Source organism: Labeo rohita, chromosome 15 (assembly GCF_022985175.1).
Source record: "Labeo rohita strain BAU-BD-2019 chromosome 15, IGBB_LRoh.1.0, whole genome shotgun sequence".
Classification (NCBI taxonomy): Eukaryota; Metazoa; Chordata; class Actinopteri; order Cypriniformes; family Cyprinidae; genus Labeo; species Labeo rohita.
The window spans coordinates 21,679,269-21,823,447 of NC_066883.1; the positions used below are offsets into that span (position 1 = coordinate 21,679,269).

At 37.4% G+C, this 144,179-nt stretch overlaps 5 protein-coding genes across 8 annotated transcripts in view; 1 reads left to right on the forward strand and 4 right to left on the reverse strand.

Moving 5' to 3' along the window:
• Nucleotides 1-804: 804 nt before the first annotated feature.
• mcamb (melanoma cell adhesion molecule b) lies at nucleotides 805-50,888 on the reverse strand. Of its 3 annotated transcripts, none has more exons than XM_051129587.1 (16): nucleotides 50,731-50,888; nucleotides 16,929-17,047; nucleotides 13,262-13,511; nucleotides 13,101-13,171; nucleotides 12,938-13,022; nucleotides 12,671-12,850; nucleotides 12,349-12,479; nucleotides 11,934-12,069; nucleotides 11,716-11,828; nucleotides 9,596-9,737; nucleotides 9,307-9,428; nucleotides 8,944-9,100; nucleotides 7,104-7,148; nucleotides 4,446-4,484; nucleotides 3,970-4,099; nucleotides 805-2,244 (listed from the first exon to the last, which is right to left on the reverse strand). In XM_051129587.1, exons 1-16 carry the CDS (start codon nucleotides 50,855-50,857, stop codon nucleotides 2,130-2,132), a joined length of 1,962 nt encoding a protein of 653 aa, XP_050985544.1. In that variant the 5' UTR covers nucleotides 50,858-50,888; the 3' UTR covers nucleotides 805-2,129. The 3 variants fall into 3 exon arrangements, with proteins under 3 accessions (XP_050985544.1, XP_050985543.1, XP_050985545.1); XM_051129586.1 differs by having other exon boundaries at nucleotides 12,935-13,022; XM_051129588.1 differs by lacking the exon at nucleotides 4,446-4,484 and having other exon boundaries at nucleotides 12,935-13,022.
• Nucleotides 50,889-67,455: 16,567 nt separating this feature from the next.
• rnf26 (ring finger protein 26) lies at nucleotides 67,456-72,113 on the forward strand. Its single transcript, XM_051129897.1, has one exon. It carries the CDS (start codon nucleotides 68,113-68,115, stop codon nucleotides 69,385-69,387), a length of 1,275 nt encoding a protein of 424 aa, XP_050985854.1. The 5' UTR covers nucleotides 67,456-68,112; the 3' UTR covers nucleotides 69,388-72,113.
• A 6,552-nt stretch (nucleotides 72,114-78,665) lies between these two features.
• c1qtnf5 (C1q and TNF related 5) lies at nucleotides 78,666-84,423 on the reverse strand. The gene is made up of 3 exons (XM_051128517.1): nucleotides 84,270-84,423; nucleotides 80,005-80,238; nucleotides 78,666-79,542 (listed from the first exon to the last, which is right to left on the reverse strand). The coding sequence occupies exons 2-3, from the start codon at nucleotides 80,228-80,230 to the stop codon at nucleotides 79,022-79,024; spliced, it is 747 nt and encodes a 248-aa protein (XP_050984474.1). The 5' UTR covers nucleotides 80,231-80,238; nucleotides 84,270-84,423; the 3' UTR covers nucleotides 78,666-79,021.
• A 3,331-nt stretch (nucleotides 84,424-87,754) lies between these two features.
• On the reverse strand, nucleotides 87,755-130,253 carry kmt2a (lysine (K)-specific methyltransferase 2A). The gene is given in 36 exon segments (XM_051128477.1): nucleotides 87,755-91,569; nucleotides 93,404-93,533; nucleotides 93,635-93,718; nucleotides 93,800-93,907; nucleotides 94,374-94,548; nucleotides 94,645-94,719; nucleotides 94,836-95,003; nucleotides 95,085-95,164; nucleotides 96,251-96,319; nucleotides 96,403-100,891; nucleotides 100,978-101,127; nucleotides 101,214-101,374; nucleotides 101,457-101,535; nucleotides 101,622-101,739; nucleotides 102,314-102,472; nucleotides 102,609-102,746; nucleotides 102,839-102,939; nucleotides 103,459-103,661; nucleotides 105,615-105,688; nucleotides 105,783-105,893; nucleotides 106,062-106,157; nucleotides 106,159-106,236; nucleotides 106,320-106,504; nucleotides 107,859-107,972; nucleotides 108,056-108,176; nucleotides 108,259-108,354; nucleotides 109,517-109,663; nucleotides 109,744-109,980; nucleotides 113,525-113,595; nucleotides 113,760-114,236; nucleotides 114,318-114,379; nucleotides 114,459-114,684; nucleotides 114,779-114,956; nucleotides 115,045-118,376; nucleotides 118,541-118,610; nucleotides 129,910-130,253. Coding segments are annotated over 36 exon segments (12,684 nt in total). The 5' UTR covers nucleotides 130,156-130,253; the 3' UTR covers nucleotides 87,755-91,293.
• A 4,249-nt stretch (nucleotides 130,254-134,502) lies between these two features.
• ube4a (ubiquitination factor E4A (UFD2 homolog, yeast)) overlaps nucleotides 134,503-144,179 on the reverse strand; it is a 12,879-nt gene continuing 3,202 nt past the window's right edge. For both annotated transcript variants that reach the window (XM_051129221.1, XM_051129222.1), the window contains exons 4-20: nucleotides 143,408-143,520; nucleotides 143,129-143,281; nucleotides 142,884-143,043; nucleotides 142,600-142,802; nucleotides 142,328-142,519; nucleotides 141,908-142,241; nucleotides 141,682-141,808; nucleotides 141,190-141,497; nucleotides 140,081-140,213; nucleotides 139,805-139,995; nucleotides 138,979-139,079; nucleotides 138,779-138,892; nucleotides 138,414-138,588; nucleotides 138,042-138,222; nucleotides 137,812-137,959; nucleotides 137,553-137,710; nucleotides 134,503-135,878 (exon numbers count right to left, since the gene is read on the reverse strand). In XM_051129221.1, the coding sequence (XP_050985178.1) occupies nucleotides 135,743-135,878; nucleotides 137,553-137,710; nucleotides 137,812-137,959; nucleotides 138,042-138,222; nucleotides 138,414-138,588; nucleotides 138,779-138,892; nucleotides 138,979-139,079; nucleotides 139,805-139,995; nucleotides 140,081-140,213; nucleotides 141,190-141,497; nucleotides 141,682-141,808; nucleotides 141,908-142,241; nucleotides 142,328-142,519; nucleotides 142,600-142,802; nucleotides 142,884-143,043; nucleotides 143,129-143,281; nucleotides 143,408-143,520 (2,927 nt within the window). In that variant the 3' untranslated portion in view covers nucleotides 134,503-135,742. The remainder of the gene's footprint in view (nucleotides 135,879-137,552; nucleotides 137,711-137,811; nucleotides 137,960-138,041; nucleotides 138,223-138,413; nucleotides 138,589-138,778; nucleotides 138,893-138,978; nucleotides 139,080-139,804; nucleotides 139,996-140,080; nucleotides 140,214-141,189; nucleotides 141,498-141,681; nucleotides 141,809-141,907; nucleotides 142,242-142,327; nucleotides 142,520-142,599; nucleotides 142,803-142,883; nucleotides 143,044-143,128; nucleotides 143,282-143,407; nucleotides 143,521-144,179) is intronic.

The following is a 144,179-nucleotide window of genomic DNA, read 5'->3' on the forward strand; positions in this document are numbered from 1 at the left end:
AATAGTAATGGATGGAATGGAAAGTTCAACGACTCAAATTTGACCAGATCATACTTCTGAAAGTCTAATATGTCCTTGTATGGTATGTCCTGGTATGTCGTAGACACACTTAAGTGGCGTTTCCTCAGAAAAGGCAAATATTTTCCTCCTCAAAATATTGGATGACGGGAAAATAAACGTAAATTCGTGCAAAAATAAAACGCCAATATTACAAAATAAAAAATTAAAACGTTTAAATCACTAAATTTTCTAAAGAAACATTGTCCAATAGTGACGCCAGCAGGTAAAGTTACAGCGGGAGTGCGTCTTTCTCGTCTCCCCTGAGCCTGTTGCGTTGGATGGAATATGATTGGCTATGACGGGTTATGTTCAGCTGTGATTGGCTCATGCGATAAATCCCGCCACTTTTGTTCAAGGACAAACGTTACGCAAATCAGTTTGAAAAAACAATATAACGACATTAACGGGAAGACTCAAAGACAAACGTAAGTAAACAACTCATAAGTAGATATAACCACTTTGTTACGTCAGAATTAGAGCTAAAATGGTATGAAAAACATTATCTGTGGGAGTTTTTAGTGAGTAAATTAAAGTAAAGCTCCGTGTCTGTGACCAGTATTTACCGAGCTTTGATGACTGATGACCATAAAAATTCAAAAACAGTTAGAAGTTAACAATTAAAAATAATAGCTGAACATAAGAACACATCAAATATACTGATTAAATTTAAACCAACATTTCAAACTATTGTGTAGAACAGCCTCTTCTGATGAAAATAAGTAAATAGGCCAAACAGAGACAAAATTAAGGCAAACCAGCCCTTTTTAATAGAAATACCAGGACAATTCAAAAACAAGCATTAACAGAAATACCACTGACACAAAACAAAAACAGTGTAACAAAGCAGAGGAAATGAAACGTGTGAACTTCAGTGTAATAAGGACTTTAGTATCCGTCTGTGGGTCTGCATTGCCTACAGTACAGGGTACATACTGCACAGATTAACATACAACTTATAAACCATCAAAATATGGATTGAAAAAAATCTAATAAAAATATACCGTAAGTCTAAGTATAAAAATAACACCTGCATTTCTTCCTGTTCTACTGTGCCTCCAATGTGTTAAATGAATGCAGACTTCCACATGCATTTTAATATTCTCTCTAAAATTTAAAAATGGGAGGGTTGGTCATGTATTTCTTTATTATTTACATTCAGTGCAAGATGAGGACAGCAGGTAGCGGCATTTAAAAAATAAAAACACAGCTGAGCTTTACAGGACACTTCCATTTCTCTCAGACCAGAGGGACATTTTTAGACATGAACTAACTCACTCAGCCCTTGTGGTGAACATGAACCTAATTTGATATCGCTAATAAAAACATAAAAATAAAAATACAGAGGCATGACATGAACCCAACATTTAGAAGAACTTTTGCTTACATACTTGGAAAAAAAGGTCAGCCATGTCAGAGACGTTTCCTGACGATTTATTTGTATAGAAATTGCCCTCAAGCTCTATCACTGGGCAGTTTCAGTGCTGATCCAGAGGACGGATGAATGTTAACAGTGGTAAAGACGGTTCAGTGCATGGACTATGGTGCGGCAGAGGTGAGAGCAGGTTCGAATCAGACACAAAGCAAATAAGGACTCAAACTAGGGGGACTTGCATTATCAAAAAGATACTCAAGCACAGCCTTTCAAATGTCTCAGGCATTTTAAATAGCTAAATATATACAGTATTTCATATTTATATACAATCTGTAAATACTGGAGCGGAGTCGTCCATAATGAACTTGGTGGATCATCTTACTGTATACTGAATCAGATTATAGTAGGTCAAATATAAAACAAGGGGCAGAAAAGGAAGACAAATGAGTGGGAAGTCATGTGGACGTGTTGTGAGGTCTTTGAGCACTCAGATTGGGATTCACCCTGAGACGGAGTGCTGTGTGGCCGCTAGCGTTTCTCCTCGTGCATGTAGTTTTCAGTCTTTGACTCTAATTGAAAGAAAATATCAGTATGTTTTCCGTGGCACGGTGAGGGTCGGGTCTTGTTTAAGATTGGATCTGAGTTCAGTGGACTGTAAAACAGCTAATTATGTGAATCTTTGTTCAGAGGTAATGACCTATTCAGTGGGGGACTTTTTGTCTCCGTTGACTCCTTGTAGAAGCACAGCCTCTTCAGATTTACCGCTTTTCATCTCCATCACAATATCATCCTTACTGGCCTTTTCCTTCGTGCTGGAGAATGAAAACAACAGATGATATTAATGCTTTGCGTCATGATGGTGTATTGAAAAATTTTTATTCATGTACATTTATCCAGACATACATTTAGTGTGGATACTAGGGCATTAAGGTAGTGTTATTTTAGTATTATTTATATAATATTACAGTATTTACTAAGATTTTAAAATTGCTTTTATTTTTAATGTTCAGGTTTTATTTTAGATTACATTTTAGTAATTTTGTTGTCTTTAAAAAAAAAAAAAATATATAAAATTAACAAAAACATTTCTATTTAGCTTTAATGTGTTTTAGTTTTAGTTATTTTAGTTTGTTTTAATTTTTTAAATTTTTTTTTTTTTTAAAATAAACTCTACAAAAACATTTAATTTTAATTTTATTTTAGTAAATAACTTCACTCTTAAAAAAAAACAAAAAATGACAAACATTTTTGTTCTAGTTTTAGTCATTTAAGAACAACTTTTTGGTAATATTTTAAATTAAGATTAATTAAGATTTTATTTTAGTTTAAGTAATTTTGTCTAATAAAGTTGACAAAAACATTTCTATTTAGCTTCAATGTATTTTAGTTTGTTTTAATTATGTTTTTAAAAAATACACAAAAACTAATAACTTTGACAAAAACATTTAGCTATTTAGCTATTTAGCTTTAATGTATTTTAATTGTAGTTCCAGTAATTTTAACTCATTTTAAATTTTACTCATTAAATAAACAGATTAATGAAAATAAACATATTTCTGATTTGTTTTTATTTTAGTTTTAGCAATTGTATTTTAAAAAATAATATTTTGAATTTGTTTTCATTTTTAAATGATCAGGTTTTATTTAGTAATGTTGTCTTTAAAAAACTAATACATTTGACAAAATATTTCAATTTAGCTTTAATGCATTTTAGTTTTAGTAATTTTAGTTTGCTTTATTTTTTTTTGTTGTTGTTGTTGTTGTTGTTGTTGTTGTTGTTGTTGTTGTTTAAAAAAAGCACAAAAACTAATAACATTGACCAAAACATGTGTATTTAGCTATTTAGCTGTAAAGTATTTTCATTTTAGTTCCAGTAATTTTAACTTTACTGATTAAAAAGACTAATTATTTTAGTTTTAGCAATTTTATTAAAAAAATGTATTAAAATTTAGAATTTGCTTTCATTTTTTAAATCTTCAGGTTTTATTTTAGTTTAAGTTTTAGTAATGCTGTCATTAAAAAATGAATAACGTTGACAAAAACATTCAGTTATCTTTAATGTGTTTTAGTTTGAACAAAAACTAATAACATGTGTATTAGATATTTAGCTATTTAGCTTTAATGTACTTTAACTGTAGCTCCAGTTATTTACCTTTACCAAAAAATATATATACATTTTTTTGTCATTTTTGAACAACTTAAAATAAGAAATGTGATAAGTTAGCTTTTTTATGTTTTTAATCTAATATTTATAATTTATTTCAGCTTAATTTTTTTTAATAGTTTAATAGTTTTACTAGTAATAACACTGATTTATAGCACCAAACCATCAGCTGAACCTAGAAATCGCACATTTTTTATAAACTGCCATTACAAATATTCGTATACATTGTTTTTGTAATATTTCCTATGTACTAACATGGGACCGAAATAATTTACTATCAACAAATACAGCAGCTTTAAGCTAATTAAGCTTAAGTTAATTATACTTATTTAATTATATTCAAATAATGTCTTTTTTTCATAAAAACACATACAAATCCTGCTTTCTCGACTGTCCACAGGGCAGCTTTCCTTTCTTGTAGAGGAAGTAGAGCACACTGCCCAGTATGGCTAAGAGGAGGAGACAGATGATGATGACCGCTATGACGACTCCACTGCCACCTCCTGCGGTAAGACGAGAAATGCAGGCTGAGTGAGTACATTGACAGAGGAAAAGCTGAAATACTTCAGGTGAATGTTTCCTTCCGTAACACTTCATTTCCGACAGGGCGGTCAGTAAAGTGCATCCTGAGAGTGCTGAGCGAAGAAAAGCAGTGAGGATGCGTGACTCGTTGTATGGGCAACAGAGTCATTCATTCCAGAAAGACGGCGACAGTTTGGTAAAGTGAGGTTTAGCATTAGAAGTGATGGTTTTTACACAAGCTGTGCTTTAAGAGTGCTCATGTGATCAAGGCTGGCAGTGATAGCAGTGATGGCAGTGATGGCTGTTGTTTAAACTCACAATACAAACCTGTATGTGGTTGTTTTGGTGGAACGGTAAATCTTGTTCCTGTGACGACAAGGGTTTGAGTTACCACACAGCAGTTATATTAATACATCACTTTACCTCTAACTTCTTTAATTAGATCCCAGATCATATTAGGAAATTATTGGTATAACTTGGACGTTTTAGCGTCTTGTCTCTGCTTCTTGGGCTTAAACTGTGGTGTAGGGATCATAAGGGGGTGCTCAAGGGTCTAAATGTGGGGGGAAAAGTATGTTTTCATTGTTATTGCCCATAGTTTGTTCACTAATTGTAGAATACGGTTTTCATTTAAAATAATGAATGGAATATATGAAATATTTCTAATATTATCATTGTTTCAAATGTAACATCATTCATCTCAATTTCATTTTTTATTAATACAAGTCAATTATTCTATAATGTGGGGTATTCTATAATGTGCAATTTATTAAAAATAATATAAATTGTATATAATTATAATATTAAATGATATAATATTGCAATTAAATATATTAATAACATGGAAATCAAATCTGAATATAGTTTTGTGATAGGGGTGTATGTTTTCATTGTTAATGCCCTTAGCTTGTGTAGCTAATTGTAGGACACTGTTTTATTTGAAAAAAAAAAAAAAAGAATTAAAAAAAATATATAATATGTTCATATAATTATTATTAATTTCATATGTAATATTATTTCATTTTTTATTACTTGTATATATACTAAAATATAAATAAAAATTATATCATTTTCCAAATAAGTTACTTTAATTTCTTGAGGCCTTAGTACACAATACACTCTAAGTCAATTATTTTATAATTTAGGGTAGAAAAATAATATTTATATTATTAATTTAAAAATAATTGTAATAAAAATAATAATATAGATTTTATGTAATTATAATGTTAAATAATATAATTGTGTAATTACATATATTAATAACATCTGGATACAGTTTTGTTAATTTTTTATATAATAATTATATAAAATATTTTTAAATATTAACATTATATTATTTTGTAACATATTTTAGTTTTAGTAATTTTAGTTACTTTTTTTTTTTTTTTTTTTTTTTTTTTTTGTCAAAGCACAAAAAACTAACAACACTGACAAAAACAATGTCTATTTAGCTATTTAGCTTTAATTTATTTTAATTTTAGGTCCAGTAATTTTAACTTATTTAAAAAAAGACTAATAAAAATTACAAACATATTTCTAATTCAAGTTTATTTCATTTTTAAATAAAAATAAATTAGATCATAAATGTTCCGATTTTAATTTAGTTTGTTGAAACTAGTTAGTTTAAGTTAAAAACTAATAAAGTTGACAAAAAACGCTTTAATGCATTTTTAGTTTTAGTAGTTTTAGTGTATAGTTTATTAACATTTTGAATTTGCTTTTAATTTTGTTTAAAATTTTAGCTATTTTGTTGTCTTTAAAGACTGATAAAATTGACAAAAACATTTCTGTTTAGCTTTAATGTATTTTAGTTTGTAAGTAATTTTAGTTTGTTTTAATTAAATTTCTGTTTTTTATTTTTTTATTTTATTTTATTTATTATTAAAATTGACAAAAACATGTATATTTAGATATTTAGCTTTAAAGTATTTAGCTTTAATTGTAATTCAAGTCATTTTAACTTCTTAACTTTTTTTAAAAAATGACAAATATATTTCTAATTTATTTTTATTTTATTTTAGTAATTTTAAAACATCTTAAAAATTAGAAATCTGAAAACTTTGCCTTTTTAATTTTTTCATCTAATATTAAAATTTTATTTCAGCTTAAAAAAATAATTATTATTTAATTATTGAATACTTTTACTGATTTCAAGGTACAGTGTGTAAATTTTATAGCACCAAACAAACCTAGAAATTGCATATTTCTTATAAATTGTAATTGCAAATATTTGTATACATTGCTTTTTCTAATATTTCCTATATATTAATATAGGAAAGAAGTAATTTACTAACAAAAATTAATGTATATTAATAATATAAATGCTATATCATTAAAATATTAAACAATATATTGTAAATAAATATATTAATAACATTTTTAAATGGTTAATGTATGTATCAAGTCAATTATTGAATTAAAATGAAAATATACTGCTACTATATTTTGACAAACACGTTAACTTGTTGCAGTGTGTCTGGTTAGAACCTGACGCTGTTAGCAACCGCTGACACTGTGACAAGCTAATTTTGCTCTTAGAACTCTGTATTTTCCTGACTACATAAGGGCTCTGAGGACCGCCGTAATAAGGAACGGAAAGGTCAGCTGATATCCCAAAGTTAAAGGGCCTATTCGCCTCATTTGCCCTGATGCCAAGGGCTCCGTGGTCCCATGAGGTCACAGGCAGCCAGCCAGGCCTGATATGAAGCCTGCCTTTGTCCAAATGAGAGTCCATAGGCCACATGAGAGCACACACACTGCTTTTGACTGCAGCTCCGAAATAAATATACAACACCGCGTCAGCCCTCTTAGATGTCTGTGTTTCTATGGCACAGAAACTGTTTTCTGTCATTAAATCTCAAGAGTGTGCTCTGTTACAATCTAAATAGAGTGATTTGCTGGAAAAACAGTCACTCGCTGCATTGATGGAAGTAAAAATATACAAGTATCTCAAAGTATTTTTTAATGGAAGATTCAGAAACGCACCTTTAGTGCTGGTGGCTTGGGTTGTAGTTGTCGTCACACGTGGAACTACACATGAAAAATTGGTAAAGAATAAGGTTGTGTTTGTTTGCAGAATTTAACTGTGTTAGTTAACATGAACTGACAATGAACAACAATTATACAGAATGTATTAGGCGTGGTTAATGTTCATTATATAGATTAAATACTACTAATACATTCTTAACATTAAAAAACTAACCAGTTTAATTTCATATTAAAATTAAAATGACATATGAATTAAAATATTAAATAATATAATCAACCAAGAAGACTTATGCTGTGAAAACTGGTAACACCTCATAATTTAGTACACCTCGGAATTTAGTAATTAATACAATAATTAACATGAATTAACAATGATCAATGATAATTATTTCCAAGCATTTATTTATTTTTGAAAGAAATTAAAACTTAAAGGATGACATTTTTGCAAAAGTCAAAAAAATATATATTTTAAAATATTTAATATATAAATATATATTTAAAATATTTCTATTTAAAATAAATGCTGCTCTTTTGAACTTTCTATTCATCGAAGAATCATGAAAAAATATCCTGAGTTTTCACAAAAATCTTACGCAACACAACTCTTTTCAACTCATTATATATATACATAATCCGGGTTACTAATTTTAGGTAACATATTCTGAGTACTTTTTAGATTACTTTTAGATTACTTTTTTACCCAAGTTGTTTTAAACTTACCATTAAATGTACCATATTGGTATAAAAAAGCAAAGAGAAAGAAAATATATTACATTATTTCATATAAATATCAGAAGTGCATTAAACATTATGGTTAACTGCAAACTGCAGTGGGCTTGTTGATAAAACACTGATAATTAGTTAAATCCTAAAAATGTATAAATGAATATATAGAAAAAACAGACATATTTAATTGTTTAACTATGACCATTAGGGTTAGGTATCGTTTGAATTTTATTGATTCCGATTCCGATTCCAATTCTGCTTATCAAATCCGATTCTTAACGATTCCTAGTTTCAATTCCAATAACATAAAAAAGTCGATAATAAACATTTTTATTCTGTATTTTTACAAAGCTTTCTGTACTATTGCTTCCGGAACTACTGCTTATGATTTTAACAAAAAAATACCACAGCAAAAATAACTAGACTAACATAAATTTCAAACATTAAATTGTTAAAGACAAATAAACAGTCAGTAATAAAATAGGAACAGGAACAAGCAAATATATTACCAATGGCATAAATAAATACAACTGAACAAATTGCAGATACAGACATGTAATTAAAAGTTAAAAAACACTGCATAGTTTTCTTTTCATTAATAAAATATAGATTAATCATCATTAAAGTCACTAAAGATATTCAGTCAAGATCCGTGAATGATTTTTTGTTGTTGGATTAACATTAATGACAGGCAGCATGTTTATTTGGCTGCTGTCTCTTTAACACTGAACGCACTCGAATGTAAAAATACTGTTACGCGTACCTTTTCTTTCTCATCTGTTTACTTTAACTTTTGATAAAAATGGCTGTTTTTCTGGTGATACACTGACATATTTTTGTGCATACTGGGCAGTAAATGTGAAAGAAAAATCAGATCCGGCCCAGAATGACCCTTTTTTTTTTTGCTGTGGAAATGCACGAAACGGTTCAAGAACGGACACAGGTCGGGAACTGAAATCCGCGTGTCTTATCAAATACCCTTATCTTGGAAATTTGGATCTGGTTCTCGATACCCAACCCTAATGACCATTAACCGACATTAGAGAATTGTGAATATCCAAATGTATATGTTTGCGTAGGGGAAATCTTACAATATGAAAATAAAACTCACATGCTTCAATCTTGCGAGAAACGTATACTGTCCCCAACTCGTTGGTGGCGCTGCAATTGGCTATTAGTTGAGACGTGGCCCTCACAGAGATCATGCTGAGAACACCAGTGTCATTCTTCTGAGTCTCTGCCTTCGGCACAGGGACAGGCTGCCCAGTCTATACATATACACAGTAATATCAGTTTTCAAAAGTCTTATCAGACTGACAGGATTCCATTAATCTGGAATAATGTAACTTACAACTGCACATCATGGTTTCTTGAATCACCTCTTCTTATCAAACAACAGGCCTGACCCTTAAACAACCATAAGCTATATGACTGTGTGATGGTTTCTGATTGGTCAGAATCAGAGTAAAAATACCTGTCCGTCAGCAAGGGTCCAGGTGATGGTGGGAAACGGGTAGCCTTGTGCGTAGCAGGTCAGGTTAACAGAGCGGTCAGCCTTATTAATCGGACTCATCTTCTCTGTGATCTTCGGCTTCCCTAAAGCAGGTTTAGATGTTTAGTCATGAATGCAAACTTTTTTGTTTTATATTGGGCTAATATTTTAGACTTTATTTACGACATTATTTATTTTGTTTATTAATCTAAAGCAGGTTTTACTGTTCCTGTATGGACCTTCGGTCCTCACAATGTAGGCAAAGACTCACCGCGCACACTGATTTGCACTGACTTTTCTTCTCGTAGCTCAGGCAATGAAGGGACCGTCACTTTACAGATATACATGCCAGCAGTGTCATAGGAGGCATTTTGTAACTCCAAAACATGCCCCTCCAACAGCCGCATGTCACCCTGCAGTGAAACACACAGACAAATAGGTCTATTTACATTCTTTAGCATTTCAAGAGCACTGTTTATCAAGCAGATTTCATTCTATTCATGCTGGATAATATTTATATGTTGTAGTTTTGATATTGGGTCTTTTGAGACCACATAAACGTGGTATTGGTCTATATTTGGGTCTTATTACTTAAAATCTGGGGTCTCTGGGTCCCAGTTTACTTTTAAAAGTTTAGGTCCAGTAAACTTTTTTTTAAAGGGGTCATCGGATGCAAACTTCACTTTTTCATGTTGTTTGAACATAAATGTGTGTTGGCAGTGTATGTACAAATCTACCCTATAATGATAAAAATCCATGCAGTGGTTTTTAATTAATCTGTAAAAATAATATCCCCTTATTCAAATCGAGCTGTTCTCAGATGCCTGTTGCTGTGCCGTCACAGAGGCTGCTGCTACGAGAGTTGATTGACATGCTGGATGTAATAATGAACATAGTGGTCGTCATTTACTCCCGACATCTGAGCCACTGAAGATGCAGTGGATTACATTTGTTTGTGAAGGGAATGCGCCTCCCGATCTACATATATCCGTCTATGTTCACGCGAATCATTCATGATCCAGCTTCACTTACAGCAGAAGTGAGTATAAGTGCATTTTATGAATCTTTGCAATCGCCTTTCCTTATAACGTGGTAGTTAGGAAGTTTAGCGGCTAAATGCGGCTAAAGTAAACGAGATCGTCATTCCACAGAGAGAAGAGAGGGGCGGGGCGAGCAGAGCTCATTTGCATTTAAAGGAACAACCCCTTAGAATGAGATGATTTTTGCAGAGCTGATTTTGGCAAGGTAAAAAGGGTGTTGTTTTACAAAGCCATTGAGAATTTTTAATCAAAGTATATTAGAAACTTTTCATTAGGACCCTAAAGAATCATATCAACTTGTGGAAAATGGGCATCCGATGACCCCTTTAAGAAATCAATACTTTGATTCAGCAAAGACACATAAACGTATTCAAAATAACGTTATGAAAGATTTCTGTTACAAATAAACGCTGTTCTTCTGAGCTTCCTAATTATCAGAAAATCCTGAAGAAAAGCAGTTTCCACAAAAATATTAAGCATCACAATTGTTTTCAACACTGATAATACTAAGGGATGTTCTTTGAGCTGCAAATAAGCATATTCAAATGGTTTCTGAATCACGTGACTAAAGACCAAAGTAATTTCTTCTGAAAACTCATGCTTATGAAAATATTTCACAATATTACTGTTTTTACTGCATTTTTGATCAAATAATGCTGGATGAGCATAAGAGACATAACCGAGCATACTATCCCATATCGCATACCGTGTGTGTTTTAATATATGTTAAATAGATGTTGTAAACAGAAAATGCAGTCTAATATGAAATATCTGTTTATAATTTAAATATGTAATTTCCACATTCATACACCAAAATATACCTTTATATATTATTTTAATATACAAGAAAATGAAAGAAAATGTAGATGGAACAGCCTGCTAGAGATCAAAACTAGATTTATAATGATTTATTAATAATACTGATTACTGATTAGTTATTTATATATTTATTTATTTATTGTAACATTGTAAAGTGTAAAATTTTCAGAGGGGTTATAGATAACAAATAATTTTCTTCAAATTTGACATATGTGAATGTATTTTATTGGAATGAAATATATGGAGGACAAAATATATTCTAAAAAATATATATATATATATATATATATATATATATATATTTAAAATGTATTTATATAGTTTGTATATAACTATGAAAATTTCCAAATAATATACCGGAAGAAAATATATTTACATAGATATATATATTTTATATTTAGCAAAACAACTGTTCACCTTTTCTTTGTATATTTAAACTTTTTTTTTTTTTTTTTCATTTATTTACTAATTTATTTATTTTTATTACAGGTCAGTGTGGTGTGTCATCAGTTTTGACATCTTATTGTTGTACCTTATACCATACAGTCTTTGTGGGTAAAGAAGACAAAGCATTGCAGGTTAGGGTGAGATCTTTCCCCTGGTCCAGAACCGTATCCTCTGGTGTCACCACAATACGATCAAGAACTAAGAAGGAAGGAAAAGAGGGGTTAGTCACGATAAAGATAAAAGCTAACATCATCTCACCAACATCTGCCACGGCATAGGAACTGCAGAGGAACGTGCTCTTACAGTGCACTGTAATACTGATGGAGCCCTCAGCGTCAGAGTCTGATTCAGGGTCATATGACTGGCACATATACGTCCCACTGTGTGACCGTGTGACATTTTCCAAAAGCAGCATTTCATGTTCTGACTTCAAATCCCCCTGGAAAGAAAATGCGAATAATTAGAACTGCAGACGAGACAATACATATTTTTCACATGGTTCAGAGATTTCATACCAGCTGGTTAATTTGCATAGCGCTTTTTACAGTACATTTTACAATCAGTAAGTATCCCGTTATAAGTCAGTAATGAGTGTATCAAAGTAATGTACATATGGCTAATAACATGCAGATATAAGATAATATTACTTTCATTGTTATTAAACATGTATTTAGTTAAGCAGGCATAATGAAGATGTTAGGCAGTGATTTCAGCTTGCCTTTTCATTATGTGTGAAAGTAAAAAGAGGCTGAGGGTTTCCGTTTCCCTCACATCGGATCTCCACAGTGTCGCCTTCTTTTATAAGCCTATCAGGTGGATTTCTGTACAGTGTTACTTCTGTCGTAGGGTCTGAAAGACGAAATTGTAAGATTTGAGGATCCAACAGATGGCAGCACAGAGCATTATATACTCAAAAATCAATCAGTCCACACAAGTCAGTCATACAAGTTTGAACGCCACAAGAATGGTGACTATTTTCTTTTTTTGGGGGGTGAATTATGTCTTAAAAGTAAACGTAGGCTCAAAGGACGTTGACTTACAGTGAACTGTGATGTTGATTTTCCTGGATTCTGTCATTCTTACTCCACCAGGGACAAAATACTTGACCTCACAGTAGAAATGAGCGTCTTCATCTGTCCTTTCAACCTTAATGAGCAGTTCACTCTCGACTGTGTACAGGCCGTTGGAATTGGTTGTCACTGACTCTATGATCTTTATATCTAAAGAGGATGCAGATGGGTTGTTTTCCATTGTCAAATAAAATTAAGTTGTTCTTTGGAAAATGTTAATGGTCCTGCATTTACCACCATCTGATGGCTGGAGAGGGAATGTGTCCTTGTACCATGTGATGTTGGGTCTAGGATATCCATCATTCACTGTACAGTGTGCAACCTGTAAAAACACCACTATTATATGCATAATAGTTCATAAAATGTTCATAATGGATGTTTGTTTGTGTTTTTGAGCTACCTTTGATGGCTCCCCTGCATTAACAGAAATCCCTGTGTGTGTTTCTTCAATCACAGGTAGAGATGGTGAGTCTAAAGGACAGAGAGGTTTGGCGTTAGGATGAAGCACATAATACTGTACGTCAAAAAAAAAAAAGGTGGGACAAGTCTGTTGTGTCTTACTGAATATTTGGAGACGAGTGTGTCCTTCACCACTGTCTGACGACGTATTATGCACGATGCAGATGAACTCCCTCTGGTCACTCAATTGTATGCTGTCGATGATCAGAATAACAGTTCCACGTCTGTTCTGTGGTTCATGAGAGTGTGTGACTTTGATCCGTCCAGTGTAGTCACTGCCCTCTTCAATGACCTCGCCATGATCACCATAGTAGTAGATTCTTTTCATGCTTTGGTCCCTGCCTGGCAATTTCTGTACAAAGTCAAAAATGCTGACGTTTAGATTTCAGCATTTATTTTAAGATTATATCAGCATATTAGGATGATTTCTGAAGGATCATGTGGTACTGACGACTGGAGTAATGATGCTGAAATTTCAGCGTTACATTACAGGGATAAACTACATTTTAAAATATTTTTAAAATAGAAAGTGTACTGCTTTTGCTCTATTTTTGATTAAATACAGTAAATACAGCCTTGGGAGCATTAGAGACTTCTTTTTAAAAAAAAAACAACCCCAAATTTTTGAATGGTAGTGTACATTCTTCAAAAATTGTACCGAAAAAAACTGCCATAACTTTAAACTTACTAATAATTAAATTTATTTAAACAGTCCTTTCTCTTACTGTAAAGTATGGTGGAAAATGAAAAACCTACACTACCAGTCAAAAGTTTTTGAACAGTAAGTTTTTTAAATGTTTAAAGAAGTTGTATAAATGTTTTTTAAAGAAGTCTCTTCTGCTCACCAAGCCTGCATTTATTTGATTCTTTGATTATTTGATTGACAGCAAAAGCAGTACAATTATTTTTACTATTTAAAAAAAGCTGTTTTCTATTTAAATATATATTTAAATTGTAATTTATTCCTGAATTTTTATTTGCTGAATTTTTAGCATCATTACTCCAGTCACATGATTTATATTATTATTATTGTTGTTGAAAACAGCAGAGTAGATTTTTTTCAGGTATCTTTGATGAATAGAAAGTTCAGAAGAACAACATTCATCTGAAATTGAAATATTTTGTAATATTATAAATGTCTATCATCACTTTTGATCAACTTAAAGCATCCTTGCTAAATAAAAGTATTAATTTTTATAAGAAATTAATTAATTTCTAATTTAAATAAGAAATTGATTCATTTCTGTAAAATACAATTTTCAATACTGACTCCAAACTTTTGAATGGTATAGTGTATAATGTTACAAAACCTATTTAAGATAAATGATGAACTTGGGATCTTTCTATTCATCCTGAAAAAAAGTATCCTGAAAAAAAATGTATTCAACTGTTTTAAATATTGATAATAATAATAATAATAATAATAAAAATGTTTCTTAAACAGCAAATCAGCATATTAGAATGATTTCTGAAGGATCATGTGACACTGAAGACTGGAGTGATGATGCTGAAAGCGTTGATAAATAGAATAAAGTACATTTCAAAATATTCAAATAGAAAGCAGTTATTTTAAATAGTACAAATATTTCACAATATTATTGAAATGCTAAATTTTGGATCAAAAAATGCAGGCCTGCAACTTATTTAAAAAACAAAACAAAAAAAAAAAAAAAAAAAACAATAAAAATACTTTTAAATAGTAGTTAAATTTTAGTATTTGGAGTGAATGGCATTATTTTTAATTTATTGTAAATATTAGGGGTGTAACAGTACACAGATGTCACGGTTCGGTACGTACCTCAGTTCGGGGATCACGGTTCAATACAATTTCGGTACAACAGAAAAAAAACCCAACAAATCTACTATGCTAGGTTTCTTTTCATTTATTTCGAACAGACAGTCGTATAAATTACAATTTTTCCACCTAGTGAAAATACCAAATATTATATCAAATTACAATGTTTCCAGCAAGGAAACTCAAATAGGAGAAAAAATCCATTCCTATTTGTTTTCTTTATTTTACAAAAGACCTTTTACAGTGATGCATTATAAACAAGACAGTAAATGACAGTGTTTTCAATTGATTTTGCTGGCATAAGGAAACAGTTAATTGCGCCGGCGCACGCACACACGAAACATATCAGTTCCAGCATTGCTGACTTGAAAGCACAGTTAGTACTCCATTGTCAGTGAGAGACACGTTTAAAATCAGCACATGATATAGTGGGCACTGTTTTCAAGTGCGCAACTCCCGGCATTCGCTGTTCTTCTGCTGGTGGTTATCAAACAGTGTTTCATTACTTAGGGCGCCCCTTCTGGATTGAGGTTGAATTGCCTGTATTCGCTGTAAGGCCTCATGCACCGAACCGAGAGAGGGGTACATAACTGCAGCTTGGAGATCTCCAAATTGGGGCGGGAACTCCAAAACAGGGTGGGCACTCCAAAATAGGGCGTGGCTTCCTCCGTTTGACAGACAGGCACACAACACGCATGCGCAATTTTCCCCCCAATCCACTTCAGCGCAAACTCCGCCCCACAGCTAATTCTAAAGATTTTATTGGTTGTGTCAATCGCAGTGTTGATTACCTACACTATGCTACACAAATGCCAATCCCTAAACCTACCCCACACCTTACCCTAACCTTAACCAGTGAAATTGACTGCACGGCGGGATTGGCGCTAAATAGCGTGGCAGATAAACAGTTAATAAGATTATGCGATATGAGATCGTCGGGCCGTTTTGTAACTCCCCAACCAGACCTCACTGGAAAATTTGACTTTTTTAGTTACATTCAGCAATACTACCCCCTCCTACCCTGTGAATTTCAAGAACCGGGACGCCCCCGTTGCTTAAAACAAAGCGATAGAGTAAAACCTTTCCCCTGCGCTTCACTGGGACGGCTCGCGAGAGAGCTCCTGGGTGATTCCCGTTTATATCATTAACCACTGGCCACGAGCTTTGGGATTCCACTCTCACTGAGCATATTTATTTATATAGCATAGTTTATTTTATTTGAGAACAACTACAAACTGTTTATTTTATAAAGTTTAGTTTTGAAAAGTCAATAACAATAGGCTGAAGCCAGAGCCAATGGGAAAAGTCTTTGCGCGACGAGACCCCGCCCCATTTTGGAGGTTCTGCCCACTTTTGGAGTTCCCGTCCCATTTTGGAGAGCTCCGGTCTGCAGTAATATATACTTGAACCGAGATGCCCGTACCGTGACAGTTCGGTACGAATACATGTATCGTTACACCCCTAATAAATACATATTTTGCTTAATTAGTTAACTACAATATACATTGTAGTAATAATTGACCATATGCTATTTTTAATTAAAAACAGACCATCTAAATGTGAGGTAGGTTTATTGGGGGGGTAATTGAGAATGAACGGGGAAAGTCACGTGAGCAATGTCTCATCGCGATATGATTAGATATAACTGATTACGATCAGCTGTGATTGGTCCATGCGATAAATCCCGCCTCTCGTGTTCATGCGTGTTCCGCGTTCACGAATCAGTCTGAATTAACAATATAATAGCGTTAATATAAAGACTAAGTTATGAAAGTACGTAGACAACTCACACACTTACACATAACCACTTTGTCAAGTCTTCAAATGGCCTGAGAAAAGTGAGGACATCCATATTTAAGAACACTGCATGCCACTGATGTAAACCCAGGCATTTTTTCATAATAATTACTCATTTAGCTATATTTGTGAATGAAAATAATGTAAAGTGTGAATGTGAATGTGCCTGTTTCTCACCGTAAACCAAGTTATAATCTTCGCTGGTTCCTTCAGATTGTACAGACAGGGAATTTCAGCCTGGCCTTTTAAAGATACATCCACCCGGTCTTCCATGCTCACATCCACCACGGCCCATGCTGAAAAAACATCAACACACAGATTTGTCAACAGACCTGTACATTATACTGTCAAAATCAAGTCAAATCTGTTGAGCACAAGGGTCCACATTTGCTAGACAGATTTCGTGATGTCTAAGCCCCTTTGATAATATCCTTTGAATGGAGTGACCCCACAACAGGAAATAGGGCATAGGGAAGACCACTTCTGATTGGACCACGCCACCCATGTTCCCATGTCAAATGCCCAATGTAGTGGGAGCAAAGCACTTGAGGGAGAAGATATTATGAGTGGAATTCACAAAGCCCACCCATGTCCAAATTCATGTGTAGCATTCCCACATGTCACAGGAGGAAGAAAGACTCGATTTATCTAGAGAATAAGTGACCTACTGTTTGTCAGAAATGAGCTGTTCTCTCCCTTAAAGCATCCTAAAGCTCTGTGAATCATGAGGAGGATGAAACTATTCAAAAGACATCTGCTAGTCCTTCCAACATGCTGTTTGTTTGTTCCATGATAACACACTTTACAGAGAGGGTGTATAATTCAGATTCACATTTCCAATTGATTTTTCACCAGTGCTCCTCAGTAACCTTTCAAATATATTGTAAATGGCCTTTCTGGCTTCTATGTGGTCCTGTGGGCACCACAAGGGGATAAGTGAGTATGAAGAATGCTTTCACATTACAGAAATCTGATTAGTTTCTTCCAACAAAGGCATTTCCTGTGCATTAGCGACATTAACGTAAGGCTGACGTTCTTTGTTGATGCCATTAAACATTCACCTTGATCAATGAGCACAAAAGGTAGGACCAAAGTATCTATCATGCATTGTTTCTCATGTGGTGATAAAACAAATCATCTTGTTTTCAGAACAATATTAACTAAAGCTTTGATATCTTTGATATTTTAGTAGTGGTGGTTTAGTTTTAGCATGCACCAATAAAATATTGCCCTTGTTGAACAGGCATGCTGTTTTGCACAATGTAATTTATATGTAGGTTTTAAGAAATTAATATTTTTATTCAGGATGCAAAAACAAGTGACAGTAAAGGCATTTGTAATGATAGAAAAGACTTTTGTTTTATATAGATGCTACTCTTTTCTATGGTTTCTGCCACTGAATTAAAAAAATGTATTAAAAAAAAAAAAAAGGTCTTTTTATCTCACAGTTCTGATATTTTTTTCTCAGAATTGTGAGATACTGGGTTCGTACAGACACTGTAACATGAAATTCCAGGACTACTTTTTTGATATTCAAGGACTTTAATCAGAGATCTAACTTATGGTTTGATGTTTTCTACTGTTTAAGGAAAAAAATCTGAAAACAAAAAAGATTTGCGAACTTGCTCCGAAATTCCAATCTAAATCAAATGATTCACAATCCAGGCTCCGAAGTTCTGATCTGAATAATGATTCGTGAACCATCATTTCAGATCAGAACTCGGAGCGCAGCTTGCGAATAGCAAATCATTCAATTTGCAGAATTATTCAAGAACCCGCTCTGAAGTTCCGATCTGAATCAAATGATTCGTGATACGTAAAGTTCCAATCTAAATCAAATGATCTGCGATAAGCGACTTAAGGTTCCAACTTAAATTAACTGATTCGCGTTACACAACGTTCCAATCTAAGTCAAATGGTTCATGAACCCACTCCGAAGTCCTGATCTAAATCAAATGATCTGCGATACAAGATTTGAAGCCCAATCTAAATCAAATGCTTCTAAATCAAAAGCAAAAGTCTCGATCTGAATAATGATTTGCCAACCATCATTTCACATCAGGACTTGGAGCATGGTTTGTGAATCGCAAATCATTCAGTTCACAGAATGATTCAAGAACCCTCTTTAAAATTCCAATCTAAATCAAATGATACTTGATACGCACTCCAAATTCCCGATCTGAATCAAATGATTCGTGATATGCGACTGAAGGTTCTGACCTAAATGAACTGATTCGCAATACGCAAAGTTCTGATCTAAGTCAAATGATTTGCAAACCCGCTCCGAAGTCTTGATCTGAATAATGATTTGTGAACTATTTCAGATCAGGACTCGGAGTGTAGTTTGCGAATCATGAATCATTAAATTTGTGGAATGATTCAAGAACTCTCTTGAAGTTCTGATCTAAATCAAATGATTCACGATACTTGATTTGAGGTTCCGATCTAAATCAATTGATTTGTGATACACAAAGTTCCGATCTAAGTCAAATAATTCACGAAACCCACTCCGAAGTGATCTAAATCAAATGATTCGCAATACAAGATTTGAAGCCCAATCTAAATCAAATGATTCGCAATCCATGCTCCAAAGCCCCGATCTGAATTATCATTTGCGAACCATCATTTCAGGACTCGGAGCACAGTTTGTGAATCGCGAATCATTAAATTCACTGAATGATTTAAGAACCCTCTCTGCAGTTGCAATCAAAAAAATAAATGACTCTTGATACGCACTCCGAAGTCCCGATCTGAATCAAATGATTCACGATGCGCAAAGTTCCGATCTAAATCAAATGATTTGCGATACACAACTTAAGGTTCCGACCTAAATGAACTGATTCATGAACCCATTCTAAAGTCCTGATCTAAATCAAATGATTCACAATACGAGATTTGAAGCCCGATCTGAATCAAATGATTCGTGATCCGATTGAAGCGCTTGAAACAGTGAATCATGCTGCAATGCATTGGTTTTTCAAAAGTTTTTAAAATCATTACAAGTGATGTTGAAATTCGAAAATGAATGGCTCTTTTAATTTGATCTGTTTTTTGCTAGTGAACCGCTTGAAATGAAAAGAAGTCAGGAGTTTGAATGCTTAAATGACTCACTAAATAGATTTGGTTCATCTGTTCCTCTTTTTGCATCTTCAGCCATGTTTACACGGCACTGTTAGTACTACTACTGGTTTAGCTCGATAGTTTTATGACATTAACTGAAATAGGCAAAAAAAAAAAAAAAAAGCATGTTTTTTTTTTTAAATTGCATGAATGTTGCATAAAAAGATATGTGCTTATTACAAAAATTAAACACTTATTTCATAGATCCATTGTCTTTCAATAATTCAAGCACTTTTCAAGTACCTCTTCAGGACTATTGCCATTTTCAAGAGTTTTCCAGGCCTTACATTTCAAAAAGTCAAGCACTTCATGCATTTTAAGCAACTGTACAAACAATGGAGATATTTTTAAGGGGAAAAAGTCTGATACGTTCTCAGATTTGCGAGTTTATATCTCACAATTCTGACTTAATAACTCACAATTGCATGTTAGAAAGTCAGAATTGCTAGATATAATCTCGCAATTCTGAGAAAAAAAGTCACAATTTTACTGTATTTCTGATTAAATAAATGTAACCTTGGTGAGTATAGGATACTTCTTTCAAAAAACCCAAACTTTTGCATGGTATTGTATATAAAAGCATTTCAAGATTCACCTTTCAGCAAATCTGTAAACATCTGTAAGCATAAACATCTAGGCATCATAATAACTAGCATTTCCTGTGATTAAAACCTCACATATTACAGAGATGAAATGAAACAGATAGCAAAAAATAACAGTGAACTCCCAATATCTTGCCCCAGCTAAGAAAAATCTGCGGACAAATGAAAGTCTGCCAAGATGCCATAGCAGCAATCATGCGGAACATCATAACAAGCTTCAATTATAGTTAAGAAACTCAGACACACTCAGCATGTCACTCTTTAAGCATGGAAAAGCTCTCAGACAAAAAAGAATGGCCAAAAAAGGAAGTGAGAGCTTATAATGTGCCCATGAGTCACTGTTGACAGTTTGGTGTCTTCACAGTCTGGAGTGCAGATAGCCATTGCACATGGGTTGTTCTGTGTCATCAGTCTATTGAGCAGCCTTCTAATATAATCTCTTCTTTCCTTTCAGAGCACCGGTGCTGGACAAAACCTGGACGTCTGAACAATAAAGCCGAAGTTTTTGCCAGGGTTTCCAACCAGAAGAGGAAGACACAACTCAAGGTTTACACATTTCCCAGTAAAGCTGTGAGACATGTCTACAAGTCCCAGATGAGGCCAAAACCAAGCAGCTGTTCCGTCACACAAAGTCAACAACAAAAATAGCACATCCTGTCACTGTTAGAGAAGAAAAAGAGTCCTAGTCTCAAATTAAAGAATGATTTTTGTATTCTCAGACAATAGAAATCACCCCATGAAATCCTGACTGCACACTAAGAGAACAGCGGCCGCCAGGAAGTTACAGATGCAACGCCTTAACACAATTACACACATGGAAGTCTCTATTTTCTAATAGGATGCCCAGTATTTTGATACTTTATGAGTTATATTTAATTGGACTGGCTCTTATTCAGATAGTCTTTGCCACATCTAATGCTCAAAAAGAACAACTCAAAAACACTGCTGAGACGCAAACATAGAGGTTTATGGAAGCCCGTTTTCGCCAACTGAATTCAAGGGTTATGCATTTTTATCTCAAAATTCAGACTTTTTTTCCTGAAATTGTGTTTACAAGACTTTTTTCTCACAATTGCAAGTTATAAAGTCAGAATAGCGGGATATAACTTGCAATTGCGACAAATAAAGTCATAATTGTGAGCTAAAAACTGATAAAAACAATTTTGACTTTTTTCTCTCACAAATGCGAGCTTGTATCTCGCAATTCTGAATTTTTCTCTTGCAAATTTGAGTTTATATCTCTCAATTCAGATGTTTTGCTCAGAATTGTTAGATATTAACTCACAATTGTGAGTTATAAAGTCAGAATAGCAGGATATAAACTCACAGTTTAAAAAAAATAAAGTCAGAATTGCGAGATAAAGATCGATAAAAACTATTTTGACTTTTTTCTTGTAGATAGTTTGTATCTTGCAATTCTGACTTTTTCTTTTGCAATTCTGAGTTTATATCCCACAATTCAGTATTACGAGTTATAAAGTCAAGACTGCATGATATTATCTCATTATCTCAAAATACAAAACAGAAATATTTTTTAAAAATCTTTTCAACTATTATTCCCATATCTGTTTTAGGGAAGGCAATTCTTGCCTAGAATCTAAAAATTGACTGGTACCCAAAAAAAAAAAAAAAAACTGTACTCTACATAGGACATATAATAATATCTTAATATATTTATAATTAGATATTTATTTAATTTATAATTAAATATTAAATAAAATACATATATTATTAATTATTAAATAAAATACATATTATTTAAAAAAAATGCCATATGTTTATGTAAAAAAAAAAAAAAGGAAATTTCCATAACTTTTTTTTCTTTGGTTCTCTGGAGGATAATTAACATCATTAAACAATCGTTACTAAATCTGAAATAGAAATATCCATTTTTCATACAGTACAGTATAATTCTATGATGCCTAAATTCATGTAAAATAACAGATTTTAGTCTTTAGCCTATTTTATTTTGACAAGATAATGTAACATTTTAATATTGGCCATTCATCTGTTATTGACCATCACAAAAATAATTCTTGATTTGAGTTTTCTTGATACATAATTGTGACATTTATCTTTGTTCAACATATTCCAGTGCTATATAGGATATCTGAACTTATCTGAACTGATAACGGACCTTTTGTGACAGTTCAACAGTTACACACTCAAACATGTCATATTTTTTTCATAATGAGCTCAAGTCTGCAATCTTAAAGAAATCTGTATGAAAACAGCCTTTGAGGGCAGCCAAGCACAACTGGGCCTAGAAACGGGAAATAACCGATTGCTTTCTTCCCAAACATTCAATTTTGAACACAGAAAATCTGACTCCATTCTCCCTATGACCCTCACAACCCTCAGCTCCAGCACAACCATATAGGGACCAGAAATTGACAATGTTAATGTATTATTACTGTTAATGGATTAACCACCTGTTTTTCAATTGTCTCCTGTGGATTCCAGATGCATGTCATGCTCCCATTCTTCAGAGCTGACTTTATTCATAAGCATACAAAAACTCTCACAGCTGCATAGTGAAAACTGAAGTGCTGGAGCCACTATATCAATCATCACACTCTTTATTTATAGGACGTTCCACAGAGTTACAGTATAAACAAACGCTGGCGGCCTACAGCAGCTCTGAGTATAAGCTACCACATCCTTTGATTCATTTGGTTTTCTTCACAAATCACACAGATGTTTGTTTAATACCTAATGCTGCACAAGTTGTTTTAATAGGGTTGTTTATTTGGCCCTACAGATTATCTTGTGCTAGCTGACGTTCTGCTGCCAAGGGCGATGATTTCTGTTATGGGACAACAGACAGGAGATTGACTGTGCCTACAGCAAGCCTACCTAAAAGACAATATTTCCTTGTACATCACTTCATGCAACGAATACAAGGGTTAGCTGACATGTCCTGCTTGTCAGCAGTGTATCAGGCGTGACTGACACTATGAAATGGTTCCATATCATGCCAGTGAGGTTACATGCAGTGACTCAGACACAGACATTCATTACTAAAAATACAGCACTTCAAAGTAGGCCGATGCAATTATAGCAACATATTATACTGATTAGCAACCACAGCAAAAAATAATGTTTCCATTTAACCCATTCAAATCCATTTTAGTCATTAGTAAGGTTTTAATCATCAAAGAACATGTCTGATCAATTAAATTCATAGAACTTATTTAATTTCAATTTTAACAAAAACAGACAACTAAAACAAAATATCAAAAATAAAGCACTCCACAGCTGAGATTTTTATATATTTTTTTATAAATGAAGAGTTTTTAAATCAACCAAAATATGTATGAAAAATCTTGATTTAGAAATGCTCATTTCACGCTTTATGGTTCTGTCCACCTGTTCAGAGGTTCTGGTACAGGATTTGTGAAGACTTATCAAAGTGTCTTAAATGTTCCATTCCAGCCTCTCCGTCAGTCTGCTTGTTGGGCGACCTAGATGGTGTCACTACAGAAGGTAACTCAATCCACATGGCTTACACCGCTTTATGCATTGCTAAGAAGACTGTCCTCATGAACTGGAAAAATAAAAATAATCTTAATATCAACCAATATAGAGATCGTTTGTTGGACTATATTAGTCTTGAAACAGCTTCTGCTGCCACATTAGATCAATCTCTCTGGGCTCCTTTGATCAGCTCCATCACCTAGTGTGAGTGGGGGTCACGGTTCTGTCCGGCTTTGGTCTTTGTTGTTGGCGTGGGGGGGGGCCATATGGGCTGGGGGCATCTGGGAGTTCCCTAGGGGTGGGTTTCTTGGGGGGGTTCGGCGCTGGGGCTGCGGTCCTGGCCTGGATGGGGTGTTGGTGGCTCTTGGGTGTTGTTTTTCTGGCGGCTGCATGCGGCGCTGCTGGGGAGGCCTGTGCCGGCGGACGTAGGTTGCCGGCCTGGCGGCCGTACTGCTCCGGAGTAGGTCCGGGGGCTTGGGGTTCTGGGGCCGCTCTGCCACCGGGCTGGGGTTCCGGCTGGGCCTGGGGGCTTGGGTCCTGGGTGGTGTGCCGCCGGGAGCGTGGGTTGGTGCATGCGCTTGGGCTCGGCCCTGGTGTGGGGGCCTTTGACGCGTCGGTGGATCCGGTGGCCTCTTTAGCTGGTAGGGACGTCATTACCATCTGTCAGTATCCACTCTGCGGGGGGGGACCAATATAGGCGGAGGACGGGCTTAACCTGGGTGTCTATTGCCTTCTGTAGTCTGGGAGTTGTCTGAATGATGGGGTGGGGGTAGTTTTTTCCTCTGCTGTGGGGTCTGGTGGGCCGCCCCGAGCTGCCGTGGGCCCTGGTCTGGATGGGCCTGGGCCCCCTGCCCTGGGCAGATTTGGGGCAACGCGGGTGCCTATGGGGGTCAGCGGGGGAGCTGGCTCCAAAGGGGGGTACTTTGCCCCCTCCAATGATTTCCTCCCCATCCCTAATGCTTCCCTTCTCCCGCTCCATCACACCAACATACAGGTAGGGTTTTGGGGTGCGGGTGTGTCGCTGGGATGCAGGGGAGGTGGTACTCCTCTGTCTCCTCGTGGCCACCTGCATCCCAATCATACATCACAACTTAGACACTCTCATTACTTACTGTCACATGACACATACATATAGGGCCTTGGGGGTGGGCACACTGAATGGCATCCAGGGGGCGGTCTGTTCATTCAGCCTTCTCTCTGGTGCCGGTGCCCACTTCTCAATTTTAAGTTACACATAGACATTGAGGGCTCTTGGGGAGGGGCCGATTTGACGCAAGCTGGCGGAGGGTGGTTAGTGTCTTGCCCCTCCCCTGTTTTAAAGCACTTTAGAACAACACACACCAACACTACATTTGAGCGGGTGAGGTGAGGCATGGGGTCTTCCTTTTTTTTTTTTTTTTTCTCACACCCCTGTTCTCTGTTCTCTGTCCAGGGCTGGGGGCTGTGAGGACGAGTTGGCCATCCGGTCGGGGTCTGGGCTGGTGGTCTTCTCTGCTGCTGCGGGGAACCGGGGTGGTCTTCCTGTCTCCACGCCAGAGTGAAGGGGTTCAGCTCCGGGAGCTGGCGCTGATTGCCCCTCTGGGGGTAGTGGTGCCTGGATCCAGGAGTATAGAGTACAAATGGGGAGTGTGATTGTGGGTACCGTGTCCATTTTTGTGTGTCTACATGTGGGGCGAGTGCGTGAATATTTGTTGTGTGCATGAGGGTGGGAACGTATGCTTGAGTATATGTGTGCCTGTTTGTCTATGTCCATGTGGCAGGTTAGGCCTTAAACTCCATCTCACTCATCATCTCAGGCCCCCCCACCCCACCACCACGCCCTGCCGGTGGAGGACTCGCTCCGGGCGGGATGCTCGGGTGAGCGCTGGCCCACTCTCGGCGGTCGCTTGGCGGGGCCTGGCCCTCCTGGCTTTGCTGGGCCCTGGCTAGGGGGTGGGGGGCCTTGGATCGCCGGGCCCAGGGGCCGGTCTGCTCTGGTGTGGCCGGCTGCCGGCGGAGCCTGCGGGCTTGCCGCCGCGGCCCCCTGGGACGTCTGCATGGTGGCTGCCGGATGATCCCCCTCCGGGCTCTCCTCTGCCCTTTTCTGGGTGGGGGCCGCGGTTTTCTCTGCGGTGGTTCTCCTGGGACTCTCGTGCCAGGGGGGGCCTCCGGATGTTCGGGGCCCGGGTCTCCCCCATGTCTGCTTCATACCTTGCGGGGCGGGGCTGCGGTTCCCCACACACACTATTAAACATTTACATAGAAGAACCTTATGAACACAAACGCGCTCACACACACAGGTGTGCACACAGGTGTACACACAAGCATTCACATTGGTGTAAAAACAGGTGCTCACAGACACACACTGTCTTGATCTGCTGTCGCTTCAAAACACATTTTGTAATATTAGTTATGTGTGCTGCACAATAACATTTAACATTTAGTATACACTGTGATTCATATAGATGTTGGTTGTTGCTGCAGTTTCTCTGCTGTTGTGTCTTCTGTTGTTTTCTCTTTTTGTCAGCAGGTATGGAAGCAGATTATCTTTTTTTTTTTTTTTTTTTTTTTTTCTCTCTCTCTCCTCTCTTCCTCTCTTTTTCTTTCCTTCTCTCTCTCTCTCCCCCTCTTCTGTTGACTTTCTCCCCAATTTTTTTTTTTTTTTTTTTTTTTTTTTTTCTCTCCTGTTTTCTCTGTCCCCCGGTCTTGTCTGTCATAGTATGGTTAAATGAAAAGGTATATAAAATTAAATTAATTAATTAATTACATAAAAAAAAAAAAAGGCTGTGAATGATGATAACATAGCTACACATACACACTGTCATGTGTTATCTGTGTTACTGACAATTATTATTATTGAATTTAAACCATAAAAGTTTAACAAGGTCATATTTTATTACAAGTTTACCAAAAATATGTCAATAAAACTAAATAATAAAAATGTGCAGAGTATTTGAATATAATTATAGTTTATAAATATATATATTTTTTAAATTAAAACATTTTTATAAGTGGATTTAAACAGTCTTATAATTGATTTTTATAATTCATTTTTAATGAATTGTATTATATTATTATTATATTAAAGTTTAACAAGATCATATTTTTATTTAAAGTTTACCAAAAATGTCAATAAAACAAAACTATAAAATAAGTGCAGAGTATTTAAATATATAGTTTATAAATATATATTTTTTTCTAAATTAAAACATTTCTAAGCGTCTAATTATTGTCTTAAAAACATGTTAATGAATTATTTTTATTATTAAATTTAATCCATAAAACTTTACCAAGATAAAATATATATTTTTCTAAATTAAAACATTCCGTTCTTTAAAAAAACGTTTTAATGTATTGCATTATTATTATTTTTTAATACATAAAACTTTAACAAATTAATATTTTGTTACATTTTTAACAAAAATATGTAAATAAAACAAAATAACAAAAATTAGTGCACTTTTTAAATATAATTCTAATATATAAATATATATTTTGTCTTAATTTAAACATTTTATAAACAGATTTAGATTTAAAGTGTTATAATTGAGTTTTAAGGTATTATTATTAATATTATTATTATTATTATTATTAAAATGTGTTACTTAGCTTTATGGTTCATAAATAAAACAATACACTAGCAACTTTTTTAAAAGTCTGTTGTACAAGGGGTTTTTAACTAAATTACCAAAAAAAATAAATAAATAAATAAAATCGCATTACAAATAGCAAACCATCCCAGACACCTTTCATTCTTCAATAATTTGAGACGCACCAATACCAGTCTGACACACTATTCTGAATGAGACAGCCACTGCTAGTTTAAATTCATGAGTTCAAGATTCAGGCTAGCCTAACAAAAATAAGCTTATCTCTATAGGACAAGACTTAAAAACTTAAAAGCAACCTCCAAGCCTTTTTATCATGTGAATGAAAGCCAGTCTAGGTATATGCATCCTCACCAGTAACACAAACATCTCAGTATGCTGTCCGTCAAACATAAGAGTAAAGAGACAGCAGGTGTGCTATGAAGTTGAACAGGACTCCCTATTAAAGCACAAACGTCAGGAACTTCTTCCCAGCTAATTATTGCATTGACCTGAGGTTCAGAGTGTCTTTTAAAAGGCTTTAATGGGTTTAGAGTGGAGTTCCTGTACCTCAGCCCAGGCCGCTGAATGACATGGACAGACTGTTGGAAGGCCTTAAAAAAGAGCAGACTGAGCCAAATGCCATATGAAGCTTTTATGTTATCGCAAGATCTTTACAGCAGTTTTATGGCGAAGTAAAAGTAATGAGAACATAATCACTAATTACACACCCAAAATCATACAGTGACTAAACTGGAGCTGACACGACCTTGCAAAACCGTACTGTACTGTAACCGCTGCCTGAGACGGCCTGTGTTTTATTATTCCTCTCAAGCTGAGAGATAATACATACAAACGCAGCTGTTAAACTCCATCTCACATTCCCAGAGTGTCACACACACCGGCGACCTACAACATGGCACGTCAGCCTGTCGCCCCCCACGACAACCTTCAATATCGAGAAGGGTAGCCGGCGCACTTAGTCTTGTTTGTTTTACAAAAAGCATCTGACTGAGCTCACACACATAAAAAAACTCTTCATCTCTGGAGTGTATTAGCAGTGATCTCTGTGGACTTTTCCCCAAGCATCCTCCCATGAACCTCCACTTCCCCTCCGTCCCTTTTTCCCACGTCTCGGACGAATCACGCTAAAATAGCAGCAAAAATAGCTGCTGATTTCTGGGGTATGGGAACAAGCAGCAGGACATTATTTATGCTGCACTGATTGTGATGACTTGCTCTGAGAAGTATGGGGTATGCGATGGAGATCTCCCATTGGTTAAGCTGATCTAAGCTCTAAAGATAGCCGGTAACCCGACGTGATGGAGCGCTAGAGAGCGGCCCATGCCTTTTTTGGTGCACTAGAAAGTGGCATGATGTTGGGTTCTGCATCACAAACCGCCCTGTGTGCCAAAGCAGCGGCATTTACCATGTGACACACAAGTATGCGGGATGGCTATTAAAGACACTGCATTCAAAGATAAAAAAAAAGCAGTTCAGTTAAACATCTTTTAATCTCTAGAAATGGAATGTTGTGATGACAGAAAAAGTGGAAGTCCCGTATTCTGAACGCCAGAATTATCTAAACAGAGTGAACTGGTCTGACCTGGAGAAAACTCACAGAATCATTCTTTTGAGTTATAAAACACCCTTCTAAAAACAAAAAACAAAACACACAATAAATGTACTCTTCTATATATGGGTGTTTCTTCCTTCAAGCAATTTTATGTACCAGAGTTTGATTTTTATCAAAACTATTTTTATTAAAACCATGTTTTTTATTATGGCTTCATTCTATCTTTTCAAAAGCTTTTATGCAGAGGTTTCAGAAGCAAGACTCTCTATCCTAAAGTTTTAAAATTAATCAGGAAAATTAATTACAACACAACTATCAACAGTCAGATCATTCAGTCATTCTCGCATTCATTAATTTATTTGCTTATTCATTCATTATTTCATCGTTTTAAAATATTCATTTAAAAAACACCAATTTTGCTCCTAAAAGTTTTTAGTAACTCTACATACATATAAACTAGGGCTGTCAGTTGATTTAAATGTAATTGCAATTTTAAATTGATTAAAATCGCATATTAATTGCAAAATAAATTTGACTGTGAAAATACCCACAAAAGATTATTTAACGCTATTTTTGTGTTAAATGATAAAGTAGCAAGTAGACATTACAAAGTAGCTTTAGAAAGAAATATTTTATTTGATTCAGCATAAAATGTATTACACATAAACATTTAGGCTGCAATGGCCTAACGTTAACTCTGGAACATAAAAGATAATTCGAGAAACATTTCAGTATTTTTTGTTCATGGTAACCAAAACAGTTTTGTTACCAACGGTCTTTTTTATTTCACAAAAGAAATGTTTGAAACCACATGAGGGTGAGTAAATGATGACAGAATTTATTTATTTAATTTTTGGGCGTGAACTATGTCTTTAATGTTAAAATTATTCTCATTAATATATTTCCTTAATTAAATGACACTCTAAATAAAAAACTAAATCTGCCAAGCAGGTGGCGGTAAATGTCTTAATGAGTCATTCACACGATCGTTCAAAACGCGGTTTCATTCAGAAACTAAACACTGCTGAGTTGCTCGGACTGCATTCTGCTGTGGCTTCAAAGGTATGTTCTCAGCAAAACTGAGCAAGAACACATAATATAATTTTTTTCAATATAACACAATATCAACTTCTTATTTAATAAACTATATAAAATCACATTTTAGCTTGTGATAGATCGGGACAAAATCAGCACTGGTGTTATATTGCTTTTGCTGCCCATGTGATATCGTGTGGTACATGATTTATATAAATATGAGAGAAAATCCATACAGGGCCATTTTTGTACTCCAATATCTTTATTGCATTTATGGAGTTGTTGCCCTGCATCATATTTGTCAACAGTCAACTGTATGAAAAATAAGATGATGTACAGATCTGGGGGCTGGGCAAGCGCATTAACTGCGTTAAAATATTTTAATAGCATTCATTTTTCATAACTAGTTAATTAAGCTAACACGTTAAATAAATAAAAACTGAAACAAGTACATTGCATAAGTATTCATACCCTTAACTCAGTACTTCGCTGAATCACCTTTACAGCCTCTTTTTAGGTATGATGTGAAAGGATGTGCACATTAACATTTTGCAATTATCTGCCATTCTTCTCCTCACCTCTTCACCTCTCAAGCTCTGTGAGCTTGGATGGGGGCTGGCAGACATTTTCAGGTTTCTCCAGAAATGTTTGATTGGGTTCAAGCAAGTACCACTCACAGAGTTGTCTATAAGCCACTCTTTCTGTGTGCTTAGGGTTATTGTCCTGTTGGAAGGGGAACCTTCTGCCCAGTCTGAGGTTGTGAATGCTCTAGACTTGGGTTTTCATTAAGGCTATCTCAATATTTTGCTGTGTTGAGCTTTTCTTCCACTCTGACGAGTCTCTCAGTCCCTGCCACTGGAAAACAGCCCCACAGGATGAGGCTGCTACCAGAACACTTTACTTTTGGGATGGCAATCTGCAAGTGATGAGCAGTGCCTGCTTTCCTTCAAACATGATGCATGGAATTGAGGTTCATCAGACCGGAATCTTGCTTCTCAGAGTCTGAGGGTCCTTTCGGTGCTTTTTTGCAAATTCCAAGTGAGTTTTCATGTGTCTTCACTAAGGAGAGGATTGAGTCTCACCACACAGTGTTGCAGTGATGTTTGTCCTTCTGTAAGTTTCTCCCATCTGCATATATCATCATGGAGCTCAACTAGAGTAACCATCAGGTTCTTGGTCACCACTCTAACCAAGGTCCTTCTCCATCAATTGCTCAGTTTGGCCAGGAGGCCAGCTCTAGGAAGAGCTGTGGTTGTTTCAACCTTCTTCCATTAAGGGTACTGGAGACTACATGCTTCTGTGAACCTTCAATGCAGCAGAATTTTTTCTGAACTCTTCCCCAGATGTGTGGCTTGATGAAATCCTGTTTCTGAGCTTTACAGGCGATTTTTTTTTTTGTTTTTTTGTTTTTTGTTTTTTTTCACCTTAGGGCTTGGTTTTTGCTCTGACATGCATTTTCAGCAGTTGGACCTTATATTAAGACGAGTGTGCCTTTCATACCCATTCAGTTGAATTTGCCACAGGTTAATTTCACTTGAAGTGTAGTAACATGTACAAGCAATAAGAATGCTCCTAAGCTAAAGTTCAATTGTCCCATTTAAAGGTATAAATACTTATGCAATGGAATAATATAAGTTTCTAATTTTTAATACATTTGCAAAGATGTTAAAAACCCATTTTTTGCTTTGCCATTATGGTGTAAGGAGTGTAGTCTGATGTGGGAAAAAAGTAATTTTAAGCAGTTTAATATAAGGCTGCAACCTGACAAAATGTGAAAAAAAAAATGAAGGGGTATGAATACTTTCGCAAGGCACTGTACACTGTATATACAGTCAGTATGTACAAACGATAAATTTTACAGTTATGCAACTGAACTGAATTAATACTGAACTGAGTTTAGGTGTGTAATGACACTATTAACTTGTTAGAGCTGCTTTACCATTTTTCCAAGAGTTAAATAGTTTTCAAAGAAGTGTTTGCTTTTGCAAGATGTATGTGATATTTTGCATGTTGTGTGTTGAGAAATGGAGTCATAGTTCCAAAAACTGTGTATAAGCATTTTTTAAAAACTGTAACGCTACTAGAAGAGTGTTTGAAAGAAACTTCCCAAAAAGTTAGCTGACTACCAAGGCGACAACAGTGTCAGCTAAAAGCTTGAGAATGAACACGAGACTTGTGAGATGAAGAAAAACCGTAAATATCACTTGTGAACAAAATATTTTTGTGCGTCATTTCAAGTCCAGCTGTAATGTTGTCATTGTAAAATGTGGGACAATATTAACAGTGTATACATTTATAATAACAGCTATGAAATATGCCTTCCAGGAGTCATCCATTATCAACAAAAAAATGCTGTTAAAACACAACACATAATTTGGAGGAAATGACACTGGTGAGAATTTTCATAACCTTCTGCTAATGGACACATTAAATAAACCAGTCAAAGTGTGGAAAGTTTCTAAAAGAGTCCACAGGGCCAAAAGTGCCAATAGTTATAGAAACACCCATTCTGTATATAAAATTGCTTTTAGAAACATTTTTGTATTTCCTAAGAGTGATCTATTAGACCCACATTTGTGTAAACACAGAAACCTCAGTTTACTACTGAAGAGTCAAGTATTGGTGACCCATTGTAATGCAGCAGTGCAATATCAAAAGAATAACATGAGCTCCTGCCAAACCATCCTCAGTAGAAAAGCATGTTTGAAAATTGTAAATCATTGTTAGACTGTCCCCAAAAAGCCTATTACGCTGTCACTACATCTTTACAAATCTCTCAAAATGGAGATGATCAGAGGGTTTATTACATCACTCGCTGAATCAGACACTGACTGCACTTCAAGTCTTTCACAAAAATTTACACTGGATACTTCATGCCAAGATACATCTCAAGCGGTTCAATGATTCAAACAGCACATTCCTGTTGGCTCAAGACTGTGAGCTGTTGCGTCTGCCTAAGGAGGAGACATTCACAAAGGCCGTAAAAGGCTTCTTAGATGTTTGTGATCAGCACAGATTGGTGTTTCAGGAAACCCCATAAATTATTTAATTGCGTAAATGAAGAAAGAGAAGAAGCTGCTTTTCCTTGTCAACATCAGCTCCCTGAGGAACATCTATCCCTGTTCACTGCCTAATAGCTGAAGGGCTTCAAAGCAAGCATGAGCCAGTGGCTGTTTACAACCTGGATGCAAATGGATCCCTGCAAGCCTGTAAAAGGTCCCCCGGGGGCTACACCAAGATGGAAGGAAGTCCACAATCAAAAAACAGACATGAATGTTTGAACTGAAGATCAAGAGGTTTTTTTTAGCTTAAAAAGCATATACTGATTCACAGAAGTTTGCATGTTTGCAATGCATTTAATATTAGAATGACAAAAAAGTTTTTTAAAGTTACAGTAACTATTAAAATCTGCCTCTAAGCTACTTAAACCAGTAAACTCAAATTTATAGCACTGCCACGAAGGCTGTAAGACATTTCACCTGCTTTGCTCGAACAAACTGCGTAACATGAGCAGGGGGCGAGACCACACAATAGCCAGAGTGGCATTTGCCCACCCAGAATAAAGAGTGACAGAATAATCTAAGTTTAGAAATAAAAATAAACAGAAAACAATGATAGCTCACATACAATCATAATATCATTTGCTCAATTTTTAACAGCCATTACTCCAGTCTTCAGTGTCACATGATCTTTCATAAACCATTTTAATATGCCAATTTGCTGCTCAAGAAAGATTTCTTATTATTGAAAACTGTTCTGCTCCTTAATATTTTTATGGAAACTGTCACTTTTTGGAAGATTCAATGCATTTATTTGAAATATAAATCTTTTATAATATTACAAATGTCTTTACTGTCACTTTAATGCATCCTTTCTGAATAAAAGTATTCATTTCTTTCATTCAAACTTTTGAACAGTAATGCATAGTTGTAGATCTGCATAATTGTTTGTTTCAAATAGAGATCATGATTCTCCTACAATTTTGAACTAAGCAAAATAACATGTAATTTAGTAGAGGTTTTGAGAAAACATATTACCCTGCAGTCTATTAAAATATTTTAATTTTTTTAGAATGTGTTATTTACAAAACATGTTCATATGAATGATTCAGTGACTCACTCATAAATACTTAACTTGTTTCATTACTAAATGAATCAGCGTTTTTGAACGAATCTCTTGAATGAATGATTCAATGACAGATAAATATTCTAACAATGTAGTCAACATACGTGCCAACTGAAGTGCCAATTTATAATATATATTAAAGAATGATCATGTGAGTTTAATCTTGTTTTCTCCTCCAACTTTAAAATCATCCTACATCGCTGTTTTACTTTTTTTTGTAAAGGGCGTTTGATCTGCTTTGCACATTCACTTGGTAAACGCTGGGTCGGTACTTCTGCAGTGATGTAGGACAATTTTGAAGTTGGAGGAGAAAATGAGATGGGAGTTTTTCGACATACCCTACCTATCTTGACCCGGATAACACAGACTAACAGAGTTTGCATGCGCATTGCAGAGAACAAAGAAAGACAAGCATTTGAGGTTAAAAGGTGTATAAATTGTCAATTTGTTTAAAAAATGACTGAGACCCTTCTTCCTCGGCTGGGATCATTTAGAGTCATCTGAAGCTGCATTTAAACTACATTTTGGAAGTTGGGGGCACCATTGAAGTCCACTATATGGAGATAATTCCTGAAATGTTTTCCTCAAGAAACATAATTTCCCTACAACTGAAGAAAGAAAGACAAGAACATCTTGGATGACAAGGGGGTGAGTAAATCATTTGCAAATTTTTGTTCTGGAAGTGAACTACTCCTTTAATGGTTTAAGATCTACAGCAAGAAGGTGAGAAGGTGCCAGTGGATGAGGATTTGATATGTTGTGTGAAGAACCGTCTAGAGAGATTTATGTTGTTAAGTATCGCTGGGGAAGACTTACACTTATGGCAGAAGTCCAGAACGAAGAACCAGGGACACACAAGACTCTAGCTGGGGGAGCAGGGAACGAGGAAAGTCTCTGAGGAATGCCTGGCATCTTTGGCCATATGATGGCTGGGATAAGATGACCATTATGGGGCACCCTGTGTCCCACAAGCCAAACCCTCCACAATTCACGCTCTGTCATCAGCCACTAACCCCACAAGTGTCCGTTTCACTTGCAAGTGGGAATGGAGGCACCCATCTACAGAGATTAGGCACGCCTGCACCAGATCAGGATATATGAACGATTCACAATGACAAAACTATTTCTCAGGTCATGAATCCTGAGCTGAGAACACGAAGGGGTCTGTGTGACAGAGGTTAAGAGGTTAAGTGCCTTATAAATTACTCAACTGAAGTGTCCATGAAACGACTTGATAAATGCAGTTTCTATCCTGTGTTGACATATCTGCTATGAAGCGGAACATTTTAGGACATACTGAATATAATAAGCTTTAGTTATCAACATGATTGGCTATGTGCTAATGCTAGTCAATGGCTGGTATTTAATTAAACAAAAATCATGTATAGTACAGGATGAGTCATCAATATTCTTCTCAGTTTTCATAGAAGAGAAAGACTTCAAATCAGCTTTTAGAAATACGCTAGTATATAGATACGCTAATGGCCATAAACTGAAAGCCACTAGTAATCACAGATGTGAGTGACCATATCAGTAAAAAGCAGAAAAACAGCAGGATTTCTCTTTATAACACCAAGCCATAGCCATCAAAGACAGGGATCTGTTTTAAAAATCAGATCACATGGCTGAGCTCTTTCAGGTTGTTTTCATGTCAGCATTATGAAGGTGTTTGAGCCTGAAAGTCTTGTGTCCAATCAAATAAAAACGTATTTTAAAAGAATTTCTGATGATCTCAGAACTGCTGTGGCCATTAAAGCTAAAGCTGAACTTTTAAATGTTACAACACTTTCTCCTACTCAATTTAATGTGAGGCACAACTATCAGTAAGCCATTCATAGGCTGATTTCCCAGAAGAGTGTAAACACTGTGGTTCTAAACCACCGCTTGACAGCGGTCAACTTCAAGCTCAACCAATGGTGCGAGTTGGTTTTTTGATTAAAAAACTGTTTTTGAACACAATGGCATCAGCATCTCATGGTGTATTATGGTGTAATGCATAAGAATATAATAATAAAACTAAATCCAAAACATATTAAATCAGCAGCTACACTCTAAAATGCTGGGTTATTTTTTTTAACCCAAACACTGGGTTTAGCTTGTTGGCTCATTTTATTGGGTTATTTTAAATATTTTTTACCTATGTGCTGGGTAGCTTTCACTGTTAATACAAATGATAAACCCCCTCACATACCTTAACCAGCGCTGGGTCAGTGTAACCCAATGGCTGTGAGAAACCGGTTAAAACCAGATACATTTGTCAACGGCCATTCTGTGTTCTGTCCTGAGAGAAAACCTGACTGACAGGAAATTTCCTGAATGAAATTAAGGTTCGTATTACATTGTATTCCTGTCAAACTATTACTGTATAAATAGTAAAACATCTGTAGACTCACATTTTTTTCATTTTTTTTCGATTGTACGTCACAGCCAACGTCTGTTGGAACGATACCTTTCTACAAACGCAGGAAACACCGGATCTACACTCAAAGGGAACGATGTGCCGGCACCACCGTAGAAGTTTTACCTACCACCAAACGAACTCGCACCCAGGGCTGAAACATGACACAACATTGCTGTCTGTCATGAAAGAAAGTTGCTTTGTGCTCCACTGACTACAAAAGGAGCGCTACTGATCCAGTGCACTATCCATCCTATGCGTTTGACGAGTTGAAACTTAAATGTCTGACAGACAAGGTAAAGGCATGAGGTAAAGCTGTTTTTGATGTAACTTAGAGTGTTTTCACAACGTGTCCTCAGTCGGCCATATTGGCAGCACTGAACGTAAACAATGTCACTAAACCGAATGAAACTCACATATTTTGCTGATTACTACTGCTGAAAAGTGGTCAATTATTGTCATGTTTTCAGCTGTGTTAATCGGTCGAACCAGGAAAAACATTTGGAGTACTATAGACTGCCAAAAGTTATAACAAATCAAGGAGAAGAGTGCAAAAAAATGTCTGGGGAACAAAGGCGTTTGTGGTTGGCCAAACTAAACCAGGATTTCCAGGGCAAGAATCTTGACAACATTCATGTTTGTTCTTATCATTCCCTGTCAGGTAGGTGAAATATTAGGCTGATATCTTAATTAATACTGCGTGTATGTATCTTTACTACCTATTAACTTTAGTTTGTCAAAATATTGTGCCCTTTCCTGCTTATAGTCCCTCTCTATATGATTTAGCAGCTTTTTCTGTGGTTAAATTAGCAGAGCAATATATTCAGCAGTACATTAATCAATGCTGTTGTTTACATCCGAGTATCTCTAATACGGCCGCACATCCGGGTACCTGACCAAACCGTGACGTAAGTGCAAACCCTCTATAAATTGGGTCATGAATATCCACCTTATTCTTCATTGCGGAAGTAAGCCTATGGGTGACACTTCCAGTTCATTAGCCGCTATAGGAAAATAACGAGAAGAATAACAATGAGCACTAAACAGTAAAACTGTTTGCACTACAAACCTACAAACCTGTGTGCTCAAAATTAAGATAATACATTAATATAATATGGTAAGATGCACCTATTGCAATATCATGCAGCAAAACAAGCTGCTTTGTACAGCTAAAAATAGTTGGATGCGGATAAGACCGGAAGCCACAGACCCATAAAATGTACAAACGGCCGAACCCGCTCTTACGGGAAAAATAAGGTGGATAAATTATTTAATGAACTGGAACAGTAGCAGTTTTCTTCCCACAGATTTCCAATGGCTCTTGTCAGGTCCAAAAATGTTTACTGAATGCTTTTGAGTAAATTATGATTGTAAAAGACTGACTTGACATTGAATAAAAAATACTGGATACCGTATACAATCCTATAAAACAGATTTTAGAGTGCATTTTTGAAAATGACCAGCCTTTAGCTGCACTGTAAAAAATAAAAAACACAATTTCTTGAGTCAGCTTAAAATAATTTGTTACCCTGCTGCCTTAAAATTTTAAGTTCAGTCAACTAAAATAAGTTTAGTCAACTTGAAATGTTAAGTTGTACTGTTTGCTGAACTTAACAGATGGGTAAGTAACCCAGCTGCCTTAAAATTTTAAGTTGATTCAAATCAAATATCTAAGTTGTCACTTACCATAATTTAACATTTCAAGTTGAATAAACTTTTTTTTTGAGTTGACTGAACTTAAAAATTTAAGGCAGCCAGGTTACAAATTATTTTAAGTTGACTCAGCAAATTGTTTTTTACAGTGTGGTTGACTGACCCAGCACTGTCAAAAAACAACCCAGCATATGGGTTAATGCATATAACCCAGAAGGGCTGGGTTAAAATAACTCAGCATGTGTTCTGTCCAATATTTACCCTGTGCTGGGTTGCCAAATAACCCAGAAATGATTGTTTTTAACCCAGTGTAGAAACCTAATCGAAACGTGGATGGCCCAACTAATAAGGCACAAAAAGTGGATTTAAAAATGCATAAGAGAAAACATAAAAGCAAAAAATGGTTTCTAGAAAGGTTCTCAGAGACCCCAAGCTTGTGGATTATAAACTTTTTTCTATTCCATACTAACAAGTATTGATTAAAAGGTTCATTCATCCATCCACTCAACTTGTCCTATGTGGATCTAGCTTAAAAAAAAACTTTCAGTATACTTTTGATCATTTTACCCAATATTTGTGTATTTTTATTCTTACTATCTACTGTTAAATTAGCAACACTGTAAGGTCAAACTATGGAAACTAAAAGCAGAGTGTCTTGCAGTGTTGTTGCCTATGTAGGGCTTTCCAGTTTGATCACTTATAAGGTTTCTTACAAGGCAGCTCTCTTAATTCCATATTCATTGCCATGTGATTATTTGTACTTAAACATTTTAAGGGCTATTGAAAAACACTACCTCCATTCAGAGAACAATCGCCCTCTGGCCTTCCCATCTACAACTCATAATTTCCATCCCAATCTCCTGCAACAAGATGATCCAGAGCTTTATTTTAAAAGCACATAAATGCTAAATAGTTTCTGAAAACCACAAAAATGAGGGCAATCACAATGCCAGTTTACTTAACTGCCACAACGCAGCCTTCACATTGAGCATTAAACCAAGGCTGTTAAAATGTGGTTTCAAGCTCAGACTGCAAATTCAACAGAACATGATTTACAAACACAAAAATAGTTTGGGCTTGGGATTTGTGTGCTGACAAACTGATGTTCTGCAAAACTGCACTGCGGTTCTGTTTAAAATCATTCGGCCGTGCCCTGAAAATATTTAGATTTCTAAAGTATACATTTTAAAATATTACTTGCCAACAAAATATTCTGAATGAACTCTAAACAAACTCAAGACTGATGTACTACAATGACGTACCGTGCACTGCAGTACTACACCACCCACATGTGTCAAACCACCAACCTAAGTGGCGTGAATTATCTGATTTCATCCCACATCTGCAAACATTATATTTATGTAACTAAATCCATTAATACAACTTAGATCCATTTAAAAAGACAAACCACTGCAGACACACAAACTGTAAACAATTCGCACACAATAACAGCTGTACGCTGATTTTTCCCACCGCACATAAGCATTCAGATTCTTTTTATACTCGTATACAACAGTAGAATCATACATTGCCTGTTTAGATGTACTTAAGCAGATGCTGTAGTTTAACATGATTTGTTCTTATTGAGTTAAAGTAGCAGGGGTTACAGAATGCTAGAAGCAGTTAGACTGTGGCACATGGCCAGAGCTGAGCAGAGTGCAGTTCCTCTGAGGCCTCGACGCAGCCTCCAGACCTCCAGAACAAGAGCCGCATTCAGGCCTCCTGAGTTCCCAGCGGGCAGGCCTGCAGGCCCAACCGACTTTTGTAAATTAAAGAGTTCTGTCTTTAGACCACAATACTGTTTCCTCTAGCCTTTATGCATCTTGTGTCCCAAAAGCAAATGTTCTGGAGGACAAATTAAACTGGGAATCTTTGGATTGAATCCGGAGAAGAAATTACATTATCGTCTTTTTTTGTCATTGATGTCATTCGAAATTTGTCCAATCTGCTCAGAAGACTTGGAATATAATATAATATTGTGCTTTTTACCCATTTTACAATTTAAAAGGCTGACTCACATGGATATTCTGCTAAACTTCTTATTTTTCACAAATTAAATTGTCATTGTGAAGGCATAATATTAATATTTGTATGAGCTATCCCTTTAAGAATGGTTTCCAGATGGAACAAGTTGTTTCCTAAACATTCCAATCTTTAAAACTGACTTGAACTGATTTTAAGTGCTTTTGTTCTCAGTGTTTTGAAACGGAAATCTGAGAAGGTACCTGTCTTTCATCTGTCTTCCGCCAGGTTATCAATAATGCAAAGTTAGAGTGTGCTGAAGTAAGACTGAAACAGTTTACTGCTTATACATTCATTATTTGTTCATCATGCACTAAAATGTTTCATAGAAATTCGAATGATGAACCGGGATACAATGTTTATAACAAAACAAGAATGCATTTATGTAATGCATTTATGTATACTATTCTGTATATTACTGTTTAAAAGTCTGGGGTCAGTGAGAACTCATCGATTTATTTATTTTTATTTTATTTATTTGTTCTTGAAAAAATTAATACTTTTTGTATTCAGTAATTTTTTAAAAAGTGAAAGTAAAGTCAATAATATTTTTATTGTTACTTTGAAATTTCCACTCATCAAACAATCCTGAAAAAAGTATCATGGTTTTCACAAAAATATTAAGCTGCACAACTGCTTTATATTACATACTTTATATTACACTAAATATAATAAAATACAAACTGCTAATTTAATCGTAATATTTAAAGCATTTTTCATCAAATAAATGCTTAATTTGTGAGCATAATACACTTCTTTCAAAAACTGTAAAATAAATTGTCACATGATCCTTCAGAAACCAATATGCTCATTTATTACCAATATTGGAAACAGATTAATATGGATTAGTGCGGATTGATTATTATGTTTTTGGAACCTGTGATAATTTTTTCCAGAGTCTTTGATGAATAAAAAGTAAAAAAGAACAGCATTTATTTAAAAAAGGAATATTTTGAAACAATATACACTATTGTTTAAATGTCTGGGGTCTGTTTTTTTAGATATATTTCTATTTTGAATAAATGCTGTTCTTTTTTACTTTATTCATCACAAAATCCTGAAAAAAGTATCACAGCTTTCAAGAAAATATAAAGCAGCATTGATAATAAATCAGCATACTGTTAATAAATCAGAATGATTTCTAAAGTATCATGTGACACTGAAGACTGGAGTAATGGATGATGAAAATTCAGCTTTGCATCACATGAATAAATAATATTTTACATTATATTAAATTGTAATAATATTTCACAGTATTACTGTTTTTTCTGTATTTTTGAGAAGCAGAAGAAAACTCTTACTCTTACTCTTCTTACTTCAGACCCCACATTTTTAAATGTTATTGTTCACAGAATTTTATTGTTAAATGAACCTAGCAAAACTAAAAAACCTCTCAAAATGTAGCACCTTCATGTTGAAATCCAGGGCTAAAACTGTAGCCTGTAGCCTCTCAAATGCAAACATACAGAAGTTTACCTTCACACAAACTGCTCAGTGGGGCTCCTTTTCCAGCCCAATTTTCTAGCCTCCTCTTCCATCAGAAAATATTTTTAAGTGTTGCCATAAAGTTACCACTTGCCAAAAATTATATTTCTACATCCAACTTCAGTTTTTAGTTCTTTGTTTAGTTACTTTATAGGCTAATAGTGAGACATTACAATGCTAGTCTGAATATGTGAAAAAAAACTCCACTAAGTATTTTGTAATAATCCATTATCAAACCTGTTCTATGATCGAAGTAGAGAATGACTGACACACTGTATTACAGAACGAACCTCTGCAGGTTATGTGATCCAGAGCTATGTACGTATAATAAGCGTGACCATTCATAGTAATTATCAGCCGCATTCCCAATAGTTGACTGTATACCAAACAGTATGCGCTGGTCATAAAAGGTAATACACCACAGCCACTCACAGGAAGACTCTGTGTTTGAGCAATCAAAGTGAATCAGATGGCTTATTGCTTGAACCCAGCAGGAGAGCTGCTGTTGTGGGGGTGGGCCGGACTCGCTGTCTGAAACCTGAACTCCAGCACGTTCTGTGATTGTTTGAATGCCAGGTGTAGGCAGCTGTTTGCTGGGACCCACGTGCAGAATAGTGAAAGCAGTATGGAAACGTTTCCAGAGATCTTAAGTCAAGTCTAGTGACATTAAACAGCTTTAGCTGCACTGCAAACAAATGTCTTAATCAGTTCTTCTTTGGTTTTTGAGTAACTAAACATCCTTAAAACAAGATAAAAATTTGCAAGATAAATGGCATAAATATTAAGATTTGTTTCTTTGTAAGTTTTTTGTCTTAGTGCACTGCCAAATAGTTTTTCTTCTTGTTTTAAGCATAAATCAAGAGGATTATATAGAAGCCATTTCAGCCACTGAATAAAAAACTAAAAAAGTAATTATGAATTTTTATCTCACCAATCAGACTTTTTTTCCTCACAGTTCTGACTTTCTTTTGAGATATAAACTCGCAATTGTGAGTTATAAAGTCAGAATTGCGAGATAAAAACTCTTTTTTTCACAATTGTGGAATATAAACTTGCAATTCTGACTTTTTTCTCAGAACTGTGAGATATAACTACGTATCTAACTAACTATCTAGTTATAAAGTCCAATTCTTAGGGGAGAAAAGACTTTTATTTTCTCAGAAGTTAGGTTTATATCTCACAATTCTGGCTTACTAAGTAGCAATTGCATGTTATAAGGTCAGAATTGTGAGATATAAACTCTCGCAATTCAAATTATGAGATAGAAACTTGAAAGTTTATATCTTGCAATTCAGACTTTATTTCTCATAACAAGTTTAAATCTTTTGTGAGTTGTGAGTTTTTCTCACAATTGTGAGTTTATATCATGCAATTCTGCAAAAAAAGTCAGAATTACAAGTGTATATCACACAATTATGACTATAACTCACAATTGCAAGTTTATATCTCACACTTCTGAGAAAAAAAACTCAATTGCAAGATGTAAACTCGCAATTGTGAGAAAAGTCAGAATTGTGAGATACAATATCGTAATTGTTTTGTACAAAAATACTGATCAAAAAATGATCATCATTTTTCATTATATGCAATATTACTATACATGTGGACATAAACAGTGAAGTACACTTTTCAACCAGATACCTAGCAATTATTTTCAAACAGACCATCTGTGTGTTATAAAACGTACTACAGAGGTAAATCCGTGGTACAAGATGCCTTCTTCTAATGTAAAAATCCATTTAACATCCTGAATAACTACTAATGATAATATTTAATTATTGAAAATCCTCCATGCACAGCTCGAATGATGATATCCAACAATCCAACGATATCTGATTCCCTCAACCACCACGTCATTAACATCTGCTTCAAATATTTAAAGTGTACTATGCCGTACTATACATTTTCACAAGCAATTAGTTCTAAACATACTCCTAATTTTAAATTAAAAACTTTTGTCATGCTTGAAATGTGATAAATTGTGCCATATCTAATGGAGGAATAGGAATAGGAAAAATACATTCACTTTTTATGGAAATGACTAAGCTGCAAGGAATCAAACATTAATAAATCCAGCTACAAAGGAAATGTGGAGCCTCTGATCTCACTGGTCACTTACAGAGTTCAACACCATCTACTGTCATTAGGAAAGTGTTTAAAGTCACAATTATCTTTATCTGTTCTCGCACTCACTCAATCATATGAAGTCGGTCTCTCTGAAGCAGTTTTATGCTCTTTCTGGGAAATGAAAGTATTATATTAACTCATAAGCACTGTGCTTTTACAAAAACTTTTGAGATTGAAAAGCTATAGCGAAGTTTCTAACTTATTGCTCACTTACTGTATTTAAATAAACCACACTCTTGACCAGGAAGTACAGCAAGTGACCCTTAAAACATTATGTATGCTGTGTATCCTATATTGGAAGACATTAACATGGGACCAAAAAGGAGCAAAACTGATTACTTTTGAGTGAAAGCAAAAACGTTACAATATTAAAAAAAATATGTGTTTAAAGGAATACTTTACCCAAAAATGGAAAACTGCTACAAACTGACTCACCCTCATGCCGTCCAACTTTGGATAAAATTAGCATTATATCACTTGTTCACCAGTGGATCCTCTGTAGTGAATGGGTGCCATCAGTCCAAATTTGGATAAAATTAGCATTACATCATTGTTCACCAGCGGATCCTCTGTAGTGAATGGGTGCCATCAGTCCAAATTTGGAGAAAATTAGCATTACATCATTGTTCACCAGTGGATCCTCTGTAGTGAATGGGTGCCATCAGAATGAGAGTCCAAACATAATAAAAACAAAAAAAACAATTCACACAACTCCAGTCTTAACATTCTGTGAAGTGAAAAGCTGAGTATGTAAGAAATCCATCAAAATGTTTTTAACGTTCAAACCGAGGACAACAGGGATAGAAATTTTCATGGTTTACAGTTAAAACGTTTTTATGTTGGATTTGTTTCTTAGAAACTCACAGCTTTTCACAAGACATTTATTGTTTGAGCAGAGTTGTGTGTTTGGATAACTGTGATGTTTTTAGCAACTGTTTAGACTCTCATTCTGACGGCACCCATTCACTGCAAAGGATCCATTCATGTAGTAATGTGATGTTAAATTCCTCCAAATCTGTTAGGACAAAGAAAGAAGCTCACCTACATCTTGGAGTAAATTCAACCTATGAATTCAACCTATGAATCGTTTAATAGTACCTATTACAGATATTTAAATGTAAAAATAAAATTGAATAATGAGAATTTACAAAAACATTAACAATTTAATAAATGAAATTTCCTCATCAAAACATAAGAATAGCAAAATAATGGGAAAGCTTGTCAATGAAATAATGACTTTTCCTCAAAACATGGAAAAAACTTCAGTTTACAGCAAAAGTTTTCATAAGAGTGCAGGGCTTTTTCCGCTAACAGAGATCTGTATTGTGTCAGCCTAATCTCAACAATACTGCATTACCCAGACACATATTTATACAACACTGTTAGACACAGAATATCATACGCAGGAGCAGGTTTCTTCTTCTGTTATAAGGGCAGATAGTTAGAGGATTGATATGGCTAGAACAAAAAAGCAATGCATATCCCAGGCATTACAAGCATGCAGATTATTCCTGGAAACAGAGTGGCAAAGAGGCCACACTGGAGAAGCTCTCGGACTGAGAGCAGAGACAGAGAGCAGTACGAAGGGGAAATGACTCTCAGTCGTGCACAGTGATTGAACACTAATGGATGGTCAGCTGCTATCCATCACTCAAATAAACCAGAGCTCAGACCCAGAATGCCTCTCTTCAACAACAAACACTGCAGCCTCACTTGTACTGCATCTCACACTAAAAGCAAAGCATGCGGTAATTATCACTCATAACATGTGCTTCAGCCTTGTTATTGATTCTTTCTGATTGGTTCTTGCATAAGGTTTGACTCTTTCTGAAAAGGGAAAGTGATTTAAGCCAGGAATCCAAGCTCAAAAAGCTGAGACAGTGGGTGCGGTCATATCTGAAGTGGTCATTCGTTTGCCACAGTTTACTTTTCAGCCTCACAGACTGTGAAACATATGAAATAATGCTCTAAAATTTTCCCTAAACAATCTGTTTAGAACAAATATATTATATTGATGATGTAAATCGTTGTTGCAACATGTTAATTAATGAATTAGTATTAAACCCAAACAAGGTTATCACAACCTCGATGTGGAGTGAATTACATGGCTAATCACCAAAATTAATAAATGTGACCCTGGACGAAACTGAAAAGCAGTATTTGACTGAGATACAATTATTTGAATATCTGGAATCTGAGGGTGCAAAAAATGCAAAATATTACAGTTATAATAATGTAGTTATCCAAATGAAGTTCTTAGTAATGTGTATTACTAATCAAAAATTAAGTTTTGATATATTTACGGTAGGAAATTTACAAAATATCTTCATGGAACATGATCTTTACTTAATATCCTAATGATTTTTGGCATAAAAGAAAAACTGATCATTTTGATCCCGACAATGTATTGTTGGCTATTGCTACAAATATACCAATCCTACGTAAGACTGGTTTAATGGTCCAGGGTCACAAATATGCGACATGAAACTAGTAAAAACTAGTAACCGATTACGATTACTACAGATCAAGTAAACCAATGACCGGTATTTTGAACTGATATATTTCGGGTGTAAAAATGTAAATGAATGTTAAAATTAAGAATAACAAGGCCTTTGACATAAACTTTCCTTAAATGTTTTAAAATTATTCTCTTAGCAAATCGGTTTTGAAAATGGCTGATACCGATAAAAATGCTTAATATCGGCACCGATAATCATTTGACCCCTACATGAAACATCAATTTGAGCTAAGATTATTATATAATCTTAATTGTTTGTTATCATAAAGCTTCCAGTAATAAAAAGTAGTCCGTTAAGATGTACAAAGCAATTGACAAGACGAACACTGGCTGTACCAATAATGCAAGTGATACAAGAGATATGAAAGTAATGCCAGTTTCAGTTACCCGGATAAACGGATAATATACATCATACGTCAGAATCAAGTATCTTTTGAACTTTCTATTCATCAAAAAATCCTTAAAAATGTTTTATGGTTTTCAAAAAAAGTATTAAGCACAACTGTTTTCAACACTGATTATAATAAGAAATGTTTTTTGTGTTCTAGATTCTGTTTCAGCATTGCAGATTTTATATAAAAAGAACTACTACATACTAACATACTAACAAAAAACTTCTTCCCAAGTAGTCCAACACAACTCACATGTTGACTAGTACTTTTACTACCACCACCATAAATAAATGCATTAATCTCAACAATTAACAACAATTTAAACATATTCAGCTGTTTTACACACACGTCGTAGTACTGTTGTGAATGCGCATTGAAGGCTGAAACCCTGGTTTTGTTTTCTTTGCGCACAAAAATTATTCTTGTAGCTTCATATAATTACAGTTAAACTTCTGATGTCACATGGACTATTTTAACGATGTCCTTATTACCTTTCTGGGCCTTGAACGTGTTGTGTTGCTATCTATGCAGGGTCAGAAAGCTCTCGATTTTCATCAAAAATATCTTAATTTGTGTTCTGAAGATGAACGAAGGTCTTACAGGTTTGGAACAACATAAGGGTGAGTAATTAATGACAGTATTTTCATTTTTGGGTGAACTATCTCTTTAAAGACTATCCCTTTATTTCTAGCATGCTTAAGCTTGAGATTCTTACTGCATTATATAAATTATTACATACAAAGATCTTTACTGTTTCACTTCATGCCTTTGTAAGAGTAAACACACATCATCTCTGACATAGTCCTGAGACAGAAAATGGCCTTTAATCCTTAATTAGATGGTCTCCAGAAAGGCACTTTGTTTCATCATCTAAAATGTTGAGATCCAAGTATTTTAAGTCTTTCAATGACTTTCAATGCACATAAAAGCAGCTCCACTCACAGAAGCTTTGTTCACTGTGTGCACTTCACATAGGCCATGTTCAAAGCCACAAAATTTGACACAGTGAAACAAGACAGCTGCACAACACTAGCAAACACACACCACATACGAGAACATGTTCATACAAAGCAGCCACTAATTTCTTTAGAAATATGACCGTGGGGAAGGAGAATAATCTGTCTCTAAAAAACAAACACTCACTAAGGCTGCATTTATTGTTTCCTAATCAACATCTCTAAACATATGTGATATTTTATATCATGAATTGTCTTTTTTTATCTGCTCAATGATGGATTCAGCCAACTTGGAGTAGTAACTCTAAAATGGTCCTAACTATAATCCATTTCAGATTTTGATTACCTAGTTCTTTAATCAGATTAACTGCTGTAAAAGCAATAAGTGCTGTGCATTTCGAATAGGGACAGTTCTGGATAATATTACACAGATCACCAAAAACAGACCAAATGCATTTATATTAGGCCACTGATCTATGCCGCCCCTTGTTTCGTTTGGAAAAGCAGATAATGTAATTATGAAGTCCTGAAGTAAAAAAAAAAAAAAATGTTTTATAATTATGTTGAATATATGATGGAGTGACCTACTACTTTAGCACATTTCTGTATAATTAGACATGAGTATCCACAAGGAAGGAACCGCATCCCCACCAATGGCATTTTCTTTGTTCAGAAGCATCTGTTGCATCTGACGTGCAAGTTCATAGTCAGACATTGTTTCCATTCACCCTTTAATTTTCACATCTGTGCTGAACTTCCTCACTGCTTCTTAATTTTTCCTTATTCTTTTGTGTAATTATCCCCTCTTCCGCTGACCACCGTCATGCTTTTCCTTATTGTACAGACCTCCTGTTTCAGACCCCAGCTTTCCTCTTCCTTTCCTGCACACCTTTAGAGTTGTGACCTAATCTGTAGTAGCTCAGTACATCCTTCTGCCTTTCTGAGAATATGAGTCACTGCTCTGATCATATCGGACTCAGTGATTTGAGAAGTTAGGGTTTTTAGAGTCTTACAGTCTTACAATCTGCAAAATGTTAATTATTTTACCAAAATAAGAGGGATCATACAAAATGCATGTTATTTTTTATTTAGTACTGACCTGAATAAAATATTTCTCATAAAAGATGTTAACATATAATAGTTGAATTTATAAAAATGACTTTGTTCAAAAGTTTACATACACGTGATTCTCAATACTGTGTTGTTACCTTAAGGATCCACAACTGTGTTTTTTGTTTAGTGATGGTTGTTCATGAGTCCATTGTTTGTCCTGAACAGTTAAACTGCCCGCTGTTCTTCAGAAAAAAAATCATTTAGGTTGCACAATTCTTTGGTTTTTCAGCATTTTTGTGTATTTGAACCCTTTCCAACAATGACTGTATGATTTTGAGATCCAACATGATGCATTAAGAACTGGGGGATGAAAACTTTTTGAATTTGAAGATCAGGCTAAATTTAATTTATTTTGTCTTCTGGGAAACATGTAAATATCTTCTATAGCTTCTGAAGGGCAGTACTAAATGAAAAAAATATGACGTTTAGGCAATTCTGTTCAAAAGTTTTCACCCCCTGGCTCTTAATGCATCGTGTTTCCTTCTGAAGCATCAGTGAGCGTTTGAACCTTCTGTAATAGTTGCATAGGACTCATGAACAACTATCGCTAAAAATAAAAAAGTGTGTCATTCAGGTAACAACAAAGTATTAAGAATCAAACATATGTAAACTTTTAAACAGGCTCATTTTATATAAATTCAACCATTATTTTCTCTTGTGGACTATATGTTAGTGTCTTATGTGAAATGTCTTATTCAGGTCAGTACTATTTTGTGGATGTAAACTTTTGACATCAACTGTACCAAAAACCAACAGTATAGAAATAAAAATTGGGAGAAAACACACTCTTAGTGCACTAAAACACATTTGCAAGTCATAATCCAGTGCTTCATTACAAATAGTATCATCTTGTGGTAAACATTTTCAAAAACACTAACGTTATCTAACCACAGTCCCGTGGTCTGTAAACAGAGATAAAAACCTGCTACTGTGTCCTCAACACAACTCCATTCACTGTTCCGACTGAAGCTCCTCCAGTTATAACATCTCCTGACAATGAACACAAGCACACAGCAGGCTCCTTCGCTTATACATTAACGCTACAATAATGTTGTTTCACCCACACTGAAAAACGGCGCTGAAACAATTTTCACTCAAAAATTGCAAGCAAATGTCACAAATAATTATTATCACATTAAATTAAATGTAAAATTCTGAAGCAGAAAAAACGAAATAGCATTTTCTTATAAAAGGTACTCTACTCTAGTAAAATTACAGAATTATGAAAGTGCTAAAATGCTAAAAAAAAAAAAGTAAATAAGAAGTAAATAAGAAGAAGAGTGATGATGCATTAAAAATGAATACATTTATTAAATAAAGTGGCTTTTAAAGATCATTAAATTCAAGTACATTTAACTATTTATCCATTTTAATTAGCTCACTAAAGACATTTAGAAATGTTTAAATCAGTTATATGAAAGCACAAATCTTTTCACTTTTTTTTTTAATGTTATTCTGCATGTGGGGTGTGGGCTTTTATGTTAAAATGTACTGGAATACTTTCCTGCGATAACATTCATACCAAATTCAATCACAAAATCATTAGAAATAATTACAATCGGGATAAGTATTGAACAGTTGAGTTTGTATCACCCCACATGCAGCATGAATTGTGTTCAGATTTCATAATGGAAATGTATTACATAGTGTACATGCACAGCGTTATCATTAATTTCTCATGAATGAGGAAAGCATTTCGCTCTTTTGCACTAGAATCAACGACACAGCTTATATCACACTATCCCTGGCATTAACTTTGCTGTTGACTAGCTATTTACCTGATACTGACAAGCTCAATTGAAACTTTGACTTACTTTTGCATGTGAGGACGCTCAGTCCAGCGATCAAGAGAGCGATATAACGGAGGGTCATGTCTCCTGATCCGAGGTTTGGTGTGAGGAGAGTGAATGCGCTGGAGAACTGAAGTCTCCTGTAGATCATCAGAGAGGGCAGATGTTTGCACAGAGCGCGCCTGAAGAGCTGAGAGATGAGTGGGCGGGGCCTAGTGGGCTGCGCCCTATAATACCACCAATGCACATTAAACTCGGTATTTAGCTTTTCTATTTTTTTAAAGCGAACATATTATTATCATATCAGTATTATGCAGGTGTTTTGCTTGAAACTACGTACACAGAAAGTTTGTGAACCCTCAAGAAATGTCTGCATAAATTTAACATCAGGCTGAAGGAATTCGCCCCATTCATCTTCAAACACTGCTTCAATTCAGTGATGCTGTCGGGCTTCCCTCCCTGCGTAAACTTTTTGGCTCAAGTTCTTCCACACCATTTTGATTTTTGCTATTTTAAAACAGTAGCCTACAAAAATGCTTCAAGACTTGCGTGTTAAGGGTTTCCATTGTGCTTCAGGTAAGGAAATTTGTCATTTGCAAAACTTATGGGCGAGACTTCCGGTTCATTAGCCGCTAAATAACGAGAACAACAACGTGCAGTAAACGGTAAAACTGTTTGCAATACAAACCAGTGTGTTCATAATTAAGATAATACATTAAAATAATATGTTAAGACACAACAATTTGAAATATCAAGTGGGAAAACAACCTGTTTTATACAGCTAAAAATAGTTGATGAGAGCAAAGCCAGACCCATAAAATTTACAAAAATAACCATGCCCACTCTTACACCGATGTCCCACATGCTATAAAAGGTATCTTTTCCATGTTAATCTGAGATTTTGTCCTAACTACCCTGCTTTAAACACCTTAAAAACCCAGCCTAGGCTGGTCTTAGCTGGTTTAAGCTGGAAATAGCTGGTTTTAGCTAGTTTCCCAGCCTGGCCAGCTAAGACCAGCCTGGCCAAAGGAAGTGGCCAAAACGCCTCTGGCCAGCTAAGACCAGGCTGGATGACCAGCTAAAATCAGCTAACCAGCTTAGGCTGGTTTTAGCTGTTTTTTTTTTTAGCAGAGTAGCCACGACGGCGACACGCAAAATTTCTGTTTCTGCGACGTCAGTGGCTGCAGTGTTAATCTCTTTTATGTGCTACTGATTATGTGCTTTATTTAAAGTTAAATGTGTCTAATGTGAGTTTGTGTTATTTTTATAGCCATACTGAAAGCAACAACAGTTTACCTCAGATCTTGAAAATAAATTAAAGCAAAGATGTACATTAAAACGAAACCAAACCAAAGTGTATTAAATAACAAAGACAGTATCAGACAGTACAATTAATAATGTTAAAAAGGTTTACTATTTATGAATTAGATTATAAACTTATCCATTTCGTTGTGAGTGCAGTGCGCTTCCAGGGAGAGCCCGCCCCCAGGTGCTTCTGATTGGCTGTAATATTTGATTGATTCTGTCGTGTCGTGTCTGGTGTGGACACAGTTTTACGCAAAAAATAATGTGGATACTGGCCGATCCTGGATATTGCTTGATTGGATATTTTATAAACATTCTTATTTCACGTATATTTATATTTCGACTCTTACTTTAAGTTATTTTTCAAAAACATAAATAATTTAATAACACCGCAAATACTCTTTAGGCAATTTCAAAATGAATATACATTTTTTGTACATTTGGTATTTTTAACCTACATATATATATATATTATTTCATTATAGTAATGTTAAATTGTATCCACATATTGTTCATAACATAACATTTTCTGTTGAAATCTTACCATAGTTTCTATATTAATTGCATGTGCAAAAATGATGTTGAACCTAAATCAGTTCATAACGTTGATTCAATTACATTTTCATGGATTTTCCATTGAAATCTCAACTTTGCAACATTAATTCAATGCGGTTAGTGTTCAACTTTGACTTAACATTGTTTTAATGGTAGCTTGCTATCTGGGAGTCCAAAGTTTGCTTAAGACCATTTGGATGAGCCAGAATAGTTGAAAGAATATTTTGTGGGACCAATCAATTAAAAAACAGAACCTTTTGGTTTAAATTAGAATTTCTGAGTTGTTATTTTTTGGCGATACAAGCCAATAATCCATGATTACGTCATTGAATCAATGTCATGAAGTGATATTGGTTCAACATTATTTTTGCATCCACAATTATGAAACAAAGTTGAGATTTCAACAGCAAATCAATTACAATATCATTAAATCAATGTCATGAAGTGATGTTGGTTCAATATCACTTTTGCCCCCGCAATTAATGTTGAATCAAGTTTGAGATTTCAGCAAAAAAAAATCCACTGAATTAATATTACACTATGCTTGATTCTGCATCACTGCTGTTGAATTGACATTTATAATCAGTGGTAAAATTGTTAAATCAACGTTACACTATGGTTTATTTCACATCACTGATGTTGAAGCACTATTGAATGTAACAAAATATAATCAATAGTGAATCAACGTTATACTATGATGTTTATTTTACATCACTGCTGTTGAATTGATCTTAAAATTTCCTTAAAGACCATAATTGGTTATATAATTAATATTTCTGACCATTTCAAAGTTTAGGGAAAACCTTTTCAAACACAAATGACACCTTTCCAGCAGCTGAGTAAGTTTGGGATCAAAACTCAACATTCTATCAATGTCACCATGCTATCTGGGCTGGAAGCCATGTTTTTCTTGGAGAGAATTAACTTGTTTTTTAGTTAATATAACAGTGGACCCATGACCACTAACCTTAGCAAATGCACTGTAAAAAATAAAAAACACAATTTGTTGAGTCAGCTTAAAATAATTTGTTACCCTGCTGCCTTAAAAGTTCCTTTTAAGTTCAGTCAACTAAGTTTAGTCAACTAGAAATGTTAAGTTGTACTAAGTAACAACTTAGATATTTGTGTTTGCTGTTTGGGTAAGTAACCCAGCTGCCTTAAAATTTTAAGCTGATTCAACTCAAATACCTAAGTTGTCACTTAGTATAATTTAACATTTCAAGTTGAATAAGCTTTTTTTGAGTTGACTGAACTTAAAATTTTAAGGCAGCCAGGTCACAAAATATTTTAAGTTGACTCAGCAAATTGTTTTTTACAGTGTGCAAGAGAGACCTGTAGATCCTTAGATGTTTCCCTTTTTCTGTGTGAATTTTGATTTTAAAAAGGTGTAATATTTTTTCAGAAGGACAGACTCCATTTCTGATTACCCCGGGAGTTTGTATATTTTCCCCAACAAAGATATTTACTTCTGGATCATTTTGTTCGTAAAGTAATAAAATGATAATTTAACTGAGGTTTTTTTTTTAGTTAATGAAGATCTGATCACTGTGCAGATCAGATTTACGCAGCAATACAGAGAAAGCGTAGGGATTCACAAACTTTCTTACATCATATGTGACCCTGGACCACAAAACCAGTCGTAAGTAGCATGGGTATGTTAGTAGCAATAGCCAACAATACATTGTATGGGTCAAAATTGTCTTTTATGCCAAAAATCATTGGGATATTAAGTAAAGATCATGTTCCATGAAGATATTTTTGGAAATGTCCTACCATAAATATATCAAAACTTTTTTTGATTAGTAATATGCATAAGAACTTCATCTGGACAAATTTAAGGGTGATTTTCTCAATATTTAGATTTTTTTGCACCCTCAGATTCCAGATTTTCGAATAGTTGTATCTCGGCTAAATATTGTCCTATCCTGACATCATACATCAATGGAATGCATTTGACCCTTATGACTGGTTTTGTGGTCCAGAGCCACATATTGGCTGTTTTCTTAGGATAATACATTTAGTTACTGCTGTTTGGCTGAGAGACATAAGGACGTGTCTTCTGAAGTATATGGCATATATTTTCTGACATGCGATCTAAGCGCATGAGCAATAGCCTTGACCTGATATTTATTTAGGCGACGGAGCCTGAAGTCTTAATCAGTGCTTTCTATATTTATCAACGGTCATTATAAATGCTATTGTTCTTGATAATAAGGCTTTTAAGTGGCTTCTTAAATAGTTTCTAAATTGACTTTATTTGAACTGTCTACCATTACTGGAAGAAAAACAGATACGGAGAGTCTGTAATATGATCATCCATCCAATGATCTACTGCTGAGAACTAATTACAAGACAAACCAAGGAATATGTATTTGAAAATAGGCTACAGATTTCCTGTGGGACTAAAGTCGAAAATCAGTTTGACATGGTTTATTCCCTCACATGACCCACCAAGTCAAATCCCTTTTGAGATGCTTAGTTTTAGTTTTGGAGCTCAGTATGAAGTGAAAGCACAGTAATAGGTTGCTGGCTGTAGTTTGTCAGTATAATGTTGACAGCTGTGCTCTGGAGAGCTAAGGTATTGTTTGCACACCTGGAGGAGAATGTGGTGGTTCTCTGCTGACAAAAAACAAGAGATGCAAATTCAGCTGGTCACATTTTACCTCACTTTATATAGTATATGAAAGTAAAATTCTGTATGTGCTCTATGTCAAGTTGCCAAAGTTTTACCAGTTGACCATTCGCAAAGAGTCACCCCCCTTAGTTACTGTTCCTATGTCTGACAAGCCATTCTCACACAGTAAAAAATACATTATGCAGCAAAGAGGAAACTGACATCGCCAACAGGCAAAACAGACCAGACAAAGTCTTAGCTTTCAAATTTTGTCTTTAAGAAATTCAAACAATAAATACTGTTTTGTGGCTCTTTAATGTGTCGTGACAGATCGCTGTAGCGCCTCCGATCATCTTTTAATATTTACTTAAAGCACAAAATAAACATGAATGTACATCAGAAGGTATTTTATTTCAGCCATGGAAAGACACCATTTTTTAAGTGTAAGTCCATCAAAGATACTCTACTCTCATGTCCGGTTTCTCGGACAAAATGGCAGATTATGATTGGTCAAATCACCTGTCAATCAAGTTCCCTGCAAAGGGTCAATTAATTTGGTTTCAAACTACATTTCTGAAATGCATTTTTGTCAGGTATCGTGCAAGGAAGGGGCGAACAAGACGTAGGTCAAAGATAAAGTCTTTATTATATTCCACGGGTAAATCCAAAACAAGTCAATCCACAGCAGGAGGGTAAAAACACACATACACTGACATACACATTGATGAGACCGGACGAAAAAGACTGAACTGAATGCAACTTATAAAGGGGTGCTAATGATACAAGGACAGGTGTAGGTGATTAACTAATAAATGACTTAACAAGGATAGGAACAGGAAAAACCATATATGGGCACAGAAGGGAGAAACCAACAGTCCACAGGGGTGTGACATTACTCCCCCCTTCCAGAATGCGTGACCTCGCACCGTAGGAAAAAAAAAAAAAAAAAAAAAGTAGAGGATGTGGAATGGCAACAAAGTCAGTGTAGGAGGAGGCTTTGGCAGAGGACGGACTCCCAGGAGGGGGACAACAAACAAAGTCCAAGGTGGCTCAGATGGAGGGTGGACCCATGGAGGAGACAAAAGGGTCCAGGGTGGATCAGACGGAGGGAGGAGCCAGGGAGGAGACAGAATGGACTCAGAGCAGGAGAAGCCAAGTGGGACCCAGGCCACAGCCATGATGGTAGCCCACGGCGGAGCCGACAGAGGGAGGAGCCATGGTGGAGGAAGGGCTGACGACTCCAGGGGGCCGACCGATGGCAGCGGAGCAGGTGGAGGTGGAGCCTGAGGCGGAGATGGAGACCCGATGATCTAGGGCGACACCAAGGATCCGGAGGGCAAAGGCGGAACCCAAGGCTCTGGTGACCGAGGCGGAGACGCAGATCCAGAGGTCCACAGCAGAGCCAGAGCGACAGAGTACTGAGGCGGAGCTTGAGGGAGGGAGGAGCCCAATGGAGCCGGTGGGACGGAGCGACGAGGCACAGCTGGAGGAGTGGAGACCTGAGGCGATGGCGGGACAACGACCGACCAAGGCGGAGCCAGAGGGACGAGGGAGCCGGTGGAGCTAGTGGGCCGATGTTGGAGACGACCAAGCTGAGAGCCAGGGTGGAGCCGCTGGGTTGGAGGTCTGAGGCAGAGTCCAGGACTCAGAGGCTGGAGGCAGAGACGAGGGATTCTCCAGCCATGACGCCGATGGAGACTGGCAGACCCGCGGCGAGCCCACCGCACAGATGGTGGGCTGAGGGTGAGCAGCGAGGCTGTCAGGAGACAGCGGTGGTGGGTCTGAGGCAGCAGGGATGATAGGAGGAGATAACAGAGGGAGGGTGGGTGGGAAATCCAGGCAGGCAGATAGTTCACAGAATGGTGGAAGAGAGGGCATGTCCTCAAATACATTCCTATAAAAATCGATCAAGTCCCGTTCCACATAAATATCCTCAGCGAAATCAATTAAATCCAGCTCAATATCTAAATGTCCCAGATCCAGACTTCGCTCACTTTCTACAGCACCCTCATGCTCCTCTGAACCATCCACAGTCGCATTCCACGTGACTGGCTCTCGCACATGGTCAGACGGGTTTAGCTCAGGCTCCGTAGTGATCTTCTGTGTTGTCGCTCCCCTTGGCGATGGCTCTGTCACTCTCGGCTCTGGCTCTCCATCTGCGGTGGGCTCGGGCTCTGGCTCCGCAAGTCGGGGTGTGGGCTGGCTGAGCTCTGGGTGCTGATCAGCCGGCGGGCTGGTTCTGGATTGGGGCCGGACACTCTCCAGACATCAGAGGATCCCTTCCCTCCAGCTCAGCCTGTGGTGACTGGGAGGTCCACAGGGCGGTTGTAATTGGCCCCAATCCAGAACAGAGAGTTGATGTTGGCGTCGTCCAGCCCTAACACCATTGCCAGCCCACAGAACTCCCGGGCATACTTTACAAATGGGAGATCTCTTCGGGCTAGGGTGGAGAAGCGAGCGGTTATAAACGGTTGCTAATGATACAAGGACAGGTGTAGGTGATTAACTAATAAATTACTTAACAAGGACAGGAACAGGAAAAACCATATATGGGCACAGAAGGTTACGTTTCGAGGTGAACGTTATAATAAATCCAAACCAGCTGCAGAGATGGAGTTTGGGACGCTCCACAGATGTAAATGAGAACAGTTTGTGTGGAGTAGCATTTACTAAGAACATAAATGTACATAAATTAAACGCATATATTGAAAAATGGTCTCATAATGCATTTCGTAGAGTCTGGCCGGTGGAATGCCCCACTTCCGGTATTGGCAAAATGCAATCTAGGATTTTTTTTTAAATCGAAAGCCCTAGTTAGAAGGACTTGATGTATTATCTTTCTTACAAACACTCTGCTTTTCAGTTTACGAGTTAAATTACTGACTAGAGTTGTGTTTTGGATTATTGTGACGGTTTTATCAGCTGTTTGGACTCTCATTCTGACGGCACCCATTCACTGCAGAGGATCCGTTGGTGAGCAAGCAAATCTGTTTGGATGAAGAAACAAACTCATCTGTATTGGATGTCCTGAGGGTGAGTACATTTTAAGCGATTTTTCATTTTTGAGTGAACTATTCCTTGAAGTGTTGTTAAAGTATTATTCTGGATTTGGAGTGTACTGTATATAAGTGACATGCTTCCATTTTACAAGCATAACATCAGTTGGGTTTAACACGTACAGAAAGAAATACCTATAATTGTGGCATTCACAAAGAATTCGTATACTACCACTAAGTTGTAAAATGCCATATGAACATGTTTAAAGACAAGATAAATACAACATTTAGACAAGCATATGGAGCATACATCTCTCTTTTCAGTCCATTAAAGGTGGATCATTTTAGACACGCTCTGCTTAACACAACATGTTGTTCTGCAATTAGCACTATTCACATGTCTAGGAGAAAAAGCAACACTGAATGAAAACTTCAAGTCCTGTTCTGCTTATTCATCCTTTCGTCAGCAAAAACCACAAAACATAACAACTGCTATTTTGTTACCTTGAGTTGTAGCTTACAATAAACAATCAGTTGTGATTTCACTGATGATAGCCCACCAGATTGATATATGTGAACCCCACAAATCATTGTCTTGCTTTCTTGAAGTAGTGGAAAGAACCATGCTTTTCCTTCAACGACAGGAAGCAAGTAGGAAAGAAGTCATTCTTTCCATTCTGGACCTTGGGGAATGTTTTTTGGAGTTGTCTGCTTGTATGAGAGGGGCTATTGTCTCTTAAACACAAGGGTGGTGGCTGTGAATGTCTGAGGAGCGAGGGGCTCAAGGGCAGGGAGCAAAAGACATTTAGGGTCCTATATGTGCGCAAAAAAAGAGTGTGGACAAAAACAGGGCTTGTTTGAAGGAGACACTGACATCAGTGGTCTTGATCATGGCATAAGGATGTTTCTGTGGTGATGGGAAGATATAAATAAATAACAAGTTGTATGCAAAAAATTCTTGACCTGGTCTTTTACATATATGTATTTCATTATCATCATTTTTTTGAATGATGATAATGAAACAAATGTTAGCCTTTGTGGCTTGAGGGTGCAAATCTCAGAATCTTTATTGCAGCATTTCCTTTGTTTGGGGTATGAATCTGATATAGAAAGATCACGCCCTGGTAAAAATTATATCGCTGGGAAGGCAAATTTTCACAGACCGAGACTAAAATCCCAAGGGACTGCACAACTGAACATATCAATATTTTCTCTACCCCTTTCATTCTCCCTTCGTGTCCTTCGTCTTAAACTCGCTCAAGTGTTGAACTTGGCTGGAGCTCGTGGGTTGCTGTGGTATGTGAGGTCAAAGCCTAGGTTGTGACCAGACAGCACACCAGTGGTTTCTGCTGTTGAGAGTTTGTGTTTTCCCATAGAAGCTTCTGGATTGCTGCACCAGCAGTCTGTCTCTAAATCAGTGACTATTAATAGTTCTCCTCATATTGCTTTTGATAAACTTCCTGAGTCAACACAGCACCAGCTGCAAATTAACCCTTTTATCTGGTTCGAAATCTGGGTACGTTCATTATGTTCAGGGTCAACTTACCATGACTGGATTCAATCAAATTAATCAAAAATCACATCGATGAAAAACAACAAAACCATCTGTTGAAAGGTAACGCTTTATTTTGATAGTCCATTTTAGACATTCTACCATCTCTAAGTTTACAACTAAATGTTAAAGGGATAGTTCACCAAAAAATGAAAATTTGATGTTTATCAGCTTACCCGCAGGGCATCCAAGATGTAGGTGACTTTGTTTCTTCAGTAGAACACAAACAAAGTTTTTTAACTCAAACCGTTGCTGTCTGTCAGTGAAATTAAACCCTGTGCCTCTTTTGTGTCACGAGTCACGAGTCGCAGGGTTTAATTTGGTTTTGTTTGTGTATGTTTTTTTTCCTCTCAAAGATTTGGTAGCCATTGACTGCCATTATATGACTGACAGACTGCAACGGTTTGAGTTAAAAATCTTTGTTTGTGTTCCACTGAAGAAACAAAGTCACCTGCATCTTGGATGCCCTGGGGGTAAGCAGATAAACATCAAATTTTCATTTTTGGGTGAACTATCCCTTTAACTACCAGTCATTAGAGTACAGGCAGACTGCTTAATACCTGCTAACGCTTTAATTTGATGGTCCCCCAACAGAAATTCTTCTTTTTATAGGTATCTTTGCAAATACATATCAACTAGTTGACATGTAATTACTACACTCTAAAAAATGCTGGGTTATTTTTTAAACCCAAATGCTGGGTTCAGCCTGTTGAGTCATTTTATTGGGTTGTTTTTAATATTTTTTTTACCCATATGCTGGGTTGTTGTTTTTTACCCAAATGCTGGGATTTGTTGGGTCAAAATTTTTGGATAATTTTTAATATTTTTTTTTACCAAGGTGCTGGGTAGTTTTTCTGTAACTAAGCTGCTGGGTTATTTTTTCTACCCAGCAGCTGCTGAGTGCACACATCGAAATCAGAGTCAAAGCACAGGCTTTTTGAGTCCTCTAAGAGAGAGAGCGGTTCTCAGCGCCACCGATTTGGTGCACTTATTTAGCAAAGTAAAGGTTTGTATACATTTTATTTCATTTATAATGCCTTTACTGTGCTGTAAATTGTATTATTTTACGCAACGCAACATAAGGACAAGAGGCAAGTCAGCTACATCAGCAGCGGTCACTTTGCATGATGGAAACGCCCTTTGCCTTGCATAAAACAAATGGATTTTATTCGTTATAGTACTGTGTTTAATTTAATTTGATGTTAATATATATTCTCCAATGTCAGTACTGTTTGTTTATGGGCAGGTTTTGGAATCAGTCACTACATCTTTCAGCTACGAGTGAAATGCGAGGCCACGGTCTGAAATTCGCAGTTACCCCGGCAAACAGCAGCCCTTCACCGACTCAGATTTTGGCAACACACCAGCATGAGAATTAGCGCCATTTCACTAAAAAGCGATTACAGAGAACAGTTGGATACACTAAAATTAAAATGCAACTTTTAAATGTTTTTAAGTCTAAAATGCTCGTTAAACAAGTTTAAATGTATGTAATATTGTAAACTATGCTGTATTCACCCAAATAAATTCAGTTTGCTTAAAGGAGAAGTCCACTTCCAAAACAAAGAGTTACATATAATGTACTCACGCTATTGTCATCTAAGATGTTCATGTCTTGCTTTCTTCAGTCGAAAAGAAATTATGTTTTCTGAGGAAAACATTTCTGCATTTTTCATCATATAATGGACTGGTATGGTGCCCCAATTTTTAAAATAACAAAAGGCAGTTTAAATGCAGATTCAAACAATCCCAATGAGGTTGTAAATGATTCCAGCCGAGGAAGAAGGGTCTTATCTAGCGCAATGATCAGTATTTTTTTTTTTTTATAAACAAAACACAATTTAAATACTTTTTATTCACAAATGCTCGTCTTGCCTTTGCTCAAGTTGAACTAGGTCTTGGCTCAAGACAGTTAGGGCATGTTGAAAAACTCCAATCGTATTTTCTTCCTCAACTTCAAAAATCATTTCAAACTCATCCTACATCGCTTAAGTTCCAACCCAGTCTTTGCAAATTGAATATGCAAAGAAGATCAAACACCCTTAACAAAAAAGGTAAAACAGAGATATAGGATGATTTTGAAGTTGAGGGAGAACATGAGATGGGAGTGTTTCGACATACCCCTAACTGTCATGAACCGTAACAAAAAAAGTTTAGGCAGAGTAAGACAAGACGAGCATTTGACATTAAAAAGTATATAAATTGTATTATTTTTATGAAAATAACCGATCGTTTCACCATATAAGACCCTCCTTTCTCGGCTGGGATCATTTACAAGCGCATTTGGGATCATTTGAAGCCGCATTTAAACTGCATTTTGGAAGTTCAATCTCGGGGCACCATACCAGTCCATTATATGAAATGCTGAAATGTTTTCCTCAAAAAACAAAAATTCTTTACGACTGAAGAAAGAAAGACATGAACATCTTGGGCTGTGGGGTGAGTACATTATATGTGAAGTGGACTTCTCCTTTAATAATAAATGTTCATCTTTTGATTATTGCTGTTGCCAGTAATTCTTTGTGTGTTCCACTCCATTATAAGCCAGCAATATAATAATTTTTAAACAATCATTGACTTACATAAAATGACCCAGCATGTTTGGTAAAAACATTTAACTCAACCAGCTGGGTCAAAATAACCCGGCATGTGCTCTGTCCAATATTAAACCAGCGCTGAGTTGCCAAATAAGTTGAGTTGTTTGTAACCCAACATTTTTTAGAGTGTAGGGGACAAGTTTAAGTGCTATAATCGGGACTCTGGTGCTATCAACCCAGAAATGTGAAAAAAGACACAAGGGTAACTTTGTTTTGGTAAATCTTTCTCTGCAGGTACGAGCTGTAAAGGCAGTTTTTTTCTTTTCTGGAAAAGGGGGCGGGGAGCAGCAGCTAATTTGCATTTAAAGAGACATGCACGAAACAGGCTGTTTCTGCTTCATCTCAAAATATGTGTTTTCAAAATGATATAATAAATGATCTGTGGGATATTTTGAGCTGGAACTTCACAGACACATTCTGGGGACACCTGAGACTTATTACTTCTTGTAAAAACTGTACATTAAAAAAGCCATTATTTTGAGTGTGGTTAACAATCTGTCCTTCAAAGTTTTCAAGAGTATTTTCAGTTCAGCAAAACATGTGCTTAAGAAGCCACATTAAACATTTTTTCCATGTTGTTGTTTGAACAGAATTCCACAGCTATATGTTTTCTTAAGAAATGGGTCAGTGAAACAATAGAGTAGCCTTCAACAAAATGACCTGTTGTTGCAATCAAGTCACCGGTATTTTGTTTCCCTCGTGAGAGAAGATTTCCTTTAATGATGAAGGTAGCAAGGAGCAGAAAGAAGCACTTCAGGACTGTCACTGAGTTTAATGGTGTGGAAGTGACCCGCAGGAATGGAAAATACAGTAATGTTTTGCTTTATGCTCTAGAAGAAGGAAATCTGTCAAAGGAAATCCATTCTCCAGGGCTTTGTTACTTCCAAACGGGGGGCTCAGATCAGTGTAGTTTGTTTATTTTCCCAAGAGGCCCTCAGCTGAGAATGTCTGTTTGGCCTCAGATGAAGGTTAAAGAGTGTTCGACCTACCGGCCCTGACAAATGCTCAACAAAGCAGCAGTGGTGCGTTCCAACACGTCAGATTGTTTGTGTGTTTGCATGTGTCTATGTGTACTTGCGTTTGTGTGTGACTTTTGCCCTTTAAATATTAATAGAGGCATTCAGAAATGCAATGGTAGCTAATTGGGCTATTCTTTCTGTATTGGCATTCTCTTTTGTTCAATAAGTCATCAATCAGTCTTTTCTTCAAGCTTGACTGACATACACTTCAGGTCAAAAGTTTTTGAACAGAAAGATTTTTAATGTTTTCTAAAGAAGTCTCTCCTGCTCACCAAGCCTGCGTTTATTTGATCCAAAGTACAAAACAGTACAATTTTGAAATATTTTTACTATTTAAAATAACTGCTTTCTATTTTAATATATTTTAAAATTTAATTTATTCCTGTGATCAACACTGAATTTTCAGCATCATTACTCCAGTCTTCAGTCACGTGATCCTTCGGAAATCTTTCTAATATGCTGATTTGCTGTTCAAAAAACTTTTTTTTATTATTATTATATTATTATTATTATTAATAATAATAATATTTAAAACAGTTGAGTAAATATTTGTTTTAGGATTCTTTGCTGAATAGAAAGATCCAAAGATCAACATTTATCTGAAATAAATGCTTTTGCAGATTGTAGTCAGTATAATTTTATTATACTGACTATTAGATTTTTTTTTAATTGGGAAAGAAATAATAGAAATTAATACTATTAATTAGCAAAGATGCTTTAAATTGCTCAAAAGTGATGATAAAGACATAATGTTACAAAAGATTTCTATTTCAGATAAATGCTGTTCTTCTGAACTTTCTATTCAGCAAAGAAACCTGAAAAAATTCTACTCAGCTGTTTTTAACATAATAATAATAATAATAATAATAAATGTTTTGAGCAGCAAATTGGAATATTAGAATAGTTTCTGAAGGATCATGTGACAGGAGTAATGATGCTAAAAATTCAGATTTAAAATCACAGGAATAAATTACATTTTAAAATCTATTCAAATAGAAAACAGCTATTTTAAATAGTAAAAATATTTCAAAATTTTACTGTTTTTGCTGTACTTTGAATCAAATAAATGCAGTCTTGTTGAACAGAAGAGAGTTCTTTTTTAAAAAAAAAACAATAAAAATCTTACTGTTCAAAAACTTTTGACTGGTAGTGTAAATGCAAAAAAAGATGACTGTGCTGGAAAGCTTTAACAACCAAATATGTAACTATAAAAGAGTAATTTTCTGTATAATCCTTAGAGTCTACAGAAGGCTACTGAACATTTCAAACATTTTTGTTCAGGAATAAACAAAGTTCATTGAACACATTCCCATTTTGCCCCACGAGGTAAGATATCAGAACAAGACCTGTCATAAAAGAGACAATTATTGAAATTTCAGCTCACTTTAAAACAATTATTTATAATATAACAAGCATTTTAATCTTTAAGAAACAAATTTATGTAACTGGACTTTTAATTCAAAACATCTATTGTACATTTTGTGATAGTTGGCCTAAACAGAAAACATTTAAAATCCTGCTTAACATGTCCAGTATTCTTAGGACAAAAGCTAAAAAGCCTGAACCAACTAACCAACCAACAAATAAAATACTAGATGAGTAAAGTTTGAGAACAAACTTTACGTTGGCTTGAGAAAGCCTAGCCTGAAATTTTGAAGCAGTTGTAATAGTATGGAAGCAGCTAGCATGATTTAACACATTGCTTACATGATTTAACATTTTTAGCATGATTAGCTTATTGCTTGTATTTTTATAGGCTGATTACAATGTTTTTAGCATGATTAGCATGTTGTTATCATAATTTGCAAGTTACTAGAATGTTGTTAGCATGATTAGCATGTTGATAGCATGTTTCACACATTATTAGCATGTTACTAGCATGTTTCTAACATGGCTAACATGTTACAAGCTTGTTGTTAACATATTTCTAGCATGATTAGCAAAGTTGCTAGCATGTTTCTAGCATGATTAGCATGTCGCTACCATGTTTCTGGCATGATTAACAAGTTGCTAACATTTTTCTGGCATGATTAGCAAGTTATTAGCATGATGTCAGCATGATTAGCATGTTACTAGCATGTTGCTAGCATGTTTCTAACATGATTAGCAAGTTACTAACATGTTGTTAACATGTTTCTAGTATGATTAGCATGTAACTAGCACGTTGCTAGCATGATTAGCAAGTTACTAACATGTTAACATGTTTCTAGTATGGTTAGCATGTAACTAGGACGTTGCTAGCATGATTAGCACGTTACTAGCATGTTGTTAGCATTTTTCTAATATGATTAGCATGTAACTAACACGTTGCTAGCATGATTACCAAGTTACTAGTATGTTGTTAGCATGATTAGCATGTTACTAGCACGTTGTTAGCATTTTTCTATCATGATTAGCCTGTTACTAGCATGTTGCTAGCATGATTAACATGTTACTAGCATGTTGCTAACATGATTAGCAAGTTACTAGCATGCTGCAAGCTGATTAGCGTGTTGTTAGCATTTTGTTAGCCTGTTTGTAACATAATTAGCATGTTGTTTGCATGATTAGCATGTTACTAGCACGTTGCTAGCATGTTTCTATCATGATTAGCAAATTAGCATGTTTCTATCATGATTAGCAAATTAGCATGTTGTTAGCATGATTAGCATGTTACTAGCACGTTGCTAGCATGTTTCTATCATGATTAGCAAATTAGCATGTTGTTAGCATGATTAGCATGTTACTAGCACATTGTTAGCAGTTTTCTATCATGATTTGCATGTTACTAGCATGTTGCTAGCATGATTAGCATTTTGTTAGCATGTTTCTAACATGATTAGCATGTTGTTTGCATGATTAACGTTACTAGCACGTTGTAGCATGTTTCTATCATGATTAGAAAGTTATTAGCATGTTGTTAGCATGATTAGCATGTTACTAGAATTTTGTTAGCATGTTTCTGACATGACTAGCATGTTACTAGAATTTTGTTAGCATGTTTCTAACATGATTAGCATGTTACTAGCATGTTGTTAGCATGATTAGCATGTTACTAGAATTTTGTTAGCATGTTTCTGACATGATTAGCATGTTACTAGAATTTTGTTAGCATGTTTCTAACATAATTAGCATGTTACTAGCATGTTGTTTGCATGCTTAGCATGTTACTAGAATTTTGTTAGCATGTTTCTAACATGATTAGCATGTTACTAGCATGTTGTTATCATGATTAGCATGTTACTAGAATTTTGTTAGCATGTTTCTAACATGATTAGCATGTTACTAGCATGTTGTTATCATGATTAGCATGTTACTAGAATTTTGTTAGCATGTTTCTGACATGATTAGCATGTTACTAGAATTTTGTTAGCATGTTTCTAACATAATTAGCATGTTACTAGCATGTTGTTTGCATGCTTAGCATGTTACTAGAATTTTGTTAGCATGTTTCTAACAACATGATTAGCATGTTACTAGAATTTTGTTAGCATGTTGTTAGCATGATTAGCATGTTACTAGAATTTTGTTAGCATGTTTCTAACATGATTAGCATGTTACTAGAATTTTGTTAGCATGATTAGCAAATGACTAGCATGTTGCTAGCATGATTTAGATAGCTCGATAGATTAGAAATATTAGAGTGGAAGCTTAAATGAGTCTAAATGGATTAGAAAAAGTACATAGAAGGGAAGCTTGATAGAGCCTCAAGGGATTCTGGGAGTTTGAAGAGTGTTGGCTCATTTGAACATTCCGTCAATGTAAGTCCATGGGATTTTTGGTGGTTTTGAAAGTCTGGTTTATGAAAACCGTAAGCCGGATCAGTTAGAAAAGATACAGCACACCGAGTCAAACCAGTTTGAAGGTCTGGGCCGAGTTTGGTGGTTCTAGCTTAAAAGCTCTAGGAGGAGGTAGAAACCGAAATTTGGCTCAGAAGAAGAAGAAGAATCTTAAATAGTAGATCAGTAAATTGGCTTTCTCAAGCCAACTTAATTAAATGACGACTGTGATTCAATCAAGCAGCCAATACAGCTGTTCGAAATTAAAAACAGCATAGATAAGGATTTGTTTGTTTTAACTATCAATCATGAATGATTTAATTTTCCCCACTCTCTAAATCTCCACAAAAAACGATAGTATTAATAATACAATCAATGCATGCGAAATAAAATGACCAAAAGTAGGTAGAAAGGCGCATTTCTGCGCAGCCCGAACGCCGAGTTGATCAACTTCAAACACGTGTTGTGAAGCGGAAACAATGGACTTAAACAGAACGAGCTGCTTTCGATTCTAGTTCACTGATAATCCAAAGAAATTCGCGTTTGAGTTTGTCCTCGACTTGGAGCTTCACAAAATACCGCGGACGTTTGATTTAACCGTGTATTAAGACGAAACCTCTCCGTGGTTTCTCCAGCTTTACATAACCAGCCAAGGCGAGCAGTTTCGATTTTCAAACGTAAACATCCGCCGAGCAGTTCCGTCCATGTGTGAGCAGCTACTTCACTATGCTACATATGTTTATGAGAAGTGTTTTGTTTTAAAACTGAGGATATGTCGTTCCCAGCTAATGGCCAGCTGTGATATCGGAACTGGAGTTTTATTTTAATCCAAAGTGGTTTGTCAAGACGCCAACGTTACTAAAGATGTAAATGGGTTAGCACGCAAGCTAACTTAGCTACTCAAGCTGTTTGCTTGTTTAACCACAGACTTAACTATGTGGTTTGACAGCACAAATAACACGACAGAGGATAAATAGTCTATTTCAGCAAACAGTTTTCATATCTTTATTATGGGTCTGCTGAACTTTGTTATTATTTCAATTGGAAAATGCATAGATGTCATCTGCCTCCTCCTGGATTTAAACTTTGTGATCGTCAGCTCAGTCATTCAGCTGTTGGTGGCAGTGATCTGCTTCATCAATAGTCTGCCCATGCTAATCACAAATTCAGTGTCGGAGTGCTGGAATCTAAGTCTGCTTTGCATTATCACCATGAGGGACGGAGTGACCGTCGTGACCCATAATATGGTCGGAGGCTGGATGCAGCTGCTCGGAGGCGTCCTGGAAAGCTTCAAGATGATCGGATACCTGTCTTCACATCTTCTGCTGCGCACCAAAGAGCTTCTGCACCGTGGACTGTTGTCGGGACACGGCTTGCTGCGACAGGCCTGGGAAGGCTGTGGAATTGTATTCAGCCTGTTGCTGTATTTCATCAACACAATCATTAACTTGCTCCTCATAGGCACGCAGAATTTATACTCGGTGGTGGTCAGCACGGTGGAAGCCGTGTCTTGCCCTTTGCAGAAAGCTCTCGAGCTGACTTTGACCGTGCTGACGTTCCTTTACAGTAGTCTTGTTGGCACCTCTATCCTGTTGTGGACGCCATGCAGACTGGCGATGGAGTTTTTGGGATCTGTGTGCCATGTTTTTGCGAGTGTGTTCCTGCTTAACTCTTATGGGCTGCTTCTCACGTTGATTATAATTGCGAGTGCAACTGTATATCTAAATCCTGCGCTCCCACGACATGTGTCTTTGCGTGCGATCAACTACGTCAATGCTGTTCCCATCCTACAGCGACTACAAAGGGCTCTGCATCGCCTCTACATGCTTGAGAGGAACGTCTGGCGACGACTGGCATGGCATCGCAGCCGGATAATGGTTCCTGCGAGGATGGAAGTGGCCGAAAGGGATGTTAGACAGCCTGATCCCAACCCTGAGCCTGAAGTTGTGGCAGAAAACGCGCCTGAGGATGCCCACCAAGTGGACGACCCCTTAAACCTCCCACTTCCAAGTTCCAGCACTCACAGGCCGCTCCGAAAGTTTCCTTCGGAGGATAGCTGCAAAGGCCCTCCGCCAGACAGCCTGCTGACTCTTCTACACGAGCAAGAGGAGAGGAAGAAGTGCGTCATCTGTCAGGACAGCACCAAGACTGTCGTGCTCCTGCCGTGCCGCCACTTGTGCTTGTGTAGAGACTGCACCAACATTTTGCTCAACCAGCCTATCTACCAACAAAACTGCCCCTTGTGCCGCCACATGATCCTTCAGACCATGGATGTGTATCTCTGAGGGGAAGTGTTTACGGATGTGTTTCTGTCATCCTCAGGTTTTTTGAGCAGCACTGTTCTTGAAATGTGGGAAACCACTTGTTCCTTTTTTCATAGATGTTCATTCCACTACTGTTGCTTGTATATAGATTGAAATCACAACCTTTTATAAAGCGTAAATGGCGAGGCGAACGACTGTGACCGTGCTTTCTTATGATTTTATATTCATTGTCACTTTTTTTCATCAGCTTGTATAAGCAACACTATTTTTCTCATACAGCAATATCACATGAATGTAAGCTTTGTATTAGAAAAACATTAGAAAATGGGTTTTAATTGTGAAGATGGAAGATTTATGAGGTAATCGCTGAGTGTTTACTGGGAACATTTCTACGCTACAATACTAACGTTGGGCCTTATGGTATGAGTTGTTATCTACTTGATTTTTTTATTTTTTGTTGCCTGACTGTAAAGGTGATCAAAGGTTTCATGGGAACCTTTGAAACCTCACAATAATCCACAAGTAATTCACTTGACTTCAGTCCAACAATTAGTGTTTTGTAAACTTTAAAGCTGTTTTTATAATACGCAGAGCCATTATTAAGACATAATTAACTTCAAACCATTCTAAAACAGCCCTTAAATCGTAATATTGCTTTATCTAAGTCATCTTGTCTGAATCAGGAGAGAAATACAGTTGAAGTAGTTTACATACACCTTGCAGAATCTGCAAAATGTTAATTATTTACCAAAATAAGAGGGATCATACAAAATGCATGTTATTTTTAATTTAGTACTAACCTGAATAATATATTTTACATAAAAGGTGGACAAATAGTCCACAAGAGAAAATAATAGTTAAATTTATAAAAAAAAAAATGACCCTGTTTAAAAGTTTACATAAGTTTGTTTCTTAATACTGTGTTGTTATCTAAATGTTTCAGAAAAATTGTACAGGTCTCACAAGTTCTTTGTTTTTTCAGCATTTTTGTGTATTTGAACCCTTTCCAACAATGACTATGATTTTGAGATCATCTTTTCAAACTGAGAACAACTGAGGGACTCATATGCAGCTATTACAGAAGGTTCAAACGCTTACTGATGCTTCAGAAAGAAAAACAGTACATTAAGAGCTGGGGTTGAAAACTTTTGAAGGGAATAAGGATGTGTACATTTTTCTTATTTTGCCTAAATATAATATTTTTTTCATTTAGTACTGCCATTCAGAAGCTACAGAATACACATACATGTTCACCAAAAGACAAATTAAGTAAAAATTCACCCTGATCTTCAAATTTCAAAAGTTTTCACCCCCCCACCATTTCTTAATACGTTTCCTTTTAAAGCATCAGTGAGCGTTTGAACCTTCTCAAAATCATAAAGTCATTGTTGATTGCTGTGAATCATTCAGGTAACAACAGTATTAAGAATCAAGTGTATGTAAACTTTTGAAATGGGTCATTTTTATAAATTCAGCTATTATTTTCTCTTGTGTGCTATATGTAAACATCTTTTATGTGAAATATCTTGTTCAGGTCAGTACTAAATAAAAAATAACATGCATTTTGTTTGATACCTCTTATTTTGGTAAAATAATTAACATTTTGCAGATTCTGTGTAAACTTTTGACTTCAACTATATGCACAGATCAAGCACCGAAAACAGTCCAAAACATTTCTAAACTAATATGTCTGATTTTTTACTGGAGAAAGTGTTCATATGTTCAGAAGTAATGGTTTTAAGTTAAAATGTTTATTACAAACAAGCAGCTTTTCAATGTTAATTGATAGATTTAAGTTTTGTCGATCACCTGTGGATTATTGTGATGTTTATAAGAAATATTTGTATACTACAGCTAATGTTGGGCCTATGATTTGTCCTCTACTTAATTTTTTGCCTGATTGTAAAGTAGATCAAAGGTTTCATGGGAGTATCTTCAACATTGTCTTATTTCTTTCATGTTGGAGAAATCTGTTTTGCTTTGCATACTTTGTAATCATTCCACCAAAGCTGTTTTGCACTCTTTTGAAAGTGTCACTACAATATTTCCACAGGCCATTCTACAATCTGATGATGTATTTGTGCTGTTTTTGACATTTATTATTGAACAGCACTAAGGCTCTCTCACTGCTCAAGTGGTATTGATTAATGCATTTTCAAATCGAAATTTTGTGCTTGTTTTTTGGTTTGAGAGACGGTAATTCAATTCAGCTACCGGTAAAAACAGACTGGCAGAAGGGCTTTTAGCTCATTGTCCAGGGGATGTTGTTAGAAATCACTATTTTGGAAAACATGCATTAGAGAAACAAGGTACAGGTTTTTCTGGTTTATCTCAATTATTTTGGTGTTACATGATATTTCAAAACCCAGTCAGAAAGGCACAGTGCGCAAGACAATCAGGTGCGTTTAGAGAAAAAAAGGTCCGTGCAAGTTGTTGTCCTTCCTAAAAATCTAAAAAATGACTCTGTATTATTTCTGACACTCAATTCTGCCCAATACAGGTGACAAGCACTAACCCATAGTTTGTTATTGTAATTTCAAGGATTTTAAACAAGCTGTGATTTCATTCCATATTATTAAACCCCAAGCCTTTTGTATTCTTGTATCGCAGACGTTTGTTTTCTATGAAGGTCTCCAGTGATGATGTTTGTGGGTAGAACAGATGTCTGTCTCTTCCCTGAGGCCTGGATAATATCAAAACCACATTCACTGACTATTCAGATGAACAATAAACAGTATTTGAATGTGCACTCATATTGTCTTTGTCTTCAGCACAACTTGTAGTAGTTTCGTCATTGGGCTAAAATGCAATTCACAACAATGTCTTTGATTGTGATAAATGACTTGTGCCACTTGTGTGCTGAAATCAGCACACAAGCAGAGATATTAAGCTGTGATTGTGGGTGTGGGACCTTATGAACCAGAGAGGATAATGGAGGCCACTTCCTCCAGTTGTTAAATCATGGGAAGGGAGTTTCCCGAAGCCTGATTCAGTGTTATCATGCATCACAATCAATCAGTCGAACAGAACTAGTATTTAAGACAGCAACACTTCCACTCAAGCATAAGATTTTTAAATGTTTTTTAAAGTAGTTCTCTTAAGCTTACCAAGGCTGCATTTATGTAATGAAATGCATTATTACTCCAGTCTTAGTGTCACGTGATTTTTCAGAATCAAAATGCTGATTTGCTGCTCAAGAAATGTTTATTATTATTATCATCAATACTGAAAACATTTGTGCTGCGTAATGTCAGTATATTAGAATGATTTGATCATGTGACACTGAAAATCCAGTTTTATCATCACAAGAATAAATTAAATTCTGAAACATATTCAAGTAAAAATCTATTATTTTAAATTGTAACAATATGTCGCAATATTGCTGTTTTACTGTGTTTTAAAATTAAATTAAATTAAATAAATGTGGCATTTGTCAGCATGAGAAACTTAAGATTTTTTTTTTTTTTTAAAAAATCTTGTATTTGACTAGTAGCGTAGGTATATATTTTAAACATTTGTCAACCACTAGAGAAGATTTTAAGAGGTGGAGAAGTAGCTTGGTGTGTGGAATGCAAGCTATTTTCTAGTATAAAAATAGGCACTTCAGCACTGGACAGCTCCACATTCCAGCATTTTTAGCAAATGGAAATCTGAATCTCACATTGTTTTGCACTGAGTAACACCAGTCAATCAATTCCCATAGTACTTAAAATTTGGGTACGCCTCTCATATCTGCTATCTATAACTGCATACTTGAGAACAATGCTTTAAAAATAACTGAGAGCAAAGGAAGTGAGGCACCACAATGAATTTAACAGAGCAAAAGGTCCTCTTTCTTGAACAGAGATGAAAGCGGATTTCCTCGCATATTTTGTTCCTTGAAATAAAACTAAGCACAACTTTTAATTGTCTTTTTTGTTATATTATAGAGTATAGGAATTTGTTTGTGTTGTGCATGCGCGACTAAACGAATCACACAGACAACTCGTTCGTCCCGAGTCACATTAAAGATTCGTTCAAAATGAAGAACGACTCATCACTAATTTGTCAGTGCCTCACTCCTTAAAGTTTAATGAGTGTGTAGATGACACGAAGCTGCCAACGTTAGCTATTTTAAAAACAGATGGGCACTATTTGAATGGGTTCCTATGGAGATCGGAACAGAAGAGCATTCAGTCGGAAGTTAGAATTCGTAATGGCTCATCGTTTACTCAGGAAAATGTGGCAATGGTGGCAAATTGCAGTTTCAATGCAGCTTCAAAGGGCTCTACATGATCCCAGCCAAGGAATAAGTGTCTTATCTAGTAAAACGATTTTCTAAAAAAAAATAATGAATAAATAAATTCAAATTAAAATGTATATACTTTTTAACCACAAATGTTCATCTTACACTATCTCGACCAAGTATATGTACAAGTGAACATGCAAATGCCCCTTTACAAAAAAAAGATAAAACAACAATGTCAGACAATTTTGATGTTGGAGGAGAAAATGAGATGGAGTTTTTCGCCCTACCTGACCTTTTTTAACCGAAGTACGCAGACGAAGAACTAACAACGCATGACCTTTCCAATGTGATTATGTAATGCATGAAGACACACACATGCATCGCAGAGCTAGTGCAAGGTGATCATTTATGGTTGAAATGTATATAAATTGTTTACATGTTTTTAGAAAATGACTGATCATTTCAATAGATAAGACCCTCATTTCTTGGTTGGGATCATGTAGAGCCCTTCGAAGCTGTGTTAAAACTGCAATTTGGACCTTGAATGTTGGCCACCATTGAAGTCCACTATATGGAGAAAAATGTTTTCCGCTAAAACCTTCATTTCTTTTCAACTGAAGAACGAAAGACATGAACATCTTGGATGACATGGGGGTGAGTAAATTATCAGGAAATAGTTATACTGGAAGTGAACTATTCCTTTAAAGGCGAAGTACACTTCCAGAACAAGAGTTTTAAGATAATGTTCTCAACCCTTGTCATCTAAGATGTTCATGTCTCTCTCTCTTCAGTCGTAAAAGAAATTATGTTATTTTTGAGGTAAAAATTTCAGGATTTTTCTCCATATAATGGACCGATATGGTGTCCTGAGTTTGAACTTCCAAAATGCAGTTTAAATGCGGCTTCGAACAATCCCAAATGCGGTTGTAAACAATCCCAGTCGAGGAAGAAGGGTCTTATCTAGCTAAACGATCAGGTATTTTCATAAAAACAATAAAATTTATATACTTTTTAATGTCAAACGCTCGTCTTGTCTTGCTCTTCCCAACCTGTTTTTCTTCAGTTCATGACAGTTAGGGTATGTCGAAAAACTCCCATCTCATGTTCTCCCTCAACTTCAAAATCGTCCTGTATCACTGTTTTACCATTTAAGTTAAGGGTGTTTAATCTTCTTTGCATGTTCACTCGGTACTTCTGCAGTGATGTAGGATGATTTTGAAATGATTTTTGAAGTTGAGGGAGAAAATATGATCAGAGTTTTTTGACATACCCTAAATGTCATGAGCCAGAATACACAGAGTTCAGGGAGTGTAAGACAAGACAAGCGTTTGAGATTAAAATGTATTTAAATTGCATTTTGCAATCCATTGCATGGATTGTTTCGCATCGTAGTGCATTTAGAAACAAAAACAGGATACTCCACTCTCAACATTTCTACAAACTTCATGAAAAATGAGCACTTGGGATCCTGATACTCATGCAGGGATGTTTTCTTCTAATTATAGCACAGCTAGAATAGACTCAGCTCGGTTCAGAGGGTCATCCAATTCACAGTGTATATGTTAGTGTGTCTGGCCCCGGGCCCACTAAACCAATAGTGGACATGCTTGAGTTTATCTTACAAATAGGAAGTCCAGCCTCTGGGTCAATAGGATCGCTCCTGTCTCTGAGGATGAGAACAGTGAAAAACAGCAGTTCCTCACACCCACACAAAAACATCCACTGCACAGGGGACTTCCATTACGCATACCACTATACAAGAAATCCCACGAGGATTTGGCAACTATTTAGTAAATGCAGAGTAAATTGTGAAAACAATAATGCTATTTTTGTGGACGCAGCATTTATACAGTCCTGTTCAACATGTACATACTTACTATAAAAATAACAAAGTTCTAACCCTAACCTTTTCTCATGTATTTACCTTGTATACCATGTATATTGCACATTTCTTTCTTAGGTAAGTGAACTTATATTTTATTAGTGTGCTTATGATGATGAAAGAACGCCCCCTGCCGTTATTAAAACAAAGTACACTACCAGTCAAAAGTTTTTAACAGTAAGATTTTGAACGTTTTTTTAAAAGACGTCTTTTCTGCTCACCAAGCCTGCATTTTTTTTATCTAAAATACAGCAAAAGCAGTAATATTGTGAAATATCTTTATTATTTACAATAACTGCTTTCTATTTGAATATATTTCTGCATCAATACTCCAGTCTTCAGTGTCACATGATCCTTCAGAAATCATTCTAATATGCTGATTTGCTGTTCAAGAAACATTTATTATTATTATTATTATTATCATCATCATCATAATCAATATTTGAGTATCTGATATAAAATGGTTTTGTAACATTATACACTATACCATTCAAAGGCTTGGAGTCAGTTTGTTTATTTAAAAGTGATGATACATATTTATAATGTTATAAAAACTTTCTATTTCAGATAAATGCTGTTTTTCTGAACTTTCTGTTCATCCAAGAAACCTGAAAAAAAAATGTCAAATGTTTTCAACATAATTGTTTTTTGAGCAGCAAATCAGAATATTAGAATGTTTTTTAAAAGATCATGTGATGCTAAAAATTCAGCTTTGAAATCACAGGAATAAGTTACATTTTAAAATATATTCAAACAAAAAACAGTTATTTTAAATAGTTAAAATGTTTCAAAATTTTACTGTTTTTACTGTAGCCTAGTTTGGATCAAATATTTGCAGGCTTTGTGAGCAGAAGAGACAAAAAAATAAAATATGTTCAAAAACTTTTGACTGGTAGTGTACATAACCAAAAAAATGTGAATAAATGGGAACTTAATCTGTAATACAGACGTGAGTCCTTCAAGGATAATAAAATGACGCCCTCTGCTGATATTAATAAAAATGGAAATGTGATATGTTTCATAATAAAAGCATTAGAGCATTTTATTTAAAATCCAATAACTAAGAACTACAGAGAATTTACTTTATCTTCAAAACAGTTTAGGGTTTGTAAAGTTTTAGGACATGTACTATGGTAGAATCTGTAAATAACATGGTCTATGAATTTTGGCATATATATGCAAAAGTTGTATCATTTAATGGTTAGTCATTAGAAGAGCACACTGAATTAAACATTCAGTGGAACTCAGTTATTAATATCATACAGTTATGCCAACTTCAGTTATTGTGACAGGGAAAATACATCAATTGGTCATTGCAAATAAATCTGGTCTGCAATTCAGATTTGCTTTTAGAATTGATGAATGTAGCAGAATCTGGACCTTTTGATGTTTTATATGCCTGTTAAACCCGCTCACTCAAATCCCTGCCATTAAGAATAATAAATAATATAAGTAGTGTTGCGAATGGTAATGATAAAAGTATTTGGGAGTTCGGGACTTGGATTCAGACGCCCTTCTGAGCTTGGTTCTGTCTGGTTGAAGTGCTCTGCAAACAGCTGTGAAGGGGCAAGCCATGACCTCATGGAAATGAACTGCACAAAGGGAGGATACAAATGTACCTCTTATTCTTCTTAACGTTACTGCGAAAACATTCCGTGGACGATCTCTGCCAACAGCCTGGGGAAAACTGGAGCTACTTGTCTTTAAACAAAAACATGCAGGAGAAAGGATAAAGAGAAAGACAAAGACAGAGAAAGCTACGTTTAGACAAGGGTCTGTTTACTTTAAACAAAGTTCAAGTATTGTCTGTAAGATTAGCACTGCGTGACTCAGCAGAAGCAACCAAACGCAAATCGTGGATTCTGGATTTCTATAAATATAGAAATCCAGAATCCATTTGCGTTTGTAATTTAAGCCTATGTCATATTAGCAAAACTAGCAAAGAACATCTGTTTCTGATAATGATGCATAAAAAACGCTTACTCAGGCTACTTTCAAAATAAACATCTTTCTGTTGGTCAACACAGCAAATCCTTGTGACCAATTGTGCAATCTGTGTGTGGAAAATTTCGCAACTTTATAAAACTGCAATAATTCGATCATAATGTGTTAAGGTACAAAAAACCAGCATATGCTGGTAGGTATGTTTTGATGCTGGTTTAAGATGGTCCTTTGCTGGTTTTTGCTGGTCATGTTGCTGGTCAAGGACCAGCATGAACCAGCAAAGGACCAGCTTAAACCAGCATCAAAACATACCTAACCAGCATCCCAGCATCAAAACATACCTACCAGCATATGCTGGTTTTTTCACCAGGGAAGTAATATGGACTACACTTTTAAATGCTTTGCATCCTTTAAGAAGCTTCAACGTCTGTACATTCTTCAGAATTCTCAACTTGTGTTCCAGAGAGTAAACAACAGTAAATGTCCATTGAAAAACATTGGTTTTTAAAACCATTCTAAATTTTAAAGAATAGCAGAGTCCATACCGGGACTATCTACCTATTTTTTGCTGTTGGAGTGGGCGGGGACATTTGTAAATTTAATGGGTCCGGCTTCAGGTCTCTATTTTTATCTATTTTACAGAACAGCTGGTTTTACTGATTGATATTGCGAATTGTTGTGTCTTACCATATTATTTTAATGTTTTATCTTTATTATGAACACACTGGTTTGTAGTGCAAACAGTTTGGCCGTTTATTGCACGTTATTCTTCTCCTTATTTCCTTTAATGAACCGGAAGTCTCGCCCATAGAATACGGTGGATAGCGGCGAAGAGGAATGATTTTGTTGGAATCACTTTCAAAATGTTTTTCAAGCTGGTGAATGTTAAAACATGGACAGCCAATCAGAATCAACACAACTTTGAAGAGCTTGAGCATTTAAGGCCGCAGAAGACATAACTGCAGCGTGTGTTCAGAGTAAACAAAACGTTAGTGATACTATAGTAAACTTATCTAGCTATCATTCTTGGTCTGAATGGGCCTTTATACAGATTTGGAACAACTTCAGAGTGAAAAAATAATTACAGCATTTCCTGCTAAAGATTAATAATTGCTTTAAAAGGCACCATGAAACCTGAAACCACAGCTCGCAGTTTTCCAGCAGTAGAAATGGCTTTTCCTTGTAACATTTACTGACGAATTAGGTAATTATGAGAGTCATTTTTCATTAAAGTCATATTCCAGAGACGTGTTGGAAAGTATTTATTGTGCTTTTTCACAAAATATAGACTGCCACCAGAATAAACACTTTCTGTAAAAAAAGCAGATGGATTTCCTTTTCAGTATTTTCATTTTTTATTCCATATTTCCAAAGAAGTAACATGTTTCATTAATGATTTTCATACTTGAATTCTTTGCATGGAAATACTCCAGTAATTTTATCCTGTATGACTAAATGTGCTTAGAATGTAATCATCTGTGCAGTGCTGATCATATCGGAAATTGTTACAAATGAAGGCTGATCAAAGGCCTTTGTCTTGCCCATTAAAGTATTCATGAAACCTGCATGAGACAGAAAGTTAGTAGCAGTGTGCTTGAAATCTATGCAAAAACAGCAGAGTTTTTCCAGTCGGAGTACACTAGAAAACCAGTGAAAGTGCTGTCTGTCTTTGGGCTGGAGTAAAAGCCTGTGTACTCGCTCAGGGCCATCTGCACCCACACCTGATCTCCTGGAATCAAGTGCAGTAGTGTCCCTCCAGACAGCGAGGCTGGTTTAGACCAGTTCCCAAAGATCTGAAAGTAGGAGGCCACGGTGTGTCCATTCTTTATAAGGTCGAACTGCAAGCTGGAGCGGTAGACCGTGGCGTGAACTGCGAAGTAGTAAACGCCTGGCACTCTGCAGGTGAATCGTCCCGTCTCTGCATTGTAATCCCCCTGCTCATTTAAAATGATTTTGTCGAAGCGCACCGCGTCCCCTACCGCCAACGGGCTTGTGCGGGACTCAGACAGTTTGGCGCTAAAAGCTGATTTGGGGGCCACTGCACACTCGCCCGGGCTTCCTCTCTCTCCTTTTTCGCCTGGATCCCCTCTGTCTCCCGGAAGGCCCCTCACGCCCGGCTGACCTGTGATAAGCATCATGGGATTTTCAAGTTTTACTATGTACATTCAGTAGAGTGCTGCAGGAATGATGCATTTTTGTAGGCCAAAACTTGGAAACAAGCACCTTAGCACTTCCACTTCCGTCATCCTGATGTTTATCTTTTTACTTGCAATTCGTTAATATTGTAATTAGGCATTTATGTTCATTTGTGAACATTATTACATGTTATCACATGTTAGCTGATAAAAACTCCACAATTCTGACTTTTTTTTTTTTTTTTTTTTTAGAATTGCGTGATATAAACTCACCATTGCAAGAAATAAAGTCAGAAATGCAAGTTTGTGTATTGTTTTTTAATCAGTGGCTTCCATAAACAGTGGAAAAATTCTACAGTTTTTTTGTTGAAGGAACCAGGGTGAATAATTTCCTAAAAATATTTGTCATCACTGCAGCACTCAATGGCAGGAGAAGGTTATTTTTATACCTGGTTCTCCTCTGTCTCCTCTTTCCCCTTTCTCTCCTGGTTGAGCATCACGACCGTCACGTCCATCCCTCCCGGGCTGACCGGGGCTGCCGTGCAACCCAGGGGCTCCAGGGATACCTGGGCTTCCTGTGCACAAACTGGGGATCTTGTTGTCTTCAAGCGAGTTAGAACAATGTACTGCAATAACAAGCAGCAATGAAAGAGGCCATGTCTGCAGAGATGTCATTGCTCAGTCTATGGAGAAAAGAAAGAAAGAGAAGAATAAAAAGTCTTATAAGCTTGTATCTTGTTTCAGGATGATTACTGGGACTAAAAATAGACGTACGGTATGAAGTCTGAACATAATGTGAAAAGCAGTAAAGCATAACTCCAAGAGTTGTATGATCTCACCTCTCGGTCAATTGCATGCCAAGGGAAATTTGACAGTACATTGTTATTACTAAAGCACAAGCTCAGCTGTGTAAGTGTAAATGCAGATGAAGAAGACTTAGAAATATAGCTTAGGAATTCATATCTTACAGCCTACAGCATACTGAAGCTTTTAAAGTCTGTGTTTCTAAACACATTATAAACGTTAGAAATGTATTGCTGAAAACACGTTACAAAGTCTGTGAACTATGTAGTACTGAATTGTGGAGTTAGACCATTTTACACTATTTTTGTGTTCAGGATTTTTTGGGTAGGGCTGAAATCATGTCTCGATGGCGCACTGGCCCCTCCCCTTACACTATTATAACTTGAGTGCATTAGCGTCAGCTGTTCACCTGCTCAGTCAAAAGTTACTATCATTACCGTTAGTTACTGCTTCCTACGGTTTACTAGCTAGCTATGCCTTTGTCACGTAAATGCATATTACCTGTTATATAGCTGTGTAAATCCAATTAAGCTGCTTTAGGCTGTACCAGTATTTTAAAGTTGAGAGAGGCGGGAGCTTTCCCACGAGTGGGCGTGGTTTCAGCACAGCCAGTGGACACGCCCCCAACATTTGAGAGCAGACAATACTGCTTATTTTTTTCAATTTTGATAACTTATTTTGTTTACTTGCAATTTTTTATCATTCAAATTTGATTGGGTGGTTAATAACACATTTTTATGTGTTGTGACAAACTCAGAACAATTGTTTTGAATTGTTTTACACAGACTTTAACAGCCTTTAAAGCACCATAAAAATGGCAAAAGTGATCCCTATTGTCAGTGCATGTATTCTGACTTGGAATATATTGCAAAAGTCATTTAAATCAGTGTATTAGTGAATTTATTTATTTTGGAGTCCGACAGCCTCAGTCCTGGTTCACTAGGGCAGGGGTGCTCAACCCTGTTCTTGGAGATCTACCTTCCTGCAGAGTTCCGTTCCAACCATGATCAAACACAACTGAACCAACTAATTACGATCTGAAGGAGCACTTGATAATTACAGACAGGTGTGTTTGATTAGGGTTAGAACTAAACTCTGCAGGAAGGTAGATCTCCAGGAACAGGGTTGGGCACCCCCGCATTAGGGGTTCAAGCGCATAGCGCTGAAACCCTATTGTAATTGTTAGAATGGTCACAGATCAACGGTCTCCACATAAAACTGATCATACAGGCTAAACCGTAAATCATAGAGATTTGAAATTGAAGGGATGGTAGTACCGCCTACAGCGAACAAAAGTACGAAATCAAAACTCATAACTTCTAAAGCGTCAGTCGCTGGCTCAAATGTCTTATGTCGTTGGAATCGTTGGCTCATGCCAAACAAAGCACATTAGTATTAGTATTTAGTATTAGTAGAATTAGTATTTCGCATTTTTTGAAATACTATGTACTACCAGTGCAGAAAGATTCTATGAAGAGTGACTATCAACTATTAAAAAAAAAGCTGAACTTGCGACTTGCCTCACTGTCACAAAGTGATGCCAAAACATTCAAAAGGGGCAGTGCCACTTTTAGTAAAATACCTATAATTCCTTAACTCAGAACACTTATGTAAGAGCTCAATCTGATGTCGCGGGAAAAAAATTGTGATGCTTGGTCACTTGTAAAAAACTTGAAAAAAACAGATATGGCAGTTGTGCAAGCATTTGTCATATCAACATGAAAACTGGTGTGCATGGTCTTGGTCCGAAGAGCCACAAGTGATTTGCATATCTCAAAAAACACGGCTGCCATTGGCCGATAAAGTTTTAGCACCTGTTGGACCAGGTTAACGGAAGTCAATCGGAACGAAACTCTCAGGCCTGAGGTCTGAGAATTTGAAAGAAATCGGCCACTAGGGGGGAGATATTGCATTTTTCAAGGGCGTAAATGATTGCACGACACACACGCGTGTGTTTTTACGCACATACACGTGATATTCGTATCATACGATAGAACTCCTCATTCTGGACAACTTTGCCTCTAGAACCACTTCTTTCAATCAAATCGTAAAAAAACTACTTTTGTGAACTAGTTCTAGGTTTTTTACTCAATCTGGAAAAAAACGCTGCAGTACAATTCTCTGGATTCTCTAAGGCAATAATTATCAAAAAATGTTGAAATTTACCCTTTGGAAAGCTATAACAAGGCTATTTAGAAAAGGGGCCTGTCCAAATTGCCAGAAAATCCTATAAAGCCTAAAGGAAAACTCAAAACTTCACAAAACCTGCTGAACACATGGGACAGGTGATTCTAAACAAGCATGCAAAGTTTTAGGGGATCGGATCACAGCTGGTGCTATAACAGTCATAACCGTTAAAAAACATAATAACCACTTGAACCCCCTATAATCACTGCTTGCAGCTTTTTTTATTGATATTAAAAAGAGAGGATATAAAGTTTAAAATAGCATGAGTCTGAGTAAAATGACAATATTAATTTATAGTGAACTATCCCTATTTTGTCAGCTAATATGAAGTTGGTTGTTCAATAAACGCAAATTGTCTTGTGCAACCAATAAATTCTTTAAAAAAAATTAACAACTGTTAAATGATCAACTGTTTATTTATTTTTGTTATTCATATTTCCTTAAAAAGCTCAGTAAGCTGATTATCATTTATAGTACTGATGGATTGAAACTGATGTTTATAGTTAGTTGGTGGATTATAAAAATGCAGAATATGCTAATTACTATAATAAATTTTACTGTCTGACATCTTTCATTGATGAGGTGCAGAAGCCAGTCAATAATCAGGCTTCAAACACTCACTGTCTCTGCAGGATGTATTTGTGGGCTTGTCAGCTCTCGTAATCCTGCCTGGAACTACGCATTTCCAAAATGTTATGCCTTGCCGTAAATCAGCAGGTTCACTTCAAGTCTGCTGTCTGTCAAACAGATGTTTCTTATAAGTTGAGAAGAAACTGCTGATGATTCACCCTGAGAAATACAACCAGACCACCAAAGCATTCCTCAAAATTTCTGCAGAATCAGTTAAAGCACTAGTATCTTCAGTTTAATAGAGACATCTGTTCGAGAACATCTGGACAGTTATCTCTCAAGGCCTTGTTTATGTGTTTTAGTTCTAAATACTTTGAGCAGCTCAAACTGTGAGCCATGTTAGGAGTTAAGAGGAACGACTGCCAAAGAGCACAGAAGAAATACCATCATTCCAGTGTCAGCACAAAGGTCTGATTTCCAAACAAAGCACATCACTCACTTCACATTTTTCATTATTCCAGTATACAAGGCTGCCATAGTTTTTGTTATTGCAACAAACTATTAACATTGAGGTACATTCCCATAATACCATTGCAACATTTAGGTTATATTACAAATTAAACTTTGAGGTGAAATATGGAAGTGTTTAGCTTTCCCCTTCAGTGCTTATCTTGAAACTTCAATGCTTTTTAAATGAGTCTCACTATCATTAATCACAAATAAGTACACTGTCAAGAAATACTTTCAAAAGGAATACCTTTTGTACCTTATTTACCCCTAAATGGTGCAAACTGGTACCTTGAAGGTATATATATTCTCAGTTTTCAAATATTTGGCTTTAGAAACTGACCGAAATGATCGAACTGTGATTCAGAATAAGCAGTAATGATACACAATCTTAACGAAAACAAAAGTTACGTAAGAGACTGGATAATCTTTCCATTTAGAGACTCAGCTGTGTTATTTCACTGGTAGTCAAAGTGACATAATATAGTTGCACTGAAGTGTCTAAAATGTAGACTATCTTTACAAAGATGTAAAGAATTTGCCTATAAAAACAAACCAAAAAGTTTCCCTAACACTTTATTTGTGAAAGCAGTCAGACCCCTCATGACTAAACAAATTTTAGTAATGGAAGAAAAATCCAACTCACCATTTACGTTTTTTGAAGCTTCACTGGATTGACAGTCTTGAGCAGGCGAAAGAGAAACGAGCAGTGAAACTCCTCTTTTCTTTGCTGTCCAAGGCGTCTGGGAAAAAATGAGCACTCCTAGTCTTCAGAGGAAATGGGAAGCTATTGGAAGCCAATTAGAAAAGGGGAGGCTGGGAGATGGGGAGGGAGAGAGAGGGATCATCCAAGGGACGGAGACTGAATGTTTGTAGCTCGTCCAAGTTTATAAGCATAAACATTATCTGATACAATAGAGCCCTAGAGATGGGGTCTTGGGCGCCAGTGAACAGTCTGGCGAGACCCATGTGTCTTTAATTAGTGTGGGGTTTATAAAGGAAAAATGCCAGCTCATTGTGGCAGGCGAATTTGCGAGAAATAAGCCGTTCTGGGATTACAGGCCTGCGGTCAGCTGAAAGATTGAACTATTCTTGCTTTAAAAATACAAAGCGTGATTTCTAAACAGTGTCAGTGATCATGTGGCACAGGCTGATTTATGTAAACAAATCCTCTGGATTCATAGTCGCCACATCAAGAGAGAAAAATTACTTACATTGCATTTTGAAAATGATGTGGTTATTTCTGAGTCTGAAGGAGCAGTGACAATCTGCAGACATGAATGAAAGTCTGGTGGGATGTGCAGATGTGGGTGGCAGTTCACACACATGGTTTTAGTTAGTTTGGTAGCTTTATTTAGAGGGCAAAGCTTCCCCATTAGGGGTATCCAGGCCTGTCTAAAACACTTATTCAGCTTTTTAATTCTCATTATAGGTCTAATGGCTCATAAACTACTGCAGGGAAACTGCTAGTGGCTCCTTGTTGTCTGTAGGGTTTCATGAGACCAGGTAGTTCACATTATGAACAGCTGACTGGAACGGGACACCTTCATCTCTTGGTGTGAATGGTTTCAATAAAAAGCTACATTTTTAAATTGTAATGCTAGACTAGTTTTTTTTGTCTCTTACATCATGAATACTATGTATTTTAGTCTCAAAACCATTTAAACTAAGCAGCTTTTATTTATTTATGCATGCATGCATGCTGCTGTACCTTTAAAAATATTCTTTGCGTGTAAATCCAAGGCCAAAAGCGGTTTGACTTCTTTGGTCAATGAAACCCTTTTTTGCGAGGTCTGGATTATATTATGAATCTGTTACATAAACAGTTTATTGAAAATAAACTTGAGCAGCTCTTTCCGGCAATGGAAACCTTCAGATGGATTTGCAGAGCCGTAGGTGCTACACATAACCAGAAAAAGCTACTTACTTCTCATGTTGTTTTTTCTTTGTTGTTTAAGAATAATATTATCTGCTGCAGTTAAATCTTGTTGGTTAACATGACTGGTTTGGTCAAGTTCCTGAACACCAGTATTGAACACCTAAACATAAAGGTTCTTGTTTTGGCACATGGTCAATGAAGAACATTTAACATCCATTGAACATTTCCATTGCTCGAAAGGTTCTTATGAACCTGGAGAAAGATTCATCAGGGTACTTATATTGCTGTTCACTAAGGAAAAAAATGTTTCTTTTAGAAAATGTTCACTAAAAGCCAAAATAGTTGCTTTGCTGCAAAATCCCCTTCTGGAGTGTCCCATGTCGCATAGGGCCGTGTAAAAACACCAATTTTAATTGATTCTCATTTTTACAAAACGATATAGATTCTTAAATTCTAAGAATCGATCAGTCTAGCCTGTATTCATTTAATGAAAGGATCATTATAGCACACCTCCCATTTAATAAATAGCAATAAGCTTTGTGTTTAGAATCAGATTTTAAATTTGGTCCATTTTAATACAATATATACAGTTTTGTCGTTGTTTAATGTGGAGTGATAGATCACTGTTGCTGCGGATATCTTCAGGCCAGCACTTTTATCAAACATGATATGTTTGAGTTAGTGTAAAAACATAACATATCCTGTTGCCAACAGGTGGCACTATGATTATAACTAAATATTGGCCTTTAGATGTCTTCAGGCCAAGACTCTTACCAAACATGTGAAGTTTGGTGCAGATTTGACTATGCATGTTTAAGTTAGTGTAAAACAAGGTATTTCCTGTTGCCAGCAGGTGCTGCTATGATTATAGTAGAATATTGGCCTTTAGATGTAGTTCAGGCCAGGACTCTTATTGAACGTGTGAAGTTTGGGGCAGATTGGATATTGTATGGCTGAGCTACAACCCCTTTTATTCCTATGGTGAAACATCAAACTTTGTCAGGGCACCATGGACACGAAAACTCAAGATCTTCTCAATTTAACATCCCAAAGGCTTTTAGATTAAACTGACCAAATATATAGTTGATATCATTAAATCTCTAAATAGTTTGTTACAGCGTAAAACATGGCACTTCCTGTTGCCAGCAGGGGGTGCTATGACTATAACTGAATATGGGCATGTGTTCACGACAGGACTCTTATTAAACAAGTTAATTTTGGTGCAGATCGGGCAAAACATTGAAGTTTATCAAGTCGCCACAGACACGCCCTTCAACGAAAACTCAAAATCTTTGCAATGTAACGTCACAAAGGGCTTTAAATTACACTGACCAAATTTGGTGTTGATCCGTTAAAATCTCTAGGAGGAGTTTGTTTAAATACACCTGAAAATGGCAAAAAACAACAAAATTCAAAATAACAGACTTTCTGTTGGGTTTAAGGCTTTGTACCGGTGGACTTTTTTGTAGGTACTGGTGTGTTCCATGTGTCTACCGAATTTCGGACATGTATGTGAAACATAGCTCAAGGGGGACTTTATAGGTGGCGCTATTGGGCCATTTTGCCTTACCCACTTCTGAAACCCATATCAGATGTAAATTTCCACCACTTTTGGCATGAGATTTCAAACATGTTTAAGCCCTCATAAATGCGATTCATTTTGAAGATAAATATGAGTCTTGATGCAAAGCCTGAGAACTACTGGACTAACAATTCTGGGTAAAACAACAAGATATCAAGTTTGAGTAAACAAGACATGTTTATTATTTAAACTATCACTTAAATAAAAAAGTGCATAGAAAATAAACATGATTAGAAATTTTCCTTTTTACAGTTGTTATGTACAATTTTTTTTTCCTCATTATACATTCATCCTTAAGTAGTTTGTGGTTGAATATTTTAGATTAACAAATTTTCCTTCATTTTTCTGTAAAATGGTAAAACACTGATGGGGCAACTTGGAGAAAGAAAAAAATTAGAAATAAAAACCTTAAAACTGTCAGTATCAACATCAACATGATCTCTCAAAGCTACAGGGGAAAGGGAAGTGTTGGTAAGACAAAGGAAAACTTGCGTCCTCCAAGAGGAACGAGTGAGAATCTCTCCACCCTCAATACCTTTCGGACTCCCTAAAGTACCTCCGATGGTCCGCAACTCATTTCTGTACAAAGTGAACCACGTTAAAATTCCGAAAACAGGGAGCGCAGTCACCTGCTCTCAGAAGGAGCTTTACCTCAGTGTACATCTAGAGATGTTTGCAGAAATAAATAAATAGAATGGTTACCATTACTCATTACAGAACATCACATAAGAAAAAGTACAACTTAAGATCCAATAGGAGAGAGAGGTATAGGTGACATGGCTGGGTTTAGGCAAGGACATTTTTTTTTTCCTGATGTCCACAAACTGTTAAAAATGTACAGAGTAAAATAAAGCCGACTACACCATCAAAAGCAAACAAATTATCAATGCTCAAAAAGTTTACAACCACATTTTACATGAAATCGTTTCATAATATAAATACCGCTCCTTTCCAAATAAGAAAAAAAAGTTAAAACAAATGAGAAATTAAAAAAAAAAAAAAAAAAAGAAAAACAAAACTGCAATGCTCCATTGAGGGAACATACACAGGCACAGGAAAACTGGTACTTGATCTTGATATTAAAATGATGCACATTAGTTACTCTAAAGTTTATCTGTAACACAAAACCATTATAGATTATACACTGAACATTGCAATTAACCATTATGAAGCTGCTGTTTGCTACTGTAACTAAGTTTGTCTGTCCATTCCGTATATTGTGTAGATATTGAAGTACAAGTTACTATTCATACACGTTTAGTTTATATATATCCATGTATATTGTGTATACATATATACTGTTGATTATAATTACAGGAGAAGGTGTGGTACCACTTGCGTGGCGTGGAAGAGTAAAGTCCAGGAAAACGACAGAGCATGTCTGCTTCTGAAACACTGACCGAGCGCTGTTACACCAGTTTATGGAGCGTCTGACGTTGTATTGATGTCTGTGTGCAGGAGTCTATTACAAAGCCCTTAGGATTAGTAACTGCATTACAAAAAAAATATATTAATAAAATAAAAATCTTATTTCGTTAGACTGAGCAATAGTTTCTGTAGAACCCTGCTGTATAATCCTCCTATTTTACGCAATAAAAAGCTGTCCTGTATCTTCCCAGCCTTTCATGTTGGAAAATCAAAATAAAATAAGAACAAATCGAACAAAAAAATTCTAGAATACATTCAACGACGGCCTAGCTGCAGAGTTCAGCACGTCCTGTTCCACAGGGGTGCCGGGGCCAGAGGAAAGTTGGGCGAGACCCCCCAGAATCCCTGAAAATGATGGCTAAACCGCAAATTCTGACACGTATACAAATAAGAGGCAGCAGCCAACAAACGTTCAATGTGAGGCAACGTACAGAACTCTGATCTTCAGTGCCATAGTCAAAAATGAAATGCTGGGAAAAGTCAAAATTATTGCAGCCTAGGTACAGTGAGGGCTGGAGGGGGTCTGCAGTGGCCGAGGAAACAAACAAAAACAAAACAAAAACAATCGTTTTAGAGTTAAACGTACGAGGCAATGAGGAACTGGCCTTGAAAAAGTGGCTCGCTAAGCCACGGTCGCACAAAGCAGCTTCGTCTAGAGGTAAATGTACAGATCCCGAGCCATTCTGCGATACCCGCTACAGCATCCCTTTAAAAATCATCGGTACTATATGTGAAAAACAAAGCGAGAGTCAAATTTCAAGTGGAATCTGTTTGTGCCCTAGTTAAAACAGCTTTGAGTGCTCCTCGGCTGATCCGATCATCCAAAAACGAAACAACAACAACCAGAGAAAATTTACAGAGAAGGCACCAAACTTCTGATCTGAAAGAACCATGGAAGAACAATCCACAGAACATCCACAAAAATAAGCAAGCCACATCTGTCTTAGCCTTATTCAAATTGGGGGTCAAACAAAACTCGGGCACAGATGGGAACGGGTGTCAACGTTTACGACAACGATGATACGAATGCAAATAATGTGCATTGACTGAATGGCTGGCTGGAGCGTCCATGCAGTGCCAAGGCAACATGTGTTGAAGAAGACTGGGAAGAAGACTGATCTTCAGTGCACAAGACCGTGAGGAAACCTCTCCTCTCCTCTCCTCCATATATAGTGCTTTACAAGTAGTTTTACACGGGATAGCCTCTGTGGCAATTCCTTGCATTACACCAATCTCTACGAAAATATTTCAATATAACAAAATATATGGAATAAACTTTGGGACTTGTCAGTTGCTAGAACGCTAGAGAAGGATTCCATGCATCTTTCCTCCAAGTTTACAAAACGCAAAGAGGGAGTTTTAAGGGCTGTTCTTGCATGTGATTTTAAGGCTGGCACTAAAAAAGGAGAGTCGTATCAAACCGATCCGCACTTAGAAAACCTACACTTATTTGAAATGATATTTGAAATGTTCACGTTTGACCTGGGTTGGCATTGAGAGCCTCTGGTGGACTGCACTCTGTGGGAACTGCTTCAGTCTTTGGAATAGAAAGAAACATTTGGGCTACAAAAACAAACAAAATAATACGAGACAGTGCTATAAAAATGTTTGGACAAAGAATTAGTGTTCTAAATCTATCATTTCCTACAAAAATGCTGATAAAATAAATACAATGTATTATTAAAAATATAAATACCATTGTTAAGTGCTATTCACCAATGAGTGCTTTTTAGTCATTTATATAGAAAAATATACATATTATTTACATTATTCAGCGAATGATATTTCTGTCAGTGACATGAGACAACAAAAATAGTTTTAAATTGCCTCAAAAATGCGATTTTATATTATCATACACAACTACGGGCCTAGGGAGTAAAAATTGGTGAGACAATAAATAAACTGGTAACTAACCATTACAGGTTTCGCAACAACATGCAAATTATACTTTGTGTAAGCTACTTTCTCTCTGAACTACTATAAAAACAGTAAATAAAAGCATGTTATTCCCTCCTGGACCTCAGAAATTGGCCGTCAGTCCACCAGGATCTCAATCTGCCAGCCGCACATCTCACAGGCCCTACTCTTCGTAACACATTCTCTTCTAACGTTGCCCAAAAGAACATTTACCATTTTTCTTGAGACAATCTATTCCTGGGACCACTGCTCCCCCTAGTGTTTCCCCTCATCATCTCTTCTATGAGATATTTACAGTGTCTTCCATACAGAGAATCAGGCCCAGCTTGGCAAGGACGACCGTGGATGCTCTGAAGGCTTCGATGTACATTCAAAAAGGGGGAGAGATGTCTAATCAGGTCAGGCTAAAAAAAGGATTATGTATCGTCAATCTAAAAACATTAAATCTTTCCCTTCCGAAATTGCACTTTGGTGTAAAATGGAACGATGTGGCAATTTTTCAGTAATTTGTCACACTCGGTAAATAAGGGCAGGCCAGACTTGTCTTATTACAAATTTAAAACTTTGCACAATATCCTTCTTAGAAAACAAAAACGATAAAATAAAACATACAAAAGTTAAGAATGTGGGGCGCTAATCTCTTAAACTGGGCATTAATAAAGGGGACACAAGGGCAATCTTTTCCATTGCGACTCCGCTCGTTTGTCTTTTTTTAAAAAATCAAACAACTTAAGAGGCACAATACCATTAACCTTCTGATAACCTGAGCCTGCTTCAGTACAAAAGGAAAAAAAAAACATTTAAAATGTCTCTTCCCTGGCAAGTATACACTCTTGATAGCATTCACAAACTGTGAGTTTGCTTTCAATTGAGGAACTTGCGACACTTCTTTGCCCCGCAGTTGCAAGGCAGCTTATTGCCTGGTTCTTCGATGGGGAACTTGTAATCGTACGTGAGCTCCTCGCCTTTATAGATTTTGCGTGTGGCGAAAATGACAATGTGCTTCTGACCATCAACATTGACCACGCGGGAGTAGCAGTTGGGCTCGCAAGAGTGGTTAATGAATCGAGCTGCGTTGCCGTGCATGGTGGCGTCCACAACCTCGTAGTCATCGATACGAAACATGTAGCAGCCAATGCCCTGAGTAAACACAAAAAAAGAAATCAATGAGGAACATCAGCGTTGTCGTTTTAAATTCAATGCACTGATATACAGTGCCTTTTGTGAAATTATTATTTATACCCTTTCTTTTTTTCAGGTTTTGTTATGTTGCAGCCTATTGTTAAACTGCTTTAAATTACTTTAAATGTACCAAAAAAAAAAAAAAAAGTACATTGCACAAGTATTCATACCCTTAACTCAGTACTCAGCTGAAGCACCTTTACAGCCTCAAGTCTTTTTGGGTAAGATTTGCACATCTGCATTCAGCAATTATCTAAAATTCTTCCCCTCACCTCTTCACCTCTCAAGCTCTGTCAGACACACATTTTCAGTTTTCTTTAGAAATGTTTGATTGGGTTCAAGCCCAGGCTCTAGCAGGTCCACTAAAGGACATTCACAGAGTTGTCTATAAGCCACTCTTGCTGTGTGCTTAGGGTCATAGTCCTTCTGTCCAGTATGAGGTTCTGAATGCTCTGGATTGGATTTTCATTAAGGCTATCTCTATATTTTGCTGTGTTCAGCTTTTCTTCTTCTCTGACAAGTTCCTCAGTCCCTGCTGCTGAAAATCATACCCACAGCATGAGGCTGCTACCAACACACATTTTTCTTTTGGGATTGTACTTTCCAGGTAATGAGCAGTGCCTGTATTCTTCTATACATGACACTTGGAATTGAGGTTCAGACCAGAAAATCTTGTTTCTCAGTCTGAAGGTCCTTTAGATGCATTTTTGCAAATTCCAAGTGTGTCTTCATGTGTCTTCACTGAGGAGAGGATTGAGTCTCGCCACAGTGTTACAGTGATGTTTGTCCTTCTGTAGGTTTCTCCTATCTCTACATATGATCATGGAGCTCAACTAGAGTGACCATCAGAATCTTGGTAACCACTGTAACCAAGGTCCTTCTCAGTTTGGCCAGGAGGACATGGATAATGGTGACTACATGCTTCTGTGAACCTTCAATGCAGCAGAATTTGATCTGAACTCTCCCTCAGATGTGTGGCTTGATGCAATCCTGTTTCTGAGCTCTACAAGCAGTTTTTTTTTTCCTCAGGGCTTGGTTTTTGCTCGGATATGCATTCAATTGAATTTGTCGCAGGTTAACTCCACCCCAAGTGTAGTAACATCTACAAGCAATATGAATGCTCATGAGCTAAATTTCAACTGTCCCAGATATGGGTATGAATACTTATACAATGAAATCATTTCATTTTTTTTTTTTTTTTTATAAATTTGCAAAGATGTTAAAAACCTGTTTTTTGCTTTGCCATTATGGTGTATGGAGTGTAGATTGATGTGGGGAAAAAAGTAATTTACCGCAGTTTAACATAAGGCGGCAACATAAAACCTGAAGGAAAAAAAATTAAGAGATATGAATTCTTTCACAAGGCACTGTGCAGTGCTGGCCAAAATTATTAGTATTTTCACCAGCTGAAAAATGGTTTGAAGTCAGTTATTTCTATCTTTTGCTGTAGTGTCAGTAGGAAATATCAGTTTATATTCCCAAACATTCATTTTGCCATTAATTGTAATAATCCAGTGAGATTTTTGTTTGCACAAGGAGTCTGACAACAGTCAGTTCTGCACACAGAAATCTGATCTCATCATCATCCAGTCTGTCTGGAATGACATGAACAAACAGAACAAACTGAGACAGACTAAATCCAGAAGAATTGGAAACATCTCCAAGATGCTTCAAGAAAACTACCTGCAAACGTTTAACAGTACGTTGTCGTAACTTAAAACCATTTTTTAGCTCATGAAAGTACTAGTGTTTTAATAATTTTGGTCACCACTGTACTGTGTTAGCTTTCTACCTTGCTGTCGTAGTATTTTTCCCGCTTGTCAGTGAGGACAGAGCGAATGACGTTGCCAGAATACTCGATCACCATCTCTCCAGCGTCAATGTTTTTCCTGCAGAACAGACCTCTGCCGTGTATGGCTGATCTGCAAGCAATTCATAGGATGCAAAAGATTGTATGCAGTAAAAATGCATCATTTCATTCCTCAATCCAACCATTTTGGGTTTACATAGAAAGTGTTTATACCTGTAGACACCCACAGCTTCCCTGGATGCTTTCTTTAGGTGCCTGAACCTCGTAGGCAGTGGTAAGTCCATGCTGGTGGCCCGTCTGTGAAAACACCAGGTGTTGTGATGTTTTATTCCATAAATTAAAAAAAGAGGTTAGAACAGGGTTTGGTATGTTACTCACCGAGCAGACTTCTGCAGCATCTCCTCCTCATCTTCCTCCTGGGGGTTGTATACAGGAGGCTGACGGTGTTTGGAGGCCAGGAAATTAAACATATCTAAAACTGATCGCCTAAAAAAAAAAATGTTAAAAAATAATGACATCAACAGATGAAAATTGGTTAGAGCGTTTAAATAGTTCACAACCACAACATTGGATTTTCCATTGTAGAAATGTTTAAAGGGATAGTTCACCAAAAAATGAAAAGTCTGTCATTAATTACTCGCCCTTATGTCGTTCCAAACTTGTAAAACATGTGTTGATCTTCAGAACACAAATTAAGATATTTTTGATGAAATCTGAGAGCTTTCTTACCCTGCATAGACATCAACTCAACCGACACTTTCTACCTTTCTGGGCCTTGAACGCGGTAGTTGTGTTGCCGTCTATGCAGGGTCAAAAAGCTCTTGGAATTTATTAAAAATATATAATAATTTGTGTTCCGAAGATAAACAAATGTCTTACAGGTTTGGAACAACATGAGGGTAATTAATGACAGAATTTTCATTTTTGGATGAACACCGACAACAACACACACCTGTGGTACACCTCAGCACGGGCAGATCCATGAGGGTTGACAGGAGGATCTTCTGGCTCCTCAGGTTTGTGGAAGCGGAACCTGTAGTTTCGGCAATGCCTGGCTCCATATAGCTGCTCCAGTAGAAACACCACAGCGTCGTGAACCACACCCAGCATCTTCAACCCATTTACTCCTGAAGGAGGAAGTGAATGTGAAATACAATATGTGCTTGTTAAATTCAAAAAACAAACGTGCAATATTTAAAATAATCACTCTAATATGTTCTTACCATCAAATGAAAGTGCCTTGAGTCTAGCATTTGACCGGGCTTCTTGCACTTTATCTGTCAGGGACTTCCAGGCCTCTGAAAAGAAACAGGAAACAGGAAATGAATTTCACAGAAGACTGACTGTAATTATCAAACAAAAGAACATACACCGTACTGGGTGCATCACACCTTATCATCTAGATCTCACTTACCCTCAATACTTTCACAACGGATCTGAAATCCGTCATCACTGCATATCTCAAATATGAGCCCTTTCTTCGGCTTGCAGTCCAGAGAGGAGTCTCTCCCACTGTCCCTCTGATCAGGTGTTTCCACTGAAAATGCATTAGATCCTTTTCCATCACCTTTACTAGGCGGTCCTGCAAAAAATGTGACAAAAATCTATTAGCACTGTGACATTTAACAGAGAGATGGATAGTCAGAGCTAACATTGTACCCACCTGCAGTCTTTGGCTTCTCATCATGAGTGTCCATGGTTTTACGTTTAAGAGAAGAATCAGCTGTCTTGGTGGCGGAATCACTGTGAAGGAAAAGACAAGTTTTAATAGTTTTAACAAGTGTTAATTATTTTACCAAAATAAGAGGGATCATACAAAAATGCATGTAATTTTTTTATTTAGTACTGACCTGAAAAAGACGTTTCACATAAAAGATGTTTACATATAGTCCACAAGAGAAAATAATACGTGAATTTATACGCACACTTGATTCTTAATACTGTGTTGTTACCTAAATGATCCACTGCTGTGTTTTTTTTTTTGTTTGTTTGTTTGGTGATACTTGTTCATGAGTCCCTTGTTTGTCCACTGTTTTTCAGTAAAGTCCTTCAGGTCCCACAAATGATTTGGTTTTTCAGCATTTTTGTGTATTTTAACCCTTTCCAACAATGACTGGATGTTTTGAGATGCATCTTTTCACACTGAGGACAACTGAGGGACTCATATGCAACTATTACAGAAGGTTCAAATGTTCACTGATGCTCAGAAGGAAACACAATGCATTAAGTGCTGGGGGATGAAAACTTTTTGAATTTGAAGATCAGAGTAAATTGTACATATTTTGTTGTCCGGTGATTATGTAAGTATCTTACGTAGCTTCTGAAGGGCAGTACTAAGTAAAAGAATATATGATATTTAGGCAAAATAAGGAAAATTTACACATCTTCATTCTGTTCAAAAGTTTTAACCACTGGCTCCTAATGCATTGTTTTTCCTTCTGGAGCACTGTGCAGTTATACCTTTTGTGAAAGGTTGCACACGAGTCCCTCAGTTGTCCTCAGTGTGAAAAGATGGATCTCAAAATCATACAGTCATTGTTGGAATGGATTCAAATATATAACAATGCTGAAAAAACAGAGAATTTATGGGACCTGAAAGATTTTTCGGAAGAACAGTGGGCAGTTTAAATGTTCAAGACAATATTCAGGTCAGTACTAAATAAAAAAAAACAAACAAACAAACAAACAAACAAACATGCATTTTGTATGATCCCTCTTATTTTGTTAAACTAACATTTTGCAGATTCTGCAAGGTATATGTAAACTTTTGACTTCAACTGTACTATAAAGCAAACTGAAGACTTAGGATTGATCTTTATAATTATTTACCTTGTTTTTGAACCGGTTTCATTTGACTGCCCAGTATCCATTGGCTCAGGTGATGAAAGTTCCCGATCCCTACAATAAACAAATTTTTTAGCATGTTTAAACATTATTTTTACAACAATAAGCTAAATGCATTATAAATGACAGGGTCTTACCCTGGTAAATATGATAATTGTATTGCAGATGCGTCAACAGTTGGTGTATCCGACTGCAGTCCTTTGTGTTTCTTTCCGCTGCTCTTATCTGGGCTTGGTCGAGGTCTTTTGGCCTTTTGCTTTCCCTTCCCAACAGCTGAAGATGCTGCTCCAGCAGGTAACTTTGAGGACTGTTGCTGATGTGGTGGTCGAGAAATGGGAGAAGTTCGTGAGCTCTGAGTGAGGACGCCAACAACATGACTTTTGTTCAGGTCTTGTGCAATGGGATTAGGGGCGAGAGCCACTTGACCAGTTGAATTGACATTTGGATCAAGGGTTTTATCTGCCAGGACTCGACTGACTGGGTGTTGGAGATGAACGCTGCCCTCTTTCTCCACCTGCTGGTTGACAGACATGCTTATGCTTTGGTTCGGAGGAAACACACAGATGCTACTGGCAATGGATGTCTGGGCAGGATTAGCAAGATGAGACATCATGGGGGTTCCTGAATGAAGAACCATCTGTTGCTCTGGAAGGCCCAAGTTGTGAGGGTTGGCTTTGATAAGAAGGTTACTTATAGATCCTGTGATCTCAGTTGAGCTTATGAGGCCTGGGGCACTCAGCGAGACAGAGCTCGCTCCCAAAAAGTTTCCAGGTGCAGTGGGAGGCACTGACACTACGTTCAAAACGGACTGACTTGGGTTGAGCCCCGACACAGTGCATGGGAGCAGGTGAGTTGAGGAATCATGTCCCAACATGCCAGGCTGAGGCATTGGCTGTGGAAGGAGAGTAGGCTCCAAGTACATCACTCCTCCTTGCTTTGGCCGTTTTATAATGTTGGGAATCTTTCGATGAGGTGTTGCAGTTGCAGTTATAGTCCCTAATTCCATCAGGCCCGTCTGAGCAGGGATTCCAGCAGCAATTTGTGAAGGTGACAAGTTTATGAGAGTCATATTGGGCCCAACGTCGGAAGGAGCAAGTGTGGGTTGGGTCTTTGGGCGAGACTGTTTTTTGCTCTTATTGCTCTGAAGCCTCGAAATGAGGCGTTTCTTGCCATGTCCAGAGGGGAGCATAGTTGGAGCTGGGGTGATGGATGAAGCACTTGAAACCATTGCAACACCAGAGGCATGATCATGCCTGTTTCCTGCCTCTGTCACGCCAATCTGGGGATCGTGGGAGGTGACTCCTATGAGGAGTCCTGATGTGGTGCTAGGAATGACTGGTTGGAAACCTGTCTGAGTGGTGCCTGTGAACGCATGGATTTGAGGGTGATGAGATACAGGTACTAACCCTTTGCTGCCAGCAGGAAAAATGGACTGAGAGGTTGAGATGCTACCACTGAGGCCTGTTAAGACAGGTGCACTAGTGTTCATGACACCTGTTGCACTAACAGATGGTGCAATCTGGATCTTTTGGGTTACGCCATTGGGAAGGGTTTGCAATACATAGAGTGGCTGGAGATGCTGATTTAGGACTATCAGTTTCTCTGGGCCAGGCTTCAATTGAGAGGCAGTAGCTTGAACAGCAGAGCTTGCAATTGGAGCAGGACCTGAGCTAACAGTAGCAGCGGGGATGAACTTCTGACTCTGGAGGGGCAAGGTGGGTGAGCTGGGAAGACCTGGCGTACTAGTATTTCTCGTCAGATCTTGGCTTCCCGTCTCTCCCACAGGTGTTACCCCAGGACTTGTGATGTGGTCACCATCAATGCGTGCAGGAATGAAGTGTTCTGGAGTCATGTGACCTTCCGGAACTTGGGAATCGGCACATCTGTCCTGCGGGCTCTTGCTCGATACAGTGGACCCTGTTCTTGATTTCTTCCCGCTTTTCTCCACTCCTGATTCCTCTGTGGCCAGAGCTAACATGGTGCGGTCAGAGGTCTCAGAGATCAGCGAGCCGTGATTTTGATTATTCACAGTCGGACTTCGAGTTGTCAGCACTGAGAGGTCAGAGGGCAGCTCGAGGGGAAGACCGTATGACTCTTCAACAGCAATAGAGGTGTTCACCCCACTCTCACCAGGTTCAGTGCTGGCTAGTGGCTGAGTGAAATCTTCAAAAAGCATGTCCTTTCTTTGGTTAACATCCACCCCGTAACTCTCATCCAAGGAGAACGGTTCAGCAGAGGGAGCTTCTGTCTGCTGTCCCAGAGCCTGCATTGAAGGTGTATTGAGTACAAACTCCATAATATCAGAGGGCAGAATGTTGCCACAGTCATCACTGTTGTTGTTGTCAGAGTCAGACTTGAGAAGATCTGTGGTGAGTGTCAACTGAGTTTCAAGAGGGTCTTGTCCTTGTGTTTTCACACTCCCTAATGGAAGACAGTTATCCTTTTGATTTTTACGACCGTCACGGCTGTTCCCGCTTGGGGCATTTTCTGTCTCCTTCCCTGAGTCAATGCTTATTTTATCTGTCCTGCTTTCTCGACCTTTTCTTTTTGTTGAAGTTTTGTGTGTTGACGAAGTAGTAGCAGTGGTTGTGCTGCTGGTGCTTATACTAACATCGCTCTCAGATCCGTCATCCACGCCATCCAGCTGGCCAATCTGCTGCAGCTCCAAATTCTTGGTTGCGGTTGACACCTCATCACTGTCATCATCTTGCTCCTTTGCCTGGTCCCTCAAGAACCTGTGGATCTGGGACCCTCTTCCCAAACACTGATCAATACCAGCAATAGGCGGAAGACCAGAGCTGGGGTTTATTATAGTGCGTGTGAAGTTGTAATAATATGCATCCTTATTTGAACCAATTCCTCCTTCTTCATCCTCTCCACTGTCGGCTGAAGAGGATGTGCTCATATCATCTGCCCCATCAACTTGTCCTTCAGCTGAACGCTTGCTGCTCCCAGTGCGCTTTTTCATGGAAATTTCACCAGTTCTGTAAAAGGGTATGTCTTCCTCTCCATATGATCGGACACCGTAGAAAGGGGTTAGCCCAAAAAACATGTTTGATCGAGCACGGGCACTCCGCCTTGGGTATCTGCGCTTTGCAGACCCTGCCGAACCATCGCTATCCTCCTCGTGGTGCTTATCGACACTGCCTTCATCCTCCAAGTTATGGTCCTCCCCATCATCGGCACATTGGTGGTCCATGAGGTGCTCCTCAGAATCATCTGGGTGAATGTGGCTGTCTGATTCTGAGCTTTCAGAACTTGCAGATGGGGAGAAAACCATTGCTCTAGAGGACCTTCTTTGGGGGCCCTGATTGGTAGGGGTAACAGAAGTGTATGTGTTTGTGTTAGGGGATATGCTGACAGCTTTGGTTCCATTAGGATCCATTTTCTGAGACATTAAAGGCAGCCTCTCAGTGTGTTTCTTCACCACTGGAGTAACTTCCTTACTTGATTTAGGGTGTACCTGCGAAGCTCTAATTCCCCTTTCAGACCCTGCTTTCGGCTGAATAGCATCCATGCCTGAACTATGCTTTTTCTCGAAGCTAAATCTCTCTTTGGACTTTAATGGCTTCTCCATTTCCTTCGGATCAAATTTATTATCGTCCACTGCGCTAGACCCCATGTTGCTGCTCAGTGCTGCGGCTTTATTGCTACTGTTGTGAGGAGGTGGACCCTGACCTTGTGTTTTGACATTGCTGCTTTTAGAGTTGCTGTTAAGAACTGGGTTTTGGTTTTGAGCAGTCTCTTTTCTTTCTTTTGAAACGTCCCTGCTCACATTCATTTTGACTTTGGAGTGTTTTTCTTTGGTGCTAGAGGTTCCATGACTAGCAGTGACAGCAGCACTTGCCTGGAAGCCACGCTTTATGTCCTCCTCCACCACCTTGGCACCGGATGACCAGAGAGGCTTCATTGCTGCTGCCGCAGCTGGACCAGAACCAAAGTCATGGGACTTCCTACTCCCACTTTTGCTGTAAACCGGTTGTGGAGATCCAGTCTTTCCTGCGTCTTTTGACGCAGCCACTGATGTCACATTTCCTTCCTTGACTGGATTAGCTTTGTCCTTAGGAAGCGTGGCAAGAGGATGACTGGACATAAAAGTGGCTCCGGCTGGTAGGTCAGTATCTTTTGTGACTTGTTTCCCTTTCTCGGTTTTCAAACTGCCACTTCCTCTCTGATGTCCTGTCAACACTGCAGTTCCGAGAGGTGGTGATACCTGACTTATGCTAACTGGTTGCGATGTCTTCAAACTCTCATTGTCAGACTGATTTTTGGTTGTTTCTCTACTACCTTCGATTCTTTCAGTGAAACCGAAACTGAGTCGACGCTGTGCCCCAGTGTTGACTGAATTTGCCTCTCGATTGTGAGATCTCTCACCAGATGGTCCTCTTCCTTTGTCTGTGTCCCTGGTTAAAGGTTCCTTAGAGGTTGAAGACTGCGATGGGGCAGATGAATTGCCTGTCTGAATGGATACTGTGCCTCCCTGTTGAGGAGAGGAAACCTTTTGCCTAGGTTGTTGAGCAGAGATGGAGGAAGTGCTGTGTCGACGAGATCCAATGCTTCGTAGAGTGGAGCTCAGCAGAGGATCCCCCACGGTCACAATTTCATGGGATGAACTACTAAAACCATCTAAAGGGGAGAAAATGCATTGAATAACATTAACAAAAGCTTTCAAAAAAAGTAAATCTAAGCATTTAAATGTATATAATCCCTACCCGGGGAGGGAAGTGGTCTGGTTGAGGGAGAACGATGACATGGTGGGTAGCTAGGGTGTCTGTTCCTAAAATAAACCCTTGGTTTTGGTGTGGAAGGCACATTTGATGGTTTTGTATCTGTGAGTCCAGGCAAAGCAGTGTCCATTTCAGCTGAAAGGTTTAAGAATGATTCAAGGTTAAATTTTAAAGTTCCAACAAAATTTTGAAATGACAATAACAAATCCAAAACTACTTACCTGAAACAGGTGGAGGACTATGAGCAATTGTGTGGTTCTCTTCTTGAGCTGCCGTGTTGTTATTTATAGTTTCAGTCATAGAGGGGCGGCACACTAAAATCCTACATTTATAGACACATCGCTTGCGGGCATCTAGAGTGCTCCAGTAGACCCTTGAGCATCTGTGTAAATACATCAAGTGGTTATTCCATTTCACATCTTTTATGTTTATTGAAATACAACACTTTGATTTCAAAGACTTACTGGTATCCCACAGGAAACAGCTTCCTCTCACAATCAGACAGTTCAGTTAACATACCAAGACAGTCGATGGTCATAGACCCTGTACCAAAAAGCAAGAATGTGCCATTTAATGTTAATCTTGTGTACTTTATTACAACAGCAAGTACCCTGCAAAGACATACAGACCTATCATCATGTGGATGTTATCTGGTTCAAGCCCATTAACAAACTTTCTTCTTAGACTGATTCCCTCAAAGTCTACAAGGACCCTTCGAGTAACTTCAAAACCTGACTCTGGCACCACCTTTAAAAAAAAAGGTTACAATAAATCCAACACCTCACAACAAATATGTAATTATTAGTGAATTACACTACCAGTCAGAAGTTTTTTAATGTCTTTTAAAGAAATTAATACTTTTATTTAGCATGGATGCTTTAAATTGATCAAAAGTTATGATAAAGACATTTATGATGTTACAAAACATATCCATTTCAGATAAATGCTGTTCTTCTGAACTTACCATTTATTAAAGAAACCTGAAAAAAAACTCTACTCCACTGTTTTCAACATTTCAGCAGCAAATCAGAATATTAGAATGATTTAGGATCATGTGACAGGAGTAATGATGCAAAAAAATTCAGCTTCGCAATCACAGGAATAAATTACATTTTAAAAAATAATTTTAAAATATATTTAAATAGAAAAAGTTATTTTCAATAGTAAAAATATTTAAACATTTTACTGTTTTTGCTGTACTTTGGATCAAATAAAAGCAGCCTTGGTGAACAGAAGAGACTTCTTTAGAAAAACATTAAAAATCTTACTGTTTAAAAACTTTTGACTGGTAGTGTACTTGCATGTATGTATCATTCCTTACCTCGCCCTTTATAAGATCTCTGTGAGTCTGACAGTAAACCTTCTTGTCCTCTAAAAAGGCACACTGCTGCTGACGTGCACACATGAAATGGTAGTTGTTGGTACAGGAGGTCAGACAACAACTCACTGTGGCTCCAGGTTTATGACAATTCTCACATTGCTGAAAAAACAAAGCATAATGCGATCTATTTTTGGATGCCTATTGTCTCTTTTTAGCAACAAAAATAATTACACAAATGCATATTATGGCACTGTAACTCAATGAACAAACACGACACATGGCTTTGATTGCATACCAGCTGTTTGCCTCTTTTGACTGCCATATGGACATTTTTGAGTGCACCATCAACATCCTCGAACACCTCGGAGGACCACAGTGCGCAGTTCACATGGGTCCACTCATTCTGACCAATATAAAGCAGTCTCCCACAATCCTAGAAAACAAATGACCAAACAATGTTAAACACACAGTAAAAATCCACATCTGTACATGCTAATGCATTCTTTTAGGTGGGTGATGACTCACATTTGTATTCTCATCTCCATAATTCAGACAAAGCGCACACTGTCTGTTGTCACCTACACCAGGAGGAGGGGGAGTATCAGGGCTGTCTTCAGGGCTGAGGTCTGAACACAAAAAAGCATTCCTGTGTAACTTATCAACATACACAACTCTCTTTTACATCTTTTTTTCAGTTCAGACAAATGTAAATATTTAAATAGACAACTCATCCTCATGTTGCTCCAAACCTGTAAGACCTTCGTTCATCTTCGGAACACAAATTAAGATATTTTTGACCCTGCATAGACAGCAACGGTACTACCACATTTAAGACTCAGAAAGGCATTAAGGACATTGTTAAAATAGTCCATGTGACATCAGTGCTTCAACCATAATGTTATGAAGCTACCAGAATACACAAATAACGACTTTATTTGTCAATTTCTTCACTTCTGTGTCAGTCTTCGACGTGCGTTCCAAAGATAAATCAAGGTCTTATGGGTTTGAAACGACATGAGGGTGAGTAATTAATAACAATTTTCATTTTTAGGTGAACTATCCCTTTAACTCTTGTAACACAATGTGCCATATGAGTAGTTCCTATACATGTTCGTATTTGTAGTGCTTTAAAGCGACTTTCTTACCATGGATAAGCATGGGTGGAGGAGGAGGTGGTGTGGGGGCAATTGGGGAGTCAGGTTCTCCAGGTGCTTTAGGATGGGGAGCAGGGATGATCTTTTTCATTAGCACAGGCTTCTCAGCCCTGGCTATCTCCTCCCTCTCCTGCCACTGGGCATAGTTGTGATCCAAAGAAGGGGGCAACACAGCATTGGGAAGCAGCCCACTACTGCAAAGATACAACACTGCCTTGTTAGCCATGTCTTTGTTATATAACATTAGTGTTCGATTACAGCATTTACAGTAACATTATAAAATGTCTTTACCAACTTGTTTTAAACCAGTGTAATATAGTTAAAGTCAAAGGTTTACATACACATTGCAGAATCTACACAATGTTAATTATTTCACCAAAATAAGAGGGATCATACAAAATGCATGTTATTTTTTATTTAGTACTGACCTGAATAAGATATTTCACATAAAAGACGTTTTTCATATAGTCCACAAGAGAAAATAATAGTTGAATTTATAAAAATGACCCCGTTCAAGTTTACATACGCTTGACTCTTAATACTATGTTGTTACCTGAATGATCCACAGGTTTTTTTTTGTTTTTTGTTTACTTAGTGATAGTTGTTCATGAGTCCCTTGTTTATCCTGAACAGTTAAACTGCCTCCTGTTCTTCAGAAAAATCCTTCAGGTCCCACAAATTCTTTGGTTTGGTTCATTTTTTGTGTATTTGAACCCTTTCCAACAATGACTGTATAATTTTGAGATCCATCTTTTCACACTGAGGACAACTGAGGGACTCATATGCTACGATTACAGAAGGTTTAAATGCTCACTGATGCTTTAGAAGGAAAAATAATGCATTAAGAGCCAGGGGTGAAAACTTTTGAACAGAATGAAGATTTTTCTTATTTTGCTTAAAAATCTTTTCTTTTTTTTTTTTTTTCCCAAATTAGTACTGCCCTTCAGAAGCTACAAAAGAAACATACATGTTTTGTCTTCTGAGAAACAAGTTAACTTTACCTTGATATTCAAATTTAAAAAGTTTTTCACCCCACAGCTCTTAATGCATTGTTTTTCCTTCTGGAGCATCAGTGAGCGTTTGAACCTTCTGTAATAGTTGCATATGAGTCCCTCAGTTGTCCTTAGTGTGAAAAAATAGATCAAAATAGATCTCAAAATCATACAGTCATTGTTAGAAAGAGTTCAAATACACAAAAATGCTGGAAAACCAAAGAATTTGTGGGACCTGAAGGATTTTTCTGAAGAACAGCAGGCAGTTTAACTGTTCAGGATAAATAAGAGACTCATGAACAACTTAAAAAACAAAAAAACACAGCTGTGGATCATTCAGGTAACAAAACAGTATTAGGAATCAAGTGTACGTAAACTTTTGAACGGGGTCATTTTTTATATATTCAACTTATTTTCTTTTGTGGACTATATGTAAACATCTTTTATGTGAAATATCTTATTCAGGTCAGTACTAAATAAAAAACAACATGCATTTTGTATGATCCGTCTTATTTTAGTAAAATAATTTACATTTTGCAGATTCTGCAAGGTCTATGTAAACTTTTGACTTTAAGATTAAATTCTTTGAAAATAATAATGAAAAAAAAAAAAATCATACTGAGCTCCAAACTTTGGAACAGTAGTGTAGGCCCATTCAGAAATAAGATGCCAATGACAAAGTTCACAAGCTGATAGCCATAACTCCAAAGGGAAATAATATTAATATTTGTGTTCTCTCTTAAGAGAAAGTATTCAATGTCAGGCGTGCGCGCACACACACAAAAACTTGCTTCACTGCTCTTAATAATTCATGGTAACAAATGAAGTATACAAACAAGCAAACCAAATGCCAACCACAAGACTTGTCAAAGCACCCATGTGAAATGTGACACTGCCTGTCGACCTCAAACAATGGAACTAGACCATACAGGCTGCATTCCCTATGGAAAGGTGATATTTCTGCTCTAGAGGAGAGCAAAGAATAGACAGACACTCAACGGTGAGTTTGTTCTCGATGCTAATGTACTAGCTTAACTGATCCCTCCATTCAACACCAACATCCTAAATTTACTTCTGAATATTGTTTCTGACAAAAGAATTTAGATAAAATGACCAGTCAACATAAAGCCTTAGACAGACACTGGAAACACTCACTTAGGAGAGACTTTGCGCGTCTCCCAGAATGTGGACTCCTTCACCTTGTACCATGGAAAAGTTCGCTCCATTTGCTGTAAGAAATAACGACAGTGCAATTACAAACAATGATGTAGGACTGCAAGACATTCTATTGTCAGAATTGTTTGTCCACCAGCCTTTTCTCACCCGAATAAAAAAGGACTTGAGCATGCTGTTGGCTTTCCTGCTCTCTAGCTGACCTCCATCTGAATTGATGGCTGTCTGGATGATTTTCACAATGTCATCACTGAACTCCAGCTGAAAGAGAGAAGCAGAAAATAACACCTGGCTCTCACGTGTATGTGACCGGCATCTGAACCCTGCTGCATTAGAAGCTCAAAACACGACAGGTAATCTTTCAAAGAAGAATAGAAACATAAAAGCTACCTTTTTTACTTCAAAAAGGAGATACTCAAAAACTCTCACCACAGATTTATAGCGTCCAGAATCCATTTTCTTCTCCACAGATTCCAAATCGAGCGGTGAATCATTTGGCGGAGAGACCTCCGTCAGCACAGGGGGGGTCGGGGCCCTCTGGGGAACGGCGTGAGGGAAGGCTTTCTTCTGTCTCTGGGTTCAGCTCAGGTGGTTTCATAACCGCCTGAGACAAAGATGATCGATCAATAGGTTATGTAGGGAAAGTAAAGTTGGAAGAAACTTCTAGGAGTGCAGATGGCAACTTACCTGTCTGTAGCGAAGCAGGTGAGTGGATGTGCGGGAGTTGAGCAGGGCAGTGAGAACTTGCCGCATGGACTTTTGAATTTCTTTCTCCAAGACAGTGCGCCACTCGGCAGAATGGGGCTCAGTGCAGTTTGCGCAGGTGTAGGCCACAGTCTCAGGAAGGTTAGACAAGAGCTCATACATGTCATCTAGACATTAAAAAAGGAAAGATTATGTTCGGAGTGTAGTATTACAGAAACATCCACACTGTAGAATGCTTTCTTCTCTGTTTAGCAGGTCCATGTCAAATTTTAAAGGGACAGTTCGCCCAAAAATGAAAATTAGCCCATGATTCACTCACCCTCAAGCAATTCTAGATGTATATGACTTTCTTCTTTCAGGCGAATACAATCAGAGTTATATTAAAATACGTCGTGGCTCTTCGAAGCTTTATAATGGCAGTGAATGGGTGTTGAGATTTTGAAGTCCAATAAAGTGCATTAATCCTTCATAAAAAGTACTCCATACAGCACCGGAGGGTTAATAAAGGCCTTCTAAAGTGAATCGATGCATTTGTGCAAGAAAAATATCCATATTTAAAACTTCATAAACAGTAATCTCTAGCTTTTGCTAACTGTCTTATGCGCGTTCACAAGAGAGTGGCGTTCCAGAGGATGACGTAGGTGTAGCGTAAGCTCCAGAGAGAATATGCTCAAGAAAAAGTTGTTTTATATTTTGGCTTATATTGAAATCCTACGACATTTCTTTACAAATTCTCATTTTTGTACTTCTAATTAGTGGCCGGTGTTTTGTTTTGCTAGAGATGCTGGTTTATGAAGTTTTAAATATGGATTTTTTTTTTTTTTTACACAAATGCATCGATTCACTTCCGAAAGGCTTTTATTAACCTGCTAGTAGAGTAGTGTGGAGTACTTTTTATGATGGATGGATGCACTTTATTGGACTTCAAACTGGGACGTATTTTAATATAACTCCAACTATATTCGTCTGAAAAAAGAAAGTCATATACATCTAGGATGGCTTGAGGGTGAGTAAAATATAGGTAGTTTTTATTTTTGGGTGAACTGTCCCTTAAATAATGACTTGCACTACAAATTCAAAAGTATCTGTAAGACTTTAAATATTTTTAAAATCTCAACAAGACTGCATTTATTTAATCAAAAACTACAGAAAAAAATAATATTATAAGGACTTATTACACCTTCAAAAAACTTTTCTATTTTAATATATTTTAAAATGTTATTTATTTCTGTGATGGCAAAGTTGAATTTTCAGCATACATTAATCCATTACTTTTCACTGTCACATGATCCTTCAGAAATCATGCAAATATTTCAGGATTCTTTTAAGTTTTCCCTCCTAAAAAAATCATACTGGCCCCAAACTATTGAACAGCAGTGTACATTTAAACCAAGGGTCATTTAAATCAACCATATCTTAGTTGGCTGTGTAACTTTGTTAGCTATATTGTTAGTTTAATCCCACAGTGCCCAATAAAGTCATGTGATAGATAAGAGATATGGACAAAAACTGATAACTTACCTGTTAAACTTTCACATTTGGCATGGACCCAGCAATCACACTTCCTGCACTTCATCATTTTGCTATCACAGTCATCGTCATCATAGCACTTATTACAGAGTGGGCAGACATTGCCTGGTAAGAGGAAAAAAAACAATTACACAGTTAAGTTATAGATTAAAGGCATACATTAAACATCCAAAATGAATAGTACTGACCTTTAGCTAGGAGTTTGGCACAGTCATGACATAAAGAGAAATCATGTGACCACTGAGCATCCCAGGCCTTTCCTGGTTTGGTGGCTCCACAGCTCTTACAACGCACACACTTGGTGCAAATCTGTGGCAGAAGGAAAAATAATTAAGGGAGAATGCAGCAAAAATACCACAGATGTTACAGACATCGAAGAGTGCGTAAATACCCAGACTCTCTTCTTCTTGGTGGGTCTAGTAGGGTGGTTGGGTCCCAGGCACTCAGGGTGATAGCTATTTCGGCACTTGTCACACTCCAGTAGCTGCTAGATGATGAAAAAAAAAAATTTTTATTTTGATTCCATCTGGGTACTGAACGTTTGTCATCTCTGAAGGTTTTGGGAGCGGCAAGGGGCTTTTAAAGAGAAATAAGCCCAAACTTGGAAGTCGCTTAGTCAGTTGTTAAGTATACCAAAAGGAAATGATAATTCCAGAAAGCTGACAAGTATTTGCCTTTCAAAAGGAAGCATTTTTCACTAGCACATACCAAAAGGGCCAAAACTTTGAATATTAAACTTTTCCATTTATCTTTAACTATTACATCAGAAAGCATCATGCTTTTGGATTTGATGGTCTCAGCATTGTGTGCAATAAACAAACTCTTTAAGAATAATTACATAAATCTGTCTCATAATTTTGTTACCTTTCTGAAAACACTCTCTTCTATTTAAATCAGTTAAGCTATTGTTGGAAGCGCTTTACTAATCCCATTCTTCCATTAGTGTCACTTATTTAAACTTTTTTATAATTTTTTTGAAAAGTGTCTCTGATCTGTACTACCAGTCAAAAGTTTTTGAACAGTAAGATTTTTAATGTTTTTTAAAGTTTCTTCTGCTTACCAAGCCAGCGTTTATTTGATCTAAAGTACAGCAAAAACAGTACAATTTTGAAATATTTTTACTATTTAAAATAGCTGTTTTCTATTTGAACAGATTTTAAAATGTAATTCATTACTGTAATTTCAAAGCTGAATTTTTAGCATCATTACTCCAGTCACATGATCCTTCAGAAATCATTCTGATTTGAAAAAACATTTATTATTATTATTATGTTGAAAACAGCCAAGAACAATTTTTTTGATGAATAGAAACTTCAAACAGCATTTATCTGAAATAGGATCATGTGACACTGAAGACTGGAGTAATGATGCTGAAACTTTAGCTTTGATCACTGGAATAAATTAAATTTTAAATTATATTCAAATATAAAGCAGTTATTTTAAATAGTAAAAATATTACACAAATTTACTGCTTTTGCTGTATTTTGGATGAAAAAAAAAAAACAGGCTTGGTCAGCAAAAGAGAAATCTTAAAAAAAAAAAAAAAAAAAACAAACAAACAAACAAACAAACAAACATTAAAAATCTTACTGTTCTAAAAATTTTGGTAGTGCGAATTGTGACAAATGAAACTGAACAGAAACACTTACTTTGGTTTTCTGATACTGCCGGCCACAGACATGGCAAAAGCGGCATCTACGACAACACCAGTTCTCCCACTGTTCCTCATGGGGGCGTTCAGTCTCCCCCAAGCAGAACAGGTGAAAGGGTTCACAGCACACCTGGCAGAAAACAAACTGAACAACAACAAGCCATAAGAACACTTCCCATGATTTTTGTCTTCAAGTCATCAGGAATTACAGACAATATAGCCCACCTCTACATTACCGCTGCTGGCACAAAGAAAGCACACCACCCGGGGGGTGATTGGCACAGAGGTGAGAATGCTGAGTCCACCCATTTCCCACACATTCTCAATGTCATAGTCCTCCTTGAAATCTACTCTGATTCGATGCACTCCATCGCAGGGCGCTTTCTGCTTGGCGTTGCCCCTAGTCGAAGGAGTGCTCTGGGAGTTTAAAGTACTGCTGTCAGGTTTGGATATTTGTTTTTCCTGTAAAAGGGAAAAAAAAAAAAAAAAAAAATCATTTTACAAAGTCACTTACAGTGTATTCAAAGTACATTTTATAAGCATGTGCATCCTCTAGGAACTGAACCTGTGATCTTGGCATCGCTTGTGCCATAAATCACAGGAATATCAGCATCATAAAGAATATCAACCATTATTCAGAGGGTGTAGAAGCAAGAGACCAAACTGTTTTTATTAATAAAAAATGTTTATGGCATAAAAATAATACCTAAGTGCATAGAACAGGGTTCATACAGATAGGGTAAAACAATTTTTTCCAAGCACTACTTTTTGGATTTTTAAGACTTCAATCAGAGATCTCAGAGATCTCAGAGATCTCACATATGTCTTCTGTTTTAATTTACAAAAAAATAAATAGATTAAAAAAAAAAAAACTAATAAAAAAAATGGAAGAAAAAAAGAAAGGCACATGCAAAGTATTACTACTAATGAATGACAAAATATACCACAGTTTTAGTATAGTAAACCCACGGTTAATTTTCTTGAGAGATACGTATGTGTGTATACTTTCTTTTTTTTGTTTTGTTTTTATAACTGTACTGCCTTAATGGTTTGATGTTCTCTACTGTTTACCAAAAAATAATAATAAATATAGCTGCAAGCAGCAATTACGGGGCCAAGCACAACAGAGGCAGAATGAGGAGCTAAGGATGTCAGGAACAGCAGATCAACTGCAACAATAAGTAAAGGGAAGCAATGTTAAAATGATTTTAGTCAAAATTACAGAAAAATGATGTAGAACACCTACTGATATGATTTAATGGCTTATTACGTTTGACCAACAGGTGGCGCTGTTATCAAATCTATGTGGTGTGTTTAGTGTGAAGTGACAAAGGCACACACAAAGTTTGGTGTCTTTATGTCAAAACTTTGCAGAGATAAAACCTCAGAGTCATTTTGGCATCAAGCCTAAAATTTGTAGAGGCGCTGTACGAAAACGGTTTCATCTATCAACATGAAATCCATAACTTTTTGTCAGCACAGTCTGAAGATGATCTGACTCGATTTTGGTGAAAATCGGACAAACGGTCTAGGACTAGTTCGAAAAAGTAGGTTTTTAACATAAACCAAAATGGCGGACATGAAGATTGACCAACTGTGTCATAATTGGTATCTATGTTGTCAGCATGACCCAAGGAATATTTTGAGACTAATCTCATTATAATAGGCTAATGCTATCTACAGATATTAGCATTTTTGTCCTTTTTATCATTCATAGCTAATGAATGGTTTATTACTCCTGACCAATAGGTGGCGCTGTTACCAAATTAATGTGATGTAATCACTGTGAGGTGATAATGCCACATACAAAATTTGGTGCAAATATCTCAAAGCTTTGCAGAGATACAGCTTCAGGTACGCTTTGGCATCTTTCCAGCAAATTCGTTGATGCGTTAAATGAAAACGGTTTCAAATATCGACACGAAATCCATAACTTTTTGTCAGCATGGTCTGAAGATGATCCGAGTCAAATTTGGTGAAAATCCGACTAACGGTCTAGGAGGAGTTCGAAAAAGTAGGTTTTCTACATTAATCAAAATGTCGAACAGGAAGTTAGGCCAATTTTGGCATAATTGGTATCAATGTTCTCGGCCTGACCCAAGGAATATTTTGAGATCACTTTCATTACAATTAACCATTTTTCACATAAGTTATTAGCATTTTTCTAAATTTCCTTATAACTTTTGACCACAAGGTGGCGCTGGCCCCAAAATTTTTATGTACATTCAGGGCATGGTGCCGAACATTTTTGTAATTAATGTCGAAACGATACGCTAATCCGTTCTCAAGATACAGCATTTTAAATCTAAATTCAAAATGGCCGACACCCAAAATGGCTGACATGGGAAAATTGGATATGGTTCGACTCGGTATGACACACCGAATCTAAAGAGACCAGTTTTGTGATTTTTGGACAAATCATTCAGACGTTATAAAGAAAAATAGTCATTTTTCGTATCTCCTGACCACTAGGGGGCACTGCACCGAAACACTGCAGGTAGCCTCAGGTCATGCTTGTTATAACACACACCAAGTTTGGTGTCAATATGACAAACTATTACGGAGATATAGCCTCACATTGATTTTTGCTAGCTTTTCGTAGAATTCTTTCGCGTGTTATTCGTGAACGGCTGGACGAATCGACTTGAATTCCATAACTTTTTGCCAGCGTGGTCTGAAGATGGTCTGGATCAATTTTTGTGACAATCGGTGCAACGGCCTAGGACGAGTTCGAAAAAGTAGGTTTTACGAACAATTGAGAATAGCGAAAAAACTAAACCTTACGATTTTTGAATTTTGGTGTCCATTCAACTCGGCATAAGCCAAGGAATCAGAGGAAAAAAGAATTTTTGTTGTGTGGCTTACGGTTCAAAAGTTATTAGCATAAATTTTTTGAAAGTTTGGACAAGTGGTGGCGCTAGAGAGTTTGAGTTAGAGACTCCAAACTTGCTATGGTTAATGTTGAGACTGTCCTCTATCAGTGTGCAAAATTATACAACTTTCCCGCAAGCGGTTCTATGGGCTGCCATAGACTTGCGGCGGAAGAGGAAGAAGAAGAAGAAGAAGCGGAATAATAATAACGCCAACGGATACAATAGGTGCCACCGCACCTCCGGTGCTTGGCCCCTAATAATTGCTAGATCCGGATACGAAACAAATGATTAATGATCCGGTCCCGATCTGAATCAAATGATTCGTGATCTGCACTCCATAGTTCCAATCTAAAGCAAAAAGATTCACAAACCCACTCCTAAGTTCCAATCTAAATCAAATTATTTGCGATCCATGCTCCGAAGTTCTGAAGAACGCCCGATCTGAATAATGATTTGCAGACCATAATTTCAGATCAGGACTTGGAGCTTGGAGTGCAAATAACTTGAGTTGCGATACGCGATTTAAAGTCCCAATCTGAAACAAATGATTTAAGATGGGCAACTCGATTAGAGCGCTTCGAAACAGAAAATTATTTTGCGACGCAATGGTTTAACTGATTCGGAGCTTCCAAAAGCTCTGTTTCGCCCATCACTACGTGCTTTTTAAAACTGTTACAAGCGATGTTGAAATTCAAAAACAAATGGCTTGTTTCATTTGATTGGGTTTCTGCTAGTGAATCGCTTGAAATGAATAATCGAAGTGACGAGTTTGAATCATTCAGAGCGGTTCCAGCATAAATTACTCAATTAATTTGGTTCATCTGCTCTTCTTTTCGCATCTTCATCCAAGTTTACACAACACTGTCGGTATTACTACTTGTTAAGCCTAACTGTTTTCTGACATTAACTGAAATAAGCATAAAAGGTATGATGCTTTTTAAATTTTGCATGAAAAGATATGTGCTTACTGACAAAATTAAACACTCATTTAGATACATTGTCTTTCAATAATTCAAGCACTTTTCAAGTTCCTCTTGAAAGCACTTTTAAGGTTTTCCATACCTTAAATTTCAAAAAGTCAGATTCAAGCATTTTAAGCACCTTGTCTAAACCTGGATAGAATATCTGCTTACCTTTTCTTTTGGTTTAGGCTTGAGTGGTTGAACACATCGAGTGGTCTGTTTCTTTAGCTTTGCTTCGGATGCTAAAAGATGATAAAACACCATAAAACAAAAACATAAAGGCTTTGTAAAATCAGGAGTGTCCAAACCTGGGCTGGAAGGTATCTGTCCAGAAACAGGATTGGACACCCATGTGTTAAGTTAACAACAATAAATCATACAAACAGTTTATCTCCTCATTCCTTACTTGTGTCTGTGGCAGAACTGGGCTGACTTTGTTGCTGAGATTTCTTCTTGGGCTCAGTAGGCTGGGACTTTGCAAGACCTTCCTTTTTTGCTGGCACTTGGCTTTGCTGCTGCAAGGACTGCTGGGACTGTGCTGGTGGGGAGGATGGGGCAGTGTGCACAGGGGTGGGTGAAGAACTAGGCTGCTGCTTCCGTTCCTTTCTAAAGGCTGAGCTCAAAGGGGTTTGCGAATGCTTGGGGTCATCAGAAGGACTAGAGAGTGGAGGGTCCTTTGGGGAGGAAGCTGGTGAGGATGGTGCAGAAGGTTGTGTCTGCTTTTGTTTGTCCTCTCCTTGGGAAGGTGGCGGAGTTTCACTTTTCTTACGGGGCGGGTCATCTTTTGGAGGAGGGGCTGGCTTGGGGCTTGCTTCAGAACACTGGGATTTGTGATGCGAATCCTTTTTTTCAGACAATTTATTCCTCCTCCTGTCCTTTTTACCTGTAGTTGATGCAAACAGACAATTAAGTGAAACATAAGAGCATCTCTGGCTTATAAAAGAGGTATTCTCAGAAAACTGACCTTTCGCCTGCTTCTGAAGAAACTTTGACGGCATCCACTGCAAGTTCTGACACTTCCGTACTCTGTGATTACACAAAGATGAAGTTTTAACGGACAATTGCACTTTGTCTGAAACTCACAATAAGAAGATTTCACACTTACTTGCAACACTGCTTTTTAATATTGCGTCCCCCAAATTTGGGTTTATCCAGGCAGTTAGTGCAGACCCCACAGTCATTTGGGACTTGGCAGCCTGGACACTGCCCGCAGCGTCGAGAGCGCCGGCCCTTTCTGGGTGGGGCCTCATGGACCGTTTTCTGCCTTGTTACTGGCTTAATAGGAGGTGTGGGTGGCTCCGCCTCCTCTGATCCCGCCACTGATGATTTGTCTATTCAAGCACACCATTGAAGTGTTAAAAACAATGAGACTTTTCTTTATTAAAAAAAAAAAAACAAAGTAGAACATCAAAGATGTTCTCTTACCATCATTTCCCATGGAAGACAAGATCTTTTCTCTCTCCTCCCATGGCAAGGCACTAAGGGTAGGCATATCATCTGGGAACACAGCACGGTTGCGACCCAGAGCTACAGCTGCACGACGACACACATGCTTGATGCGTGGACCACGGACTGACGTCTCAGAAGAGTCACTCTCTTGACCCTGAACAAGACAAACAAATTGTGCATTTGGGAAAAACAACCTGGGAACATCTTTCAAAGCAAAAGGGACAGCAAAAGAAAGGACATACCGGTAATTTGGGTTGATCGCCAGCTTGTACCTCTCTCTTCTCTATTATACTGAGCTGAAATTTAGCATTTCTCAGCAGTTTTGCGACACGCTTGTCTGTGACTGGCTGTTTCTCGGCACAATCTAAAACATCACCCAATGACGTGGTGGCAGGGGGTTTTCCCATCTGCCCTGCTTGGGTAGGAGCACTCAATTTCTCCTTGTCCTTCTCCCTCTCTACTCCCTCCGCTTCAATACTCTTCTCTGAAGGTCTGCCTTTTTTGGTGAGACGACCCTTGGAAGGCAAGGCCCGAGCAGAGTCGCTTGGGGAGGCCTCTGCACCAGAGTCAACTGTGACTGACTTCTTTCGGCCAGGTGCCCTTTTTTGGGTGACAGATTCTTCAATGTCCCTGGCCTCCATTGCAAAGCGGCTGGATGTAGAATTAGGGGAAGCCTCTGAAGGAAGGCTCTTCCCTCTTTTATCCCAGTCTTTCCTTCCATCTCTTTTGTTTTCCTTCTCACGCACTCTATTCTTCTCCGTCTCTCTGTCCTTCTCCTTTGCAGCTGTGTCTCTAGTAGCAGAGACGCTCCGTTCTCTTCCTGCTTTTCCAGTTCCCCCACTTGATCCTTGATTACTGGGGGTAAAAATAGGGAAGAGCTGTGAAGATGAAGCAGAACTCCCACTCACACCGAGACCCCCTGCTGCTCGCCGCCCATCTGAAACTCCGTGGCTTGTAAGACCAATGGAGCCTGAGGGGAAGCCACTGAAAGAAGCTTGTGTTAAGGCACTGGCAGCAAGTGGACTGACTGCAACTCCAGGCAATGGGCTGGAATTCCCAGTCACACTTATGGGAACCGAACTGCTAATCATGGATTGTTCAGAGGCCTTCCCTGTTTGAACTCCTGACTGACTGCTCCTGGTAGTCATAGAGTGTGAGGGTGACCTGGGTTGTCCACGAGAGAACCTAGACCCCTTTCTCTTTTTATTTGATGTTGGTGAGACCTGAAGGGGAGACAGGGAGCCAGGGCTGCTCCCTGATGATGATGGGAGGGTGACCGACTCAAAGATGCGGGAATGAGCCGGACTTGGAGTGAAGAAAGGAGGTCGTAGTAGTGGGCTGCGCTTTTGGAGTGGCGTTTCAAACCGTGACGAGGGGTGCTGGTGGTGATTGTGGTGAGCATGATGATGCAGGGGGGAGAAAAGCCTGGAACCTGTCCCAGGTGCACCACCAGGCACTGGGAATCCTCCTGGTGCTACGCCACCTCCACCAGGTCCTGGTGGCATGAGGCCCACATCCTCAGCAGTCAGTGGAGGAGGACGAAAGTTGTCAAAAGTGGGCTTGCGGATAAGGCCCTCCTTTGCATACTTGGCAGAGGAGAAGTACTTATTTTCAGCACATGACTTCCAGCGGAAAGTGGGCTCTCGTAGTATGGAGCGACGTTTGTCGTGAGAGCTGGAGAGTATTGGAGGGGTGGGCAGAAAAGGGGCAATGGAATGTGACATCATCCATGGAGAGTGGGAGTGATGCTCAGGTGCATTAGATGAAGCTGCCTGGGGAGGCTGAGGAGGGCTGAGAAGAGGAGGCGGCGGTGGGGAAGAGGACGATGATGCCGTGGAAGAGGCTTGTTGAGATCCAGCTTGTGAAACCCCCATGGCTGGGCTGATGATGGCCTGTTTCCTTCCACCGATTAGGCTGCCTCTACCACGTGCCACTAAAGCACCCCTCCTATGACTCTGACCTCTGCGACCCCGCCTGCTGCGCTCAATCAACACCACATGGTCTGGCTCCGGCTCGGATGGTGGTGATGGTGGGTGCGAGGCGTGGTGCATGCTGGCCTCTGTCTCTCCCTGAGAGGCAGGGGAATGATCTGCCTCTTCTGAGAGGGCCTGGGTGCCCTCAGAGGCCTGGGAATCACAGGAGGAGTCATCAAGACTGGGGCTGCTGGAGCGAGAGGACTCGCCAGAAGAGAGCTGAGAGGAATGCTGCGAAACAGCGCTGGAGCCACAGGACGCCGCACTGCTACTGAATCGCCCGTTGCTAGTGCTATTGTTGCAGCTGCTGTTAAGGAGACTGGCTGCAATGTTGTTGGCGCTGCCAGTCGGGACAGGAGGTGGGGGAGGAGGGAGAGAGTCTACAGCAGGCCCTGCCCCGGGTGTGGCAGTGGTTCCACTTGTGACGGGAGCTGTGGAAACAATAGCTGGGGCGGGTGTTGTTATAGGTTGAGGTGGTGGGGCAGACGCTGCAGTGTCCAGCCGAGCAATTTTCATGTGTGGTGGTGGAGTGCTGAAACTGCCCTCATCCTCAATAAACCGCTTTGGAGTCTTGATGATGCGCAACGACACTGTGCTCACAACAGGCATGATAAACTGCCTGATGTTTGTTAGCTGCGTTCGCCTCCTGTGCTTCCCACCCTCAAGACTTGCAGTTCCCTGGGTGCCAATAGCCTCTTTTTCCAAAAGTTTCTTTTTCTGGGCTCCCTTCTTTGCCCGCTGCAGCAGCTGCTTTGCAATAGTGGCATCAGTGCGTTTGGAGGGCGGGACAACCCGCACAGGTTTGATATGGCGAGGGCTCTGGCGTAACCCTAACGGCCTCCCTTGTTTAGTTGGGGTCATTGGGTTGACTGTTGGGGAGTCAGGGGGATCTGGGCTAGTGCGTTCATCAGCAGGATGAGAAGCCCTGAGATCATGTGGAGTTCGGGCACCTACATCTTGTGCCCGACGAACCCTGAAGGCCTTTTGTTTGGCAGTCCCAGGTGCCGTGGTGGACATCTCCTGAACCGAGGAGGCTCTAGCAGCCTGAGCAGCAGCGGCAGCAGCTTCAGCTTTGAGGCGCTCGGCAGAAGGTGGCCTGCCCCGCCTCCGTCTTTGTCCACCAGAAACTGGGACGCTCTTTCTCACAATGGCCTTCAGCTTAGACTTCAGTGGGCTCAGTTTGACATCCCGCAATCTTTTCAGTTTGGTCACCTTGGACTCCCGGCTGATTTTGTGAGGCTTAGCCTCAGATCCCTGATGGTGCCCAGACCCAAGCAGAGTTTGCCTTTTCTCCTTGTCTTCGTCCTCCACACCGTCCTTGTGGTGTGTGGGACTAGAGCTGCACTCCTGTTCTGCATCCCCATCCTCTTCAGGGAGTGCATGGCCACTCTGTTGCCAGCTCCTCTGGCTGGCAGAAGCAGGAGGACGGCCTCTTCTTTTTTGTTCTCCAGTGCCAGGAGGCCTCCCCGGTGGTCGTTTTACCTTCTCTGTAGGAGCTGTGGCAAGAGGCAAAGGGGCTGTCTCAATATCAGTGCCAACCCTTGACGCAGCTAGAGACCTAGGAGGACGCCCTCTGGGTTTCTTTTCTGGTGAGATGGAACCTGACAGAAAGAGAAAGCACTCCATTAATCAGCTCTAGACTTCTTCATGTTTTAATTTTAAAACTTGAGCAAAAGAGCAAATTACACCTTACTAGGTCTCAATTAAAATTATTTCACAACACTTTTGGAGAACGACAGTATTAGAAATGTGAAAGATACTTTACCTATTGACGTCCTTCCTGGGCTATGTATTCTTCTGTTGTCACTGACTGTGCTAAAGCCTCCAAATTCCTCCTAAAGAAATGAAAATAAAAGAGAGAGATTCAATGCCTTCAGTGATTTATTTTTTCAAAATCAAACAGGCTATTGTCGAAAGAGTCATTCAGATTTGCTACAAAGTTGAGGCCAGGAGACCAATCATAATGTTAGCAATTCTCATCCTGAACCCACCAAACAGTTGCTGAGAGCTCTGGAGTCAAGTGTTTCGGTAAAAATAAATAAATAAATAAAAAAAAACATCAGCTGTCTATCCATAGTGAATTTATGGATGAAAACACATTTGACAAGACAATACGTTCCCATCCTGTTTTTTGAATTATTTTAATATCTAATTGTCATACCCTCTAGTTCAGGGAGCATATTTCATTCATTTGTTTAACCACCATCTGTTCAAAACAACATCCAGCGTTGCGTTAACATGACCTTTTTAACAAAAATGCAATAATGCATCACCAACAGATCAGGCTCAGTAACCCTAACGAATTAAGAGACAGCAGGGAACCAAAACAGGCAGCTCCAGAAAACCAGAGTGCAAACAGTTTGTTATGCAAGATTTGGTTGTACCCTAAATTTTCCATTTTCAGCCTGGCATCTACTACTATTAACAAGTAAGCAAAGCAATTTCTGTGCTCTACCTACAACTTAAAAAAAAGTAACAGACTCATCTGTGATGGCACCTCCTACTGAGATGACCAGTTCCGCCAATTGCACTCAGGTATCCTTAGCAGATGCTGTCGCTAGGCTGCATGACATCAGCGCTGATCTCACTGTCAGGACATCTGTTGCAATGGCCGTATCGCCTGACAACTGCTCCACCTCCGTCAATCAAACAGGCTAAGCTTTGCAGACGTCCTATGATAGGATTTTATAAAGCTCCAGGCTTTTATGATAGCCCTGTGCTTATCTCACACCTGACATGAGGGATACAGGGAGGAATGCTGATTACATGGCCCATTTGGGCTCTCGCCTTCCTGATCTAATTCTGTCACAACATTTTAGGTAAGCCATAATTCCAAATCCATTTTTGAGTCAACTTAAACGCTCCACATCCCTTCAAGTCAGCCACATTTCCCACATTTATCAGATTTTTCAACAGGCTTACAGTGCAGATGATTACTGTAATTACTGTCTGCTCTGCAGCTGGGCACGCTGTTTTATGTTGTGATAAAAATGTCTCAGTCATTGAAGTGTCCTTGGTGTGAATTAAGTTGTACTCACAAGGACACACACTGAGAGAAAGCGTACTCTAATCGTGCATGTGTGTGCGTGTGTGTGTGTGTGTGTGTGTGTGTGTGGAGGCCAGCTCCACAGAGCATTTAAAAGGATTTTATGGACCTAAGTGAAACTGGGAGCACATCAAAAGGAATTCCCTGCAAGTATGAATTCTGAAATAGAGATCTGCAAAATGACGTTTTCAAGATCAAGTACTCTTCAGGAAGGCCTTTATTGGACAAAAAGAGGGGAATTTAATCAAATGCTTTATTTGCATTCAAAACAGCTAGACAGAGCAGAATGAAATGGGAAAGAGCATTACAAGACATGCCTGAAATGTGTAAATTGGGGCCTTTTTGCCTTGACACAGTGCGTTAAAGGATTAGTTCACTTCCAGAATAAAAATTCTGATCATCTGCTCACCCCCATGTCATACAAGATGTTCATGTCTTTCTTTTATCAGTCCAAAAGAAAATAATGTTTTTGAGGACAAAATTCCAGGATTTTTCTCCACATAGTGGACTTCAATAGGAATCAATGTGTTGGTTCAAATTCCAGTTTCAGTGCAGGCTCTACACAATCCCAGCTGAGGAATAAAGGCTATGCTTCAAGCAAAATCGAAAAACGAATTGATGTAGCAATTTCAAACAAAAACCAGCCAAAAGCGAACTTTCTGGAAAAGTTTGTTTTGGCTGCAAAACATCTTCGTACTACCATTGGTCCATGGCGATTACATCACAGGAGGTGTGCGCTGAGGCTCCACCTTCTTTGTGGAGTCCTTGGAGGTGAGATGTCAGCAGGTAAAAAAATGAACACAGTGGAGAGATGCAAATATATGTAGCAAATAAATTGTGTTCTGATGAAATTAGATGATGTTTTTTCATGTTTAATACTGAAATTTTTAATAAGCACTAATAAAAAATTAATACACGTTTAATAGTGCCATGTAAATACACGTGACGTAACTTCACAGGAGTGCTAATTTACAGAGCTCATGCAAACATACCCATGTTGCTATGCTTAGATGCTTTTATAAAAAGCATCTTTTGTTTTGTTTATTTGGTTACTAAGAGAAAAAGCACGTAGGACATTTACATTTACACACTCATTCAGATGTTTTTATCAGAGCAGGCGGTGTCTAGATGTTCACTTTTTTGAACTTTGTTTTACCTCTAAACAAAAAAAAAAATCTATATACTTTTTACCCACAAATGCTCATCTTGCACTAGCTCGACTTCACCTAGTCATGTTGGAAAGGTCATGTGTAACATAGGCGAAAGTACTGACACTTAGTGTTTACAAAGTGAACGTGCAAAGAAAGTCAAACGCCCTTTACAAAAAAAGATAAAACAACGATGTTGGACAATTTTGAAGGTGGTGGAGAAAATGAGATGGAGGCTATGAAGAACTAACCACAAGTGACTTTTCCAACGCGATTACGTTGGACGTTGAATGCATAAAGTTGTACATGCTAGTGCAAGACAAGCATTTGTGGTTAAAAAGTACATACATTTGTATTTTTTTTTAGAAAATGCCTGAACGTTTCACTAGATAAGACCCTTATTTCTGTATGATTCTGTAGAGCCTTTTGAAGGCGTACTGAAAATGCAATTTGGACCTTCAACCTGATAGTTCCCACTGAAGTCCACTATATGGAGAAAAATCCTGGAATGTTTTCCTCAAAAACCTTAATTTCTTTTCAAATGAAGAAAGACATGAACATCTTGGACAACATGGGAGCGAGTAAAATATCAGGAAAATTAACAACTTTTTAATGATTTTTGCTTAAAATCATTGATACTAGTGCAAGACAAGCATTTGTGGTCAAAAAGTATATATATTGTGTTTTTCTTTTCGAAAATGACTGATTGATTTGCTAGATAAGACCATTATTCCTCAGCTAGGATGGTGTAGAGCCCTCTGAAGCTGCATTAAAACACCAATTTGTATCTTCAACCAGTTGGTTCCCATTGAAGTTCACTATATGGAGAAAAATCCTGGAATGTTTTCCTCAAAAACACTGATTTCTTTAACTGAAGAAAGAAAGACATGAACATCTTGGACAACATGGGAGCGAGTAAAATATCAGGAAATTTTTAACGACTTATTTGCTTAAAGCCATTGATGCTAGTGCAAGATGAGCATTTGTGGTTAAAAAGTATATACATTTTGTTTTTTGACATGAACATCTTGGACGACACTGGGGTGGAGTAACTTTCAGGAAGTTTTTATTCTGGAATTGAACCATACCTTAAACACACATTTATGCCAATGTGCCCAACCATCTGCTACATGTTACTACCGCTACTACTATTACAGAGTGTAAATGGGTCTTCATTAGACTGAACAAGTACTGACAACACTGACAACACACTAAGCCCTACCTCTCAAAAGATGATTAATGTCTGCAAGTTCCTTAAACAGCCTATTGTGTTGATTTTCAAGCCTTAGGGGGCGTTTCATTTCATATTCTTTATTTATAGCAGCATGTGGGGCTGCAGCTAAATTCCCTTCGGTCCAGTTTGTAGAACAGATGCCGCTGGAGACTGCACACATACAAGTCCAATCTCACTAACAAATCCCCATTCAGCTTTAATTTCAACATATGGCGACAAATTTCTTATGGAAGCAGAACAAAATGAAATGAGAATCTGTTATCAGATGATCAGTGTTAACAGATCGTCTTAATTGAGCACTGGATAAAAGACCAGTAAAATGACCAGTAAAAATTAAAATGAGGAGCTGATTCAGCCTAAAATAATACGCATAAATCTCCACAGTGAACATTTATTGGTAGACAATTCATTAGTCTAATTTTTGTCCTGAATGCAGGCTCTCGGAGCTACGATGACTTCATTGCAGCTCTACTGTTGTGCCGAAGGTGATAGAGTACTAGAGAGCTGCGAGCAGTGGAGCTCAAAGTCAGTGTGACACCATGAGTAGCTCTCAATGACAGCACGACTCTGCCTCAGGCACTCAAAAGCGCACTTGCGCACACACACCGACACACACACACCCTCCTCCACCTTGTGCGTGAGGCACACTGCAAGATGTAAACAACATCCCAAGACAAGAGGAAAGGGAGGAGGGATGGAGGGATGCAGGGAGGGAGAAACATGGTACAGAGCATCATTCTGACCACAAAGGCATGGAGCGAAGATGCAGCGTGATGAAAAGGCTCAGTGACCAACAATTATCATCATCATCATCATTGTTGTTATTAACCTTTAACCAGGCAAGTCATTTAAGATTGAGTTCCTATTCACAACAATACCCTGTCAGAAGAATATCAGTCTACTGAAGGACACAAAACGTCACAATTTATCAAAACATTTCACACAAAAAAAAGATTCGTTAAAACATGAAAAGCTAATCTAAACAGCACACCCACACACTACAAGTAGCCTGACTATCTGCTCCGGCGGAGCTGCTCAATCAACACCCACGGCTGAGACGGAGGGGGGAGCGGCGATACTGGGCTCGAGAAAGTGACACTCGGCTCGGCCAAGGCGCCCGAGCACCTGCTGCCAGTGCAGGATGGGGGAGGAGAGATAGTGGCGGCGGCGGAGGGGGGTGACACAAAAACACTTGTTTGTGATTCTCTACATACTTTATTTTTGTTCCCAAATCTTTGTTTCCCAAACAATTGGGGAAGAAATGCAAAAAGTAACTACAGGCCAAAAAAAGTATAAAATAAAACAAAATAATTATTTAAATAAATTTCAAGCAGAACATCTGTAGTTATAATACAGTTATTATTATTATAAATAACAACAAAAACATTAATAGAAAAATGGTATACTTCTACTAAAAAATGTTTTAAAGAAAGAATGAAGAACTTTATTTTGAACAGCATATTTATTTTATTGTTTCAAGAAATAGCACTTTAAGTAAAATAAAACAAAGCATAATAATAATAATAATAATAATAATAGAAAAATGCTACACTTCTAAAGGCTTTTAAAAAAATGAACTTAATTTTAAACAAATTTATTTGTTGTTTAAAGAAATACTGTTTTAAAATAAAACTTAAAGCTTATTATTATTATTAATAACAACATGCTTTTAAGTTATTTTAATCTTATTTTTCTTTATTTGTTAAATTTTTAATTGTAATATTTAATAATAATAATAATAATAATAATAATAATAACAACAACAACAACATAAAAATGCTGTATTTCTATAGGCTTTATATTTGTATTTCTTTAAAGAAAAGGCACTTTTAGCATAATAATAATAATAATAATAATAATAATAATAATAATAAAAAGTTGTCCTTTAATTTTATTTTTATTAATTTCATTTTAATATTTAATAATAATAATAATAGAAAAGTGTTTATTTCTGTGGGCTTAGTGTTTATGTTCTTTAAAGAAAAGATACTTATAATAATAATAATAATAATAATAATAATAATCTTTTATTTTATAAACTTTTATATTAAGTTTTATATTAGATTTTTCTTTCTCTTTCTTTTTTCATTTATTTCATTTTAATATTTAATACTGCTACTACTACTACTACTACTAATAATAATGTAATTATGCATTAATAATAGAAAAGTATTTCTATGCGCTTAATGTGTTTCTTTAAAGAAAAGACATTTAACATAATAATGATACTAATAATAAGCTTTATTTTCATTTTATTTTTCTTTATTTCATTTTAATATTTAATAATAATATTAATAATAATTAAAAATAAGCTTTAAATTTTATTTTATTTTGATTTTGATTTAATTAATTTTAATATTTATATTATATTTATATTATAAATATATACTATTTATATATTATATTATATTACAATAGTAACGATAATAGTATATATTACTTTTATATATATACTATTATATATTACAATAGTAACAATAGTAACGAAAAAAGTTCTCTATTTCTATGGGCTTAATGTTTGTTTCTTTAAAGAAAAGACACTTAACATAATAATAATAATAATATAATCTTTAAGTTTTATTTTGATTTAATTTTTTAATTTATTATTTATTTTAAAAATATTATTAGATAATAATAATCATAATCATAATAATAATAGAAAAGTGCTCTAGTTCTACGGGCTTAATGTTAATTTCTTAAAAAAAAAGACACTTTACATAAAAAGAAGCAGCAGCAGCAGCAGCAGAAGAAGAAATACTGAATTGCTGTATTCGTGAATCAATAAAAAAAATTCAAAATAAAAGTCACTAAACTCATTTGAACCAACAATCAGGTTGTTTAAAAGTCAAGACTTACTTTTGAGAAAAATTCTACACCCATTTGTTTGCAGATGCTACTTGGTTTGACATTTTTTAAATCATACTTCTAGGGCTATTGGGCTTTTGAGTTTTAAGAATACATGGTTGTGAAAAGACAGACCGTGAAAACCTCAAACACCTCAGAGCGACAGCATTACAAATCAACATCCTCCTTTCTAAAAAGAGCCGATAAAGTACTTGTTTGTGCCACCTCTCAGTTCCCGTAAATAAAAGGTAAGCAAACAAGACTATTTGTTTACATAAACTCATTACATCCTGTTCTGAGCAGATGGTCACAAACCCAGGAAAGTTGCTCAACATGGCATCTACAGTTCGCTTAAGAACTGGGCATAAACTGGCAAGCACACTGCAGCCTGGCAACTCTCCCTCCCCAGAGCGGGACATAATTGCACTACTGTGTGTGTGGCCAACGATACCATACACACATACACGCGTCCGTGCGCGCACAAACACCCCTATAATCACAGTAAGCCAACATATCCACATCAAGACATGTAACTGATTATCATCTCTAAGCCCGGGGATATGTGATAGTGAGGCCTTTCATGAATTCACTGAATCACCATTTTCTAAACAATGTGAAGTTTTGACAACTGCTGAGGCATCAGATTCCCTCAAAAAGGCCTGTGTAATAGATAAACGCAATGCATAAAACATTAAAACGGGGTCAGACTGATGGCATTCTCAGCTTAGGGCCAAAACGGACAAGCCCCCAACAACTACCCGGTCATCTTATGTGGTCACCACATAGCTTGTTTCAAAACCTACACCTAGCAAAAAACAACATGAAAGGTTGGGGAACCCCGCCGGTTTGAGTATCCGAGCCTCTCGAAACACTTTTATAGCACAAAAGGCATCAGGAGAAATTAGATCTGCATCGCTAAGATGCAGATCTAATGCTCTGCTCTGATGTTGCTCATGCACCCACATTCAAAGCACCCAAAACTGAGAGTTTCTGAAACAACATGTTCCAACACCTCACACCCACGCTAATGAGGAGTCGTGGCTTTAAGATAAAAACAAAGATGCGCCTCCTGCGAGGTGTAATGAGGGACGTAAATTCGGAGAGAATTGCTCCATGCGCTCAATGGCTGCCGCTGCCCCCCCTCGGAGCGAAAAGCGGGAGGCGAAACCCCCTCTGCCCGCCTACAAAAGCGGAATAAAGCCATGGATGGGACGGCCTGTGTCTAATTCCCTCCCAGTGCTGTCCCAGGGGGAGGAGGGCTTGCTCTTCACCCTTTGATATCCACGTCTGTGCTCTTTCAGCTGCCTGCACTTCGTAAAGGCTGGAATAAAAGCAGACACAAAGCTTCCTGCTATGATCCACACGCTGTCTAGGGGACAGGGCCCTCTCCAGATAAATAGGCCAAACACCTGCTGGACTTCTTCCCTCCGTATAGGCCACGCCATTCATTAGAAAGCAGCGGAGCAAAGCATTCATTTGCTGTATCCATTCAACTGCACTTTTGTATGAGGCCTTGATATTGATCCTCATTCTGCTTCTGTAAGCGGGGCTTTACTCCGGACATTAAAAGGCAAGCCAAATGGCGTCCCGCACAAAGAAACCCATGAATGGAGACTTAAACAGGACACCTCCTGAAAGTAACAGTTGTCTAGCAAGCAGCCGCCGACTCGTATTTGCACTTTAGATTCAGACGAAAATATCTTGGAAAATCAAAAGCCTCGCTTTCCGGCGCTGCGAGAAATCACGCAGACGTATTACCTCTGTGTAAACATTTTAGGCCGTCCAAATTGGTTAATGAAGTAGTCTAAAAGGCAGCCATCAGAAGTGAAATCCTATTGGGGCCCTGTGGGCCCGTGCTGTTGGATTTGGGTCTGATGGGAAGGAGGGGCGGCGTGCTTCTGTTTACTGAGCATGCTACTGGCCTTAGGCTGCTCTGTGAGCTCAGCGGGCTGCGATGAACCAGAACAATCCTACCCAGGCACAACATCCCCTCTGAATGAAACTACAATGCTGTGTCCGCAACTCGCATGAGCTGCAAGCTCCGCTGGGATTTCAGCCGTCTGTCTGGCTTGTACACTTCTTATACGTTTCACAAATGTATTCGTGTTTTAATTGAGCGCTACTTAAAAAGGCTCCAAGGATGCATTAAAGCACACAGAACTGCTACAAATAAAAGAAAATGGTTGATATTTAAACATCATTTCTTGAAGACAAAATTCATTGCAATTCACAAATCTTTTTACTTTTGTACTAGTGCATATTTATGAATGAAGCAGGATATTCAATGAGACAGGAAGCTAAATAGAGTGTTGTCATGACGCGTCATCAATCGACCATATTGGCACTGAATGTAAACAATGCCCCGAACCGGAAAAAAACTCTCATATTTTGCTGATTATTGCTGCTGAAAATGGTCAGTTTATTGTCATGTTCTGGGCTGTGCTAATCGGTCGTACCAGGAAAAACATTTGGATTACTACAGAAAGCCAAAAGTTATAACAAATCAATGAGGAGAGTGCCTCTGAGGAACAAAAGGCGTTTGTGGTTGGCCAAACTGAACCAGGATTTCCCGGGCAAGACTCTTGACAAAATTTGTGTTTGTTCTAGGCTAATATCTTAATACTCCTTGCATGTACCACCTATTAACTTCAGTTTATCAAAATATTGCACCCTTTCCTGCTACTAAGTCCTTCTCTATATGATTTAGCAGCTTCCACACTTTTTTCCATGGTTTAGACAGCATAAATTAGCAGAATAACATATTCAGTACTACATTAACCATGCAATCCATGTTGTTTACATTCGAGTATGGCCAATATCCTAAGTGCAAACCCTCTATAGTTAACAATCAACATTATCCAATAGTCTGCATGGCCTAAGTGACATCACAAGAAAGCAAAGTTGTTTTAGAGGTGGAGCAAATTACTAGATCTTGACTAAAGCAATGGTTTTAATAATCAAAATGAACCTATTTTGATTTAATGTTGACTTACAAAGAAACATTTGAGGTAAATGTGACTTAAAAACAACACAGGGCTGTACAATAACATTGGAGTGATTTACTACCGCATACAAACCACAACATATTCTAGCAGTAAGAACAAGACAGAGGAGTGAATAACACTGGGTATACTGTTTATACGTGTATATATAAATAGACATAAATATAAAATGCCTGAAGACATTTTGTCTAGAAACCGCATCTCCACGCTCTTAAAATCTGCGCCACGTTTTCAAACGCTAAATCACCCGTAGGCGAAACACAAAATCAAGCGCACTATTTGCATGTTTCTGGTTGGCGCCCGCTCTCGTTTCGATCTCCCCGCGTTTCCGATGCGCAGCGCTCTACTACTGAGAAAGGAAGATGGTAGTTTGTCACAGTACACACCCCCCACACATAACAACCTCCGTCAAACGCTGCCTTTTTATTGCAGCCGCCTTTTGCACCGCTCAAAACACTGCATTTGGCGTCTTTGACTAAACATATGGTCCCTGTAGCCTCAGTGAGGTTTTGCATAGAAATCGCTTGGTTCCTGATAGAAATATGACATTTTTTTGAATGCATACTGCTACTACGCAATATCTGAGAGGGAAAAAAACATGTCCACCTCCCATTTTCCCGTGCATCAGCGGGTGCTAACAGGCTAACGCGTTAGCCAGCCTCCTCTCGAGGGTAAAGGAGATCAAACACGACAGGTTTAAAATTACACACAGCAAACTTTTGGAACAGAACGAATCATTTGTGGATATAAGCCCCAATCTCCACAACAAAAACACAACCAGGCTGCGTATTTTAGTAGCAACGCTGTTTATGCTACTAGCATCATCCATTTCTCAACCCAAGCTAGAGGGCAATGTATAACTGGACAAAATAATACCAGAAGTGCACAAATGCACGGCCACGATAGTTTTAGCAGCAGACCTTTACATCTTCTAACGCTTTCATGTGGGCTAACACTTCAAAATGAAGTTTAAAATCCACACAGACTAACGTTACAGCTGGGATAGATGCACTCTGCGTGCTATCGCTAAATGCTCAGACAACAACAACCAACTGGCACCAGGTGTTCAGTCCTACTAAAATCTGCTCGTTTATGCTTACTGAAACACCCTAAGCTGCTGTTTGTTTCTCTACAAGAGGAAAGTTCCGTTATACACCACCAGGCTTTTGAACCAAGTTGTCTTTTGGTGAAAGAAACAACTTACAAGCCCAACATACAGTCACCAAACGCTATCATTGAATCTCTTCATGGGCGAAAAACGCTATTTAAAAAGCCCAGGGCAACTGAAAGGTGCTAAACATCTTTAAACTCCATCCTTTATTTATCTTTGAGCTCTTTTGGACCTCATTTTGGGCACAACTGTGCATCAAACAGGATATTCTCTTAGCTTTTTAGCTTAAAAAAACGTGTTTAAAGTCAAAAAGCGGTGTCACATGAAACACACAGGACTCTGAGTTAAATGGAGACAAGTTCAAGCCAAAGCAGCCATCGGTTATCTAGTTCCACATCTCCATCCTGTCCAAAAATGGCACTAAACTCCTCAGGGTCCCGAAATGTGATGCTAGAACGCCTCAGCATAGACATCAGACCAAAGAAGCACAGCAACATCAGTCGTTAGTTAAGAATAAGTACATGTTTTGATGTGGGCTAGCTAGCAGTTTAGCCTGTCAGTAGTCCCATAGTGAGAAAAACAGCACATGGATGGAGGCATGTGTCTGCTGCGCAGCAAAATAACTAGAGCACTCACTCACTCACTCTCCTCACTGAGCAACTTGGAGCTGTTACCCAGCCGCGGAGTTATTTTGTAATTCCTGCATTGCTCATGAATGAGGCTAACGCTTTAGCCAGGGTCCCGCTTACCTCCCCGCTGCTTGAGCCGCTCGACTCCCCCAAAACATCCCGAAATTTCTGCAGGTTGCTGCCGATGGCAGCGGACACTTGCAACGCAGCGTCGAAACCGGGCCCGAGCCCGTTCGCGTTCGGATTAGTCCCCGCGCTGTTTCGGAGGGAAGCATTGACTCGAATTCGGCCCGCTTTCCTCCCGGTGCCCGAGCTGCTGCTCCCTCCGGGCCGAGCAGGGAACCGCCACCGACAGCTGTGCGCCATTTTACACTCTGCCTGCCTGCCCTAGGATCAGGAGCTCAGTGTGGGCGTAGCCCCGAACTAGCGATCTCAGCACACGGCCGCTGTCGTCTAGCGGTCAGAATGGATTATCCATGTTTCGGGGTAGTGGTACCGAGGACCCCGACAAGATCCCAGCGCAGAGTACGCTCAGTGATGTTTTTACGCAGGTTCGTCTGCGATACTCAGGGGAGGAAAAAAAAAAACTACACCAGGCACAGGAAGACTGCTTAGCAAAATGTAACTAGTAATTCGGTACACTTTTTACATAGGCCTTTATATTTACGTGTTTAAAAACTTAATCATATACGTTTTTAAGTTTGCTAATTTTATTTTGATATATTTTTAGTTTGCAGAAATTGCATTCAATTTCCTGTGTAATTTCGTCACCCCTACCGTCAACAAATGGAACTGCAAAAATAGTGACTGTTTTCGCACAGGTTTCTTTGAATACGCCCTCATCTGCTATTGGTCAGGGAAACAGATAGCCCCGCCCTGAGCTCTTGCCACTATTTTTATATTTTATAATTTTTTTGTTTGCACAAATAGCATTAAATTGTATCTAATTTCTGCACCCCTACCATCAACAAACGGAACTGCAAAAATAGTGACTTTTTTTTAACACGCTCTCATCTGCTATTGGTCAGGGAAACAGATAGCCCCGCCCTGAGCTCTTGCCACTATTTTTAGATTTTAAAATTTTTTTGTTTTCACAAATAGCATTAAATTGTGTGTCTAATTTGTGCACCCCTACCGTCAACGAATGAAACTGCAAAAATAGTGACAGGTTTTTTTGAACACGCCCTCATCTGCTATTGGTCAGGGAAACAGATAGCCCCGCCCTGAACCCTTGCCACTATTTTTATTTTATACATTTTTTGTTTGCACAAATAGCATTAAATTGTGTCTAATTTCTGCACCCCTACTGTCAACAAATGAAACTGCAAAAATAGTGACAGGTTTTTTGAACATGCTCTCATCTGCTATTGGTCAGGGAAACAGATAGCCCCGCCCTGAGCTCTTGCCACTATTTTTATTTTATAAATTTTTTGTTTGCACAAATAGCATTAAATTGTGTCTAATTTCTGCACCCCTACCATCAACGAATGAAACTGCAAAAATAGTGACAGGTTTTTTTGAACACGCCCTCATCTGCTATTGGTCAGGGAAACAGATAGCCCCGCCCTGAACTCTTGCCACTATTTTTATTTTATACATTTTTTGTTTGCACAAATAGCATTAAATTGTGTCTAATTTCTGCACCTCTACCATCAACAAACGGAAATGCAAAAATAGTGACAGGTTTTTTGAACACGCTCTCATCTGCTATTGGTCAGAGAAACAAATAGCCCCGCCCCGAGCTCTTGCCACTATTTTTAGATTTTATAAATTTTTTGTTTGCACAAATAGCATTAAATTGTGTGTCTAATTTCTGCACCCCTACCGTCAACAAATGAAACTGCAAAAATAGTGACAGGTTTTTTTGAACACGCCCTCATCTGCTATTGGTCAGGGAAACAGGTAGTCCCGCCCTGAGCTCGCACCATTAATTTTATATATTATTAGTTTGCAGAAATTGCATTAAATTGTGTATGTAATTTCTGCACCCCTACCATGAACAAATGGAACTGCAAAAATAGTGACTGTTTTTGTACAGGTTTCTTTGAATACACCCTCATCTGCTATTGGTCAGGGAAACAGGTAGCCCCACCATGAGCTTGCGTAATTTTTTTTATATATTTTTGGTTTGCCAAAATTGCATTAAATTGCGTGTGCAATTTCTGCACCCTTACCATCAATAAATGAAATTGCAAAAATAGTGACTGTTATCACACAGGTTTCTTTGAACACACCCTCATCTGCTATTGATCAGGGAAACAGATAGCCCCGGCCTAAGCTCACGCCACTATTTTTATATTTTATATTTTTTTAGTTTGCACAAATAACATTAAATTGTATGTGTAATTTCTGCACCCCTACCATCAACAAACAAAACTGCAAAAATATTGACAGTTTTTTTTAACACGCCCTCATCTGCTATTGGTCAGGGAAACAGGTAGTCCCGCCCTGAGCTCGTGCCATTATTTTTAAATATTATTTGTTTGCAGAAATTGCACTAAATTGCATATGTAATTTCTGCACCCCTACCATCAACAGATGGAACTGCAAAAATAGTGACTGTTTTCGCACAGGTTTCTTTGAATACGCCCTCATCTGCTATTGGTCAGGGAAATAGGTAGCCCCGCCCTGAGCTCACGCCATTATTTTTATATATTTTTAGTTTGTAGAAATTGCATTAAATTGCGTGTGTACCCCTACTGTCAACAAACGGAATAAAAGAAAAAAAGGGACTGTTTTCGCACAGGTTTCTTTGAACACAATATTTAGATAGCGACCCAGAGACAGAGGTGGCACTTTTTGGATAAAGTTGACTAGTTGTTTCTGTATATTATATTGAATAAGATAAAGCAAGAAATTAAAGCTGCAGTCCATAAAATTTGCCTCTTTGTCACCATCTCTGTTTGAAACCTGCAATTACATTTATTTACATAATTATCTTCTTTATGTGGGTTGTGCATTGGCACGGCTCCTCAGCGAGGATTTATCCAGGGCCAGTCCATGGCATAGGCGGAATAGGCAAATGCTAGGGGCGCTGCCGATCCCTAGGGGTGCCAAAATGCAAGTTCTTTTTTTTTTTTTTTTCAATATCTGCTTTTTTATTACCAATACTATTTCAATCCTATGAGAATACAAAAAAGCGTTCGTCCCACAAAAACATTGTTGCTCTCTTGACTAACCCCGGTTCGAAGCATGATCATATATATACTAAATAAGGTAAAAGGTTGGAGCCAAACTTTTGGTCTAGTCTAGAAAGCCTAGTCTAAAAGTTTAATATAGTGTAATAACAATGTCTGGAGTTCCAGAGATCCGAGATTTTTTGTGTCACACGATAACACGTTTTAATTACATTTTAACGCTATAGTTGTGTAGTATTTGGGTATTTATGGTATATTTTGGAGTTATAAATACTATGTCTTGGAAGTATATCCAAAATAAGAAGTTTCACCACAATGTCATATGAACAAGTACGTAACATGTCTACCAGTTTGGTTCTGACCCACTGAAAAAAGTTTTACAAGCAATCATACTTGCAATGGTGATTAACTAACAATTGCAGAGTTAGCTCAGAACACGTCAAACTGTGCAAATTATTACTGTTATACTTTGTTCTCAAAGTATTAATGTTAACATCAACATTGAGTGACTATGTGTATTTAGTGTGTATTAGCCTTATCAATTTCTGTACATTCTAATCTCTAATTGAATTCAAATTTCATCTAAAGAAACTGTTCTTTTAACCTTAAAAAAGCAATTTAATGTTCCTTCAGAACTCAGTCTCTTTGAAATACAAATCCCACGTATCTGTAATCAGATGCACATTTAAAACTGGAATATAATCAGTCACTTACATGTGTTTCATTACCATCATGCGCCGTTTACTAAGTTTAATTATTCCAGCTGCTGTAAGAGGCCACAAATGATCCGCCACCTGGAGTACCCACACGCTATATCGCCTACAAGCAGGGTCTCCTTCCTTCTGTATATAGACGTGACGTAATGACGCAAAGAGGAACGGCAGCAAACTGGGATTTCCCACAAATCCCACAATCACTCAAATTAGAAAACACAGTGACAAGCTTACGGTTATTAATCAGGCAAAGGTAAGGAGATGAGTGGTTATATACTTGATTTTGGATCACTTTTAAGCAAAAAAAGTTACAGGACTGCAGCTTTAACTAAAAAAATCAAAATGAAATTTCTAATTTACAAGCACTTGCATTTTTCAAGACACATACAGTATATGTATAGCAGAGGTTCCATCAATGATGGACCATTTTCGGTTTATGCTACCTCTGATTGTACAGTGAATTTTAAACAAACACAAAATTACAATACATTCATGAAAGCTTTTGACCTAATATTTACAAGATTAAAAACATTTACACATCATTGCTTTTCATTTTACAAATTTTAATTACAATACATTGATTTCTTTTTTTATCCAATATTGTGCAATGAACAATCCATAAGCACATTTAATGTACAATTAAAAAAAGTTGCCAACAAAAATAAAATTAACATCAGGAAAGCATGCTGTTATTTGCGGCAGTTCGATTTTAGTTAGTTAGCAGAATCGTTCATCTAAGACCATTGTAGAAAGTCAGGTTGTTCTATATCATGTACATTATATGACTACTGTCCATGTTATTAACGCAAAAAAGTTCAATTGATTCAACTGTGTTAAAAGAGAAAAATGAGTGAGCAAATGCACAGAAATATCACAACAGGTCCTAAAGTGTTTAGTTTGCTCTGAGAACTCATGGGGTCAGGTTTATTGATTGGGTGAGGTCATGGGGAAAAAAGAATTTCGGACTTAAAACCAACTAACACTCACTGAAATGAACAATTCAGAGAAAACCAAAATGCAGAAATACCCTACAGCTCTAGACAGGTCAATCTAATGCAACTCTCTCACAACCAAAAGCAGTGGACAGTGTCTTATCAGTGTCATTTTTAAGACAAATCTCAGTAGCAAGGTTCACCCACAGCATGCAGTTTTGCAACTGTTAACAAGAGACATGATGTCACTCTGCATGAGAGGAGGTCATAAGGCTGACTCAGAAGTCAAAAAAGTCATTACTCGGGACAAATTGCACTGTTAAAAGACAGCGGATTCTTGTAAAGGGTACAGGAGTATTTCCAAACATTTCAGCAAGAGCTCAATATTCTTAATGAGTCTCATAAAAGTGCATATTATAGCAAATGCTTCTTGAGTTTCAAGCATAAAATGTCTGTAATGAACAAAAGCATTCTGACAAATGGTAAAGCTACCAACCATTCCACAGAATCTGACATCTGTCTTTAAAACAGGTACAACTATAAAAACTGAAACTCTGGAATATAATGCTGATGGTGTTAGCAAAATATTTTATGATCGTTTAATCTCTTTTGCAGCCAACATTATTGGTTTGCTTTGATATTTGAATCAATACTGCCACAACTCCCTCCTTGATATCAAATGAGGCCACAACTCGTCTACCTCAATATCAAATGAGGTACACTGCTTATATTCTAACTTCAAAAGTTAACAAATAAGTGATGCATATAAAATATTTCATGCATACGAGTCAGAGGTAGGGCAGATGCATTGAACAGGTAAGCAAACCTCAGATCAGCTGTCTATAAGCCCGAGTTTCATTTCCCACAGTGAACATCATTGCAAGGCAAAATGTTAGAGAAAAAGTGACTCTGGTTATCGAGTTCTGTCTGTGGAGACCTCAGGTGTCTGAGGAGTTTGAAAGAACAGATAGCCGAATATGCTACAGTGATATGGCGTTTGGAGATTTGCATTTGACCTTTGAGGAGCACGCTAACACCACAAATGCAGACGTGCTCCTCCGAATGTGGTTAGATGTTCTTGTTTCAAAGCGGTATGAGAGAGGCCAGAAACATCTGAATGGCTTAGTCATACAGAGCATGCCTGAATGCTGGGGGAAGGGAGTAATGTGGTTTAGCCACTGGGTCCCATTTGCTGGTTACTTTGCTTATGATCAGCAAGCCACTTCATAATCTGTTGCCTGAGCTCTTCATTGGGCCGGATCTGGTCCATGGTCAGCGGACTGCGGTTGAAAGGGTCTGTCTGGTCACTAGAACAAAAAACAAAACAAAACCAAAACTGCTATTAATACTTTTACCTAATCAACTAACATTGTTATTGTTAACTAAAACTATTAAATTGTTTTTTGATGAAATACAATTTTTATATTATTGAAATAATAAGTATAACCATCAGATTAAAAAAAAACAAACAAAAAAAAAAACTTATAAATAAAAGAAATAGAAATAATAATAAATAAATACATAAATAAAAATGTGGCCTTGGCAAGTTTACGTTAAGGTACTAAAATTACTAAAACTGAAATAAAAATTAAAGCTATATAGAACTATTTAAAAACATAAGTAATAAAAATGACAAGTGTTCATTACAAAATCAAGACAAAATAATAATAATAGTAATAAATACTATTATAGTATATAATCAAATCAATCAATCAAGTTTATTTATACAGTGCTTTTTAACAAAACAGGTTGTGCCATTTGAATAACCAGTATTAATAAAGTTGTATTCATGGCAGTGTTATTTTAGTATTTTAGTATCACTTAGTATCATAATTTCTGTTTTAATTAAAAAAGTAACATTTTAGTAATTTTGTAGTGTGTTTTTGTCATTTTTAGTAGTTTTTTTATATGTACACTGCCGTTCAAAAGTTTTGGATCTTCCGATTTGTAATGTTTTTTTGTTTTTAAAGAAGTTTCTCATGCTCATCAAGGCTGCATTTATTTGATCAAAAATACAGAAAAAAAGTGAAATATTATTACAGCGTAAAATTACATTTTTCTATTTTAATATACATTAAAATCTAATTTACTCCTGTGATCAAAGCTTAATTTTCAGCATCATTACTCCAGTCTTCAGTGTCACATGATCCTTTAGAAATCATTTTAATATGCTGATTTATTATCAGTGTTGAAAACATTATTATTTTTATGGAACCTGTGATACTTTTTTTCAGGATTCTTTGATGAATAAAAAGTTAAAAAAAGAACAGCATCTATTTAAAATATAAATCTTTTATAACAATATACACTACCGTTCAAAAGTCTGACGTCAGTAAATTTTCATTCGTTCTTTTTTTTGAAAGAAATTAATACTTTTATTCACCAAGAATGTGTTAAATTGATAAAAAAAAGTGATAGAAAGACTTATATTGTCTATTTTGGATAAATGCTGTTCTTTTTAACTTTTTATTCATCAAAGAATCTTGAAAAAAAATATATCACAGGTTCCAAAAAAAATAAGACAGTACAACTGTTGCCACCATTGATAATTCTAATAATAAATCAGCATATTAGAATGATTTCTGAAGAATCATGTGACACTTAAGACTGATATAATGGCTAAAAAAAAAACTTCAGCTTAACAACAAAAGAATAAATTGTATTTTAAAGTATATTAAAATAGAAACCATTATTTTACATTGTAATAACAAATATATTCAACCAAAATAAATAAATTTACCAAATAAATGCAGCCTTGATGAGCATAAGAGACTTAAAACTCTACAAGTCGTACTGATCCAACACGTTTTAAATGTCAGTGTTTATAGATTTTATCAATTTTATTATGCTTTCATTTTAATCTATCAAGGTAAGCTAAATTAAAATGACAAAACTAGCATATTTAAATATATTTTACTTCAGTTAACACTTATTTAAAGTAGCAATTTTAGTAAAGTTTGCTTTAGTTTACTATGGTTCACCTTAGTAAGTGCCGTGCTATTGTTGAACGGTCTACTGTGACGTTTGAAGAAGGTAGCAGCACCGGATCAAGCATTAAGGTAGACATGATGGGATCCAGAAATTCATCCGGAGCATCAGAATAGGTCTCCTCCTCTTGCTGATGCCTGTCTGCAAGTGACTGAAGGAGACAATCAACAAGGTTCCCATAAACACTTAACACCAATGACTTCCTGAGAAAGGTGTGTATTTAAGATGAAAATGCATAGAGATTAAATTAACCTTAATTTTATCTGCTAAAAGACTGAAAGATACAATCATGTCGCCAGGCTTGTTGATTTTTTTGAGTACGCGGACAGTTTGGCAGAACAGAGTGGGTGAATACGACCTTCCATCTTTTGGGACGGTGGCGCAGAAATTTTCTTCATCTCTGTGGCCATAATAGTCAATATTATTCAGAAATGAATCAAGAAGTTCAGAATAAATCTTAAATATATTAACAAAGTGCCTACCCCAGGTTTAGGTAAATAGTACAGATGTCTGACACTAGCTGCTGGGGTTTGAAGTCGAATTCACTGAAGTCTTTCACTTTCAAGGCGCCCATCTTAGGACCAACCAGGTGCTGCAAAAAGTAGTTGAGCATGGATATGATCCTCTCCGCAAGAAAGGGGTGAACAAAAAGACCTTTTATCTCTGGAGAGAAAATAAAAAGTACATCAAGTCTGAGTTTTAGTGTCATTTAGTACATTAAAGCCAAGCGTTTCACTCTATAATTATTTAAAACCCTTCTGTTCAGGTCTAAATTGGTTAGGAAGTTTATGACCAAAAAAAAATCTGTGATGTGTTAATATTTTAGTGCATTTGGTTTCTTTCACGTCTCTTACCAGATGTGAGGAAAGCCAAGGTGCCAATGGTCTCATTTGACATGATGTTGTGGAAGCGACCCAGCTGTCCAAACATCTGCAGACTAGATTCTTTCTCTCTGCGGGCGTCAGGGGCCAGACTGTCCCACTCCCCCCGATCCCTCTCCAGCTGGAGGATTTTGATTTTACTTAAGTACTGGAAGGAACAGATGCACGTGTGAGTGTCACATCTTTAATCAGTCAATTAAATATTTCCTGATATCAGCTTAATAGAGGTTAATATGTTCATGTAATTTAACAACCAAGCTAAATCGAACAAACAAAATGTGTTAACGCTACCAGGATTTACATAAAATATGAAGCAATCTGCCTTTGCAGACAAGTACCTGTATTGCCTCGTCAAGTAAGAAGATGGCGTCATTCATGAGGAGATTGAGAAACCTCAGAAAGAGTGGTGGATTCATGGCTTCAAGATTTTCAGATGCGTAATCGGCAAGACGCTGTGGGGAAACAAGCATGGGATGAATGAAATTCTTAAGCCACCTAAATATTATTTATAGCATTAAAATATCTGTCTGGTTCTTACCTTAATACTCTCCCTGTAACTCTCTTCTCCCCACATGTACTTCAGAATGGCATACATTGGCCTTCTGTAATTAAACTTCTGCTCAAACTGATGAGGATCACCTGAGAAACATGGCATTGCACAAAATCTTACACTACCAGTTAAAAGTAAAATTTTTAATGTTTTTTTTTTAAAGAAGTCACCAAGCCTGCATTTATTCTATCTGAAATACAGCGAACGCAGTAATATTATGAAATATTTTTACTATTTAAAATAACTGTTTTCTATTTGAATATATTTTAAATTTTATTCCTGTGATCAAAGCTAAATTTTCAAAGTCATTACTCCAGTCTTCAGTGTTACATGATCAGAAATCATTCTAATGTATTGATTTGCTGTTCAAGAAACATTTTTATTTTATTATTAATATTTAAAACAAGTGAAATTTTTGGAGTATTCTTTGATGAATAGAAAGAGCCAAAGTCAAAAAAAGAGAAGAAATGTCAAAAATTAATACATTTATTTAGCAAGGATGCTAAAAAAATTCTATTCTGCTGTTTTCAACATAATAATAATAATAATAATAATAAATGTTTTTGAGCAACAAATCAAAATATTAGAATGATTTCTGAATGATCATGTGACTGAAGTAATGAAATCACTGGAATAAATCACATTTTAAAATATATTCAAATAGAAAACAGTTATTTTCAATAGTAAACATTTCAGAATTTTACTGTTTGGTTGAGCAGATGAGACTTCTTTAAAAAACAAAAAATCTTTGACTGGTAGAGTATATAGGCTGTTACAATCAAATTAACAATAAAAAAACACTTCAGAAACTAACCAGTGAACTCTATATCCACAAACACTGTAATGAGGGCTTCAGCAAGTTGGGGTGCATGCCGATATGTGCTGAACACCCTTTGGCGCTGGAACATGATAGGCTGGGCAGCGCCAGGTGACAGAGTCTCCATATGGGGCATCACAGCTTCAAGAACCTCTGCCAGCTTTGCCCGCAAATGAGGATTCTTCATTCTGCAAGTAAGTAACCCAGAGTAATCAACAAGCCACATGGAATGCAAAAAAAGCGCGAGAAACTCAGCATTACTCCGGCTCACACCTATCAACGTTGCCCATGAACACAGTGATGAAGGTCAGGACATGTTCTAAGCTTTCCGCCGAGGACTCCAACACCTCGTCAGCAAAGCGGCGGAGGAATATGAAGAAATCGCCCATGTTTTCAGCAAAGAACTCTGTGAAAAAGGCAAGAGACTGGGTTTTTGAAAAATTGCTGCCCACTGAGGTATAAAACAGGTAATTGTGCCTTTATCTCACAATTCAGACTTTCTTCCTTGAAATTCAAATTTATATCTCACAATTTAAACTTTTTTTCCTCACAAACTCTTAACCTGAGTTAACATCTCGCAATTTAGAATTTCATAAAAAAAACCTCAAAATTGTGAATAAAAATGTCAGAATTGTGAGATAACTTGGTATTGCAAGAAAATATTTTTACATTATTTTTTAATAATAAGTGATAATAAAAAAGACATGGAAATTAGGGTTGTCGCTAACGATTATTTTATTTTGATAATCAAGTAATCGGTCAATTATTCTGACGATTAATCGAATAATCAGATAATTATAATAAATTTTTTCGTGGTAACAGTTTGTGTGGAGCAGCATTTAATTCCAAGAAAAAAGTTGCAATTACCTTTTAAAAAAATGTTTTAATAATAAATAATAATGATAATTTTAAAAAGTTGTGGAAACTAGGGCTGTCACTAACAACTATTTTGGTAATCGAGTAATCGTCAATTATTCTGACGATTAATTGAGTAATCGGATAATTATAATAAATCTTTTTGTGGTAACAGTTCATGTGGAGCAGCATTTACTTACACGAACGTACGTAACCTACACCCATGTAAAAATTAAAGTGCATATATTTATTTAATTGAATTGCAGCATTTGTGAATTCACAATAGCATTACGTTTTATGATTTTTTATATTGGTTTAATATATCATACAGCCTTGGAAAACACTCTAATAATGCGTTTCATGGATTCTTGTCTGCACCACTTCTGGTATTTTGCCGGTTACTCGACATTCAAAATGCAATAAAGGATTTTTTAAAATCAAGTACTCGACTGAATCGAAGAATCTTGACAGCCCTAGTGAAAACAAGCTTGTTTACTGAAAAGGAACACAAAACTTAGAGGGGATACCTGGCACAAAGCATAGCAGGCTGTTCTCTAGCGCAGGTAAGGGAAAAGTGAGAGGGATGTGCTCAGGACCCTGGTTGCCCAGGCTGAGCTGAACCAGCAGGGCAGCGCAGGAGGCTTGGAGGTTGAGGCAGTTTTGTAGCATGGTGGGCTGTGTGGTAGCAGCCTTCGTTGAGAGATAGACCGTCATAAGGCGTTCAAACTGTTCCCGCAGCTCTGCTGCTGCTGGGCCTCCACTGAGCTGCGTGTCCCGCCACGTCCCCTGCAGCCGGTGTAGAGACTGATTCATCTTCACCATCTGATCATGAAGTCTGACAAACAAATTCCATTAAAGCATATGTTTATTTTCTGAAAAATCAGTGTTTTGCTGTTTTAGCAGCTGGGATTAGTACTACACCCTCATAACTGGTCCTAACTACAAGCATTAAAACAAACAAACAATGACAATAATACTATTTTGGCATATATTTTTATGTTTTAAAGTGTCTGTATTACCTATGAAAACCCAGGTACAGGGTAAGCTGTGTAAAGATGAGGTTTTCTGTAAGAAGGCTGTATGATTGGGCAAATTCAACCGTTTGTTGAGGGGGTACAGGTATCAGACATGTCTCCTTGTCCAAACCTGTAAGGTGAGGTACGTTGTTATGTAGGGTGAGTTTAGATTGTTATGTCTGAAAGAAATGAAAAGTAGTGTCTGGTAGTTGAAGCAAAGGCCGGTCACCTCTTGCGTGCACGTTTCTGTTACGCCTCTCTTCCTCACTCAGCTCCTTAAGCAAGCAGTACGTGGGGTTAAAGGTCAGGAGTTTGGGTGAGTAGGGTCGAGAAAACGGCTGGCAGAGCTTCAACAGCGCTGCTCCCAGATTTAAGAAGAATGCATCCGAAGCATACATTTGAAAGAATATCTCGGGCATCTGGTTTGCCCAGATTTTGGCCCGCCCCATGTTGGCCTGCAGGCAGCCACCCAGCCATGAGAGCAGCAGGTGGCGTGTCTCGCTGGACTGCTGAAGCAAGTTTTTCAGGATCTGATAGAGCTTATCATGAAACTGCCCAATGAACTAGCACACGGGAAAGACAACAAATAAAAGAGGTTAGGTCATTGGCTTAATGTCATCAAGCTTTAAAATCAAGTCTTTTTACTCACCTGGTGTATATTTGACTCTTGAACCTTCATTTCCTGTGGGCTGGAGCGAGATGGATTGAGGAAAAAGCCATGGTTCTCAACCACACCAGGGGTTTTCAACAGACAAGAAATATTCAGGATCGCTCCCAGAAGCGTTTTCTGATACTGAATCCCACTGTTAGGATCTTTGGGCTGAATATGCTCCATTAAAACCTAGGATCAGAATATTATTATCTAAAAATGTTTCAGATCTATATGAAAGGAACTGCAATGACTCAGCATTGGATCCGAACCTTAGAAATATCCTTTTGCCGACTGAAGTACAGGAGAATTTCCAGGTAGGAATACAGCAGCAGCTGACAAAGGTCTAAGTCTTTGACCCGGCCTTGGAAAATATCAAACACTGGCACCATAACCTCCCCGAAGGTCCGCACCTCTTGGTCAGCCAACAGGCTAGCGATGACCTCCTCCAAAAACTCTACAACTTCCTCAAACTCTGTAGAGATCACAACACATACAAAGTCAAACACATGGAACCGGTTCAGGACCTTCAAATGTCAACAAATGTGACACATACGGGCTCCTCTCACAGCCTCAAGCAACAAGTCCAGAAGCTGCTCATAAACGTTCTGACTGATGTAGATCTCCGGGGTCAGCAGAACTGTGCGAGCATTGGATACTGTCAGGTTTTTGCAGTGCACAGCATACGACAACAGCTTCTCCGGGACTTTAGTGATCTGTGTTGATTTGAAGCACATTGACACATTGGCACATTTCATTTTTTGCCACAAACAAACAAAGTATAGAGCGTGCAGAAAATACCTCCTCTTTTGCTCTCCGGTAGCAGGCGTAAAGGTACGGTATGGCACGTTTCTCCCCAGCATCACGATCTGCTGAGAGATTCACTACACTGCAGGAGGTCATGTAAATGAGATGGTTTCCCGGCTCCTGCAAAAGCAGCCTGCTGAACAAAGCCTGGAGGAGATATAAGGAATATTATTCTTATTCAAAGTTCATAATATTTGTGTGGATATATGTGTGTATACGACTTATCTGAAATTATGCAAATTTGGAAAAGAAAGACACATTAATATGTTGTACCTGCTCTATGGTGTCCATGTTAAGCCAGTCTTGGCCATCAAGATCAGCGGCCATTTCTTCAAGGTATACACAGCGTGGTGGGATGCCATTACTACTTCTTAGACTGGGGTCACCTGGAAGGATATCAACCAAGGTTACAAGCAGAATATTTTAATACAACAGGAAATGCATTCTTAGTGCAAATTTTGAATGCACATATACTACCAGTCAAAAGTTTTTGAACAGTAAGATTTTTAATGATTTTTTTTTTTTTTTCAAGTCTCTTTTGCTCAGCAAGCCTGCATTTATCTGATTTAAAGTACAGCAAAAACAGTACAATTTTGAAATTTTTTAATATTTAAAATAACTGTTTTCTATTTGAATATATTTTAAAATGTAATTTATTCCTGTGATTTCAGAGCTGAATTTTTAGCATCAATATGCCAGTCACAAGATCCTTCAGAAATCATTCCAATATTCTGATTTGCTCAGATTTGCTTAGATCCAAAGATCAGAAATAAAAAAAAAACTTTTTTTTTGGGAAAGAAATTAATACTTTTATTTAGCAAGGATGCTTTAAATTGATGTTTTTAGTGATAATAAAAGACATTTATAAATGTTACAAAGGATTTCTATTTCAGATAAATGCTGTTCTTATGAACTTTTTATCCACCAAAGAAACCTGAAAAAAATTCAACTCAGCTGTCTTCAACATCATCATTATCATCATCATAAATAATAATAATAATAATAATAATAATAATAACGTTTTGGAGCAGCAAATCAGAATATT

What these genes read in the sequence shown, in the direction of transcription:
- mcamb (XM_051129586.1), bottom strand. Translation starts at nt 50,857, where the DNA reads ATGATCTACAGGAGACTTCAGTTCTCCAGCGCATTCACTCTCCTCACA. An exon ending in TCTCCAGCCATCAGATGGTG is followed by an intron (nt 12,851 to 12,934) that starts GTAAATGCAGGA and finishes CATCCTCTTTAG; the next exon opens with ATATAAAGATCATAGAGTCA. An exon ending in ACCAAAACAACCACATACAG is followed by an intron (nt 4,100 to 4,445) that starts GTTTGTATTGTG and finishes GTCTTACCGCAG; the next exon opens with GAGGTGGCAGTGGAGTCGTC.
- rnf26 (XM_051129897.1), top strand. Translation starts at nt 68,113, where the DNA reads ATGGGTCTGCTGAACTTTGTTATTATTTCAATTGGAAAATGCATAGAT.
- c1qtnf5 (XM_051128517.1), bottom strand. Translation starts at nt 80,230, where the DNA reads ATGACATCTCTGCAGACATGGCCTCTTTCATTGCTGCTTGTTATTGCA. An exon ending in AGGAGACAGAGGAGAACCAG is followed by an intron (nt 79,543 to 80,004) that starts GTATAAAAATAA and finishes TGCTTATCACAG; the next exon opens with GTCAGCCGGGCGTGAGGGGC.